A 143,438-nucleotide genomic window follows, 5' to 3' on the forward strand; every position below is an offset into this window, starting at 1 on the left:
TTTCTGCATCCAAACACCCTATAAACTTAAAACATGCACTATAAACTATTGTTAGCAATTTCTTTTATCGTCCAATTTAACTGGTGTACACACCTTTATTTTCATAATAAATTTGTTTTTAGATTATAGACAGTTACAGTGGTCTGTAATAAATATTAACAGGTTTTGTTCAAGCTGCTTAAAATGTTTGAAGTAGGCTAATTTTTTTAAATGTAAATCCTAAAAAAAAATAAAAAATAAAAAATAAAACAAACAAAACAAAAAAAAAATTTGCAACTCACATAGTAATCATTCAACACTGCTTAAAAATGTTAATTTAATGTTTAAGTATTGATTAAGACACATAATCAGTAAATTAGATTTTTAATGGTGGGTATATTATCAGTCAGTAAACTAATCATTAAATATTTATAATCATTCAAAAAATATTGGCCCCTTTTATAATGTTGTTCAAAAATGAAGGCCACAATGCTAATGTTATCCCCACTCGATGGCGCCACAGGATAGCAAATACTTCAAGAATCTGTTCAAAGACTTGAAAATGTTTCATTTATGTGCATAAATAAAAAATGCATAAACATTCATTTTTCATAAACTTTAATAAAGCCCGATATAGTAATTATGCAAAAGCTATCATCTCCTAAATACCATTACTTTGTTATTTTAATTGTATTGACAACATATTTCTCAAGTTATCACACATTACTGAAAAAGTGTAGAAGGGACACTATATTAGTTATATATTTTCATATTGTGCATATAATAGTACTCACATAAGGACTCATAATTTACTTGAAAAGAGACACGTTCATTGTGTAACTGCATCATCTACACAAACCAATATTCTTGGACCCCTAATAATCACCTTGACTTAAACCACATTGTTTCAGTTACCTTCTGTGTCTTAGGCCACAACGCTTCAGTGACAGGAATGTGAAATAGCAACATGCAGGGGAAAAAATAAAAGGCATGACTTTATTTGCATCCAGCTACTCTATTACAGATGTTCCACAGCCAAGACTTTTATTTGAATAGAAAATAGCAAGGGTTCGAATAGTTTATTAATCATTTAATTTCACTTTCTTAATGAATATTGTTCTGTGAATGTGTTTTCAAAAGTATTGATGCTTCGGATTAACCCGTTATTGCCGTATCCCTTAAAACCTGAGTGCCAGAGGGTTTACTGTAAATGCATGTGCCCGCTGGGCACAGTTTTAACCTGATGCCACCGGGGTGGCGTTTGCGCTGATGGCTTGAGCCCGCCATCGCTGCGTTGCAGCTATATTTTAATAAATGTCAACTTTAATAAAATATGATCGTGTGTTAAGCAGCGTTTAGGTTGTGGGTTTGATTCCCAGGTAACATGTTAGGTAAAAAAAAAAAAATGTTAGCCTGAATGCACTGTAAGTTGCTTTGAATAAAAGCGTCTGCTAAATGTAAATGTAGATAACAACTGACACATTGAATTAAACACAGATTTTTCCAGAAATACTAAAATAGTATTTTCCTACATACTCCAATAATCTTTCTTTTATTTAAATAATTTTTACACCGAGTAAAAAGTTTTGGCACCTCTATTCTAATGGATTTACAAACAGTTTCCTTGCTATCTGTGTATGGATGTTTAAAAAATATTAACCTGAGCTTTAAAGACTTTTTTTTTTAATTCAAACATCTATTAAAATCGGCCTTTAATGTCTGACAAAATTGTTCATAATTAACATTTTCAATTCTGGATAAAATTTCTTTAGCCACATTTAAAACAGCTTTGTAACATTCCTGCATTTTCCTCCGTAAGCCCCTTCCTCTCCTCATAATAACTTCTTCCATTTTTACTTTGCTTTCTTATGCCTCCCTCCCCCATGTTTCTCTCTCTGATGCTTGTTTGTGATCATTCCCCTTTGACTGCTGATTACCATATTTTGATTTATGTTTAATTAAAGGGCGGTACAAATTCAGCCCCTGTCCTCTATGTATCACCTCAATCAGCGTGAGATTCAGTGAGTGAGGACTTGCTACACTACAGCTTAAGGATCACGTCCCGGCATAGACATTTTGACAACTGCATGGATGTGACCTTACAGAGCTATTTTTTAGACTGTGGTGAAACTTAACTCCAGCTTTAACCTCTGTGTTTCCCACGGGCTGTCCTGCGTGAGAGTGTGCGGGTCTGCATACTGTATGTCCACACATTTGGGAATCCAGACACAGCTGTTTTCTCTCTTTGGAGGCAAGAGAAAGCGTAAGGATAGAGTGTGTGTGTTTGTGTGTGTGTGGGTTCACCAAGAGAGAGAGTTCTTACTTTCTGAACTTTGAGTGTTTTTACACATCCTGACTCTGTGTCTGCATTTGACGGCTCACCATGGAAAGCCTGGAATTTGAAAAGAAGGAAAAGCGGTACTTTATCCGAGGCAAGCATGCAGCTATCATCTGCACCGTCGTCATCTTGACAGGTGTTGCCGTGGGGCTCGGAATTGGTTTGAGCCAGAAGACCACCTCATCCGAAGAGGAACACAAACCAACACCATTACCTACAATGCCATCAGATGACCGGGGTCCCTGCAAACCATCCAACGACACAAACGGCGGCTGGAACAACTTCCGCTTACCTGACCACATGGTACCCTTCCATTACGATCTGCATCTGGAGCCCGACCTCGACACGGACATCTACACCGGAAGCGTGTCCATCCATCTGACCCTGACGCAGCCCAGTCAGCACCTGTGGCTCCACATCCGAGAGACTTTTGTCACCGCTGTGCCCTCTCTACAGCGCAGCGGCCTGTCCGGCTTGACCTCTGTTCGGGTGAAGGAATGCTTTGAGTACAAGCTGCAGGAGTATGTGGTTGTGGAGGCGGCCGAGCAGCTGGGTGTCACTGGCCCTGACGAGCACTACGTCCTCACTCTACACTTCCAGGGCTGGCTCAACGGCTCTCTGGTTGGTTTCTACAGGACCACGTATCGGGAGAACGGAGTTACCAAGTAAGCGTCAAGACATCTATATTGTAGCAATGCATTTTTGTGGTGTGATTAGTCAGTATTCACAGTTAGAGATGTGAAAATTACTGAGAAATTATATTTGAAAGTATGTGTACTGTCACAATTTACTGATCTATAAAAAACAAACAAACAAAAAAAGCTTCCATGATTTATAGTACACACTACCATTTGATCAGATTTTTAAAATAAGTCTCTTATGCTCGCCAAGGGATTTATTTGATCAAAAATACAGGTAAAAAAAGTAATATTGTGATATATTATTAACTTTAATATATTGTTTTCTATCTTAATATATTTTAAAATGTCATTTATTCCTGTGATGCAAAGCTGAATTTTCAGCAGCCATTACTCCAGTCTTCAGTGTCACATGATACTTCAAAAATATGCATATTTGATGCTCAAGAAACATTTCTTATTATTATCTATGTTTAAAACGTTGTGCTGCTTAATATTTTTTTGGATAATATAAATGTCTTTAATAGTCTTATTCAACATGGATGCATTAAAATTGCTCAAAAGTGAAGTATTTTCTTAACAACAACTAAAGAATCTTACTGACCCCAATTATTATAGCTATCAGTTTTAGTACGCAAGATAAGGAGAAAATGAATAGTTCTAAAGTACTGAGTATTGCCAAGCTGTTCCCTTTTATTTCTCCACATGCAACTGATTCTTGTACAACGTACAACTTTCTCAAACACACTTCTTATGATGTTGTATTTTTGTTGAAATGGGATAGTTGCCATTGATAGGGGTCATTATATATTATCTGATTTGGGAATTGTGTGAAATTTTAACAAATGTGCTGAACTGACATGGACCTTCATTTCCTGGAACAAAGCTGAGAGGTGCCAAGAATGAGAGATCTGCATCTGCTAAAGCTTTTTATTCTTAAAATAACATGGTTTTCAGCTCTGTTACTGCTCTATTCTGTTGTGTTTCAGGTTCAGATCTGAGAAAAACTAACAGCTAAACAAGCGAACAATATTATATATCATTTAATATCATATATGATTAACATACAAGTCTTTATTATCCATGATGAGCTCCAAGAACTATGTTTCAGGTTATGATTATAGATAATGTTTTTTGTTTTTTTTTTTTTTTTGTTTCTTGGGCAATATTTCAGATGCCATCAGAATCAATGTTGTTGCACACACATAGAACTGATAGTGAGTTTAATTTAGTCGTAAACAAACTTGATTAGATGTTAATGAAAATATGGTTGGACTTTCCCCACATGAGGTTACTGAGGTAAACATAAACCACTTGAGTTTTTGAGTAAACCAACTTGAGTTTTATGATCTTTTACAGGAAAATCGCTGCAACAGACCATGAACCCACAGACGCTCGTAAATCTTTTCCATGTTTTGATGAGCCCAACAAAAAGGCCACCTACACGATCTCCATCACCCATGACAGTGCATATGAAGCGCTGTCCAACATGCCTGTGGAGGTACGTTCCCGTACTGCTTGAGCCTTCAAAACAGTTATTGAAGGTTTCAAAGTGTAGCTTTAACTTTTAAACCAAGACCTGAACCATCAATCTGCTTGTAAGTTATGTGTGAGTGTGTGTGGTTTTCCTTATGGTTCTGGTAAATGAGGTCTGGCTGCATTCATATGCTTTCTTTCTGTTCAGTTGATACCGTAGATGTTTACTATAATTCCTCTATACACTCTCTTTTACAGAACATAGAAAAAGTGTCGGACCAAAAGACAAAAACATCCTTTAAAAAATCAGTAAAGATGAGTACCTATCTGGTATGTTTTGCGGTTCACCAGTTCCACTATGTAGAGCGGATCTCGAAAAGAAATATACCTGTAAGCTCTTTTTCCATGTTTGCTCTACTGCATGCAGAATTTGCTGAAATAGTTCCTGTCAGTCAATACACTGAAACCTCTGTGGATTTTCATTATTTATCTCTTTCTCTACCTCCTTACAGTTGCGTATCTTTGCTCAGCCTCTGCAGATCTCAACTGCTGAATATGCTGCAAATGTCACCAGGATTATATTTGATTACTTTGAGGAATATTTTGACATGGAATATTCTTTAGAGAAACTTGGTAAATCAGCAGACACACGTTTCAGTTTTGAACTATTTATCATATTAGATGTATCATCATCACCATCATTAATTATTACTTATTATAAATAAATATATATATTATTTATGCAAATGTAAATAAAATACTAAAATGTTTTTTAATTTTTTGTTTTTTTGAATAAATGTATATTTTATTTTTTGAAATCGCACATTTTGATCTCACACAGTATATATTTGTTATTGTTTTTTTTAATATATTACTTAGGATATATTCTGTCTCTGTTTCAGATAGTATAGCGATCCCAGATTTTGGGACAGGAGCGATGGAGAACTGGGGCTTGATCACTTACAGAGAAACCAACCTGCTGTTCGATGAGAAGGAGTCCTCCTCAGTCAACAAACAGCGAGTGGCCAGTGTCATTGCACATGAGCTTGTTCACCAGGTTACTAACCCTATCACATATCTGATTGGTGAAAGAGGACAAGTTATTACGCAGAGCGAGGACAATCAAGGAATACAGTACATCATCAGTCAGACATCAGAACCAAATTGGCATAACACCCTGTGCTGAGCATGCATCTCATTTTACTGTTTCCTGTTACTGCATTTTCAATCAAAGAGGGTGAATTCATCAGATCCTAAAAATGTTTGTATGATGATGTAACTGAACGGTAGAAAATCATGATGTAATTGGATAATTTGTAACTTCTTTCCTTGTGAAGACATTCACTCAAAGAAAAGTATTTTTTTTTTCAGCTTTCATCATGTTGACCGCTAATGCTTTGGTTACATACAGTGTCTATATATATATATATATAAAAGTATTTTTTTTTTCATAATCTATATATATATATCTATATATATATATATATTATTACATACAGTGTCTATATATATATATATATATTAAATTCTTGAAATATAACTTTGACTTTGCAACAAATGTCTGACAAAATGTCTTTGTAAGATATTTTTTTTTTTTACAAAATATACAAATGTATTTAACTCAGAATGAACACATTTTATAAAAGGCCCTGTTTGTTGTGATTGATGATGATGTGTTTTTTGTGTTCTGTTGTTGGAGGTGTTTTTTTTTTTTTTTTTCAGTGGTTTGGAAATATTGTGACTATGGACTGGTGGGACAACCTGTGGCTGAACGAGGGCTTTGCCAGCTTTTTTGAGTATGTGGGAGTGGAACAAGCTGAGTTAGACTGGGGAATGGTGAGCACATGCCTGAATCATTCAAATTTATTCTTAAATGAAACCATTCAGTTGAGGCTGGATGTCATGTTTATGCCAATTCATTTTGTGTGTTTTCAGCGGGACATCATACTTATCAATGATGTATTTCCTGTCATGGCTGATGATGCTCTTCTCTCTTCCCATCCTATTATCATGGATGTGTCCAGCCCTGCTGAGATCACATTTGTGTTTGATGCAATCTCATATAACAAGGTAAGGTTAAGCCAGTGATGCTTAACCTAGTGTTGTTAATCTATCAACACTACTGGCTTTGAATTGGTAACTGTGATGTCATTCTGTTGTAGGGTGCTTCTATTTTACGAATGCTGGAGGACTTGCTTGGCCGTGACACATTTAGAGATGGATGTCGAGTAGGGCGACTTGCTTTTCACATATATTTTCGAATAACTCCGCAGTTACTATATTTTGAATATGTGATGATTTAATATTATTAAACTATTTGTTTTTTTAAAAATGAGATATTTTTTAAGCTACCCATTCCAGAATGCAAAGACGTCAGACTTCTGGAAAGCCTTGGCTGATGTAAATATCTTTTATTGATCATACGTTGCCATTTGTATGTTTTGCCCAGTTATTTGTTCAGTAATGTATTAACTATTACTATCAATATTTTAATTATTAAAGCTGAATTTTCAGCAGCCATTACTGCAGTCTTCAGTGTCACATGATCCTTCAGAAATCATTCTGATATGCTGATTTGGTTCTCAGTTATTATCAGTTTATTATTGATGCTCAGTTATTATTAATGGTTCTTATTATTATCAATGTTGAAAACAATTTTTGCTCTGTAATATTTTGTGGAAACCATGAGACATAATCATATTCACCCCAAACTTTTAAACAGTAATGTATCACGGTTTTCAAAACTATTTAACAATATTTCTCTTTTTTAACTGTAATGTAATCCAATAAATATAGCATTTGTAAGCACAGGAGTCTTAAAAAAAAAACGTAATTATTCTAAAATTTGACTGGTAATATATCTCTCTCCTTGGTCATAGGAGAGTGGGTTGCCTGTGGCAGACATTATGGACACATGGACCAAGCAGATGGGTTATCCTGTGCTGACACTGACCAACACAGACACTGAAGCTAGACTCACCCAGACCAGGTTTCTCCTGGATCCTAATGCTGATCCCAGCCAGCCCACCACTCCCCTGGGGTGAGCATGATTGTGCATGCCTCTCTACACCAAAATAAAATTATCAATGGAATCAAACACTCCAATTCAGTAAAATTACCATGAACCAAACAGGCTCAACATTTTGCAAAAATAATTAACATGACATGCACAGATGCATATATTGTGCCAAATACTGTATTAGTCATACTGCCAAGTGACAGAATTTGCACCAAAATACTGTTTAATCAAATGCACAACATTTGATGTCAAGAACAAAACATATGGAAAGTGCTTTTGTACTCCTTTTTAAAAGTATAGCCCATTTATTCTGCTTTCTGAATTCTTCACAATTATTTGGTTGATTTATCCTTACTGTCTGCAATCAGAACAGATCTTTGACCCATCTATCGGTCACTGTTCTAAAGTATCCTCTATCTGCCCCCCACTAAGCTCTACAACATGATCACAAATAATAATTCCCCTGATTATTCTTCACGGGAAGGAACACAGTGAACTGAATGATATGGTCAACTTTAATGAACTGAAATCTCAACTATGATGTTTCTTTAGTTGACTCAGATGTTTTAACTCTTGTCCCATAGCTACAAATGGACCATTCCTGTGAAATGGAGCACAGTCGACTATAAAAACGCCTCTTTCCTATTTGACAAGGGAACAATAGGTGAACAAGATCATATGCTCAGACCCTTTTTTTTGTGTGTGTGTGTGTGTGGGGGGTCATTGAGGAATAGATTGTTTTTTAACTGAGGTATTCTGCTGTGTAATATCTGTCATTGGCCTGTGTTAAATCAGAGGCAGTTATTGCTGGATACTCCCCTGCTACCGATGGTCTCATCAAAGTCAACAAAGACCACATGGGCTTTTACAGAGTAAATCACTATGACCATGTGTGGAGCGCTATTGCCGAGCAACTTTCTGTAAATCATCAGGTATAATTTTTATATTAATTTCTCTGTCAGAACTAACTAACAGAACAGTATAGAAAAGCAAGATCTTCATTACAATGATAATATACATTATAGATCTTATTGCATTCCTACTGACGAATAAATTAAATATATGCACACGAAATATTAATTTAAGATTACATCTAAATTATTTTATAATCTTACCTGTATGCAAATGTTTTATATTATGTCCTGTTTATTTCTTCCGTTGAAATCGCTGTTGAATTGTTGAATTGCCTTCTAATAAAATTAAAAAAAAATACTCCAGTACAACTTAAAAAACAATCGGCCTTGCAACAAGACGAACACATTATTTTACTACAATTAATAATTGAGACGCTAGATGTTCTAGTGGCTTTGGTAATATCCAGATTGACCAATCAGGATCAAGTATTGCAGAGAGCCGTGTAATAAAATATAATATCCTACATAATCTTTTAGGTGTATGATGCAACTGACCGAAGCAGCTTCATTGATGATGTGTTTTCATTAGGACGGTGAGTGAGTACAAATATATTCCAGCTGCAGGAAGCTTATGCTTTCAATCTTGACTTGATAGCAGGCAAAAAAGTAAATTTGAACAGATTTTTCATAGCACAGATTTTTATGGTTAGTGGAGGTCATAAAGAAAGGAAGTTGACGTCATTGCCTTTTGTTTTGCATTAACAGGGCAGATATTGTCAATTATGGACATGCCTTCAACTTAACAAGATATCTGGTCAATGAAACAGAGTATATTGTGTGGGACAGAGTATCTACTTCTATCTCCTATGTGAGAGATATGTTGGCTGATGATCCGGTGCTCTACCCCAAATTCCAGGTTGGATCCCAAAGTATTCCATACCTTCTCAATGCATGAAAACCATCCATTTTATGAAAAATCATGTCACATTTTTCAAATGTAATCTTATTCCCAGTGTGAGATTTATAGCTGATATTCTTTATGTAAATATAAGCAAGACATTCCTATTTTATATTTTCTGTTTTTCATATGTTCTGTTTCAAATCATGCCTCTGTTTAGAAACTCTTTCGTAAACATGTGCAGAAGATATCCAGAGAGCTTGGGTGGAATGATGACGGGACGCAAACACAGCGGTGAGAATTGTTTTTTTGGCAGAACTAAGTAAAAAAAGCTCCCCTATAGCAGGTCAAGGACACATTGTGTCAACACATTTGTTGTGTCCAAAATCTGAGACCACTAGTAAAAAAATTGTATTTTGGATTCTCTATTAATTTAATAATAATAAAAAAAATCTAACAATTTGATAGAAAAGTTGAATGAAAAACTTGAATATTGTAGTATTGTTATTATTAATTTTATGTTTTGTTTTGTCCTGTATAGGCTGCTGAGAGAGACAGTTTTGGGCATTGCATGTCAGATGGGTGACCAGGAAGCTCTCAGCCAAACCTCTGAGATTTTCAATAAATGGATCGATGGAACAATTAGGTAATCACATTCATATATAAATACCTTCAGTGATACAATTAGAGTGTGTATAAAAGAGGCTCTTTTTCTCATTGGGGAGCAGCAGTGTGGATGTCAATTTACGATTGCTAGTGTACCGATATGGAATGAATAACTCAAGATCAGTCCAGAGCTGGGAAATCATGTTCCAGAAGTATCTCTCTGCCACTCTTGCCCAGGAGAAAGACAAACTGCTCTACGGCCTGGCTTCAGTAGAAGATATCACTCTCCTTAATAGGTAAACTTTCTCTTACCCTTACCAGGGCAGTGTTGTCAACATGAAATGGCAGTTCACCCTATCTATTTTCTAAAAACATCTTATAGATCTTTAATGTGAGTGATTCATCCATGAATATCCTTCATTTTGAAAAAAAACTTTTGACTGTAATGTTTAATCAAAATGTCATAATTCTTGCAGTGAAAACAACAGACTTATCTTTTGGTGACATTTGCCATACTTCTCCAATCATTTAGTCCAATTAGCCTTCATCCATCCACAATCAATGGCAAGCTCAGATTCTTAAAATCCAATCAACAACATGGATAGAACCAAGTTTCCAAATCTTTTTTTCCCCTCTTTTGATAATTCTTGGATATACATCACAATACAGAAGAAAAGATCGGTCTATAGATTCTGATGCTGCTTCAGATGCTCTCACTAACAAGAACATTTGACTAACTCATAGTCTTATTGCAAATGTTAATTTTCATTTCTGCTCCTCATTTGTCTTTCTTTTGGAACAGGTTGCTTGAAGCTGCTAAAAATGAAAGCATTGTGAGGAGTCAAGATGTTTTTACTTTAGTGCAATATGTATCAAGAAACCCATATGGCAAAACCATGGCCTGGGACTGGATGACACTCAACTGGGATTACTTAGTGAGCAGGTTAGTTCATCTAACAGTTGAAAGGAATAAGTTGAAAGAAAATCAGCCTTCCCTTTGAGAATAACAATGTTATCTATGATCTCATGTCTGTTTTAGATATACTATTAATGACAGAAACTTGGGCCGCCTGCCCTCCAAAATTACAAGTATATACAACACTGATCTGCAGCTGTGGAAGGTGAGACATAAAGGCTGTGTTCGGAATGGAATGCTAGCTTACTACTTACTGAAGTTTGTAATTTACTTTTGTTTTAAATATCTTAAATTATGGTTTAATATTTTGGTCTCTTTGTAGATGGAGCACTTTTTTGCACTGAACCCAAATGCAGGAGCAGGTGAGATGCCCAGGAAGCAGGCACTAGAGACTGTGAAGAACAATATCGAATGGAGGAAACGGAACCTGGATGAGATCCGGGACTGGCTGAAGAATAATGTGCCCTAATGCTGTAAGGGTCCAGCATCAGAACAATTTTTCCACCTCCCACTAAATTTGCTTTCACAAGTCAATGAATTGCTCAGGGCAGCTTGAAAATGGATCTTTATAAGAGCCACAATTAAAAACACTCTCATTACAAAATAGTCTTGGATTCTGTTGGCATGACATTTAAATTAACAAATATTCTTATTTATAGGATATTATAGGATATTTTAGGCACTGTACATTCTTTATTTAATGCGTACATTATACATTATATTATATTTGTAAAATGTGTAAATGTGTAAATGTGAAATAAATGTCATAAAAAATGCTTACATTGTTCACACGTGTTATGACACATTTTTCAGGTACTTCAATAAAGGGATGTTCTCAAAATATATGCAACAAGGCAGATCTTTCTGCATGAGTTTGTTGTTTGTTGCCCAGTGTATGATTCCCAGTTTTTTTGTGTAACCATTTACAAAGTCAGCAAGTGTATAGTGCCTAGTTTTTTATACATACAGTATCAGGAACAGCAATTTCACAGGATTTGCAGTAGGCAGATAATAGTATAACAAGCATCAGACTAAATACTATCAAACTAGACACTGAATAGCAAGGTCAAAGGAAGTTAATGTCAGTTGCACGAAGGACATTCATTGTATAAGGACACTTTGCATTTGTATGAAACTTCAGTGTAATTGTGCCCTATTGGTGTTAAAACAGTGGAGCAGTCAGAAAGCGTCCAGCGCTGATGTTTTATGAATTTTTAAATATCTGATTGTCTCTTCATTTAGGGGTTGAGTGGTGTAGATGATGCCGTCATTGGAAGCTGGTTGCTAATAGTCATTCTCTGTCGTGTTTGACATCGTAACATACCCATGATGGCTCTCCTGAACCTGCAGTCAACAAATAAAACTTAGTAGTAAAAAAAAGACAAAGAAAGAAAGTGACATATTACAACAAAGATGTTACACAGAAGCCTTACTTCTTGTTGGCAATGACATAGATGCAAGGATTGTAAAAGGTGGAGGACTTAGCAAAGAGTGGGGCAATTATGGCCATTGGGGCTGGAATCTTTTTGGGGTCTCCAAATGATGCCCACAAGCACACAATCGAATATGGAGACCAGGCAACCAGGAACATCACTATCATTAAAACAGACATCTGTAAAAATAAAGGAGCATTCAGGTCAAACTGAACTAGAGAGCAGAATTGAGTTTGGAGTGAAGTAGAGAGGTAAAATCTATATTATTATTATTTTATTTATTGCTAAACACTAAAATACTATTATTTTATTTATTAATATTTTAATGAAGTTTTTTAATGATATTTTCAGTTTTTTATTTTTTTTTTGTTTTTTATTTATTTTTTTTTTTTAATTTGTACTTATATCCAATCTAATTTTAGTACTTCAATTTTAAATTTATTTACAAAGCAACGTTTCTAATTTATTTTGTTGATTTTCTTTCCTTTTTAATTAAATTTTTAAGTGTAAGTTTATATTTTTCATGTAATATTTACATTTTATTTTATTTCAGCTTTATTACAATTACCTGCATGGGTCATATTTCTCCAAAATGAAAGAAAAAAAGAAAAAGAAAGAAAGAGAGAAAGAAAGAAAGAAAGAAAGAAAGAAAGAAAGAAAGAAAGAAAGAAAAAGAAAGAAAGAAAGAAGATGAAAAGGAATAAATTAAATAAAATGTTATAAATACTGCTGGTACTACCTTGGTAACGTCCATCTGATCTGACCAATCCATGTTGATGCTCTCTAGGCAGTTACTGGCTTTGTACCTCTTCACAGTAACGGAGACGTTGTAGTAGCAGTAGAACATGACCGCCAGAGGAATGATGAAGTTGACAGTGATCACAGTCATTGTGTAGGACACAAAAGATCTGAAATCAAACAGGATTAGTCCCACTCAAAATTTTTATATTCACAATCTCTGAAGGAAAGATTTACAGAGTGGTAAAACTAATAAAAGAGTGGTAAACTAATAAGGCCTGTAATATCAATCTTGACTCACGTGTCATTGTTCCTCCAGTTGATGGTGCAGGTGGCTCCTGTGGGGTCAGGAGCATATCCTGCCCAACCAGCGATGGGCATAGATGCCCAAAACACAGCATTCAGCCAAGCAGCCGCAATTAGAAGTGAGTATGACACTGTTGTCAGCTTCTGTCCTGTAACAAACACATATCAGTAGATTTGCAAATGCACTTGGCCCCTGCCTTTGAGTAAGGAATAAAACACAATGACGTTAACCTTCCGCTAAGACAATGACAGTCCTTATTTCATTCAGGTTATATGGATAGAATCATACCTATGTCAGGTCGACTTATGGTAAGATATCGGTCAATGGCAACCACAGTGAGCAGTCCAATACTGGCCATACCAAAGAATATATTCAGGGCAGCATAGATCTATAAAAGAGGCAACAAGTTCTTCTGTTGTTTACATGAAAGAAAGTAGCCAAAATTGTAATAAAATAAGCAAAAATATTTTTTCTGTTGTTTAGATTATATTAAGTAGCCAAAATTGTAATAAAATAAGCAAAAATGACAAAATTGCAATTTGAATGAAATTGAGTTCAGTTTGAAAAAATTAATTTAGTGTTTTTCCGCCAAAACTTAAATCATTTATAATATTTGTTTAAAATAATACTCTATACTTCCTCAAAAAGATACTTATATAAACTATACCAGATAACATTTTAGAGCAAATATTACATTTATACTTTTATTGGAATAGCTAAAAGACAAACAAACAAAAAATGAGTACAAAAAATAAGGCGTGCTTTATATATTTTTTTTTAATTTATATATTTTTTTTTAAATTACAAATAAAATTCTTTGGACAATCTTACTCATCATCGACCCCCTAAAAATGCTCTTTAGCTATATATGATTATATTCAGAATGACTTGTGTTTGCTAAGGTGTTGGTTTGTGCACACCTGGCAGCCTGTGTTACCAAATTTCCAGCTCCCGTGCAGGTCTGAGGCTGCTGACATGGGGTAACCAATACCGGCTACGCCAATGTCAGTGACAGCCAGATTGATAATGATAGCATTCGTGGCTGTACGCAGCTCTCTGAACTTCACAAACATCAGCAGCACCACAATGTTACTAGACAGACTGACCACTCCTGCCACCAGAGAGAAAGACACAGACAGGGAGAACAGGAGGTTAAGACATCAGACGTTGTCTCACACATATTTGACATCCATTCAAAACATTTCCAGTTTTTTAGTTTTCCATTTTACACACACACACCCCTGCTGGTTACCTCACACACTTGGCTGAATCTCTAAATGTCAGTTTCAAGGAATGCTTAAAAACATGTGCTGAATCTAATCCTAGGCCTCAAAGGTAAGACATCTGCCTAACTGAACTTTTACTTAATCAGAAGATGCCAACTCAAAAACTTGAGAATTACTAAAATAGTTAAAGTGACAGTACATTTATAGCTGACTGGTAACATCAAATACACCAAGTACACACACACAATCTGCTCTTTACCTGCGGTTATGAGGTATGCAGCGACAATACTGTGTTCTGTTTGTGTGAAGGCGCTGTTTTCACCGTATACCTTCTCATAAGTATCTTTGAGGAATCATTCTGGAATCTATTTGTCATATATTTTTAAATATTAATAATCATATATATACCACTCAGGCTAACATTCACATCTGTTCAAACAAAATCATGCGGCTTGAAAGAATTTGAAGTCCAGACTCCCCCTCTCCTACCTAGAAGCAGATCATGAAACTGTGTGTGTGTGTGTGTGTGTGTGTGTGTGTGTGTGTGTGTGTGTGTGTGTGTGTGTGTGTGTGCGCGCTTAGGAGATGTAGAAGGTTATGGGGTGATTGTGGGAATGAAGGGCTGGAAAAGCATTGGTCTGGATTACAGTATGTTCTCAAATTATATTTTCTGCTTGGTTTGCGAGGACTGAAGAAACCGTTGTTTCTGTACTAATCCCCACATGAAAGCTTCTCATTCCATGCAACAGAAAAGCTTTCTTGGAATGTGGAGTAGGCTACATGTCATTAACATATTTCACGTTTTTGAAACAAGAATTGTGCAATAATATATTGATAAGAGCAATTCAGCAATTATGCAACTTAGATGTTTTGTTTTAGGATTTTGTTTGTTGAGTGTAATTGATTGTGATCTTGCAGCATTATTGTTATTTCAAGAATGTCAAGTTTGGATTAAACAGCTTGTTTAAGATGAAGTGGAGCTTATTACCTTGTGGCACATTTTGCTCATTGTTATAACAGATTAAAAATAGAATTATGATCCTCAGATTTAAAACACACTTAAAAATAAAGGTTCCAAAAGGGGATTTTGAAATTAAATTCAAAGCCAAATGGCCATATAAACAGTACACAGCAGATCATAAAAAAATAAACAGGTTATATATTAAAATTGACTGAATGGATTATAAGGAAAGAAAAAGTTAAGATAACACGACATACATTTACACATAGCCATTTTATTCATTTTCCTTTGCTTATAATCCAAATATTATGATTGTAAACATTAAAATGACTTTATATAAAAAGGGCTGAAGATAAACTCTCTCTACTAATCTCAAACATAAAACTCCCCAAAACCCTCTTGGACATAAACAGCAACTCCAACCTCAATCACTAGAGGGCCACGGACTCTCCTTGGACGTGACGTTTGAACGGATATTACGTACACGGAAAGGCTTGTTTTCTGTCATGTGATGATCGCACATAAACAAGCGAAGAACTTTTAATAAAATTGGGTTCAAGTGAAGGTAATTTTGCGTATTGTGATTTTAATGTAATTTACTAAATTAGGACTGTTGGATGTTAGTTGGACTTTGCTTTTAAACAAGACAATGAGATGCATCTGTCAGAATTTCTTATTATTCCGTGTTCTGTAACGTTACTCTCTTCGCTTCAGGGTGCAGCAGGCGAACTAACATTAAATAGTCAATCTAATGAACATGGCAGATGTGAGTATATTTGTGATGCATTTGCTTAAACGTGTTTTTTCATTTCTTGAAAATCTTATAATAGGTTTGATTTAATTATTACAGAATCTGAGGAGTTATTTGTATAAACAACTGCCAAGGTAAACAGATTTATTTGGTGTTATATTTTTATTTTTGTTATTTCCCCCCCTCCATTATGCATTGGGAGACTGACTGATTATTTTTCTCCGTTATCAGTGTTGAAGGACTTCATGCTATAGTGGTGACAGATAGAGACGGAGTCCCTGTAATCAAAGGTACCAGCATCAGCTCTGAGCTCCAGGTCTGTTTGTATATCTGCTGAAGCTTTATCTGAGGTTTTGCTTGCTTTCCCTTTTAGTTGCCAATGACAATGCCCCTGAATATGCATTGCGACCAACTTTCCTGTCCACCTTTGCGTTGGCAACTGACCAGGGCAGCAAACTGGGTTTGTCCAAAAATAAGAGCATCATTTGTTATTATAACACTTACCAGGTACTTTCTTTACACGAAATTAAAATACATTTGACTTACTACTTTTTAAGTATTTCTCATTTCATTATATGCTGTGATTTCATTGGCAGATTGTACAGTTTAACCGATTACCCTTAGTCATAAGTTTCATCGCAAGTAGTAATGCCAACACAGGTGAGTCTCCACAGATAGTACAAAAGCCACCGAGCTGCTTTAGTAGTATGGTCATTATAATAACAGGTTTTTTTTTCATATTTAGGTCTGATCTTCAGTCTTGAGAAGGAGCTAGTTCCTCTGATTGAAGAACTAAGGCAGGTGGTGGAAGTAGCTTAGCGGTTATTCATCTCAGCACTTACAGACATGTGGATGAGTATAAGAGAGCCACGGTCGATCACTCATCCAGTCTGATGTCTTCACGCCTCGATGTCGTAGTTCATACACACACACATGTACATACATAATGTTGGATGGTCTTGATGCTGTATGTCTTTTACGAATGTAACCTGCTCCTTCTTGTCTCCTCATTAATAAATTTCCCTAAAGCTTTGGTTTACAAAAATAAATTGTTTATTGAATTTTTATACATTTTTTACAGAAGGGGCTTCTTGGTTGGAAAATGGGTATTATGTACATGTTTCTAAACAACAGAAGAGTGCTCATTGTCAGTTCACACATCACATTTAAAGTAGCATTGCTACTTAGAGAATTTATGACTTTATTATAATGACTTTGGTGATCTATAGAGTGATGCAGGGATTAAGTATTTTTGTAGCCTAAATCCCAGAACAGTTTAGTATTTCACACTTTCAGTTCCATCATCCTGAAGTCAATGGGTTTTTGGGTAAATGCCTGAAATAAGGTTTGTGGTTTGTGCTTTATTCATGTTTTGTTCTACAGCAGACGGCTAAATGGGTCTACAGATGTTGAGGGGAAATTAAACGTCATTAAGCCAAACAGGTAAACTCATCTAGTCTGCTTTCACAGCCTCGTCGTGTTGTATATAATCCCGCTCCTGAAAACTATTCTAACGCTAACTTTGTTACGAAAAATATTTTTCAACTAAAGACCGAAGGAGCTGTCAGAAGCTTAGTAGTGGAGATATTTGTTTATAGCCTACTTTAAGTTTTTTATTTCTGGTGATTTGTATTTAAGCTTTAAAATTCATAAGATGTGTTTATTTATGGAGCTTATCATGATGAACAAAACATGCAATAATCATTAACTTATGCTGATCATAGAGCTTATTTTTTTGCAATAATTCAAAGAACCCAAAAAAAAAAAAAAAAAAAAAAAAAAATTGTTGAAAGAACAAGGGTGATTCTAACTTCTGGGTTGGCCTACAGAAATATGTAATCACAGCGGTGCTCTATTTTGGGAAAAGTATATTTAAAAATTCATTATATGTTTACCTCATAGTTGCAATGTAAGGGGGAATGTACATGTTTAAGAGCAGACACACCGTTTAGCTTGAGTTGGAGAAGAATAAGAAGAACGGAAAGCACAACAAAGAACACAATATGAAAAAAAGAAATACTATTGTCAATTATAATCCCAGCATTAGTAGTGCACCGCCTCCAGATGTCTTTATAAAGCACAATAGCACGGTGCCTTGTGTGATTCATTGCCCAGAAGATTTCTTAGGTGTGATGAGGTGTACAACCATGATGCCAAGATCGCAGAGCATCAGATGCAGTTAATAAATCCTCTGTATTTACTAATATAAAACTGTGCACAGCTTGCATTTGCTCCAGTACTTCTTCTCTCCATGTTGAACATCATCGTCCCTTCTTTATCTGTGACTGGAAATGCAGGGTAGTCATCATTAGAGATAAGGACAACAGAGAGACAAATTTCAGATTAGACTGGGGCAGTGGGGTCAGATGAATTTATTTCCACTGGAACAAAGAAATAATACACTCTATTTGTCACTCTAACTGTAAACTATTACCTACATTGATTATTCACAGTGGCTGTTCTTTTATGGTTAACTTAGGTTCCTCTTACCAATTTCCATCGTAGTATCTTAATCCATTCATCTGCCTCAGCACCAGATTTTGCACACAAATAAAACGTCCTCTCAGGGAACACCAGACTAGAGAGAAAAATGAAAATATTAATAAAGAGTCGTATCGTGAAGTATACGGCTGAAATTAAGCATGCACTGGAAAATATGTGGGCAGGAGGAAGTCCATGTATAAGAGTTTCTGACTATACTTCCTCATTACTAAGAATCGCTTACATGTAAGAAAATACTGTATTAGATACACAATAGATATGATCAAAACAATATTAGGATTTTGACATCAAATTGTAATTACTTTCTATTATTACCTCTTAGTCTGTAAACAGACAGCGTGAATTTAGATTGATGTCATGCACATTGACTAATGCTGATTTAGTGAGTACAGGAACTGTAAGCTGTCAGCCACTCATTTTCAGTTGCCAAAAATAGCCAGTAATTTTATGGTTGGCCAGCTGCAGAAGTTAGATTAGATTTCCCTTAACCCTTAATGGGTAAAATAACAGTATTTAACTGAGTTATATTTTTAACTGTAGCCAATCTTGTTACATAAAAACATATAGCATTCAGCATTGAACTGAGCTGGACTTGTTGATTACAATTCCTGAATTTGAACTATGAACTACGCAAACCAGAGTTATTATCGTTAAATAAAACTAAAACCATAAATAAATTCATTACTTTTCATTACTTGCAATAAAACAAAAAATAAACATTAACTGAAATAAACATTAACTTAATTCATTTTTGTTTAGTTTAAATTTAAGTAAAGAGATAGACAGAAAACATGCATAATGTAATAATGCATAATGAATTATCACTTTTTTTTTTTTATAAATCTCTCACCAGAAGCAGTTGACCCTCTCCTGACTGTAATCAAACTGGACAGCAGAGCACTCCGTCAGATCCAGGGTTCGTATTGGCTCTACAAACTAAGGAGACAGTTTTCTGTGAGATAAACAATCAACTTTAGTTCTTATCTAATTTAAATCTTATTGTGCAAAAGAGACAGACCTACCATTTTATCCTTGAAATATTTAAATTCATATCTATTCAGTGTGAACCATCTTTGCTTCCAGTTCTGCCCGGGAAATAAATAGAGGGTTAGGTTTGCTCTACATCCAGTTTAACCCAGTTACAATTTACCGTATTAGTTTGAAACAGCCATTTACCGCAGACACTGGTTTGAATTTTTGATAGTCTATGTTTATAACCATACCTTGATTATCGCTCCTTGTTTAACCAGATAACCTTCTTTAGTGCCAAGCTGTTGACAACATAAAAACACTTTCAATTCAGGAGATCAGATAAAACTAAATACACAGATAAATTAATTAATTTGATTATTATTAAGATTATTATTGCTCTTTTCAAGCCACATTCATACTCTTTTAAATGCAGTATGTGTGTGTGCAAATGGGTCTGACTTACTGCTGGAGCATTAGGCACTAGGTCGTTTTCATGCCGGCCTGTCTGCATGGCCGTATGCACACACACCGTCTCATAAATGGATGGCTCTTCCACTTGCCGTGGGTATGGGAACCGCAGAACTATCAGGTTTCCTTGGTTACAAGTAAATCAGGAAACAGGGTTACTGTGCCAGAGAAATGCTGAAAAGCAGTTTGTGAGCTGTAAATTAAAAGCACATAGCTAACCTGTCTCGCTGCCTAGCAAGGGCTGATTGGCAAGGTGACTGCAAAAATCCTGAAGGGAAGGAAATTCATTGAAGCCAAAGGAATATTTGCCGAACTGCCGCCGGACATGAAAGTGTTTCACTGAATCCTTTGCTCTGAAGAAGTTTGGAGATGAAAAAGGGAGTGAGGAAGTGCTGTCATGCTGTGTCTGAAATCTCAGTATTGTTCAGTGTTAACTCGTTTATAGAACTGCTGTATAAAAGTGTCATCACACCTAGTTGTATTGAAATGATTTCTACAGGATCACACACTATAAACGAGGCGCCAAATAATTTCACATTTAAGCATCAGTCAGAGTCACAGCGAACCAGGCAGGTTACTGCCCCATGGCTTGTGTGATCAGTTTCATATTTATATATTTCAGTAGGAGTAACAATAAGTAGCTTTACTTTAAAGTCACAAGACAAAGTGAAGTTCGCAGCTGATACATTGAAAAGGGGAACTGAAAAACTTCAAGCAATCTAAAGAATCTCAGAAAATAAGAGAAATGGAAAAAAATAAGAGGACTAACAAAAACCATACTGGTTGATCATATAACTTTTTAACTCGCTTGCTTAATATAAGGTCAGAGGATAACACCTCATTTTAGAAATGACGAGTGCCTATTTTGCTACAATGGCTTTCTATTTACCATAGAATCCTAAAAAACATGTATGATGGTTTCAACAAAAATAGTAAGTCAAATTAATATTTGTCTATTGTCCAAAGTACACTTGCATACAATTTTTAATGATAGCTATTGCAAGTATATTTCTCCATAAATTGAACGGAGTGCACACAAGGAAAATATTCAAGTGTGTTTGTGTGTGAGCATACTGCACTTTAATATCAAAATGATTCAGCTGAGTGGACCAAGTACTTATAAACTTTGATGTGAAGTGTACATTTCTTACCGGACAGACAAAGCAAAGCAGTCAGGTCCTTTGTTGCTGTTTCTGAGTAAAAAATTCCCATCTACCCCATTCGAAAGGAGAAGAGCTTCAGCTGCGTGCCGGGACAAATCATAATGATAAAAGCTAAGGACAGAAAAAGAATGGGGCACTTGAACACAAAGCCAAGATGTATGTTGAGATCCACTGTTGACTGTTAACATCCACACACAGTTTTTTGGAAATTGTCATTTGGGTTAGACACATATATGTGTATTATATATTGATGCACGGGAATGATTACTTTTACAAGGATAACACAGCACTGCATTACCACAGCAATTAAAAAGCTGATTTCATTTGCATAGTTTACTTAAATGGAAATACATTTAGGATTGTCATGCATTTCAAGAAAGCACCATGCTTCTCTGTTATTAGACTAATATTACAGAACTGTGACCTTAATACAATAACCCACAGGCTGTATTATGGCATTTATTTACATAATGTGGTGACATATTTGCTGTTGTACCAGTATGCTGGTATTGATATGGTGTATTTGTCCCTCATTATGCCTATATCAAGTATAGCCTTAGCATTATGTTATGGGGTCAATCTTATTATAATGCAAAATCAATAGATTAATAAAATAAGCTTGAATTGTAAACTATGTTGACATTCTAACAATATTATTGGATGGGATGATTTTATTTTGACAATTGAAAGTAATACATCCACATACATTACTGTATGCCTACTTAGAATTGAGCTGAATGTGCTTACTGGTCATTAAAATAATGTCACAATGCAAAAAAAAAAAAAAAAAAAAAGCAAACAAACGAAACTAATTGTCCTAAAACAGGCTTCTTTTGGGGTGAAATATAACCCTGACTTGTTAGGCATCGGGTTTGTAAAAAGCTTTGTTTAATGACTGAAATTCAAAAAAGAGAGAGAGAGAGAGAGAGAAAAGAAAATTAAAAAAAAAGCACTTATATATTATATATATATATATTTACATGTTTTGCTAGGTTGCACTTTAACAAACAAACAAACAAACAAAAAAAAAACAGTTAAATTATATAACGGTGAATGAGCAGTCAGTTTTCTTTGACCTTTTCATTCACTGTAGATGAATAAATCAGAAGTATTTCCTCATTCTTTCGCTGACCCCGCTATTAACTTCAGCAACAAACATGTGTAGCTACAAATCAAAGAAACGGCACTAACCAGACAACTGTCTTTCTTTCTTTCTTTCTTTCTTTCTTTCTTTCTTTCTTTCTTTCTTTCTTTCTTTCATTTTCACATTAACACTGTAAAAACAATATGATAAAATCCTGTGCTTACTGTCCGGTATAGAATATTATTATTTCGTGAGTGCCGAATATGGCTTTAGAAAGGTCCAGATAGGTCAAAGAACACGGGCTTGGTTTGTCTCACCTAACTGCCTCCAGCTCGTCGATTTCTTCCCCGTTGCTGCGTGTTGAACTGACACTCATGGTTTGATCTCCAGGGACTGAAGCAGGTCCTCGCTCTCAGTCAGCAGCACTAATGTCAGTTCAGGTCGAAGTGAAACCGTTGCGCACCTACAGCTGCTTTACACTACAACCGAAAGCGACAGCACAGGGAAGTAGTCGAATAGATCCACCCACAGATGAATGTCGTTATAATTTAGGGGAACCAGATGCTGATTTGCACTTGTTCTCTTACAAGACTGGCAACATTTACAGTAAACCACCTGCAGCACATGCGAACGACGTGACAAAATTTAACTAGCGACAAAACTCAATAGCCTAAATTTAATCAATTTAGGCAATAAGGTGCGTGTTGTGAATTTAGTCATTATGGCTTAAGGAGTTAGGCACGACGGTTACAACATATTAAGGACACAATAGTAAACGGACACAACATTTCATTAAACCGTGATTTCACTAAGCAATTATTAAAGGGGTCATATGATGCGATTTAAAATTTTCCTTTCTCTTTGGACTGTTACAAGCTCTTGGTGCATACAGAAGATCTGTAAAGTTGCAAAGACTGAAGTCTCAAATCCAAAGAGATATTCTTTATAAAAGTTGAGACTCGTCCATGCTCCCCCTAAAATGGCTCGTTCTAACACGCCCCCACATATCTACGTCACTATGTGGGAAGATTTGCATAACGCTGCCCAGATGTTCTGGTTGTAGGGCATCACAATATGTTAAGGAGCATAAAATTTCCGACACGCTTGAGGCATTTGGCCAATCACAATGCACTGGATAGCTGGCCAATCACAGCACACCTCGTTTTTCAGACCGATGAGCTTTGTAAAAATCAATGCGTTTCAGAAGGTGGGGCATAGAGGAGAAACAATAATGTACAGTTTGTGGAAAATAATGTGTTTTTTGAACCTTAAAGGATTATTTCACTTTCAAATTAAAATACCCTGATAATTTACTCGTCCCTATGTCATCCAAGATGTTTATGTATTTCTTTCTTCAGTCGAAAAGAAATTAAGGTTTTTGATGAAAACATTCCAGCATGTAGTAGATGTCATGGACTACAGTTTCAGTGCAGCTTCAAAGGGCTATAAACCATACTAGACGATGAATAAGGGTCTTATCTAGCGAAATGATTGGTCATTTAATTGTTTTAAGTGTATATGCTTTAAAAAAAAAATTTTTATAAAGCCACTCCAGTGGATGATGTAGCACGTCGGCGTTGCATGATTAGTGACGAGCGCAGAGAGAGAACAAAACGCAGTTCATGAATTAGAAGTACAAAATGAGGATTTATTAAGGAAAATGTCGGAGGATTTCATTATAAGCCAAGAGGAGACTGGTTTTCCTTTGCTAAAGTAAGGAAACGTTGTTTCCTTTTATCCTACATTTCCCAGAGGTGCACGGGGGACCCATACCTGCTACGTCATCCGCGGGAATGGCTTCCGGTTTTGACAGTCGGCAGAAGTGAGAGAAAAGTGTTTAGAAAGCATATACATTTTTTTTTTAATGACCATTTGTTTTGCTAGATAAGACCCTTATTCATCGTCTGGTATCGTTTATAGCCATTTGAAGCTGCACTGAAACTATAATTTTGACCTTCAACTGTTTGGAGTCCATTGAAGTCCACTATATGGAGAAAAATCCTGGAATGTTTTCATCAAAAACCTTAATTTCTTTTCGACTGAAGAAAGAAATACATAAACATCTTGGATGACATGTGGGTGAGTAAATTATCAGGAAATTTTAATTTGAAAGTGAACTAATCCTTTAAATGGCATAAACACATTTAATTACACCAAATACACAAAATAATGTTCTTTTTAGCAGGATCATATGACCCCTTTAAGAGGTAGGCTACTGTAGGCCTATTCTTCTGCTATCTGACATATGCAGCAAATATGTCAGCTATGGGCGCTGCACAGTGATAAGGTTAAGCAGTGTTTTGTTACATTTAACTTTATTCATTTAGTAGACGCTTTTTTCTAAAGTGATATACAGTACATATGAGGAACGTAACAAGCAATTCGTCACAGAGCCAACAATATTACTTGCTACTGCATGTGGAACAATTATAGGACAATCTGTTTTATAGAAGAATTTGAATTGATAGTGGGAACCTAATATTAATATATTGAAGTCATTAAATGAACACATACTTAACACAGTATTTAGGCCTACTCAAAATTCAAGAAATAAATATATATATTTTTTAAATGCAGTATGCAGGCTTGTAGATTAAATTAAATATGGATATAGACAAAGGTTTAGTTTACTCTAGTGTGACCATATTTTAGTTTTCCAAAAAGAGGACAGTGGGTGCAGGCTGGGGGCTAGGGTGTGGTTGGTTGGTGGTTTTGTAGTAAATGCAGAAAGTGGCCAAAGTAGCGCAATCTCAAATATCAAAACTCAAAATATGTCATTTATATACCTAAAATACATATTTTACAGTCACTGTTATGCATACTGATCATAAACACAGCTACCAGTGGCCCTCCTTCACAAAACTTAACACCACAGTTTTATCATAGATAGAATCAGGGCCGTAGCTGGGGTTTGCGAGGCCCCGGTGCAGGTTGTACCCATAAGCCCTGTCTGAAATCATGTAAATTGCACAAATAAATAAATAGGGCTATGAAAAAGATAGAAATTAAACAATGTTTAGTTTTTTCAAGTTTGTAGGTATTCAGGGACAGAAACCGAAAAATCAAGTGTAAAGTAGTTTTGCGTAGTCTTCACTGTAAAAAAAAAAAAAAAAAAAGTAGCCCAATTCCATGGGGGAAAAAATCTGGACTTTACAACCCTGCATCTAACAGGAGCTGCAGGAGTCATATTTGACTGATCACGAGTTGAGAGGAGAGATGGCTGACAGATAATGCTGGGGGATTTGTTGCTCAACAGATCCTGAGCTCATTGACAAATATCTGATCTTCCTTTACACAGAGTGAAGCGAAATAGAAAGTGAATAGCAAGCGCTCATTCAAAAGAGATTTAAATACTCTGCATATTGATGGCAACTCCTTGATGCGTGAAAATTATTCAATATTAGAATGTTTGCGGGAGCACTGGACACAAAAATCCCGGAAGTGGGCGGTAATGGTCAGAAATTCAGCGGGAACGGGATTAAGAAACTAGTCCCGCGCACGGCTCTAATACGAAAAAACACACACAATGAATGACAACTGTAGAAAGCATGTCTCATATTAATGAGATAATAATAGTAATGTAGGTTATTTTTTTCCACCACTACTTGGTTAGAAAAAAATAGGTAGGTACTGAAAACGCTACACTATTTGTAAAGTAGCATTGGTAGGAGTCTATAGTAGGCCTATAGCTAACACTTTTATTCAAGTGCAGTGCTGCCATCCTGCTGCCAAATGACCCTGTAAGAGCCTATCTGTCCTTTCTATGTTCTAATGCAAAAGTGTCATGTCCATTCAGACAATTTTTGAGCCAAGTGTGCAACTTCTAAACAATGATTTCTAGCTTTGAAAAATTCTTTAAAAGCTGTAAGTAAAAAAGTTGATTGTCTAAAACATGGTGACAGATCATGCATAGACCATATGCAATGACTTCTTGACCTCTTCAAGCCTTTCAGGAATAAAAACAGACTCTGAGAACAATCAGACCTTTAGTCTATAAAAAAATAAATAAAAACTTCCTCTCACTTTCTTGCCCTTCAGTGGAATTAGCTGTGGTTAGAAATATGATGAGATAGAGGAAATTATCAGTTTAGAACACAATTTAATCATTCAGGTAAATTATTAAGTACTGCAATTTTAGTTTGAAGGATAGCATCCTCAGATTCCTCAGAGAGGGTGTCAAACTAGATGTTTGAAAAAAACACTACTAGAGAAAATCATTTGTGTAACTGGGTATCTGAATCAAAACTGTTATATGTTACCTTTCTTGTGTGTGGACTTTTAAGTTTCTTCCTGTCTGGTGTGCCATATTTTAGTCAGTTTGTAATTTTTTTCTGTTAGGTGTGGATGTACTCAGTTCCATCCCTTGTGGGTTTCATATTCTTATTTTATTATTAAAAGCTACTGTACTATCTGCATTTGGATCCAACGCCCCTTGGTTTTGAGAACAGCTCTTCTGAAAACCATAGGTGTATGACAACTTTCTATCATGCAGAGATGTGAGCCCTTGTTTACTGTATTATATAATATTTTATGTATTATATAATATTATATCTTACATATAAATGAACTGTGCCAAATTATTACACATCTACACATCATGTCTCTTCGATTACATACCAACGGATGTTAAAATACTTAATCAATGCCATCTTGTGACAATGGATGAGTTTATCTTAAATTTTACATTTAAGTCTCCAGGTAGAGCAACTGAGAAACATGTGGAGCAAGATGTAAGAGAACTTAAAATAAAGCAAACATGTCTTTCACGATCTGCTACTGAGTGTACATTATCACTTATTGTTATGCCAGTTATACAGCTACAGTGGTTTATAAAGACTTTTAATTGAGCCTGAACTTCTTTCCTCTGTTGTTTATATTTAAGGCCTACTGCCCAAAATAGGATTTTAAAGCTAAATCTTATCTCTCAGTCAAAACAAGTGATTAACAAAAACACATAGGCTAGGGTACCTGTTTGTGTATATGATCATATTCAAGCAGTAGTCAAGTTTTTTTTGTGTGTGTTTTATTGAAAATTTTACAAATACTACAAATGGCTCAAATAATGTAAAATGATAAATAATGTTTTCCAGTCAATGACTGGAAATCATCTTAGATAATCATTCTGGATTATCTATTCACATTTCTAAAAGTCAAGCATTCTCTTTTGCAATAAAAATAAATTGCAGTTAAGTATAAAAAGCAATCTAGCATTTATCACAAAATACTGAACTTGTCCATTTGTAATGCATGCAGTCGGCATGTTCACATTCAAATTGAAAACACAAATGGACATCAAGGACCTTGGGTCACAAATACATTAGCTCCTATTTATGTTCACCTCATTTTATTCTTAAACAGGGAAAGTTCACTCTCATGGTATTACAGTTCCCCATGATCAGATATCAAACAGACAGTCATGCTTCTCCTGATTATTAAGAGATAACTCATATAACTCAAGATAAATCATTTCTTTTGATCAGTCCTATAGTCTCAACCAGAGAGATCGTCATTTGCATTTTGATAGAATATAACATCTGAAACATGACTGTGGGAATTTTTGAGTTTATGCATATGTTAGTGTTAAGGGAAGTGTGCACGCTTCTTGCATAATGCTGGAGTGCATTTGTAATTAAAAATGTCACAGGCACAGCCTTGTGGCATGTAAACAATTCTCTGAATATCTTTTGTCTATAGAAGCCAGTCTCCAAGTCTATTCGGAGATAACTGGATTGGAATGAGTTTGCTATGCAGTTCATCTGTAAGCTCCATGCCCAAAGGTTCACGGAGCCCAGGTACAGTACATCACTGCGAAAACACTTATTGGGCAGAGAAAAGCCAGATCTGGCTTCTGACTGGTCAGAGTATCTGCCAATCATTGAAGTGCAAAGATTTGCAGTCACTATTTGAACTAATGACCATGTTTATATGATCAAAGTTAACTCTCTTATTGGTCATGAAAGAACAGTGCCTGCTTCAGCGATACAATCTGTTAAATGGGGCATGTCAGCATTCACACTGAAGTTCTGAGGGACGTGTCTGGAGGACAGTCTTTGGCTTTGTTCTCCTTCCACTGCCGTAAACTCATGGAATAGTCTTGTGCTGAGAGTCTCTCCATTTTCTGTGCTCTCACCAGGTCAGATGGACAGATAGTGTTACAAAAGGCACGAACCAGGATCCTGTGACACAGAAAGAGCTAAGAGTTAATTACACTGTACCATTATGAACTGCCTTTAAGAAAAGATAAAACCATGAGTGACTGATTCCAATAAAGTTTGGCCAGTCTTTTTTACCAGCCATAGTGGTAATGCCCACGGGCATCTATTTTCTATGCAGGTAAAAGGCATACAAGAACAGATCCTATCTACTTGAATTGGGAACAGCTGAAAACTAGTTTGTCAAGATTGCATTTCAATAACAGTTCTCAAATAATGGTGTAATTAATGTTGCTTCTTTAGCTTAAATTACACTATAAAATTTTGTGCATGCAGGTTCCTGCCTTCACTGTGAAGGATATATGCAGCATTGCTGGTATGTAAATGAGCTGATTCAGATATGTGTGTGTAATACCTAGGTAGCAGGGCCAGGACTGTGGTAAATCCACATATTAAATAGTAGAGCGGCTCAGACATCACTTTTGTCTCAATGCCATAGGGATTTGTGGGAGAATTGCATGTCACACACATAATGCTCAACAACAGGACAAAAGCATAATAGAACAAGGCACTGAAGAGCAGCAGTGCAGCATGTATCCATGTCTGGAAGAGAAAAAAAAATCACACAAGACCAGCATTAGCAGAAGATAAATAATATGTCACCCATAAATGAAGACATTAAATATCCTGGTATGGTATGCACATTTTGTGACAAGAATTACTCAATACTGTGTTGTTACTGTGGTGTTTTCTGCAAGATGAAATTTGTCTGTCTGCACTAAATGATGATGAATGATGACATCATGTATACAGCCAATCAAATTAATATTTAATCTTAACTGTTAAATTTTGCGAAGCTGTATCTTGGGCCACTAGGATTTTACCGTGGGTGGGGCAAATTAACATATTAAACTGTTGGAAAGGTAATTTAAAAAAACTAAAAACAAAACAGGAATAACATTTTACATTTTTAAATTTCATTTTTAAATATATTAAAATAGAAAGCCCTTCTTTTAAATTGTTATTTGTCACAAAATTATTGTTTTTATTGTCATTTTGATTAAATAAATTTAGCATTGGTGAGCATAACAGACGTCTTCCAAAAACATTAAGAAAACTCAATTATTAGTGTTTAAAGGGATAATTTACCCCCTGAGGGTAAGTAAATAATGGGCTAATTTTCATTTTTGTGAACTATCCCTTTAAGAGATTTCATTGTCACACTTGGTGTGGACTTGGTGTTACATTTGGCACGGAATGCTATAACTATTCTAAAGATTTATTTTACATATTACACAGCATTATAGATGAGAAAGAACAACTGTGATTGGCTCACCACTGTGCGACTCTCTATGAGCTGATGCAGGAGGATGATGAGGAGAGCGGAGCCGTTGATTGGAGAGCCAAAGAAGAATACCCCAATATCAGACCCTGCATATGCCCATAGCATAAAAACAACAATACAAATTGTTAAATGTGAGCACTACTCTGAAAATTAAACATTATGATACTCAGAAAAGTGGAGAACTTTAGAATGACTTACAAAGTATGGTATGAAGAAACACACTAGGCTTTGGTAAAAAGCATCGAGAATGTTCAGCCAGAACGTTGACGGAAGATAGGCCTGGAAATCAAGCATCACATAACTACACATAAGCCAACACTATATTCATACCGTGTACAAGACAAGACTGCAAACAACACAATAGAATGGCGAGTGAGACAGGATGACCACCTCCGAGTTTTGTCCATACTTGTAGAGATCAGGCACTTCTAGGAGCATCTCGCCAGACACATCTTTGTCCAGCACGCCGTATATGATTGGAGGGACGGAGGTGAAAAGCAGGTTGAAGAAGATTAAAACCCACGAGTTGGTCATTGTGTTGCCTGAAAATCCACAGAAAAACTGGTACCAGAACAAAAGGTTCACGTACATCTACATGAAAAGAGAAAAGAAGAGGAACAAGTCAGGACCACACTGATTCATAAGATAACGAGGAACTGTGTAAATGTGTGTATTACTCACCACATTCTTGTAGAAGAAATAGAGGATCATGTTAGCCAAACGAGCGTAACACCAATGACCATGAACCAAAATGAGCTTTCTCAGGAACTTAAATCTAGAGATAGCAAAGTCACTGGACATCACCGCCTATATATGGAAAAGAGATCTGTTTTATCAGATGAACTACAAGGTTTTAATTAACTAAAAGGAGAAATTGATATATACACACACACACACACAATCAGTAAAAACTGGGACTGTAAACACATATTATTTTACACAGTTGTTCTTTCTCATTAATTCTATATTAATCTATAAAAATAAATGATCCTATAATATATTTTCAGCGTGGTTATTTATCTTTTCTCCAAGTATGCATGAGATGAAAGGAACAAGACAGAGATGAAAGAAAGAGTTCGATAATAATAAGAAATATTAGTGACACTTAAGACTAGAGTAATGATGCAGAAAATTCAGGAATTCGGGAATGTTGTCAATCCAGTTTAATCCACCCTCATTAATTGGAAGGTAGTGAATTCTTAATTGCTGAAAGTTGCCCAACCCTGGTTTCTGCTTGTACTATACCTGCATGCCCTCCTGGCCTGAAATGCCAATGCCAACATCTGCCATTTGAATCATACTGACATCATTGGCTCCATCACCTGAACATAAGCATCCCACATTTCAGTTCAAACAACATTCTACACCGATATTCAACCGTACACCTTCATCAGACCTTTCACCATCCTTACTCACCTATAGCCAGGGTCATGACCTTCAGCTTGTCTCTGACGAGCTGCACTACTTGGCTCTTCTGCAGAGGGGTGGATCTGCAGCATATGACTGAGCGACAGCAGCATGTGAGGTCCAGGAATGACCCCTGTAGCTCCTTCTGCAGAGCGTAGTCCAGCGTACGGCCGTCAATGACCAACACACTGTCAGAACTATCATCTTCAGGTGTGCCTTCCTTTGTGACCTGTCTGATCTCATGCTGTAACTCCTGAAGTCGAGCCTCACATGTTTCCTGAGGGACAAACCACACACACACACACACACACACACACACAGAAAAATAATTCAGATTCCAGTTATATATAAATTGCAACATAAAAGACTGAAACTTAAAAGACTGAATATTAAATTGACAAAATAAATTATATTTAAATATTTGATAAATATATAATTTGCACAACTGTACAACTGCTACCTCCCCATTAGTTTGGGATTAAGACAATAAATGTGAATATAAACCAGAACAGTGTGATATATATATTTTTATTAATTATATTACATATTATATAATATTCCATCATATGTAGAATATGTAAATGTCACAATGATATGGAAAATGTTTGCTTGAACATAAGCATCACCGCACAAATTATTTAGAGCATGTGCACTATTCTCCTTCTTTGGTTTTTCGTTTTGTTTACTGGGGTCAACAACTGCATTGAATGGCCAGAGCTACAGTATCAAGGTGTTTACTGTCATTTTGTTATAATCCATGGATAAAAAGTTCTTTCTTCCACCACCTCTACTCACCTTGCTGTCACAATTGGCCATCAGTATGTGGTCTGTAGGTCTGATGAGTTTGCAAGCAAAAGCAATATTAATAGCTGTCTCTTGTTTGTCCCCTGTGAGGACCCAAACTTTAATCCCAGCTTCCTGCAGAGCCTCAATGGTCTCAGGCACTTCCTCCTGCAGGCGGTCTACTATACCCGACGCCCCTGGAAGCCAAGACACAATTAGGCTAGGACAACCAGCACACAATGTAGTTTTAAGGCAATTTAATTTTTGTCTTCACTGTCTTAAGTCCATTTCACACAGCGTGTTGATCTCACAAAATTGCCACAGTGCTTTCTGTTTGAACAAATGCAAACATGTTCCGGGATTGATCCTGTGAATGATCCCGGTATGGGGACATAGTAACATTGCTGGGATCAGTCCCGGAACAAGCTCTATGTGAACAAAAGCCAGGACCAATGCCATAAAGAGTGTGTCCTTGTGATGATACACAATACCATGTGACTGTTTTACCGGGTGTTTTAAAGGCAGATCAATGTTCATGATTAAAAAAATATGCATTACAAGTCATATCCTAATGTCATGTGTCTTTACGGGATCTTTACGGAATGTCTGTGATTGCACGCACAGATTCCGGAAAATCACTGGCAGTGTGAATGAATCAAAATCACATTCTCTGTGTATTTTCCAGAATCTCTGTGTGAAAGAGGCTTTAGTATCTCACCCAATAATGTGAGATTAGTTTCCAGTCTCTCGGCAGATTCAAGCAGAAGCTCTTCTCTGTTTTCAATGCTGGTTTCTGCATACTCATGTCTCTTCAACCAGGCTTTGTATTCCTGCTCTTCCAATACCTGTCAATATGCCAACAATTTCTTTCAAGACTAAACCTCTATGCAGAGGCATTTCAGTGCTGTATGCAAACAGAAGATATTAAAAGTTACAAATAAGCGAAGTGAGAAATAAAGGCTTACTTTTTTAGCAACACAGAGAGTGCGCAGTCCCTCTCTTGCATACTGGTCCAGGTGTCTCTGCGTCCGTTCCATGATCTCCCTAGAGAAACCATCTTCAGCTGCACCCCACATGCACACACAGTCAAAACAAATACATGAGTTTATAGAGTTCAACACTGCTGGGGCAATAACACATCTACATTTATAACAAGAGGGGTTGCACAATGAAATACTTAATTGCCTAAAGCTATGGATAAGAGGTAATAATGTTGTAAATAATGTTCAGCTTCTTGCACAGACTGATTGTTTTGCTTCATAGGAGCCACAGGTGCTAATTTGGTGTTTTCTGTATCCGTTTTCCCTGTATTTGACTGGCAAAGTGATGGCATTGAATTGCATATTATGAATCACAAGGGAGTTTAATGCTCATGTTACCCTGCATCTCCGATGGCCTCAGAGTAAATTAACAGCAAATTTTCATTTTTCCTATTTCTTTACTTGTTTTAATTTTTAATGTTTTTTTTGATTGATTTGAATAAAATTTGTATTGTGGAATGCTGTGTTATGTCTGTAATCTACTACACATACTTCAAACACATGAGTGGATCTTTTCTCAGTGTTTTCACACTTGGTTCTTTTCCGAGGTCTCAAGGCACAGTCAGATTGTAGACACTTTGATGAAATTTCATAGGCAAAGAATTCCCAATTGCACAGATTCCTGTTGAGATGACTTTCAGCATACAAAGGTAAATGTGACCACACCCTTTTAGAGTGGTTCGCTCTTTTGGACCAACAGAAAAAGGCCTTTTTTAAGCCTTTATATCTAAGCAGATGCAATATGAGAATATCTGCAATAGGGTAAAGAAAAATAAACTTGTAAACATTTAAATCACTTAATTTTGATACTTTTTTAAATAAAAAAAATAAGTCAATAAATAAAATAATAGACTTAAAGGGATAGTTCACCCAAAAATAAAAAATTTGTCATCATTTACTCACCCTCAGGTTGTTCCAAAACATGTATGAATTGTATGCAGCCAAACAGTTTCTGGTCCCCATTGACTTCTGAAGTATTTTTTCCATTCGTACTAGAAAGTCAGTGGGGACAAGCAACTGCTTGGTTACCCACATTCTTCAAAATTTCTTCTTTTACATTCTAAAAAAGAAAAAAACTCAAACAGGTTTGGAACAACCTGAGGTTGAGTAAATGACTACAGAATTTTCATTTGTGGCTGAACTATCCCTTTAAATTAATCTTAGAGTTTAAATTAATTGTAAAATTGTTACGTCATTCTGTTTCTGTAAGTAAATATATCTTGATTTAAGAATGTTTTACATATTTGTAGTGGGAAAAAAATACAGATTTTCTGTTCTCCAAAGATTGTAAAGTTTTTAAGCAAAAGTTTGTAAAGTTTTTAAGCAAATGTTCTCTGGTGCTCTGATTCTAGTGGCGCTCTTCAACTGCATTGTACGGCTCGGCTCAGTTTGCGTTTCCACTGCAGTTCAGTACCTCTTTAGAGTGGGCGGGATTATAGACATATCATTGTAGTTGCGGTGCCTCTACTGCTGCGACCTTCTGAAAAAACATCGTCCCATCAAGCTCTCGTCTGTACTTCCTCAACAGACCAAGAAACAGCCATTACACTTGTTGTTTAAAAAAGATGCACTCGTTTGAAACTGTTGGGTTCAATCCTCGCTGGCTGTGCTGATTTAATCTAGCGGGTCTAGTGCCTCGTGTCATGAGTCCAATGACGCAGGTAGTGATGATTCCCTCTGGCCAATCAGTGATCAGCAGGGTTTACACTTCACATTTTGGTAATGGTACAGCTCACTTGGAACCTCAGCCGAGGTGGTACTCAAAAAATACCAGGTACCAGGTACTGTACCCAGTGGAAAACCCCCCAAAAGCAAGCCGTGTCATGATGTGTCATACCATGCAGTGGAAAAGCGCCATAACAGTTGTGTTCATCAATAAAATGAGGTGGAAAGGTGACTTAACAGTTGTGTTCATCAATAAACTAAGCCCAAAAGCTGACTTTACAATATCTGAAGCATTTGCATTGTATTGCTGCTTCAGCCAGCTCCATAATGACATTATCAGCTCCTTTTGTGTAAACGACCACCTCTCCAGTGAGGGGATGACGCACCACCACAGACATCCTCTTGCGGGCAGAATGAAATGGCAATACGTGCAGCAGAGCGATAGACAGCGGCCCAGTGCCTGGAACAGCCACAAGGACTTGCTCTGGGGACCGGCCCAGCAGAGTATACCCATAGGCCTTCGCTGCTTGCACCAATGCCGCCTCATCCGGGCTCTCCGCTTCGTACAGCAACTCTTCTGCCTCATCTTCATCATCACTCTCTGACTCAGCAGAGTTATCTTTGGCCTTTTGTATGTCGTCCCTGTCCTCGCCCCACGCCCCACTGGACAGCGCTGGAGTGACGGGAGCGGGCGGGGTATCTGAAGGGGTGCCAGAGGGTATGGTGGGTGATTGTAGGGTCTTGATGGGTGTCTGTGGGCTGCTGTTAGGGAAGTAGGAAGCCGGACGACCCCGGGTGAAGAGTTTCTTGGTTAGGCTGGGAAGAGCGTCTGTGTTTCGATTAGGTGATGAGGGAAAGCGAGGCAGACTCAGCTTCTGAAACATGGCCTTCATCTCCTCTAGAGAGCGCAGGGGTGTGCGAACCATGGGCATCTGAACCTGATATTACAAATGAATATTATTCACAACTACACACATACTGTGAATGTCCACACTGAATGATTTTATTGAGTTTATTTAATATTTTGGCTAATTTGATTATGATTATATAAAAAAGATAGTAATTTCATGTTTCAAGATTAATTAATTTTGACAGCCAGGCAAAAAACTGACTGGCCCACTGGGAAAAGTCCCGGAGCTAAACCCAATGCTAAGACCAGTCTACTCCAGCCAGGTGACATCCGCAGGAGGTGTGCTATGAATGTTTTGTGAAATACACATTAAAAACTGGCACAGATTAAGGTAAGTCTTGAAATCAGATTGCTCAGCAAACTTAACTGAGATTCAAATAATGGAGAGATCCAATGTGAACCACCTGAATTCAACAAAGAACACAAATGACTCTCTGATTCAAACAAGTTTAAAGTCAGATGAAACAGCACTGACAAACGACAGAAACACTGTGCGCAACAACCCTTACGAAAAAGAAGTTTATTCTAGTGTGCTATTAGTATACTTCTTTTAAACTAAAAACAGGAAAGTATGCTTTTAGTTAACTTTTTACGTACTTCTCAGAAATGGGCTTTATGTACTCCTCAGAAATATACTGAATATGACATTTAAGTATACTTGACTTATACTTACAAAAAGTCTAAATATGCTGTATTTGAGCTATACTTGTGCTCCTAGAATCCGTGTTTTCTTTATATACGGTACACATCTTCTGCACAGAATCCCCCCCCCCCCCAAAAAAACAAGTGAAGAAGAAAAAAAGACACAACAGATACTAACCTGTTTTTATACAGTCTATGATACTAAAACATGTAATCTAACACGATCATCTGACATGAAACAGCATCAAAACGGTAACGTTATGGAATAAAATGTCGACTGATGAAGAGGTAATCATTACAGACAAGCTTTGAGGTGTTGATCGACTCCATCTACGTTTTGATTATCATTCTGAATCCAATTCATAGTCTTTTTTCAGCTTTTAGTTTAAAATGTAATTTCTTTATTTTTTTATGAAACTTACCCACATTAAAGTGTTTAAAAAAAGAATGCATGAAGCTAGAATAAAATGTTTTGTTCTTTCTCTGGATGTTTTGTATGTTCAGATATTCTTATAACAAAATATATACAAATTAATACCTAAATAGGGACATAGTAGTATATTAAAGTATGATGCAAAGTTCATTTAAAGAAAACTTATGAGTATACTTGCAGTATAAAACTACTAAACTAGTAGTTTACTAGTATAACAAAGTTATACTTCAAAGTGTACAAAATATTTAATTAATAAACATTTAATATTTAATTAATAAACTATCAGTATACCTATAAGTTCACTTTTAGTATAATTGCAGTAAAAAATACAAACATAGTGTTAAACTAGTTGTGTACTCAAAGTTTGCTATTGTTATACTTAAAGTATACTTAAAAGTATACTTTTATATACTATAAAAGTGGGCCAATTTAGTCCCAAGAATTATTGAAACAGTACACTTACAAGTATACTACTAGAACACTGATATTTGTATACTTGCTACATAAAGTATACTTAAAAATATACTTGAACTTTATTTAGGTATACTTAATCAAATAAACTTGAAGTATACTATTTTTTAGTAAGGGATTGTTGAACTTTACTTAAGTATACTTAATAAAATAAACTTGAAGTATACTATTTTTTAGTAAGGGATGTTAATATTCACAGGTATTGTGGCAGAGATGTGGGATATACATACAGTATGAAACTTTATTATGTTATTAATGTAGGCATGTATTAAAGGTGTAAAGGAATATAATTGCAGTATTTTTTGTGATTAAGCTATAGTGTTTGTGCATTTATACTAAATGTATTTAGAGTACTGTTTTTCATACAAATACCTAGAAGACATATACAGTAGTTACAGTTTTACCATGATATTTATTTAGGCGCTGCATGTGTGGTTTTAACTGTGGTTATCATGATCAAAATGTATGCTACTATGGAAGACCAATGGTTAATTTTAATAAAACTCAAACAGTTCAATAATTAAATTTCACCATATAAAAATGAAGCTGTTACAGTTTTCACAGATGTTACTGTTTTTGTTAATCAACATAAATTTACACCTGCACCCAAAGTCAAGCAACTAATACTGTCAACTCAAGCTAAATGTGCATTTCTAAGAGACAAAAAAAGAGAAAAGAACAGTAATATTATTAATATTACGGCCTGTTCTGACAATATGACAATATATGATGCCGCGTGAACGCGTATCACAGCATGCAGCACCAGAGCGTTAAGGGGGATGAATTTAAAGATAGTTAAAAGCCCAGAAGCCTGTAAAAACACCATTTAAAGCACCACTACTAAAATACCTGGCAAACAGAAAGCTTTAAATCATTTTGAGTTGTTCAAACTACAAAACAGCACACTACAGTGAACAATATTCTATGTTGGATGGGGTGAATGATAGCATGAGTTTGAGACTCAGTTGAGAGATTTGGATCTTACCACATGTCTTGGCTGAGTGGGTGAGGAAACTACTACAGTGTTGCAGACAGTGAGGGCGAGAAAGAAGTCCAGTATGTGAGAGATTTCAGCAGCTTCCTGTCGGAAAGGCGAACGCATGGGTGAAGACAGGGTGTTCAGCTTCGCCTGAAGCTGAGGGTCTGGAACAACAGCACACTCCTAAAGAAAAAAAATGACAATTACATACACAACTTCATATAAGTGACAATAAATACAAAAAATTAGTAGACGACTAAAACAGGGAATAAAGTAATAAAGACATGGAAAAGTACACATGAACAGTAAATGTTGAAGATAAGTCTGTTCTTTTCTCACCATGGTGCTGCTGAAGGCTCCAGGTGTGTGTCTGCGGAGTGTGTCGTGGACTGAGTGTGTGTCAGACTCTGCAGTGAGGGTATTGAGGGACACTGAACTCCGGTTGCAGCTGAGGGATTTACAGCTCAGAGACTTCCCGCTAGTGCGTGACCTCAGGGTGAGAGAGTGATCGGCATCGCCACAGCCCTGCTCCTCATACCGTTCCAGAGAAATTCCTGAAGAGTAACAAGCAAACATTATCATAAGCATGAGACCAGCAAACATTAAATCATTATGATTAGAACACTTTCAAAATCTTAAACAGCACAAGTTATTTAGAGGGAAAACGTAAAAAAAAAAAAAAATAGTAAGCTGAACAAAATAAAATAATTTTACTCCAAAAACTGAAACATTTTGTGTATGTATGTATGTATATATGCATATATATATATATATATATATATATATATATATATATATATATATATATATATATATATATATATATATTATATATATTTTTTCGATTTATGGCTGTACATATAATCACTACTTATCCCATGATTTATTTCCAATTTTCAGACAGCTGAATTTATGAATAACTTAAGTTAGCATGTTTGACAGCCTTAAAAAATATACTGTAAAATCTTTTTAGACTATAAATCAACAGTATTCTTAACCAATATTGAAATCAAAAGTAAGCCAATCAATCAATTGAACATTTTAATTGAAAAGTTTCATCTTTTATTCTTATACACGGCACACCCTCAGAATCAGTCAGTATATTTTGAAGGCTGTTATGAAGTAGACGGACCGTTCTCATGGTGAGGGTACTCAGTTCCCGCAACAGTGCAGCGGCGGAACAGCATGCGGTTCTCTGTGAGGGTTCCCGTCTTGTCAGAGAACAGGTACTGGATCTGTCCAAGATCTTCTGTGATGTTCAATGCTCTGCACTGCACTCCTGTGTCTAGTACGGGGTTATACAGATCTAAATCATTCTGAATAAAATACACCTGTCCCAGCTTCACAATCTCTATCGACACATAGAGGGAAATGGGAATCAGCACCTGCACCAGAGGGAAACAGAGGAAGAGGAGGCCTGCAATGTCAGATATTCTAGGAATATACTTTAGCAAGCATAAAAGTGATTATCTGTTTAACCGATTTAACTCTATTATTCTTGACATGGTAAAGCATCATGTGACACTGAAGACTGAAGTAATGCCTGCGGCAAATTAAGCTTGGCCATCACAGAAATAAAATACACCTTAATATATATTCAAATACAAAATAGTTTCAAATTGTAAAAATGCTTCACAATATTAATGTTTCTTTTCTGTATTTTTAATTAAACATCCTTGGTGAGCAAAAGAGACCTCTATCTATAAATAAACCTCTAAAATATTAAAAAATTTCACCAGTAGTTTACTTGAATATCAAATGCATGTGTTTGTGTAGATATCAAATGTTTCTGCCCACTATCACTCACCTGCAGAACAATGATCATAGTCCAGAACATGTAAAAGGCAGCGAGCGCAGGGTGTGTGTCATCAGGGATCATGAAGATGGGATTATGTAGTTCACTCAACCAAAAACCATGACCTGTAAATCACACACACATTTTCAATAAACCCACATAAATAACATTAACCTAGTGTTAAAAGTTTAAATCCTGTCCCAAGTGTGTCAGTGACCATAATACTGACCTACAGCAGCAACAAGGCACATGAGCAGCAGTAAAACGACACACCAGAGGACGTCCATGTTGAGTCTGCACTCCAGTTTACTTCGTTTGTAGCGCGGCCCACTGTTATTCTGCATTGCTTTTGTCTCATGACCTGAAAACACACACATACAAGCTCTTTTATTGCTCAGTCGAGCTCTTTATAATGATACAATGAGCTTATCCTATCTGAAGTTGATCACTGAGTGCAAAGATGTGAAAGTGACCTGCATAGACCACAATGCCAATCACAGTCTCTGTGTTCCTCACAGTGCAGCTCCTCAGGAGCAGGTTTTCACTGTGGAGTCCAACCCGCACTTTACCAGGATGCTCCCTGTGTAAAAAAAAAAAAACTAGTCACTATTATTTTCATTAAAAAAAAGTCTCCAGCCTTGTTCATTTACAGAAGGATTTGACTGCTTTACTCACATGAAACCTCTGAACCGTCTCAAGTCATTGTTGGGATTTTCACACTCAATGCGACTGCTGTAGTTTTCTGGAACAAATTCAGATCCCTAAAGGAAGATCACATCACATTTTTAAACTTTTTCATTAAGATTTCATGAAAATTCATTTTACAAAGTAAAGAAATTCAGCATTTCATCAGACATTTTTCTTCATAATGAAGGATGGTCACACCCTACATAATGCCTCACAAGAATATTTATTTTAATTCAGAAATTCAAAATAAAAAATGAAATGCCACCACCAACTCCTAGTAAATCATAAAAGCAGGTGCGTATTTAAAAAGAAAATCAAACAGTCCAATAAAAATAAATGAATTCCGCACACTGCTATAGCTTGTAAATCATAACTTGTAAATTTTGGACCTTCATCAGGCATTGTTCAGAATTCAAAAATTCAGAAACACAGAATCATAGATGACAGATTTTAATAGATTTTAATACAAAAAAACTCTGACCTTTTTTAGCAAAACTTCTTTCATATTTTATTTCACCTATTTTGAAGATGATGAAATGGATAGACTGGCCACACACCTGTGGCAGGTCACGGACCACCTGCCTTTGCTTGAGGTTGGTTTCTCCATCCAGGTTGGCCGTCTCGATATGACACACTCCGTTAGGATCAGATGAGTGCAGCAGCACCATGTCAGCAGGAATGATCTCATTACAGCAGAGACGAATCAGATCACCGACACATACATCTGCCCAGCGCCGCTCCACATACCGCTTCTGCTTTCAACACAAACACACACACACACTCTTTATTTGGATTCACTATTAATATTGGATGAACAACAGAATTCAAATATCGATTTCATTGTCAATATTTGAGACAATAAATAAGAAAATCACATAAGCAAGTCTCTGTAAAAAAAATTCAATTGAAAAAAGGCACTTTCTAGAAACTGACACATAACACAGACCAGTACTTCATTAATTGTTTAACTTTTCTAAATGGCCATTTTCAAAATAACATTTAAAAAAAATCACAACAATTTGGTATCAAAATAAGTTTCATGCATGGTTGTATAAAACGTATTAGTTAAAACAGCCCTCACGGTATCGATGGCACTGAAAACCAGTCTTGCACGTGGTTTAACTGAATATTTGCAGAACCATTGTGAAACAAAGCACTTAATATATACATGAAGCGCCATCCCATTTGATAAAAACATAAAGGTATATGCATTTCCAATGATGCTTTGTTTCTGTGCATTGATGTGCAATATGATTTAAGCACAACACACACACACACAATTCAAACATTACTGCTAGTGCCTACTGAACTAAACACACCAGCTTCAGTGCCATAGTAATCAAGCAAACGCTGAGCGTCATTGTCACCCACAGCAACAGCTCCATAACAGGAAAACTAATATGACCCCCTGTGGCAAGACAATCACAAGGGAGCCTTTTTAATCTGAGCAGCATTAACAGCTTATCTAGAGCCAAATGTTGGATAATTCAACGTTTTGGCACAATATTTTTCAGGCCATTAGTGCAAGAAGGCAAAATATAAATAGTGTTTTCATACCTGCCATTTACAGACTGTTGACTTTACACTGTATATAATAGCAACATGCTACAGATACACCCTTATCCCTTTAAAAATACATTCTCAATTCAACAATAGCATTGGAGCATTCGATTTTTGCTTTGACCCTTTTAAGGTCATAGTGTGATTCTGAGAAATCACACTATACAGTCTTTTCATGGGAAGTACAAAATATGAATCAAATAATTTATCTGTGAAAATATGCCATTGTTTTCACACACACACACACACACACACACACACACACACAATAATAATTTATCCGTGAAAATATGCCATTGTTTTCACACACACACACACAACCTCTGATCAAGAGATATTCACTCAATTATAAAGGACAAACCGTTCGATAACAGCTATACATCATGCTAACCACTGACTAACAGCTACGCTAATAAAAAATGACGCACACGGGTTACAGCACAGGATACAGATTAGAAATAGACATACGAGCCCACCAACTATGGTTTAGCAGTTTTAACAACACAAATTTAAAGAAACAGTGGAACTCTGACACTTTACCATGCAAATCCAAATGACTGTATTTGGAAAAATCAATGTTTATTGGATTTGGCACATCCCATGAAGTTATGAAGCCACACATCTGACTGTTTAAGGAACAAGCCGGTGTTGGGATCAAGAAACTGTCAAAAGTGAAATATCTGGGGCAAGACACCTCAAAGCTAGGTTAAATAATACTTTAACTATATATGCACTATACTATGATCCACAGAGCAGATATCAGCTGCAGTGCCACATGGTAAAAGTACAAAATGTCTTATGCAGCTGTAGACTGTGTGTGCTATACATATATTTTCAATTATGACATTCAGAAAGTTTCATGCGTTTACCTGTCAAAGACATCACATAAGAGGTTATTGACCTGTTGGTCAGACTTCCTCCGACGTTGGTCCTCCCAAAGGTCTTTAACAGCAGTTATGGACATCACAAAGACAATAGGAATGATCGAGATCTCCGGCTGGAATGCATTTACAATAGGCACAAAGTTCAATGCGCCCAAAAAGATGAAGTATACATTGGCAAAACGATGAAGTTGCTCAAAAAGATTCTTGGGGATGAATGATAGAAAGGTGTACTTGGTCGTCCGGACCTTATTCCTGCTGTAAGACTGTTTTAATTCCTTTATTTCTTCATCTTCAGTCCAACTTGGCATGACAACCTTTCTGTTTTTGGTCAGATCTTTTGTCATGCCACCTCCATGTTCTTGCTCCAACTGCTGAATCATGGCAGCTGGACTCTTCCGCTCTAGAGACACAGTCTGTAAGAATGGACCAGCCAATTTAGGCAGATTCTCTATCCCGAGCATGTCCAACAGGTCTCACCATCACTGGTCAAATTCATGTTTCTGATTCTGTCCAAGCCCAGATCAACACATGCAAGATCTGACACCTGAGAAACATTATGCTCTTCCAAACCTTTGTCTCAACAGTAATGTGTGTTGCTCAGAAACCTGTAATAATCTACAATATGCAGACCAGGCCGCTCCTTATCCAGGAAACACTCCCAGGCATCATAAACAAAGTAGACGTAGAGCTTTTTATGACTCAGAGGCAGTTTTTAGACAAGGAAAACTGAGGGCTGGTAAATAAGCGACCAGTTTGCAGTGTAATGTTTATCCCTGACAGGGAACACAAGTCATCTATCATCTAAGGAGCTCTGGACTTTTGAAGCCTAGATTGTTAATATTATTACTATAAAACGTAATATGGACTGCATACAATTACAAGCATTACTTTATCTAATTATTAATTGCATGTTGTAGATATGTGAGATATTTTTAGTGTTTTACAGTGGCTATAGTCAAACATAGATGAAGGGAAAGCAAGGTGTCCTCTGTCAGATGTCTTGTTGCAAGAAAAGACCACTGGCTATAGGGGTGGGAGGGGCTTAGCTGTGACATCACACACTTTCACAACTACATTTGAAATTTCACATCAAGACACTAGAGCTCTTTAAAATATCCCTCCAAGGTAATACTGAAGCACTGTTTAAGAAACAGACCCTTTATCAGCTAACGTCTTTACATATAAGTCGAAGGAACAGAGGAGAATCTTTCATTCTAATGGCTAAAGTCCTTGACAGCCTAGAAATAAATTTTGCACAATTTGGAAATTATGCAATGCTATTTCTTGGAAATGATCTCCTTATCTCAGAGGCACAGTGTTTGGTTTGTGAACCTGTGTCAACAGTCAATACTTTGTAATGATAATAACATTGGGGAGTTTCATGGTTGTGGTATAAAACAAAAGTGCTGGTGGCGGAGTCCAGTTGAGCACTGAATCAGCGTCTGAGCCATTTGAATACTTTGTAATGATAATAACAGTTCTGATTTTTGTTCTGAGATATTGGCTGTTTAGATTAGTGTTTGTTATTAATGATATGATATATTTAAATTTGTTCTTCATGATATGACCTCTTTAAAATGCCACTGTCACAAGATGAATAACAAATCAGAAGTCATCACATTTTATCCGAAACCAAAGGCACAAATTAAGCAAGCTGTCTCAAGCTGTAAACCTAACATACATATTTTGTCATGGTGAAAGTCTTTCCAAAGAGTGTTATTGTAAAGAAAGATTTAAATGTAAACTAAAACAGTTTTTTTAAAAAAACTTTAAAGTTTAAAAAAATTTAAGAAATTTTCATTAATTAAAATAAAGCTGAAATAAAATACATTTGTGAAAAACTTTACAAAATTACAAATTTTGCCTTGTTAACTAACTGAAATTAAATATGTTAAAATACTAAAAGTACTAAAGGTAAGACTAAAATTTTAAGATTTTTAAAATTTTGAATTGTTAGTTAAAGTGATAAAAGTACTAAAGGTAAGACTAAAATAAAATGATTCAAAGTATGAATAAATAATATTATAATGTATAAATAATACTGACATGACATTTATTCCAAACAGCTTCATCAAATGGATTTTGGTCAAAGTAACAAAATGAAAATGAATTGACAGATGGCTGAGTGGTCTCACAATGTTGTATATTTTGACCAATTATAAATCACTTTGTAATCATACAAATTTTCGCATAGCAGATTGCATGCCACTACTTTTATCCATCAGTTGAATAGTCATTTTTATTTGCAATGTGAAAAAGACAACAGACAGTGGTCTTGCAAATCAAAATCACTTGATTTAACAAACATTATGGATGATTTAGGCATTTTCCCTGAAACAGGTCATGATGCAATATGGGGAAAATACAGGGAAATAACCAAATAAAAGTTGCTATGTGTATTCCTCTAATCAGACAAGTAAGGAAGTTACAAAACTCACCCAAAACACCCACACAGAAACAGAAAAAGTGTCACATGGTTATGAAAGTCTTATCATCGACCACATCATACTAACAATCAGGGATGAACACATACTGACCCGCTGTAGACATGTGTCAGTGTGTTGTTTATTTTCTTGTCATAGCGGTAACGTCTGTAGTCCTCCATGGCATCTTTGAAGGCAATGACGGTGATCACCACGGCTAGAGGGATCATAGTAATCTCCTTCTGAAATGCTTCCACTACTGGGACCCAGTTCAGCAACACCAGAAACAGGAAGTACAGATTTGCCGCTCTGTTAGCAGAAACCAAATGTGTCAGGGACACACACACACAAAAAACTAAATCCATCAAATAATTTAGAAGATACATGATACATTCAGCTTAAAATATTTCATCTGACCTGTGAAACTGCTGGAACAGATTCATGGGTATGAAGCTGATGAGGGTGTACTTGGTGGTGCGGATGCTGTTGTCTTGAAAGCCCTTTGAGAAGCTGTGGTACTCCGCTTGGTGTGGACCACATCGTGACACCACCACTCTTCTCTTTCCACTGTGTCGCTGAAACAGAGGGTCCTGAGCATCCAGACTACTCTTAGGGGGAAGTGATGAAGGAGAAGAGTACCAGCCCCTCCTCCTGTCTGTGGAAATCAGCTGCAGACATCTGTGGCGAACCCAGTAGAGTCGCTCCATGAGGAGACAAAATGGTGAAGTCCCCGTGTACGCTACAAACAGTCCTCCTCCTGAACACACATAGACACATGTACACAAATAAAATGAATCTAAATCCATACAGTATATAACCTGGAACCTGCCATTTCTTCTATTTTTGAAAGTATGAAACCTGTTGAACAGGCTTAAATTGCAACAAAGCGAAAGGCAGAAGCTGTGCTTGTAACTAATAACATTTTCAAGTTAACCTCATACTTCCTTATAACAAGGGAAGAGGAAGAAGTGTTTTCAAATGAACCATTTTGTATTCCACATAGGCCAGAATACAAGAGGTTTTGTTCTGTGGCAGACATACTGCACAAGTGACAAGACCCGAAATGAGGAACGAAAAAAAATGTCATCCTAAAACAAGAAAACAAAAACGACTATATAAAAACACAGTGAGAAGATTACAGGTGACCATAAATATGTTTTATTTAACTGGTTTTGCAAATGAAATGTTAGAAACAAATACATGTAAATAAGCATTAGATGAACACTTTATCTAGATTAACTAACCTTGAACTAGTATATTCTATTCTCTACCCACATCAACTCTTTTGCTCTTTGCTGCCAAATCAAAATTATAATTAATATAATTTGTTATAATTAATAATTGTTCAACCCTGTAAAGACTGACATATTAAGTAAAAGTCAGAAAAAAAATATTTGAGATGGAACAATTTATTAAATCATTTATTATTAGGCAAATTATTTTTAGGCAAGTTTAAAAATAGTAACGATAACAACAATATTATTGAGGCCAAAACCTGAGCAAAAATATGCAATTTGGTGCAGTTCCTGTTATTTATAAGGCATACAAGTAAGATGAAATTCTGAATTCTTGTAAAGTAAAACAATGAGATCTTTATAACAGCATAGCAGATATGTACAAAAATATCAATTGTTGCTCTATATGCACAAATAAAATGTCTTAGTGAGATGATATTTAAATGCTTAGTTTTGTGCAGTTTTAATTGTGGTGGCAAAAATGCAATGCAACACAATGATGACTGCAAGATGTTCAAACAAATGTTTCTCAAAAGATTATATCATATTTTATAGGCTCATTCAAGATCCCCTGGTGCAGAGGGTGGTGACACGCTGGTCTTCCCACTCAGAAGCTATGCTACAGGCGGCTCTTGATGATGTAGACTGGGACATGTTTCGGGCAAGTTCATCTGACATCAGCTAGTTCACAGATGTAGCATTAAGTTTTGTAAACACGCTACCCGAGCAAGCAACTGAGCTGGTTTAGCATTAAGTTTTGTAAACAATACCTGAAAGCCATTCAGGGGCAAAGACGTTGCAAAGCAGGAGTTGTGCGCTTTCTGAGCGCCCAGGCTCTTCCATCTGCAGACATCTACCTCAACACTGCAAAAGCCTAAACTCAAACTGTCTTTTCACTCAGCTTCTTAAGCATTTCTGTAGCCTGAAGGCAAAAACATCAACAGGACTCCACTTAATAATCACTTAATAATCAGTAATATAGTCATTATTCTCTACCTCATATTGACAGTGTCACTGCACACAGCACTTTGTTTTTTATTTTTTTTATTAGTTTTTTTATTGCTGCTACATGACAACCATGTACAACCTGTTTGCACATTTGTCTCTTGTACATTCCTGTGTATCTTAATATTTAAGTCTACAGTATACTTTCATGCACATTTTATTTTTGTTTACTTTTATTTAATTCTTTCATACCTATATTTATGTATATTCTCCTCTGTGTTGTATTTTTTAATAATTGCACTGTCCATGGAGCGGACCTGACTTACACTTCACTGCTGGTTATATATTCTCTATATAACTGTGTCTGTGACGAATAAAAATCTTGAATCTTGAATCCTGAAAGTTGCTTTAGTCCAGTAAATGTTGTTAAAATTTATTCTAACGCTTAATTAATTAAAAATAAAATCATTAAAGATTTCACTGTAAAAAGACATGCACCTCAACCTTTTACATACAAAAAAGTATGAACTGTCATTCAGAGGGCAGAAGGCATGTCTTAAGTTGTGTAAAACAGGTTTTTTTTTCCAGCAAAGTTTTCATCATGCTGACCATTTAGAGGTCTTAGAAATGAATGCATTAAAATTTAAATGTAATACTGCAGGCAAAACACAGGCTCACAATCTATAACAAGATACTAATTACACATTCATTACTCATGAAATGAGTGCACGTTGCACGCAATTTAACATATTATAAGCTTTTCATGAAAATAAACAGATTTAAACTGATAAACAATGTTATTAACGTAAGTATATTACATGAATTAAAACAATTCATGAAACAGCAAAACATACAAATTCAATACAATTTATTCATATTAGTTTTGTCAAATATACATACATATATATATATATATATATATATATATATATATATATATATATATATATATATATATATATATATATATAGAATTAGAATTAGCTTTTACGACGTTTTCTTTATGTACTGCACTATACAATTTAACAATAGCTACCGGAGCTTAACGTACAGGTGTTGTTATATATATATAATTTATCTATGTGTCGTTGTAAATGCAGAGTGTTTGTGTTACAAAGAAAAATAAGTGTTATTTGTTCATCAGCACATCTTGTGCTGCCATGATGAGACGCGAAAAGATCTTAATGAAAGCATCTTGTTGCTCCAAATTTAGGTTTTAAAAAGAGACACAGATCCGGAAACACATTCACAGTCACATTTGAAGCGTGTACAATAGATGCGTGTGTGTGGCCCCGAGTGAATGCAGATCAAAAGGAGTGTAAAATCATTAAATGTTTATGTCGGCTTTATGGCCCAAGATAAACATGCACTTCTTAAAGGACCCAAACAAGACTGAGGCGTCAGGATGGGAAAGACAGCAGCCAACGCACATTTAAGATAACAAACCCGTAAACTTACCGTCGACTCATGAACTTGGCCACATTTCAGAGTAAGCTCCTGTAAAAATCGTGCATCAGCTTTTCAGTTATAATAGTTAAGGGTTATATACAGTGACCTGCACCGTTGAGCCCGTGTAGCGCCTGAGGATCGTGCGCGCTCACTGGTCATCATCATCATCCCCCACTGCGCCACACACACTAGTTTCTCTATGTGCCACACGTATTATCATGCTTTGGCAATCGAAACTAAACACAAACCTATTTATTTGAACGCAAAATGTATAAAACCGTAATTAACTACCAGTACTTTCAAAGGGTTTTGAGAAAAATGTATAATCTCTGGGTATTACATCTTGTACTAAGACTTAATTTAGACCTTTTGTTTTAAGAGCTGGAGAAAGTTTGTGAAACAAAACCTGTCTTTTTGAAAATGCTTTAGTTCAGTTGTGTAAAAATAAATATTTATTTAATTTAAATTAGGATCCAATTTCAAACGTATATCTATGAATCTATACAGTTAATGCGTTTACTGTTCATTTATATTAAGTTATAATTTTGAACTTTTAATTTGAAATGTTATGGACGAATACTTCCGGGTGTCGTTTTAAGTTGAGCGTAATGTGTAAATATGACAACATTGGAAAAGTTTGTTAGACATTAACATGTAAATGTAAGTAGCATGTAAAATGTATCGTTAGTAAATCAGCGCTACATCCAGAGGACGCGTCACGCGGCAGAAGATGAAGTCACGTGACGCTCGATCAGCTGACATCTGTGACGCTGAGGAAGACGACTGACAGCATGATGATAAAATTGCTCGAAAAACTCCCATCTGAACAATGTGCTAAAGTAAGTAACGGCAGCTTTCTACACATAATACTATTTTATCAAATAATACATATGCACAAATAGATGCAGTGATTCTGTTCTCATATGAGTGGCACGTGCCTTCTGCCATCAGCTTGAGAACAGCAGCCATGCTGCCCGTAATAATGTGTTTTACTCATTACATTTTTGTTTACACCCCAGATATGGAAATTATATACAATTATGCAGCTTAGCATGCAATGCAATATTTATGAGGTTTAAGAAAACTTTTAACATTATTGTGCTTTAGCAACATTTCCAAATCTACAATACAGTTGTATATGACTTATTACATTATTTGACAGCAATGACAAAGACTGGCAAAAAACATTTTAATGGCTAGAGAGTCCGACTTGTAACCCAAAGGACGCGGGTTCGATTCTCAGTACCGGCAGGAAGTCTTACTGAAGTCTCTTCCACCCTGATTACTAACTGAGGTGCCCTTGAGCAAGGCACCGAACACCCAGTTGCTCCTGGGTGCCACTGCAAAAGTTTGCCCACTGCTCCAGGTGTGTGTACACATTTGGATGGGTGAAATGCATTGGACAAATTGGGTATGAGTATGTGTTACCATACTTGGCCTACACGTCACATCATCACTTAAGTAAAGAAAAATAAATAAATACATAAAAAAGACCCAACAGTGCCAGAAACTGGTTATTATTATTTTTGTTCTGTTAAAACATATATGCTTATTTGTGACCCTGTAACAATATTTTGCATCACATATGGACCCGGTAGACATTATTCATTTTTAATAATATTTTGCACATTTGTTGTCTGATTTGAGTGGAATGACTTTATGCATGGGCCAAAGTGAAAATCTGACCTTTTTTTTTTTTTTTTTTTTTTTTATGCACCCTAATGCACTGGGTACTATTATTATATTATAAATGGTATGTTTTTTGCATGGATAGTTTTAATACATTGAAGTTCATCTGATGTTTATCTACCAACATATAGAGCAAGGACTTTATACTGACCCTGAAGTATTATGGCATTATAAAAATTATTATAAAATTGCATTTCAATCCTTAAAGCAGTTGAAAAAAGAATGCAGTTTCGATGTATTTGTACTACTTGGATTTATCGTGTTTGTGTTTATAAGTGATAAAGCTTGTTTATTATTTGAAGAGGTTTAATAATGTAAAAAAAAAAAAAAAATACTTGCAGGGGCCTCTCACCCAAACACCAGGGACTGCCTAAAATAAAAATGCTGATTCTTTGTATCTATAATATCTTCAGTTAATAACATATAACATATTGGCAAAAATATTTCTCTGTTTTAAATATCAGTCTACCGACCCCGCTGCGGTACTTTGATGGACCCCTGGTTGAAAAGGTTTAGAGAATCATTCTAAATAAACAGAATAAATTAAGAGCTTTATCAACTTGACTTTGAAGACTGAATACTTCAGCTCCTTATTTGCAATGTAACTCATACACAGGGTGGTGAATGGGGTGTGCGGCCAGAGTGGTCCGAGGCGAACAGAATACGGTGAACGGTGGAGTCTGACAGAATGGGTGGAGTTAATGAACGCTCTCTCCTCTTTTATCCGCTTTGCTGTAGGAAATGGTTGTTCAGATCAAGAGGTGAGTAGATGAGAATGTGAATAAACATATAAACATGTCTAACTGTGTACAGAATCATGTCAGTGTTCAAGCAGATTTAGTGGTTGACTAAACATGACTGAATAGTTTGTGAGATTGATTATTTTGCACACACGTCTGGAGATCCAGGAGCTGCTGAGTGATTTGGACACGTCACATGCTGAGGCTGTTCTCCAGTGTGTCCGCTCCAGGTTCGCTGAGATCAGACATGCTTTGGTGGACAGAACCAATGGCATCTCAAGCATACAGCTACAGGACTTCAACTGGCAGTTAAAGGTGCACCAATTACATACATACAGGCATGCATTAATCATAATGATAAGATCATCTATTGATTTTTTTTCCATTTGTTAGCTGCTTTCTTACTTCCTCTTTCCCTTTCCTTGCATCTCACTCTAGCTGGCATTATCCAGCGACAAGCTGTCAGCTTTAAACAATCCTCTGCTAAATCTCAGTCTGGACCTGAAGGAGAATGGAATTCAGAGAACGGTGAATATAGAAATGAACAAAGAGGAGCTGCACACTCTCATCAGTGCACTAGAGGCTGCTAATAAGGTAGTGCTTGAAGGAATAGTTCACTCAAAAATGAAAATTTACTCACCCTCTAGATATCTAAGGTTTAGATGAGTTTGTTTGGTAATCGGAACAGATTTGGAGAAATTTAGCATTATATCCTTTGCTTACCAATGAATCCTCAGCAGTGAATGGGTGCCATCAGAATGAGAGTTCAAACAGCTGATAAAAACATCACAATAATCCATGAGTAATCCATACAACTCCAGTCCATCAGTGAAAATCTGTGTGTTTGTAAGAAACTAATCCATTTTCAAACCATTGCTTTTGGCCAGAATACAAGTCCTCTATTTATATTATTGCTTTCTTCAATGAAGTCTGAATCAGGAGAGAAATATGCCCAGATAAAGCGGTGTTTACAAGTGAAAACAATTCTAAACAAATATGTTGGTAGATTTTGATGTGAGAAGAAAACGGTATATCCTTTTTTGTTGGAGGAAGCGTTATTATGGATTATGGACTGGTATTTTGGCTGGAAGCCAAACAATTAAAAGTTAAAAGCACCTTAATAATGGATTTGTTTATCACAAACACAGCTTTTTCCTTCACAATATGTTAATTAAAGGATTGGAGTTGAGTTTTTATCAGGAAAAATGTTAAAAGGTTAATGGACTGTAAACAGACAGTAGTGGCACCTACACTTAACTCTCCTGCATGGCATTATGTGTCCTATTCTAGGTTGTGTTGCAGTTGAAATGAAGATACCATCCAAAGATTGTGCCATCATACTTTCAAAGAGAGGATTTCTGAGGTCTGTATTATGAGACAATGTCTGCATGTGGGCAAACGGGAACCTGTCAGTGTCTCCTACCTGAGGTGTTCATGAAGGATTGAATATTATTGTCCATCATTATGGACTACAGTTGACTTGAAGTTGCCTAGGTAATGGTGGTAGGGCTGTTTTGAGGCAGAGTATTTTGCACAATGAAAATCTAAATGCCTTCCATAGATCTTACTTTCAATTCTCCATGCAATGCATTTTGGTTTCACACCCCAAAAAGCTGCCTTTCTGACTAAAGTAACTAAAAGCATTAAATGACAACACCTGAGTTGTTCCTTTTTTGCCAATGCAAGTCAACATAATGACTAATAGGCAGAAAAAAGGCAGAAACCCCCAGACTTTTTCATGCGGCAATGTGACACATGACTCGCTTGTAATCCTGATTAATAGGTTAAAGCTTAGTTGTCCATTCTGCACATTTGGAAGTGGATTAAATCAAATTTGTAGTACGAATGGAATTTTGTTTTCATTCAGGGTTCCCACACCTTGGTTAACTTCAAATTCAAGGACCTTTCAAGGACTTTCCAGGTCCAATACCCTCCAATTAAAGGACTTAATGTGGGGACACATTTCAAAGTCAAAGCAAGGTTACATTGTGTTTCCTTGTAAGATACTTTGTTACAGTTTTCATGTCAAACCCCTATGCAAAACAGTTTTTTTTGTTTTTTTTTTGCATTTATTTTTGGCCATATGACAGAGATCTGATAGTCTATTGGTCGTATTTCTGTTTTGCATAAAACTGAATAATATTCAGTACATCATATACTGTATTCTAAAATGATCTCATATTAACTTTTGCATTAGGGTTGCCAACTTCAGAAAATGAAAATAAGGGACAACTGTGATTCTTTATAGGAAAATAAAGGACAGACAAAGGGACGCTTAAAATATTTGTTCTGTACCACACAGAGTATGTCATTTTTGTGTCTACAGTTAAGTATGTGTATAAAAGGTTCTCAGAAATAATCACATTTGTTTTGCTTAATCTATGTGCAACTATTCTAAAAAATAAAGTTCAGTGTCATACAAAAAATGTCATGCATGTTATTATAGAAATCTTTGGCCTGAGCAAAATTTTACCTCTATAGAATTATAACTACACAAGTGGTGTAGTAATTTAGGAGGTGAATATACTGTGAAATTACATACAATATGGCATTTTTTTAAACAATGACATTTAACATTTTGAACAAAAATGTTGTTGCAACAATATAGCCTATGAATTCATGAAAATACATTTTTTCAATTAAAGGTAACTTGGTGTGTGTGTGTGTGTGTGCTGCTTTTGGTGTTTGAATTTGTTCTTCAATATTAATGAGGTCCAGGTTTAGGAATATGCTAGAAGTTACACTTTTAAAAAAATGTGTAATTTTGTTTCTCTATTTAACAACATTAACTCCCTATGGTAGTTTTCTAGCCTAGCTGGATGTTGTGCTTATGATCAATTATCACGTTCTTTGCATTCACCCAAACTAATTTTGCTAAATCAAAACACTGAAGGGAACTGCCGTTAGCACGAGCCCAGCTCACTGTGAAGCGGGAGCAACCAGACGGCAGAGGATTCTACCAGGCCTTTAAGCCTTCCTTGAGAGGCTACGTTCGCAATTCAAACAATGATTTGTGCAAAAAGAATGACTAATTATTCTACCAGGCCTTTCATATGGTCTAGAATACAGCCATACAGTGCACGTATGCATCTGCGAATACGTGGGGAATTACAAACTGCATTCCGTATAGCGTGCGCGTGTGAACATCATGGCAATGTACAACACAAAGTAGGCTACCTTACAGGGAACACTTAATGCAACGGGTAAATGCACGTAACTAACATAAATCAAGCAAGCTAGTATACATAGGCCACGAAGTGTTGGTGAAATAACACATTAGCGGATCAGAGGGAATAATATGGAACTTTTTCCATAAATAAATTAATTCAAGCACTTTCAAGGACCTGTATCTATGTATGTTTATTTTCAAAAACTTTCCAGGGCCTTGAACAATAATTATTATTATTTTTTTTTCAGACTGACAAACTTTCAAGGATTTCAGGAACCCGTGGGAACCCTGTTCATTACTGTCAGATCATCCTAATAATTCCATTCTCTGAAGAGCCAAGAGCGATTGGTTTATGAGAACAATTAACCCTTTTTTATTCATTCCTCAGTTAATTCAGCATCCATCATTGATTTTTAGACTTCTCAGCTCACAAAATGCCAATGCCATGTGGTTATGCAACAAGAAAGCAATCGAGTACAAAAATCAGCTCTTCACATTATGCTTGGTGAGATATTTTATTTGAATTCATTCAAAATGTCTATGATTTAAAATAAAGTATCCTTAAGAACAACTGTGGTTGCAGTCCCAGCCTTAAATACATAAACTCAAATACAAGCACCTTGTCTCATTCAGTGACAGTAAATTATTCTTCAACCCACTCCGCACTGGCCAATAGCATGAGTGCAACTGCAGAAATCATACACCTATAATAGGATACTGTTTTAAAAATACTTTTTCCATTTTTTTTTTTTTTTTTTTTTTTTTTTTTGGCATTTGCTGTTGTAGGCATCCCAAGCCAAAACACAATGCATGAGTGATAGATGGCCTATAAAAAGTTCGATATAACTTCACTTTTATGTGTACATGTTTGTGTATTCATGCTGATTCTGGCTTGAGCATGTGTGAATATGCTTTGTTTTTATGTAGCCAGTCTCTCTCTTGATTAGCTTTAATGGAGAATTTCATAAAGTTAATTCACTCCTGGACAAGAAACAAACCAGCTCATGTCCCAGTCAACTTGTCACTGAAACAAAAAGAGTGTTGCAATGCAAGCAATTTATTTACATGCCAAACGCATTTTGTCTGTTATAATATACTGAATATTAATGCAGGGCATTGGAAAAGGCCTTGAAAGTACCTTTGATTTTGATTAGGTGTGCTACCCTTGAGTAATATTAGTTCTATAGAAAAGTGGAAATCCATTCAGAATATTTCTACTCTGCTGTTGTATGCTACACCCCGTAAAATACATGATTTTTTTTTTTTCTTAAAAGGCACAAGTTCAGCCATAAAGAAGAAAAATCTAATTTGTTATTAAGTCCTATCTGCCGTTTTGGTGAGCTTGGCTAATATATAACTCACAGTGAATAGCACAGTTTAAAGCTAAATTCAAATATGTACGGTAAATACTGTGAAGTCACTTCCTATATAAATAGATGCATCCTGCATCCCTAAAACATTGCCCATATCTAAAATCATAGCTACATTTCGATCACAATAGTGTTGGGAACTCTGAGTCAAATACTGAACAATGGGAACTAATATATCACTTTCCTGAAACCACTTTTGTCTTTTAACCTCTTGCTAATGAATCTGGATTTTAGATATTGGGCTTTACAGTATAAAACTCAACTTCTGCTATAAATGAAATATGCAGCATTTGTTGGTTTAAAAGAAAAAAGTAGAGAAAAAACATGATGACATCATTCATCTTTCAATACCTGATATATTTTAATGTACAAATTTCCATACTGTGTGGACTTTAAACTCCCATCCTGCTTGTCATCATGTGTTATGCTGATGTAAGGACATCCGTTCCTGGCAGATTGACTACATTTGATAATAGAGAACAAGTGTGTTAGGCCATATATAGACACACAAGAGCTGCAGATATTTTTATTTTTTTTTTAGATGTACTCTAAACCGAGCCCTATAAATACTGTAACCCAAATGATGAGCTTTTTTGCCCATTTCTTGGTAGCAGAGTTGCTAAAGTCTTACTAAGACAAACAGGTTTAATCTACAGTATGTGATGTGTCTAAACTGGGGAAATGCTTTTATGTACAAACTTACACAGAAGGTCTTGATTTTAAAGGAATGTTCCAGGTTTTCATTCAAGATAAGCTCCATCAAATGTCTAAAAAATAATTTTTAAAGAAATGACTGTTTTTAACTTATCTTCAGGAACTGTAAAAGTATATGATACTGTACATTTAGTCTTGCAAGTGGAGTTTGCTCTATGTAAGCAGTGTACAACTGTTAGATCAATTTCAGGTTTCCATGAGCATATCATCTGAAAATTTATCAGGTTTACTAGCATGTCATGCCAATATAAATAACTTATGTTGTGTGGTATTATTATTTCAATTGTGTGGCTCATGTACTTCCACTGTAAGTGTCTCACAGGAACCACAATTACATACTAATACCACAAATACCGAACAGAATTAGGCTGACGCTTCAAGATTTACTAATCTTCCTAATCTTGTGCTGGGGTCACATTGACCTCAAAGAGAAACCGTTTTACTATACCGAATAACTATTGGTTTTCTAAAAAACCTAAATGCTTACATTGTTGCATAAGAAAGGGATAAAGCTTTAATTAAATCTACATGGTATGAAAGTACCAGATAAAAGTAACTTGTAATTATTTATTATAAAAACCTGAGGGATAAAATTATGTTCTGTGGTAATGAAATTTATGCCACAAATGTTGTCGATAGAGCTTGTAATAGGCCAAGAACATCCCTTTAAGACCTTAAAACAATTTCCAAATGCTGTTGTAAAGATTTAAACCTGTCTGACATACAGCTGCATCGCAGTCGTCTCTAAAAAAAGGCCTTTTTTCTCCCCATTGTGAAGTTGTAGTTTCAGCAGTCAGTGAAACTGATCCTACAGAAGCAAAGTGCAAAAATCCAGTGACAATTTTAAACTAATATTTGCAACATAATTTACATTAAACAGCTTTAAAAGTTGGGTAGTCATTTTTTTTTCTTATTTAAAAATGATAATATAGATTTATATGATATGTTCATTATAGTTTAATAATTTACAGAGAAGGGTTACCTTTTCCTCCGGTCTGACTGACAGTCAAAACCACAAGGAGGGTAAGAGAGCCTGACCTGATGTGTGAATGGCTGGGTTGAGTCAGTGCTGCTCCCTAGTGGACATAATACAGCCAGTATACTAAGTTAAAGAAGGTGTAGGTGATGGGAAAGATGACACGTGACCACTTGTCGATGGCGTTTACATCTGTCAGGTCTGGAATCTTCACCCTTAGCTGAGCGGCTCGCCTCCTAAGACGACTCTTTTTTCGTGCCACTGGCCTCTCGACAGAGGCAGTGGGCCGGCCGTAGAGGTCCCGACCTGTAAGGGGCTTACGGTATTGGATGCTGGCACTATCATAAGAGAACATGGTGTTCCTTGGGTCCCCAAGAGCACCTAACATCTCTGCTCCACTAAGGCGCAGGTCAAGGTTTGTCAGGGGGATGTTTCCATGGACATCAAACTTTAACGACAAAAAAAAGATATAAATAAAAATAGAATATTAGCAAGAGGTAAGCTTTAGTGATTCTTCTCACAAAAAGGTTTACACATAAAACCTAAACAGAATTTAGGGATGCATACAATAGATATTTAAATTGTGGAAGATAATTATTTTCTTGTTATGGCTGATATTATTTTGCCTGAATACGTTGTAAATAAAACTAAAAACTAAAATCAAAATGCTAGAAGGGAATCTCTTTAAGGTGAGACTTAGATTACAGCACAATTAATTACAAATAACTACTGTATTTAAGAAGTGTAGAACAGGTCAAAGACCCACCTGAACTTTGTTACTCTCCATCCGACACTTTTCATTGTTGCTTTTTGTGGCTTTTTCTGCCACTTTCTTCTGCAAGTGTGGACCACGGCCGAAGAATATGTAGTTGACAAAGGCATACTCAAGCAAGGCCAGGAACACAAAGACAAAGCAGCCCATAAGATAGATGTCTATGGCCTTCACATAAGGGATCTTGGGTAAAGTCTCCCTAAGATGAGTGTTGATTGTGGTCATAGTCAGAACGGTGGTGATTCCTAAAGAGAGTCAGTGTTAGAATGTTTCAAAAAGTTTAGTTAGAATCTTGGTGACATCAAAAGTAAATTTAAGAAGTATTGGAAAAAGTGAGGTGAAGTGCAATGAATGTGTGTGACTGGATGGAAGCACTGTGACCTCACACAAACACACATACACACACCTAGCGCAACTCTTGCAGCAGAAGCATCATAGTTGATCCAGAAAGAGACCCAGGACAGGATGGTGATCAATGTTGAAGGCATGTAGGTCTGCAGGATGAAATATCCAATGTTTCTCTTCAGTTTAAAACTGAGAGACAGACGAGGATATGACCCTGAAAGTGAGAAATGAAAGTACTGTCAGTGTGGTACACAAACAATTCAGAAGGGAAAAACTTACAGTACACCAGCATTCAAAAGTTTAGGGTCAGTAAGATATTTGAATGTTTTTGAAAGAAGTCTCTTTTGCTCAACAGGGCTGCATTTATTTGATCCAAAATACTGCAAAACAGTAATATTGTGAAATACTATTACTATTTAAAATAACTGTTTAAACTATTTAAATATACTGTATTTTTAAATGTCATTTATTTATGTAATTGCAAAGCTGAATTTTCAGCAGCTATTACTCTAGTCTTCAAAGCCACATGATCCTTCAGAAATCATTCTAATATGCTGATTTGATGCTTAATTTTTTTATGGAAACAAGGATTTTTTTCCCAGTATTCTTTAATGAACAGAAAGTTCAAATGAACAGCATTTATTTGAGATAGAAATCATTCGTAACATTATGTCTTTTTCTTGTAACATTATGTCTTTGTCACTTTTGATAAATTTTAAAGTAGCCTTGCTGAATAAAAGTATTAATTTCTTTTTAAAAATCTTACTGATGGTAGAGCATACAGTATACAGTGTGGTTTGGTCGTTTAACATGTCAGTCAGTCAGATTCCTGTCTAAGTGGGCGGATCTTGACGAGAACAAGCTGCAAATTGGACCAGACTTTATGTAACAGCCAGCTGCTTCATTTCTTTAATATCAGAACAGCATTACAACTACACACATACTGTATAATTTTTCTGTGCTTACTAATAAAGAACAACTTTATTTGAATGATCCAGTTTTGAAGGCAATCTTGGCATACAGTAGTTCTGAAGGACAGAGGAAGGCTGACTCATCTTTAAAGATGTCTATTCATCTCATGGACATGCAGGGAGAGCACTGCACCTGTGGCAAACACTGCTTTCTTAGACAGTGTTTTATAATCAATAATAGAGAATTGCGGCAGCTCAATGTTGTCCACCCCCGTCACTGAACTTCCTCCCTGCCAGTAGAACTCAATGTCATCTGTGGTGTAGCCATCTGAGAGACAAAAGAAGGACAGAAACATTCACAAATATACATACAGTATAGTCACAAAACAGCATGCTGGCTCAAAGGGAAAGCTGCGTCTCTCACAGTCCCACAGTCTGTGTTGTCAGTGGTGTAAACCAGCATGTGATTGCAGTGAGAACACTTCTGTGAGAGGTCTGGTCCAGGTCTAACTGACAAGATTGTCGCTGCAGACTCTCTGCGCTTATCTCCAGAAGAGCACAGTACTGCAGAACATTAAAGCTTAATTAGAGGATGAAGTCTTGTGATAGTGAATTCTCCCTGTTCTTCATTAAGTTCAATCAAAAGAAACATCAGCCTAGAGTCCAGAGTGACTGGAGCAAAGCGATAATCCTCATGAAGGTCTACTCTTCTCGGTCTGCAATGCACGCTGAATTTTTCTGTCATTTTAAGTCCTCTTCTCTTTAATGTTGGAATCTGAAAATGCATGTCAAATTTGCGGTGTTTGATTAATTGTCACTGTTTTCTACAAATAGATATACACTCTGGTGTCCCATGACTGTTCAGAAATGATTTTTATTCTGTTCCTCTCCTACTGTATTAACTGTCCCAAAATCACATAATGTTGAATTGTGGCATAATCTAAATTGATATTCAGATCACTTGTAGTAAAAAAAAAAAAAAAAAAAAAAACCCTGAATTTAAATATTAAGTCAACCAACGAAAGGTCTGTTGTTTTTCTTTATAAATTAAAAAAAAAAAAATTAAAAAAGGAATGAAATAAATGAAAGATCTATCTATATCTATTTTACTACTGCCCAAATAATTGTATAAAAAATTATCATATTTGTTTCTATATTTTACATGAAATATAAGCTTATAAATAACTACAAATTCGATTATAAGCTAAATTTGCAACACTGTTACCTGGCATATTATGTTTATATTGTTTTATAATAGTTTGGAATGCTTTAATGCTTACTGCTAAGCTGTACTGACATCTAATTTTGGTTTGTAAAAAAAAAAAGTTTGTAAAGGTGGCAAAATTCACAGAATGTTCAGCCCCACAAAATTAAATGCACCTGTTAACTGACCTGATTTGTTTAAAGGGGTCATCGGATGCCCATTTTCCACAAGTTGATATGATTCTTTAGGGTCTTAATGAAAAGTCTGTTACATAGTTTGGTTAAAATTTCTCAATGGTACCCTGTCAAAAACAGCTCTTTTCAGAGCAAGCCGTTTTGTAGCATTTTCCTTTAAATGTTAATGAGCTCTGTTGACCCCACCCCTCTCTTCATAGCCACTCTCTGAGGGACTGTTTACTTTAGCCGCATTCATCATGAAACTTGCTAATTAGCACATTATTAGGAAAGGCGATTTGCAAAGATTCATTAAAAACTACTCACTTCTGTTGGTATAGCTGGATCACGAATGATTCACGCGAAGAGAGATGCATTTAGGTAGATTCCCGGCAGAGGCGTGTTTACGTGGTGGCCAGGGGTGGCACCGGCCCCCCCTGTAGCTTTTATCTCCTCTTTATACTTAATTTTAGGCGGTTTCTATAGCGTGATATTTGACAGATATCGAGAGCGCATAATGTTACGTGATCCATGTAATGCGCGAGCACGAATCTCCACTCGCAAGTGGATTTCCTTCACTCACACAAAACTGTATGTGTGCTTTTAAATATACATTGTTCTTTTATGAATTGGCTCTGCTTTTGCTCTGAGATTACGTGTATGCTCAAACGTTCTTGCATCACTGAAGACTAGAAGCGCTTTTTTTTCTAATTCAGATGAGGAGTAGGCTCATCTCATTAAATGGAAGCAAGCTGATTATAGTCAGCCTTCTCTAGTTATTTATTTTATTAATAGCCTTCCTATTTTAGTTAAGTGCTTAACTTATAAATCTGCATTTATTCAATTGTTTTATTAAGTGCATTTGTATTTTGTTGTTTTTGTATATAGTTTTGCTATAAAAGCGTATTAACCAGGTTCCAGAAATAATCACTGAGGGTGCTTCTAAAATTAGTGTGGGTTATATAGTCTTAATGCCCATTTTCACATCCCGTCTATTGCTTTGGTCATCATTGTGTCAATCACTGCTACTTCGAGAGTGAATCCCACATAAACATGCAGATGTCATTCCCAAAACTTTGCAACGTGTGTGTGGCTGAAAAACAAAGTTCTACATTTTAAATGGATCATAGACTAGAAAGCTTGTAAAGAGTGCTCATTACCACTAAAAAAGCTGTCACTCTTTGTTTAATGAGTGTATACATGATGTATTTTAACATACACCGTGCCGCAAACAATAACCCGCCACACCCCCGGCCACCCTCTTTTGAGCCAGTGCCCCAGACTGGCCACCCCATTTAAAATGCTCTAGACACACCCCTGATTCCCGGGACTCCCGCAGAATATAAATTATCTAAACATAAAGTGTCTAAAACATAAAAAAAATTATTTATCTGTTGCACAAAAGCAAAAAGAACAACTAATATTAACATCAAAATGATTGACATGCGCAAGCTAGGCATAGTTTCTATTTATAACACGTGTTGAAAGGGTTGCAGTGTAGCCAATCACAGACTCAGCTGTTGATTTCTGGAACGCAATGACCAATCAGAGGTGATTATGTTAGAATCCACTTACTGCAGTGCTGAAATTGCATGCTCACGAATCTCTCATTTTAGAATCTTGCGGGAGCGGGCGGCAGCGGGACTGAAAAATATGTCCCGTGTAGGTCTCTAGCTCAAATGTCGGAAGTAAATGACGATTGCTATGTTCAACATTACATCCAACAACAAAACACCTCAATCTCTTAGGAGACATTCTTGTCTATATCTGCTCCGGCGGTGAAACAATGGCAGACTGATGACAGCTCACTCAGGGCCGGTCTAAGGTAAGACGCCAGTCCGGTCTGTGCTGAAATGCTACTGTCAACCAAACTATTGTGGGAGATCGGCTCGATTTGAGAAAGGGGTAAAGATGAGTAGATAAAAAAAAAAAAAAAAAACACTGGGTGGATTTTTATCATTATAGGGTGGTTGTGTACACACACTGCCAAGACTCATTTCAGTTCAAACAACTTCTAAAAGTGCATGTAGCATCCGATGGCCCTTTTAAAAGGATATTCTTCCCCAAAAAATTACAATTCTTTCATCAGTTATTCAATCACTAAGATATTTTGAGAAATTGTCCATACAAGTGAAGTCAATGGTAATAACATTCTTAAATATTTTATGTTCCTCAGAAGAAAGTCAGTATTTTGAAACAACACAAGGGTGAGTAAATGACAATTTTCATTTTTGAGTGAACTATCCCTTTAAGAACACCCTATAAGTGTTTTTGCCAACGTTACAGTGAGTCTGATCTTGTGTTCTCCTATGGATGATGTGCATGTGGTGAAGGTGACATGGTTTATGTCTGCTGTGATGCTGGTCTTGTGGTTTCTCCTTCATGCTGTTATATGCATCTCAGAGCTCTGACATGACAGCAACCTCACAGGGCTACAGCTGTCTGCCCAACAGAGCAGACACCCAATTACAAACACTGTCTGTCACACCAAGAGAGACAAAGTGCAAAAGAGATAGAGGAGTAGAGGAGAGGAAAGAGTGCAAAAACAGAGTAAGATAGTTGCAGAGACAAAGAAAGATGAAACAGAGAGATTAGTCAGCACAGCCAGATTCTCTGCAGGTGTTTTTCATGATAAATGAGATGATGCATAAATGCATTATGATTACACAACTGATTGCACCAGTATTTTTGCTGCATTGTCATGCAACTGTTGCTTGCAACTGCATGCAATAAAGAAATTTCAGCATCTTTATGTAATACTTTCAGTGAAAACTGAACTAGCATGTTGGTAGCATGTATTAGTTAGTGGTGTGTTGTATAAAAAAAGTTCCTCTGCATTCATTCTCTCTATCTATACAGTATTTTTTGTCAATGTAACAAATTCATTTAGTGCTATTAATTAAAAAGAACAATGTAAAAATAACAATCATGCTCCTTGGCTCAAATGTAAATTAAAAGTAACAGAGTGCAGGAGATGCTCAATGCTCAAGATGCTGAAAAAGATGTGACGCAAAAGCTGCATATGTACGTAATTTAAAAAAAAGCAGACATAATACAGCAATGTGTCCTGTGTGGATGGCCCCTACGTCTGCCCTGGAGTGCGTTTCCCATACAACAACATAATTCGCTGCTTAACCACCATAATACAATGCATCCTTGGAAAAATTAACTAGTCACGTCTGTTTCACAAACTGTAGTAACTTTCACACATTAGTTGTACGAACCACATTGTTTCAACAATATAGAATTGGTGTTAACGACTTCACACAAGTAATTGTGTAATAATGTCTGCTAAATCATTTGTTTGAGATCTAAATAATGTCAGATTATGCTGTAAATAACAAACATGGCATATTTCATGAACATATTTGCCCATGCACACCCTTCAAAGACAAAGATTTCATTCTCTTGCCAACCAAAAGATTTAAAATAAAATTTGTGTGTATAGATTGTAAAGCATGTTAGCTTGCTTATTTTTCTCAAGAGCATGATCTACTGTACATCCACATCGTACTAACTAGAAATTATTCTTCTAATCACAGTTCACAGAGCTGTTCCAAACACACAACTTTGTGACACTGTTTGTGAATGTTCCTTGGAACTATGGTTATGGAAAAACACCAAATTGTTGTGAACATTGTGTTCAATGATAAAAAAAAAAAACTAAAATAAATAAAATACTGATTCAAAAGCCACTATTGTCTATTCAGTGTTTTCATCTGGTACAAAGCTATAATGATTTTGAATAATCCTCATACACGGTTTTTCTCAATTATTACTGATATATGTGATAAACTGTGATTATACAGTCAAGCCAACTGAGTTATTCATGGTTGTTAAAGGCTAAACAACAAACAGCACTTACAACTTTCGATCTCCAGCGTGCAGTTCTGCTCATCCAGCGGGTATCTCCGCAAATCCATCATGCATGCAGCTGTGGTAGTTATCCTACAGACAAACAGCACAACACAATACTATTACAATCAAGCAGTTGCTTAGTGGGTCTACAGTAACGGTAAGTATGAGTCTGACTGATCAAACATACTTCCGTTCTATTATTTTAGAAAATGTGAACTCTGTCCAGATGTCAGAGGAGGTAAGTGAAACATTTAAGTTGTACATTTCAGAGCAGATGGTGTTACAGCCACCTGCTTGCACCTGTAATGAGATTTATATTCAAAGCACTGGCTGCTCAGGAAAGCTTTGCAGAACTTTAATTCATGCTGAACTACTATTGATTTGACAAGCACATACTTCTTCATATAACAAAAGAACAAATGAAATCATTTCCCAATCAACCCCTGTTAAGAGAAATAGATGCACGTAATTGGCTAATAAGACGCACTAATATTTGCTTATTGTTTATTCACGTCATTGAAATGTTCTCTCACAAGCTGCTGGATAAACATCAGTGCAGAAACACTGCATTCCTTACACCACTCTCGTGTTTCATCCCTCTTTATTCCTTTTCTGTGTAATTGCCTTAATGCCGTCTCAGTCATGTCTGCAGCCCCTCTTTGCAATGCCTCTGGCTGGATCTTAATTACACTGAGCTTTAATTAACATGGGGAAACACACGCGGTGGCCTTTCAGTGCGTGACTGCTGCACTTTTAGACAATTTATGATGGAATTGCTTCTTAACTATGAAGGTGAATTTTGGTAAAAAGCACTTTTTCCTGACAAACACAGAAACACAAGAAATACATGTTTCCACTCCTATAAAAACACACTTTTGGTTACCTTATTATACTGTATTGTTTTTCTGAGTGGCAGAGAGATGGTTATCTAATCAGTTGTCACATATATTTATGGACACACACTCATAGGTGCTCAATGCTATAGAGCAGCACATGTCCATGCCTCTCAGGCATAGTACATTAGATATAAATAATGCAGTGTTGACCACGATAGAGATGGAATATCAGTCAGATAAAACCTGCACATCTAACTCTCCAATGTGTAGGGAAAGAAAGATAGGACTGCAGCTTTCCTTCTGCAGATGCTGAATTAATATTTTCATTTTGTTTTGACATTTAACAGTGACTACTGAAAGTTATTTCTCTTTTAAAGAGTCTTTATCACACCAGAACTGATTTTTTCTGTAATAGAAGCTTGAGAAGCAAAATTGCACAAGATATCAAAGCATATTTATGTTCTTCAAAAAAAAGTTTTCTTATTTTTAGCATATATCTAACAAAATGTAGAGAAACTTTATGTTAAAAAAGGAAATGCAGTACTGTTCAAAAGTTTGATGTCATTAATATATATATATATATATTTGCTGTCTGGATGAATCCAATCCAAGGTCCAGATCCAAACTTTGCTCTGATAATTACTGACCTCTATCTTAGACAAGTGGCTCAAAAAGATCTGTGCTCCCATGAGCAAAGATGGAAAATTCCAAATTGTGTTCTTCCAGAGGGCTTCTGCACGAGCCAAGCAACTGCCATTGAGATGAATAGGATGCAAACAGAATAGCCTGGTTCAACTAGGACTGAGACAGACTCATCTTTCTTTGCTAAACAGACCCTACTATATTCCCTGACTGAGACAGCATACACATCTCTCACTGGGCCTTAAATTCTAAAAAAGCACCATCAGGACAGCCAAGGGAATAAGGTCAGCCAAAAATACAGCATACACATGCAGACAGAGATAAATGTAAAGATGCACACTCACAAAAGAAACAAACATTAATCTAATGCATGAGAGAGAGAAGAAGTGACACAAAAAATATATTTAAAAAATATGCACGAACACAAACTCACTGACCTGAGGCCATAGAGCACAGTCCCATCAGGATGCAGACGAATCATGCGGTTCTTCACTGTGACCCCATGGACAAAAGATTTCTTGTCATTTATAAAGTAAGTATCAGGCACCCAGAGTTGATCAGCCACTCGGTTATCCAAAGTAAGATTGAGAGGAATCCCTGTGTAGGACAGGCGCTTATCGCGCCAAGACTGTTGGAAATACATGGTGATGGTATAGTCCTGAAAAACACACACACAAACTGTTCATTTCATCCATTCCACACCTCAGCCACATTTATCCCAGACTGTCACTGCATTAGATACAAAAGATGAAAACAAGTGGCTTTTATTGTAAAGAAAGGCAGCATAAGCACATATTTCAAACAAAACATGTTAAAGAAAATTTTCAGTTCATAATGAAGACAAAAAGTATTCAGACACTTTCTGGTTGTGAAATGTTCTGGTTGTCAAGTGCATTTAAGGGTACATGGAAAACTCGGACCTCCTAGTGTGGCATTCATTACTACAAGAAGTCATGCGTTCAAGTTGGAAACAAGGAAATAGGATAAACAAAACAAAAGATTTATATTGTGAACAACAAACCAAACTGTACGTCTGAATTCAAAATTATGAAAATTATTAATTTCTATCACTTATTTATACATGGAACCAAGCAAACCATAAGATGAGTGATAGACTGCTAATTATCAGTTATTCTATACATCACAGCTTTAAAATGACTGAAATACAGCATATCAATTCAAATTACTTTCAGAATCATTCATTATAAATTCAATACAAACTTGCTTTCTGATTATTGATCTATATTATAGATACATTGTTATTTATAGTATATATCTATATAGAATAGATAACTTGAAGAGAACTGACTTCATACATCCACTACAAATCACCCTAATACCAAAAATCACTTCAAAGCATCCCAAAAAAAACAAAGAAAAGCTCTAGTGTTGTTTTGTTTGCAGTTCATTTGATTTGATGTGTTGTGAATCTAATGCAATTAAATTCATTTTTATGACTTTTTAAGTGTTACTTCAGAGTCAAAAATGTGCAAAGTATACACATACAAAAATAAAAATTCTAAATGAAAATTGAATGTTTTCCAGTGGTTTTAACAGTTAAAATGTGAATGCTTATTAGCACATGCAAACACACCCCACTAACACTTAAATATGTCACAAACTAAAATGGATCACTGCTGTCCATCTTGTTCCCCTTTTCCGTCTGCATTTGTAATCTCAGGGAGGACATTTGCATCCTTCTCTGACATATCTGGCATAAGTGGATGTCAACCACCTCGAGGCTAAGCTTCCCTTCCCCATAGCCAAGACCTCGCTAACCCTGTTTTTCTCAGCAGAAGGTCATACAGCCACTGCCTCCAGATGTGTAAAATCACAAAGCATCATCCAAGATGACAAGCTCTCCTTTGCAGACAAAACAATTATAACAAACTGTGTGGCCCTGGTGCTTTATGCGCCACAATAATATAAATAATGCTGTATTTATCATTGCTTTGAGGTCAAGTTAATCAAGTCTGAAATGAAACAAAATGAGATCCCGTTCCAACAGTACATCCATATTTTAAACACTGCTCTGCTCTCAGTAATTGCCACTTACATAAATGTGCACTTCATTTAGGTTTGCTCTGAAAAGGAAAGAGTCTCTTAAGATCCCAAATGTGTTGGGACTAACAGTAAAGTCAAAGGTTAGACTGAAAAACACAGTCACATTTGCACAGAGGCTTCTGCTTAAACTCCATCCCCCAGTCGCCACATTTCTCAGCTGAATAAGTGGTGAAACAAATTAAGTTGAGATCCCATTAAACCAAGATGATAAATGAGAGTGAAGGTTAAACAGACAGAGTGGATTCTCCCTGTCTCTCACAGACACTTACAAACCCCTATAAAACAATCACAGCATCTGTCTATGTCTGTTTTAAGTCACATTTTAGACTATAAACTTATGAAGCTAATGCAGTCCAGAATCAACTTTATTCAGCTTTTAAAACAAACACTGATATAGAACAAAAAGAGAGCACAATAACTTCCGACATCATTAAATTAGAATTATAACTGAAGACCATGACTTCCTCAACTTTTTTTGTCAGACGTAAAATATTTACTCAAAGCAAGTTGAGAAGTTAATTGCATATTTATGGTTCTCTGATGATGGTTTATGTTCACGTGACATGTTAAGTAACAAATAAATATTTGATAATTGATTATTTTTTGCCATACAGTTTAAGATACAAAGTGTGTAAAAATATAACAACAAATTAAAGAGACTATCTGAACTGTTGTGGCTAAAATTAAAATATTGAGAATAAATTATACTGAATAGGCTAAATGTTTTAAGTAATTGAATTTCTGTAATTTTCCTTTTCTTTTATAAGCATTTGTGCAATCGATCTGGATATATGTTCTTGTGTTTTAACAGTCATATTCCTACATTTAGCACAAGACATTGTTTGCTGCAATGCAGTAAAATTTGTTTCAATCAATATTAACCCAGGGACTATACAACATTTTTCATTAAACATATAAAAGGAACAGCAGTGATGATTAAAATGATTACTCAAAATAATTTTGATGAAATCAAAGTGATCTCCATATGTATGATGTACTAAAAGCACTTCAGATGATTCAGTAGCCCTACAGGGGTGCAGGTAGGTCCTGTCCCAGCACTAATGCTCCTCCACACTCATCTGTACTAGTCTCTGTTAAGATTCTTCTCACAGAGCACACGCACATCATCCAGCGCAGTTTGCAGATTTAAAGATGCCTATGCTATCACTTTATAACATGCCTTTGGGGGGAAAAAAACGTCCTAAAAACATTTTTTATTCTGAGACAAAGTACTGCATGTATCCATAACCCTTAAAACTGAATTATAGAAATGTTACTAAGATGACTGAGATCTTGTTAAAAATAACAAGCGACAAGAACTTTGGGATCCTTCAGGAGGGACAGATGATACATGCAGTTTTGCCCACATTTGGCATTAAGTATCTATCATACTTTCTCCTTATAACCTCACTAAATAGTACTTTTGACAAACATTACCATTCAAAAGATTGGGGTTGGTAAGATTTTTAATGTTTTTGAAAGAAGTTTCTTATGTTCACCAAGACTGCATATATTTGATCAAAAATACAGCACAAACAGTAACATCATAAAATATTATTACAATTAAAATGTTTCTATTTTGACATTTTATTAAATAATGTAAATGTAATTTATTCCTGTGATGGCAAAGCTGAATTTTCAGCATCATTACTGCAGTCTTTAGTGTCACATGATGACTGTGACATTACACACGGTCTTAATATCTGGTTTGGATTGTGAAAGTTTTGAGTACAGTTACAATATTTTTCATAGGTTTTAATAAATCAAAAGATCAAGGAAATGATCTTTCGAATAATATCAACCTTCATTTATAAATAAAACACGTAACTGCTCTTCAGACAGGAAGGGTGCAGCCCCATGAAGATGACAACACATGAGTATATTTATGTGAGTGCGGCAGAAAACAGAAGACAGAAAGAGAGAGAGGATGGGTGTGCCTCAGGTTCGCTTAGGACAAATGCCTCCTTCAGCTTCTATTATTAGAAGCAACTGTTGCCCCTGACAACCGCTTAAAATCAACACTCCAGCACCTCAACTTCTTCACAGAGCACCCTGACAGACACACAAATGCATAAGGAAACATCATACACATATACACGCAATGAAGGCCATACTTACTGTATCACAGCCTTATCTGACAGTACAGTCTAAAATGAACTCATTTCTCTGTGCACATCATAGAGGAACAGAAGAATAGAGGCTGAGAGAGAAGCTCACTTGAGAGGAACACAACAGGATTAAAAGTAGCAAATAAAAGAATAAAAATTGAAAAAAGAAAGAAAAAAAGACACTGAGACTGAGGACAAGGACAGCTTGGGGGGTCACTGGAAAACAATCTGCTTTGGTTTGGTGCAGGTCGCTGCAGCATTAAAGTTAATGGGAATTCAGATGCTGATTATTTAGATGATTGCTTTTTTATTAATTGAATGGTATACTGGGAAAAATTTTGGTTTAGAAACAATTTTCACTCAGAAAATGCTAGTAAATTTCACAAAGAAATGGCAAATAGCACACCGAATTAAACATGAAAGTCCTAAGCAGAGTTTAAGAATGAAATAGTGTTTTCTTGTAAGATGTACTCCAATAATCTTTTTTTATTTACTACTTCGAAAATTTTCAGGACCTGAATACTGTATATATTAAAAAAAATAAATGCATATTGATAAATGATTGCATAGACACAGCCCTAACCAGAATGAAGTTAGACCAAATGCAAGTAAATCAGGTTATTTGGTTATTGGATATTGCTTAACAAGCCATTTGGATATTGGTTAACATTATCCACCCAGCTGTTCCTTCCAGTAACGTTAATGAAAAGTTCGCTCAGTTATCGGGTCTTTAATGTTCTGAAAACATTTAGAAATAATGTTTCAGGCAGGTCCACTTTGTCAAAGTATTTATTACAATTATATATCATACAGTTAGTGTTGGTGATATGGTTCTGTTCTGGGCAAAACTCCCTACGCCTGTCCATGCAGCAAAGTCAAACCCTCCTGGGGTACAGAACAGATCCAGTATATGCATACATAATTACAATTCACAATTAACATGAGTTGTAGAAACTACAAAATACATGATAGAGAATGCTTGCAATAAAGTGAAATGTATACAAAGAAGAGAGAGAGAAGGAAAAAAATTCAGATTAGATTACATGTTCAGTTCGGTGGAGCTGGGGTTGGAGGAGGGAGTTGATTTGCGAGCAGCAATGCAATAGAAGAGATGCTGGAGAATGGAATTTAAATGGACCACTGTGATAAGTGTGAAAACTGGATTGGTACGTGTCAGGAACAGCTGACTATCAGCTGATGCGAGCTTGACTGACGTGGCCAGCCTGAACTAATGCGATGCTTGATTTTTATAACTTAATGGGAATGTTAGCAAAATGTTCTTAGAACATATTTTTGTTAGCTGAGCATTGGGATGCATGGCCTAAGTGACGTAAAGAAAAGATTAAATTATTATATTTGTTATTATAAAGACTCATTTTTTTGGAATATAATGCACTGAACAATATTTTACAATAAGACCCTGAATGAGAACTGAGAAAGTAAAAGTAAATTCTATTTTGCTAAAGTCCACACCAGTTGTTAATTAAAACACCAGCATCACACTGCAGTCCACTTCTCACATCAAGCAAACTTAACATGTATCCTCACACTGCAGTCACGACGTGGTGAGTGAGGGCAACTGAGGTAACCAGCAGTGTACATTAACAATCAATGCAGGAGTGTACAAGAGCTGTCAATGCGACAGCACTGAGAACAGCCGACCTTCTGCAATGTTCTTAGGAGAGCTGCAGTAGATTATCTTTTGGTTTAACGCCATTCTGCTTTTCCTCACTTTTCAGCCAAATCACCTTTCTGTTCTTGTGATAAGATTAGCAGTGCCATCTGAACCTGTGAATTTTTTGTGCTATGAAAAGCAAAGCAACATAAAACACATCTGTCAATATCTGACGCTTCAATCATGAAATGTTATGAAAATCACGTCAGATTGTATGTGTGATTTCATTTCAAGAAAACAAGCAGGAGAAATGGGATGAGAGAGTTTGCAGGGAGGCGAATAGAGTTCAATATCTGATTTTCTAAAAGCACTTGGGATGCACTGATATTAAAATTCTGGCTGATAGCAATAAGATGATAATTATTTTCATTTAATGGACGATCGATAACCAATAAATCACTGTTATTAAATGTTTATGCTTATATGCTTCTAATTAAAAAAAAAAAAACTAGAAATAAGAGTTTTAAATGCTACAAGTAAATTCAGGCATCACATTATAATATTCAGAACGAAAAAACAGTATTACTAAATTATTAGTGTTTCCACAGATTAAGTGAGCATTAATCTAGATGTATCTAAATGTAAAAGTTAGGTTATTAAATTTCCAATATCTGCCGATATATTCAATTTGAATCAATAATCTGTAAGCGATCTGGTTAATTAAAAATTGGTATGGTACACTGTAATAGTGTTAACCTGCAATTTTTACCTGATCAAACCTTTAAAATTATCTTGTAGGTGTCATTTCATGCATTTATGTTAATCCACTGATTTTAAACAATATTAATTGCTTGATTAAAAACCAATTAGATGTCGAATCATATTTTGAATCACTTTTAACAGCCTACCTCCCTAAAAATCACAACAGATCTTGATGAAGCTACACCTTAATGCTAGTCCCTGCAGAAACAAAAATGACAGCAACTACCTCACCAAACTTGACTTTTGTTCACATTACATTCAAACAAATCTAAATTAATTCTTGTGAAATTCACCATTGACCTGTATAAAAAGCAATATTGAGAAGCTGATAAGGAACTTCAGAATGGTGCATATGGACACTTCAAGATATCTCTGATTCCTTCTACCCTTTTAACAGTGAATGTAATCAGCTGTACATTATAACTCATAACTCATCATTCATTTCATACTCCACCATAACGTTTGGGACGGTTTCTTGTACCCAGACTTCGTCACAAGACATGAAACTAAAGTAAAATGCTCCAGGTTGTATGCTAATCTTACATTCATTTTATCTGATCATTTTAGATTTTATTTAAAAGTTTATTTCTTGAGAAACAGAATTTCTGGAAACAGTGAGCCCTGAAGCAGCTGCTGTAAATGCCAAGTATCTTGCTGCGCCTCACTATCTCCCAACACCATGTGTCCTCCCTGAAATGCCTCCCACTTGCTAAAATAATTAATGTATGACAAACCACCACAGAGATGGCTTTTGTTCAGGCCGGCTATCCATAATTCACAAAAAAAGCTTTTTCCAGCATGGCCAAAGTGACACATTGTCGTAACAAAGTGACAACCTCAACCTTAGACCTGAAGTATCCTAGAAAAGCGCCAGAGTGCTTCAGCCTTCAGAGTGGAAATGCATAAGGCTACACCTGAAGTTTATTTCAAAACACATTTAACTGTTATTCTTACTACTATTTTATCACTTTGAAGAGAAAATGATTGGCTTTAATCTCCAATTCAAGGCCATCATCGGGGGGACGACATGGAGCTTGCATGTCCTCTATAGCAGTGGTTCTTAAACTGGGGACCAGGGTCCACTGGGGGCCTTCAGCAAACTTCGAGTCACAGGATTAATTACATTTTATTAAAAATTATTTCTCCAAAAATAAAATAAAAAATATGTACATTGACATATTTCTTTTTTCCTCTCACTTTATTTATATACCATACCAAAGCAGAATATTTAATCTTATGGAATCCTATGAAAAAATAATTGTGGTTACTTATTTATATCAACACGCCTAGGGCCAGATTTACTAACTGCATTATCATTACATTTTGATGTTAAAAATCTACCATCAGGATTTACTAAGGACACACACTGAATCGATAGCAATGAAAAGGTGTGGAGTGGACAGTTATTTTTGCGGCTGACTTTATTGCATATGCATTTGTAGGAGTTTCCCTTTCAGACACATAATGTATGGGAGGAGAGTAATTAAAAGAATCATGCAAGTTGGTTTACAAAGATTTGCAGCCTTCAGTTGTACTGGTATTTGCATCCTCAAGAATATATTAACCCATTTTGCACCTGTGTTGTCAGTAGATTACCCGCACCTGATTATATCATCGGCTCTGCTTGTTTGTGACCCTACAGTAATTGCATTGCTCTTGGTAGACTGAGTTAGTCATTATGACTGCATCTGTGTTCTTTACTTTGCGCATTGTCAGTAGATCACCAGCAACATTTTCTACTCCCATTTGTGTTTTTATGGGATTGCACTAGCTCTCACACTAATTTGCTCTGTTTAGTAAATCTGGCCCTTAGTTTCTGTTAATAACAAGGTTTATAATAATGTGTTGGACAATGGGGGGGAACCCAAAGCAGTCAAAAAGATTGAGATCCACTGCTCTGTAGTACAGTATACCATTGGACACTGGCCAATAAACATAAGCTAATTACACATCCTACAATCCATTGACCATCATGATCATCTTCATAAAAATGATCTTTACTTCAGGGTGACATTAAAATCACTGTTGTGTTTTAGCACCCATTACTTCAACCTACTCCAACCTGTGGGTGTGTGTATATATGGGGTCTTGTGTGCATATTCCTCACAAAATTGCTTATTTTGTCCTTCTTTGCTGAGTCAGAGTAAAGGCTTATGTCAGTTCAGTTCCAATGCCAAAACAATCATAATGCAAAATGAACACAATGCCTCTCTAATCTTACAGTCAGCTGTGCTTGTGTGTATGTGAGCAGAAGAGAAAACAGTAGCCTGACGCTTTTCCCTCAGTGGACTACAACAGCAGACTTGATTCTCCCACTTTATTCATCACTGTAGCCTTAATAGGTTGTGTTGACAGAGACGTCCCTTTCTTTAATAGCCCACCATCTATTAAACAACCAGAGAAGCCTGTAGACTCACCATGTTCACTTCTGACACCATGTCGATACTGGAGATGTCGATACTCATAACGACATCAACTGGAGGACCTGCAAAGCAAACAGACACCACACTCTCTCCTACATGGCCTGATGACAGTCAATGATCCATCAAAATGGTCACATTCATCAGTGAGAAGGGAAAAGTGTTTTAAATCAATATAAAGCCTTTACCTCCAAAGTCAGGCCTGAGACGGATGTCGTAGCCTTTTAGTAGTTTATCCACAGTGACTTTGACGTATGACATGTTGCTTGGTTCATTTACACTGTGGAAGAATTGTGTGTTATTTAAGAAATTGTGACCCAATCGTGCCAGAGAAACCAGCTTAATCTTAAAATTTGGACTTGTAGAATAGCCAAGCTGGATTTAACTGTCTCCTAAACTGGTCGGTCTACCAGCCTGGCCAAGCTGGTCTTGTCTGGTCTTCCTCAGCCTAGCCAAGCACGTGCTCATCTGGCTTTCAGCCTCAGCGTCTGAAAAGTGCCCAAAGCCTCTTATAAAACCAGCCAATAGGCTGGGAGACCAGCTAAACCCAGCAAACCATCTTAGGCTGGTTTAACATGGCTCCGCAGGGAATGCAGGCAGACTGACCACACACAAGCACCTTATGCCTTACCTGTGCGCTGGCGGGCTGCGACCGACCGTCAAAGCCACGAGCACTAGGAGACACAAGATCCCCGCGCGCCAGTGATCCCGAGCGACCAGCATCCCTCTCATCATCGACCGAGAAGCAATAGCCTAAAGTCTGAAGAAGCGCTCCAGCAATTTCAACTACACAGCAACGCATGCGCGACGACGAGACCAACATCAAAATACTACAAACGCAAAGAAATGAGCAACTCTAACGAAAACCAAAGTGGCGCGGCGAGCTGTTCTTGCGTCTGTCGCGCTCCCCGGTGCTGACGTTGCTGGCGGAGCGTATCAGTATGCCGGTCAGATCCCATCGCCAGCGGGTCAGTGGACACGGCAGCTCATGGCAGTCCTTCGCGTATCTTCCTTGGAAATACAGAGCTGAACGTACTGTCGCATTGAGGTTATGCGCCTAGCGTTATCCCTTCCGTGCACCTAAAATGATTCGCTCTGAAGCAGACAGAGCTGAGTGCATAGTTTTAGCTGGAGGTGTGTGCACCTGAACGCGCCGCGCCGACTCAAGAGCTCTTTCGCGCCATCTTTCAATTTGCAGTGCATCACGCGCCCGAGACAGAGTGAATTATTTGTTAGAAACTTGGAAAACGCATTAAGACAGCGGGCACCGCGAGAAAAATGCATTAATAGCCTATCCCGAGACTGTGGGAATAATTAATGTGCAACGACAGAAAGGGCGCGTGGCCGCTGATGCGAGGAAAAAAACAGCCAGCTGTGCGTTTGAAATATCGCTACACATACCTGTAGCGATATTCTATTCAAACAGCAAAGTCAAACTAATTATTAGAGAATATTTTCACCCACCATCTATTATGAACTGAGACCAAAATTCCATTTACACACAAACCTGTTTTTTTTTCTAGCAATGACTGATGGTTTAAAACACCTTAAAAATATAATGTGAAATGGTGTACTGATTTGGTATCAGAAAAACAAGATAGGCTATATGAAAACATTTAACATAATTTGTCATCTTTGATATATTGGAGGATTTGTGGCTTTTTTTTAATTCTTATTGAAATCTCCAACTTCTAAAATAGTTGCCCGTTCGGGTTATGATACAACGGGAAGAGATTCGTTGCAGCAGGTAAATTTCCAGTCAAAAGTGTCTGCTAAATTACAATATAAATAACTACACTGCTGTCAAATCAACTCCTTTGCCTGTCAGGAACTAAACTGCATGTCTTGGCCTTCAGGAAGATTTATTGTTTATTGGAGCAAAGAGTTTGAGACACGATGGCAGGCTGCTGTATTTTCATCCCCTCTGGACATTAAGCATCATGCCTGGATGCTCAGCCATGGTGTAAAATAGAGAATAGGCATTGTAAAGTGCCTTCAAGCATTTTGTGCTCAGCAGAGATTTCATGATGAAGAGAACAGGTATAGCAGGGGTGTCCAAAAAGTCTGACCTATTGGCCAAATACAGCCCAATATTACCCTTTAAAAACAAAGTTTTGAAAATATTTACATATTTTTACATCCTCAACACTCAAGCTACCGCTGCTGTCAAATGTCTACTCTCTCTCTCTCACACACACACACGTATGTATTCCCTGGTGTGTTTACATCAAATCTGGCCCCCTTCGAAAAACGTTTGGACACCCCTGAGGTATGGAAAGTAAGTTTTTAGGATCTTTAAATCCTCAAGTGCACAAAGTTCAGGCCAGATTGGAATTAGGTCTTGGAACAGCAGAAGGATCTGTGCAAGAGGGCACTGGAGCGAAGAGTGCAGAACAGGACCTCAGTTTGATCCAGCTACAAAATATTCAGAAATGCCCAAGATTTCAAAGCAATGCAGATTTGAAAGTAGAAGGACACAGAATGATTCAGAGAGCTGACAGAATGATGCCAGAATTCATTGCAGCTTTGTTACTATTTCCATTAAGCCATGTTAATAATGTTGTATATTCTTTACCATTCATTATACTCACCTCAGGGATTTTAAATACACTTACCTTCGTATAATAACATTTGTTGGTGCTTTGTAGCCTCATCACTTGTACATCTTTTTGAAGCAAAACTGGTTGTGAACCACAGCCTTAGAGTAACCTGTAATTAAAGTTGGCACAAATGCAAAATTCACCTTGTATGTTTTATAAATCCATTTTATTGATCCATGCATGTTCTTAATCTGAGCTTGATCTTCTGGTAAAATGACAGGCTTCTCTCTAGCAACATATTCCAGACATCTCTAAACATTTAAAATGCTTAAACTCTGCCCCTTTCTTATAACCGACCAAAGTTCACATTGAGATCTGCCTCAATCCGATCAACAACTGATGGACAGAACCCCACCCAACATTTTTTTTTCTTTCAACAATTAGTTTCACAAACAATACAAAAGGAGGTGTCAAGACTTCTGTTTCACCACAACTTTCAAAAAACAACAAAAGGGCACAAAAGTACCAGAAGACCTATAAAGGCCCTTTCACCCCAAGCAGGATAATGTGATAGTTACATTTCTACAAATTATTCTAAATGTAAAAGAATTGCAGAGTTCACACCACAACTAACTGGAACAATATTGTTGAAGTTGCTTTTTCCAGCTAATAAACAATAAAACCATTGACAGTCAATCAGAATTGTTACTTTGTTCACTTTTTATTTTTTATATGGGGGTTTATGAATAATTAATAAAATGAAAGGAATATATGTGTGGTGTGAGAAAGAGAGATGTGTCTAAATTTTTCCTTTCCTCTCTCCCCCAACTGTGCTTTCTTGATGGCTTTTATAGCTGGTTTTCCTCGGAGTTAGTTGCGAGTATCAGGTGCCAGTAATCAGCTCCTTATAGAACAGCAGCACAGGAGAGAGAAGAAAACTGAGAAAACAAACTTTTGACTGACCCCAGAACAGTACAAATTATGTCACAGGACGTAACACCCTCATAACCAAGTTTATAACCCATGGCTTACAGTGGTTCCCAACCACGTTCCTTGAGGCCCCCCAACACTGCAGGTTTTCCATGTCTCCTCAATCAAACGCACCTGATTCAGATCATCAGCTCATTAGTAGAGACTCCAAGACCTGAAATGGGTGTGTCAGACAAAGGAGAGATGCAAAATGTGCAGTGTTGGGGGGCCTCCAGGAACAAGGTTGGGAACCCACTGACCCAAACTGCCTTTTTATCAACAGGCAGTGAATTTTTGATTAAAAACCTGCCAATGAAAGTGACATGAAAACAGATGAAAACTGACACTGACCTTGCTGTGAACCCTTTAGCTTTGTTATAGTGTGAATCCTCCAATGATCCCTAGACTGGCGTCCCTGACTCTGCAACACAACAGCCTACTGAAAGCCAATGCGGAGAAGCAGCAGGTAAATGATGAGAATGGTATTTTTCACTCACTTACAGGGTGCTGTTGTATTCGCAGTCTGTGGTTTTCACAGTATGAGAGCCACTTCTCAGTAAGGCGTGATGGACACACGCTGTGAGGAGTAGGAGGTGAATGTGACTCAATATTGATTCTTTGCTCTTGTTTGGGTTGATGTGATGTCTACGTGTGTGTGTGTGTGTGTGTGTGAGTATGGATTGTTTGATATTGTTTGTGTTGATGTGATGTCTACGTGTGTGTGTTTTTTTTTTTTTTTTGGTGTGACAAAGTACACCACAACTAATTTAGATTGAATTAGAGCAGTGGTTCCCAACCATGTTCCTGGAGGCCCCCCAGCACTGCAGGTTTTCCATGTCTCTTTAATCAAACACACCTGATTCAGATCATCAGCTCATTAGTAGAGACTCCAAGACCTGAACTGGGTGTGTCAGACAAAGGAGAGATGCAAAATGTGCATGTTGGGAGGCCTCCAGGAACGAGGTTGAGAACCACTGCCCTAGGAGACACATCTTGCATTATTGTAATGCAGCAGTGGTTGCACTAGGGTGCGCTACTCACTAAATAATGACTTGACTAAGAGTCTAAGACTAAGAGCAATAGAGAATATTAAAACATGGTATAGACCGTATATATATAGTGATATGTTGCACTGAATCAAACATAATTAAGATCTAGAAGCAAAATATATATTTTCACTGTTGTAATAGCACTTATAGCACTGTAGCACTAATTTGTTAAATTAAACTAGAATAAATACATATGCTTTATGCATTAACATTTTATGTATATATTTAAAATTTTACATTGTTTACTACTTTTTTATACCACATTTTACATTATTTTACCCATGCACTACATGGCAATAGTTGATCCTCCTATTGGTTCATTAACAGTTTCAACTTTTTTAGGAAAATGTTGTAACATGGCTGTGCAGATTAACTCCCATTCAGACATGAGCATCCGTCTTGTTCCCTGTCAGCATTTGAATTTGTCCCAGAGGTGTTCAGAAAGGTTTAGGTCTGGGCTTTGTGCAGGCCATCTTTCTTTGGCGTCCTAGGACAGTGCACCTTGAACATCACTGAGCTCTTTTGTACACCACATTCTACTGACATTTGTCAAAGGGGATTGTATGACTGTCTGTTCTGTACATGTTTAGCCTCTGAAGCCTGTGTTTTGCTTGAATAGATGACTACACAGACCCCCTGTGACCGACTTTGTAGGGCCTGGGCCGAGGTCAGGATGTGCTGTCCATTTTTTTAGACCTCCCCTGTTGAGTTTAAAGGACATGTGTTGTGTTAGTGTGTCTCATGAAAGAGAGCAGATTGTTGGCAACAGTTCAGGTGGATGGTAGTACTGGCTGTTGCTATGGCGACAGTGCCAGTGGTTTGTTTAGGGGTTGTCTGGGCCTATTTCGAACCATTATTACATGCATAAAGATACATGAATGCACATACATAAATCATGAATCTGTATGATGCCGCTAATACTGCTGCTGTGATCCAACATCAAAAAATGTTTCGGATAATAGATGTGATATGATTAATTTGTGCCCTGACTGGAACAAATGGAAATCAGACATTATTTGGTAAGGCAAATGAGTGCTCACAAGCTTTCCCCAAAGCATCAGACTGATAGTTGTGTCTGTTTTTAATAGAATCATTTTTTTACCCTCAGTCAAACATCACCATCTGCAAATAAAGGATCAGAGCACATGCTTCATCATTCCTAATAGTGGGCTGTAAGTAACTCTTAGTCAAGATTAATTACTTGCCACATAATATGAAATCATTCATGCAACACACTGCTCTAAATACACCAGCATAATTACTAAACTGTCTTGGTCAGAATTAATTGACGAGTATTGCAATATATAGAATTGGATCCCAGAGGTTGTTAGTCAGATGAGACGACTGCCATATTGACTTGTTGGGTTACATCCAAAAAAAAAAGAGGACACATCATACAAAGGGCAATGAAACTGCACATCTAAGCCAAAAATAAATAAATAAATAAATTTTGACCAGCATGTGGTGTTTCAAGCGCTTTGAAACAGTAAATCTTGTGGCGAAGCAATTTGAAAAACTTTATTTTCCCCATTATTAACTTCATGTGTCGAATGGACCACTTGTATGAGTGTTTTGACTGGATTCAACTCATGTGAGTAAACAACATTTTAAACATTTTTGATAAAAAATACTCCTAGTTTTCTCTATTTAAAATTTCTTAAAGGGGGAAAATCATTGAGTACATCTTGGAAAGAAGCTTTGTGGCTTCTGGAAGCTTTAGAAATGTGTCATGTGTGGTCTGAAGGAGACAATGTGTTTTGGACATGGCCATTTTGATCATCAGACATTGATGTAATTCACACATTTTTTCACTATTGCAAACCGGTATGTGTGTGTGGTTTTATTGTAGAGAAAAGGTTTGTGATGTTTAGATGAGTCTCTGTTGTCCATTTGTGCTGCCACGTTGAATAGCACTGTGTATTTTAAGGACGGATAGAAAAGGTCTTCACTACTTCTCTTTCAATCTGAGTGATGGAAAGAGGGGAGGTGAGAGGGACAAAGAGAAAAAGAGGAACACTAAATAATTCCAAATGCGACAAGTGCAGTAAATTTACTGACCTATGAGCCACTGCACTTCCAGCATCCACCACATAGGCTACTCTTTGCAGTTCAAGGTCATGCTGTATCCCAGTGTTCCTGACTCTGTGTATATTTTCAGTCATTTGAGTGTGGTTGGTTTTGTGTCATTTTACAAAGATTAAAGCCCATGTAGAAATATGGCGAAGTGAATCTGGAGGGCTGGAGGGCAGATGGGATGGAGTTCAAGAAAGCTTCTGAAAAGAAGTACTTCAGCTGATGACCCTGAGGCTCCAAATGCCAGATGTTCAGACAATTTTGTTCAAACTACTCATGGTTTGTGCATTTTTGGTGAAAAAAAAAATCAGTGTGAGATTAAAAAGTGATGTCACACACAGGCACACGCAAAGTAGAGGCTGCTATAAGAAACTTAAGCATCATTCATGAACCAAATGGTACATGAATAAGAAATGAGAGCATCTGGAACTGTGACAGGTCAAAAAGCTGGACCCATACCTCTACAAAAACACACAAGACAAACCACTTACATTTAAAACCCACTTGCATCTGAGAGAGAGCCTGTTTTTATAAATGTGTGCTATGGCATGAGTAACTGAATTGTTCACTCAACCAATTAGTTTTTTATATGCTGAATAAAAGGAAAGGGAAAACACACATTTTGTGAAAACTACAGAAAGCAGCACTTAAACAGAGATAAAAACTTCTGTACAGGTTGTAGAGATTCGTCTTAGATATTTTTTTGGTACATTAACTTTTTTTTTTTTTCAGTACTGAAGAATCAGTGTATTTCGCACTTTCAAATCTTCATGGTGAATCAGTGACCACTGAAATTCAGAGCCCCCTTCTGAATTTCGGATCTGACGCACTACACTCCTCTCCTGTTATGAGTCAGATGCACTAGATTATTGGACTTGCAGTGTTTTGCCAATGTAGATTTCAAAATCTGTTTGAGATGGCATTAAACAGAAGTAACGATTAAAAATGTTTGTTTGCTCAAAGTCGAGTAATGCAAGATGAGTCCTTCATATCCACTTTCAAATCAGCTTTAGAGAGACATGTATAAAATTACATCCTGAGGAAACTGTTGATTAAACTGTCTTGATGAAGATGCATGTGGATGCATGCTAGTTATCATCTCTCTCACTTTCAAAAGAACTGTGGATTTTCAGTTGAAGTCTTTATTAGCCCTAGACGTCTCTGTTATCAAGCCATCATTTATTTAGGCTGATGACTTCAAAATGGCTCACAACAAATGGGCACCACTTCTATCTACAGTATAGCAGAATCCCTGACTCCACTCATCCATCTGCAGGGTTCATATACATCCATTTCTCTCTCACAGTCAGTTGACTAATATAAAAATGCTATAGGAGTGCCATTTGAAATTAAAATGAAGTAATAAATTATAAATGTTTTAATGAATAAAAAATACAAATTTAAATAAATAATTGGCCTTTCAAATAACAAATAAATAGATTTATTTAAATATTGTTTATTAAAAATAAATAAAGGGTTTGTTAAATATAGGAATACAATTATGTATTAATTTAGCAAATTTTCAATAAATAAATAAATATAAAACAGTGGCCAAATTGCTCTTCTTTATCCTTTTGCTAATCAATTTTCTTTCTCCATTTGTCAAAAGACCTTAGAACACCGTATTTAACAGGACTGAAAATGAGGCTGTGAGGGACAAGTACAGTGCATTCAATGGATTTTCTGTCCTGATTAAGATCTATAATGTAATAAACCTTTAATTGTTTGAATTTAATATTTAAATGTAAACTAAAATCTGTATAAAAAGCAAAAATGGAAAATGTAAGGAATTAATCTAGTAAATCATTCATGTCTTGACATAGTATGTACTATGAGTGTAGTATGAATCATGTGGCCCTCTGGTGCCGACAGATGTCTATTTTAATGATCTAAGCCCTATGTGATGTGAATCTAGTCTTTCACGTGTGTTGATAGTCAAGTCAAGTCACCTTCATTTATATAGGGCTTTACAAATTTGTGTGCTGATCATGCAAAAGGACAATAGAAAACAGTCAGTTTTTCAGTTAAAGTCGGTTCATTGTTGATTCTGTGATGTCATCATCCAGCTCAGTTCAGTTCTCTTGAAATAGTGTTTGTTTAATGAAGTCAACAATATTGCCAGAAATTGTGTCCCCGACTAAGCAAGCCATAGGCGACAGTGGCAGGGAACCAAAACTCCATTGGTGACAGAAATGGAGAAAAATCCTGGCTCAGTCAGGGGCTCAGTTCTCCTCTGGCCAGACGATGCCAGCATGGTGTGGTTTAATTGCAGGCTGCAATGCAACTCAGATTGAACAGAGGGCTTGTCTGGTTCTCATGGTCTTGTGCCGATGGCCATCGAGGTAATGAGGTCTTTGCTTGGGATCTGTCTCTGGAGCTCATCTGCTGACATTCAGGGCTGTAGAGGTCATCTTTAGGTGCTGATCCACCATCTGGATTCGGACTGGATCCAGGTGACTGCAGTGACCAACTGATCTGATCTTGACATACTTTTACAATTTACCCCAACATTTCATCTTTTTAGGCTTTATCTCTGACTAATAAGGTCTAGATTTATCTATATATTTATATGCTCTGTTGCCCAAAGTACTGTAACTGTACACTTCTTTAAAGATTATTAAAATACTGAAGTAGAGTAGGAGATCTGAATGTGCATCATAAGTCCAAAGAAGCGTTGATAATCCGGTGTGAACTCCATAGCATTAGTGCGTGCGTGTGTGTGTGTGTGTGTGTGTGATGAGAAACACTTCTTGACGTTTCACTTTATCAGCAGTCCTGACAGTGGCCATCTGTGCTTCTTATCCACTACACAGCTCTCCTGGGACAATGAGCAGGGGAACAAATGTTTAAAGTGTGCGTGTATGAGTTCACACAGTGCTTGTCATATTAATGCATGTCGCAGTGTATCGCTGTCTTCAGGGGGTTTATCTGACCAAACAACCAACTGCCCCTTTGCTCTCCTTTTCCTTTCTGTTAGTAAGATAACACTCGAGAGGGGTGACATCATGGACACATGACTAGAATAATGTCTCCATGTGTGTTCAGGGTTTAACTAGTCTTAAAAGAGTAAAAAAGTTTAGTCTTTTAAAGTTTTCACTCTTAAAGAAATGTATTTTAAACCTTAAATCTTTAAATCTTTACAGCCTTCACTTCAGCAAAAAAAAAAAAAAAGGTCAAACCAGTTATCCTTGGACAACACATCTTAAAGATATAATTCATTCAAAGAACATTGCAATAAATGTGATGAAGGAAATCCTTGGATCTCACTGAGAAGAATTTCATTTCTTATTCATTGTTCAACTAACCTTCGCAGGGTTTCATAATGTATACTTATCTTCATATGACAATGAGATTGTGTGGATGGTGTATCAGGCGTACTGATCGCTATGGTTCCCAAAATGTCAGCCCCAATCAGACATTAATGAGAGGTGACTAAGAGTGTTTTGGTATCCACTCCCCAGGCAAGTCAAAGATACAAAAGCAAGCACAAATACATACATAATGAGTACACATGATGCAGCAACATTCATAAACATAAAATAAACACACAGGCTGCACGCACCTCACATACTATTTAAATCACACATGTATGTCGTAATTGCAATTGTTTTGTGGGTGTTTGAGTGGGAGGAGAAGCTGATGGTCATTTCTTCTAAGCATATGAGTCACTGAACTGGACTGCCCAGCACTATGAAGTTGTTCCCAAATGAATTATTTGTCCCCCAAATCAATGACCCAAGCACTAACACAGATCAAAACACCTGTCAGTCTCGCGGACTCACACCCTGCAGCCATCCAGCACATCCCTGCTCATCTGCTCTGAACATAACATCACACTGTGATGCTGTTTTTGAACAGACAGAAGAGCCTGCTCTGCCCTTTTTGTACAGTGCAGCTGGCTGTCAAAATCAGTTTACGGTTCAGGTTCACTCCCGGATACTTATTCGATAAAATTATATTTTAGCACTCTTTGCAAATTAACATCATTTTTTGTAGCAACATTAATTATGTATAATAAATGGATTTGCTGTCTACCGAAGCAGTTTCCAACTACTTTGGCAGTTACAGTGAGCTTAAGTCTGATACAATGAAAAAACTAGGAATAAAAACCTGATTAAATATATTTATTTCATATACATTTTTATATATCTATACTAATCAAATAAGTACAAATTTGTGACATTGATCATGAGACTCCTTGTGCAGACTATTTAGACTAAAAAGCTCAAGATGCTTTTTGGATCGGTCTCAACTTTTCACTCAAATAATTATGCTGATGATATATTTTGTGACGAAATAAATGTGAAAAATTGGAAAAATGCCAGTAAAGCACTTTAACTAGTGGTCTCAGTGGATGACACACTAGTTCACATAACATGGAAATTTACTTTATAAAACACAATAAACAGATCGGTGTTTGTCAGAATGTTATCTCTGAAGTTGTTTGGATCTAGATGAGCAGGTGACCTTCATAAAGGCAGAGTGCAGAGCGATTGAGTGAATGAAGCAGATTGCAGAGACTAACCCGGAGTGTGCTTGGATGATGACATGCATTTAAGTGGTTTCATTAGCCTTGTTGTCATTCAGAAAAGTGCCTTGAATTTGTTTTTGGCAGCTACAGGAAGTGAAAACACATACAGTGCAAAATCATTGCGTAACAGAACTGCTTTTAATATATATACATATTTAATTGATAAGGAGTACTGTACTGTTACTCTGAAACATATACTGTACATCATAATTAAAATCTTATTCATTCATGTTTCTTGATGACAGAAGATCTTCCCTGGAATTTGTTTTGCACTGTAGCTGCACCCGAAAATTACAGTAAATATGATTTGTATATTCAGGGGCATAAGTGCCTGGAAAAGACATGATTAATAAAGGAACCGAAATCACTTTTTACTTTGTATATGTAAATGTAAATAGATTTAATGCAAATCCAATGAATATAATAAATCTGTATATGATTTTTTTATTTTTTTTTTATTTAAATTTGTAATTTGTTTTTTTCTTTGTTTAATTTTTGTTATTGCTAATCATGTGCCATGGATCATAGTATGACCTGACCTCAAGAACAACACACAGACTGTTCCACATCCCCATCAGTCCTCCCTCTCATTTTCTCTCTTGGTTAAGTGCTTAATAAACCTTGATCCCCTGAGATATCTCAATGCAGTCTATGGTAGCAGCTAAAAAAAAAACATTTATTAATATCTTATATTTTGCCAGTCTCTATAATAGCCTTGAATCAACCATTTAGTCTTCCCAAATGACACCTTAAACCTTTGATCTCAGAGCCTTGCGTCACCATGGCAACATCAGGGCATTTTCTTATGCTGTGTGTTACCCCTGTGAATTGTAACGGATGCTCTCATTCTCTTCTTCAGATCTGCCAGAAGCTTATGAGGAATGATAATAAGAGATTAGTTTGGTACAGCCTTTAGAATCAACACAAAAACAAATCTTTTTGAGAAAATGATGAAACACAGAAAAATACTTCTTTATACAAAGATGACAAATCATTGCATTTGACCTGCACATGTTAACATTTTCTAAACATCAAGTAGATTATTATTCTATTGTTCTAAGAAACACATTGTTTCTTCCTAACATCCATAACATCATAGATATGTTAAAAGATTTTATTAGAAAAATTCTATTTTGGATATTATTATATTAAAGGTATTATATTATCATAAATATATTATATAAATATCGTATTGATATTTGTCCATAGAGTAGCTGGATTTTTCCTTGCTCTGCTTGTCTGTGTTTATGTGTTCCAAAAAGATTCAGCAGTTCTTTTGAAAGCAATATCACACAATCATGTTGTTGATTTGAGTATGTGTTTATGTCTGATATTGCTTAAATAAAACTATAAAAAACAGAAAACTAAATAAATTAGACATCGATAAGGAACAAAGAAGCAATAATACAGTCTGTTTTGTGTAGAAATCATGTATCAAATCATAAAGGATGAATCAAAATAAATTTTAATGTGTAGTTAATTTAATTTGTAATCGTGAAAATTTTCTCATTAAGCAAATTCTCTTAGCCATAGTGTATCCTAGTCAGCATGTAAATAGACCTTGAAATCCACCACATCCATCTCCTATTTACTAATCCTTCGTGAGAAATTGTGTTAGCTAAGTGTTTTAGCTACATGGATAAAAAAAAAAAACAAAAAAAATATATATACATATGCTTCTGTAAGATGGTTGTGCTGCCTTTATGCAAATATACCATACACTGACACTCCAAACTGCTTTCTTTGCATGTCATGTTAGCTGTGATAGAAAAACAGTTAAAAATCAGTAGAAATTAGGGGTACACTGGACAGTAGCACTCTTTCTAACATCTCAACAGCATCGTTATACCACCTCCATTTCGTCTTTTCCCACTCCCACTCTAAAAGCAGTGTGGTGATAAATGGACCTCAGATGAATGACTAGAAAGGAGTCCATCTGTATGGATTGGATTCATATTTAAAGGCCCGTTCTCATGCAATATTCATATGCAATCATTGTGACCCTCACATAAACAGACATATGCGTGCATACATACACCTATATACAAATACACACACACACATATATAAACACACACACTACCTCTGCCATGAATTAGTTCTGGGTGATCAGAACTGAGGATATGAATAATTAAAGATCTGTATGGAGTCTGAGTGTGGAGATGCCGTGGATGAGCTCTATTAAGATTTATAGGCAAGCCAGAGGACTTTCTGACCCCAAAACCCCAAGGGCTTGCCTTTGACGTAAAAGTATATGTGAAGACTGATATCAGAGAGCAGCGATGAATTTTAATCACTCACATTATTCAGTTTTAACACGATTTCATATCCATATCCACATTTGTATGCCACCCCTTGGTCTCTATATTGCCACATATGCTGCTCTTTCTTTTATGAATGTTGCATTTTTCCTCTGACACCTTTACTGTTACACACACACACGTTTGACTCACATGTAATAAATCACAGACTTTATTACCAGTGGGCTGCCTGTGTGGGGAGCACTGCAGTGACAGTTTGGCATTATCACAATGGACTAAAAAACAAGAAAGATTCTCCCTTAACCCCAGCCAAGTGGTTTATAAAACACACACACACACACTGGCATACTGTTTGCGCTGCAGGTGAATCCACAGTATGTGAATTAAATTAAGTGATAATTGAGGATATTCAGTTTTAAGATGAAATTAATAGTGACAAGGTTAGAGTCTAACTTGTTGTGGAGTTGTCTTAAGAGTTATAAGATAATAAAGATTGCTGTAATGACTTTACAGGCTGCTCTGAAAGTGAAGTGCTCTGATGAGAGCTGCTGTTGTGACAGGGGATATATTATAAGTGTGCATGAGAAGCGGGGAGTGTGTGGAATGTGCTGGTGATATGTCATATGCATGGTTTACACAATTACTGTAGGTGTATATACCTATAACACTTCCATGTTCATACTATATTTTAGTAATGAATTTCCAATATGAATATGAAGCTATTAGAATAATTATACTGTAAACGTTAAATAATCAATTATTGTAGTAAATAAAGTAGCTAGTTTTAAACAAATCATATATCATATTCACTACCGGTTAAATGTTTTTTGAAAGCAGTCTCTTATGCTCACCAAGGCTGCATTTATTTGATCAAAAATACAGCAAAAATAGTAATATTGTGAAATGTTATTATTATCCAAAAGACCTGTTTTCTGATTTAATATATTTTAAAATGTAATATATTACTGTGAAGGTAAAGCTGAATTTTTCAGCAGCCATTACTCCAGTCTTCAATGTCACATGATCCTTCAGAAATCACTCGAATATGTTGATTTCGGTGCTTAAAAACATTTCTGCATTATGCAGAAACATTATTATCAGTGTTGAAAATAGTTGTGCTGCTTAATATTTTTGAGGAAACCATGATAAACTACCATCCAAAGTTTGGGGTCAGTAAGATTTTTTAAAGGGATAAAAATACTTTTATTCAACAAAGATTCATTAAACTGATCAAAAGTGAGAGTAAAGTCATTTATAATGTTACAGAAGATTTTAATTTCAAACAAATGCCTACAAACTTCCTATTCATCAAATAATTTATCACAGTTTCCTCAATAATGTGAAGCAGCAAAAACATTGATAATAATAAGAACCTTTATTAATATTTCAGCACAAGTAATAATTGGCAATAATTGAGCACCAAATCAGCATACTGGAATGATTTCTGAAGGATCATGTGACACAGAAGACAGAAGTAATGGCTGCTGAAAATTCAGCTTTACCCTCATAGGAATAAATTATATATATAGTTCAGTTCGATAACAGTTATTTTAAATTATAATGACATTTCATAGTACTACTCTTTTACTGTATTTTTGATCAAATAAATGCAGCCTTGGTGAGCATAAGAAACTGCTTTCAAAAACATTAAAAATTTTAATTATTCCAAACTCTATTACATTCAAGTCCATTTTTTATTTAACTTCCTGCCAATATCAATATCCAGCAGGTAAAGCCCCCAGCACATACTGTAATATAAAATCAGCAATACAACAGCAATACAGCTATGGTTATGTGCTAGAATCTTTAACCATTATTTTATTACAATGATAAGAGCCATTCTTTCCTTTTTTATGCCCTGTGCTAGTCAAACACATAACATAGATCACAAATCACCTTTATAATAGTTGTAAAGCTCATGGCCTGTACTCACTAAAGTGAGTGCTGCTTGCACTCATAAGACTGAATAAGATTCACATTGTTCATAAAGGGTGAATAATAGCATAAACAAAAATAAACTTTAATATGCACTTGTAACATACACTTGCATTCAACAGAAAATAGTTGTCCCGTCCATATGCTGGACAAAAAACAGCGTAGATAGCTGTACTTATCAATTACAATCTCCCATTAAAACAGACTTGGCATGGTATGATTAGTTATTCCCTTAATAACATCCTTCTCATCCTCTCCTTCATTAGTCTGCATTGCTCCGTTTATCTGATCTGCTGTCACAACTGTTAAAATTGCACTTTTCTTCCGTCTTATCAAGCGTTTCTGTGTAACATCTTCAAAAGGATGAGAGGAGTAAAGTGGAAAGCGAAAACCCACCTACAGAGTTCAGTGTGTGTGCGACAGGTGCACAGGTGTGTGAGGGCAAGTAAGTGGAATCAGCCAAAAAAAAGCTTTCTTCAAGGGAGCCCTTTCACATGAACATGTTACCAATAAAGATAACATTAACACAGCTGTTGATATTTCTTTCCTTTTGTTTCTTTTGTGCAGAACTCACAATTTACAGTCTTTGTACTGAAGTACTATTGGTGTACATCGGGGGTCGCCAACTGGCGGACTCCAGTCCAAATCTGGGCCGCGAGATGCGTCTATCCGGACGGCGTAGCCTTTTGACATAATAAAATAAATAAATGCCAGATGATAATTTCTAACAAAATCAAATTTATATCAAGCACATCAAGGTCAGCTCAGTAGATAAGTTTTAGCTAGTTTTAGCAAGACTGCAAACTTTAGTCAAAAAAGCGTAACGGCTAATGCTAACGCTTCCGCTTTGGGGTACGCAGGGAAGGAGACCAGAGGCCATTATGTTTGAATGGATGTCAATGGAGGAGAGGCTTCACTATGCTGAATAAACAGGATTTTTGAGGAAACAGCTTGTCATTTAATGAATTGCAAGCCAATCAGCTAATCTTCAACATGTTTTATACTGAACGATAGTTATGGATTGAAGTATTTTTAGAGTTTACACTGAAAAATTGTCGTCTTGCGACAGATGTGATTCAGCTTACGGCACTTCTCATTCATTTCTATGGTATCCGTAAATGGCTATTGAGTGTCACACAACTCTGACTTAAATTCAATGACGTCGAGGCTATAATGTGATTTGTTATCATGGCACACATGATCCAAGTTGACCATTACGCTTTCTCCAATAGTAAGCAATACAGATCATCTCATCTCCCAATAGCAAGACAATCTCTGTTGCTACTACGTTAGGCTAACTGTTGCTACGGTCAGACGTGCAGTCTGCATGCAGTAAAGAGAGCAGAGAGCTGCGCGCAGACAGATGAAACTTTCAGTGAATGAAAAACATTGGCATTCTCAAAAATTAGGAAAGTTGACGGGTACTTAAAAGTCTTGTATCAAATTTAAGGCCATAAAATATCTTATGTGGTTCTTATATGGTTGGCCAATCAGCGGTAAACATACATTTTACATAATTTACGTAAGATGGCGGCAGCAATAAGCCGCACGATTTGACACCTCATTCATGTGTCTAGGACAAACGGTGCGGGACGAGTTACGTGCCGAAGTTTGTATGGAAGAATAATAATAATAATATATAAATATATAAATAATAAGCCCACAGAACAGTAATAGTGATGCTTGCCTGAGATAGGCACCACTAATAATACGTTTAAATAGTAGAACAGGCTCGAGAAAGCCAACATATGCCAGTGAAAATGATTATGATAATGAAGAGAATAATAATAAGAATATAGGGCTGCAACAACTAACTCAAAAAGTAACTGAAAAAAAATAATAATTAAATGAACCAATCAAAATATTTTTTTTTTTTTTTTCGGAGAGTGACCTTAAAATGTCACTGTTAAGATGTACAAATATTTTTACACAGTATTGCCAATATGCATATATTTTACTTTTATTTATATATATATATATTTTTATTTCTTTATTTTTTTTAAGATTTTGACGTTTAATGCACATCTAAATGTGTTGGGCTGAATGTGTAATTTGTAATTGTAATTTCATAAATATAAATAATATTACTAATTGTCATTTACAATGTTATAAAGATATGTATGTTTTTCTTTTTCAGCCATGCATTCAACAGGAGGCCTTGATGATGTATGGTTAAATATTATGAATTAAAATTTAAATAGTTTAATGTGTGTGTGTGTGTGTGTGTGTGTGTGTGTGTGTGTGTGTGTGTGTGTGTGTGTGTGTGTGTGTATATATATATATATAATTTGTGTGTGTGTTTGTGAAAGTATTTATACCCCTTGATTTTTTTTTCAAAGTTTATGTTGCAGCCTTATGTTAAACTGCTTTAAATAACTTTTTTTCCACATCAGTTTACACTCCATACACCATAATAACAAAGCAAAAAACAGATTTGTAAATGTATTAAAATTAAAAAACTGAAATAAGTACATTGCATAAGTATTCATACCCTTAATGCAGTACTTAGTTGAAGCACCTTTACAGCCTCAAGTCTTTTTGGTATGATGTGACAAACAGCATTAGGCAATTATCTGCCATTCTTCTCCTCACCTCTTCACCTCTCAAGCTCTGTCAGGTTGGATGATGGCAGACGCACATTTTCAGGTTTCTTCAGAAATGTTTGATTGGGTTCAAGCTCAGGCTGTGGCTTGGCCACTCAAGGACATTCACAGAGTTGTCTATAAGCCACTCTTGCTGTTTCTAGGTTCACTGGCCTGTTAGAAGGTGAACCTTCTGCCCAGTCTGAGGTTCTAAATGGTCTGGACTGGGTTTTAGCCTTCCTTCTACTCTGACGAGTCCCTCAGTCCCTGCTGCTGAAAAACATTTCCACAGCATGAGGCTGCTAATGCCACAATTTACTGTTGGGATGGTACTCTGCAGGTGATGAGCAGTGCCTGGTTTCCTTCAAACATGATGCTTGGAATTGAGGTTCATCAGACCAGATAATCTTGTTTCTCACAATCTGAGAGTTCTTTAGGTGACAGTTGACCCCCAATCAGAGCTGGGTAGTAACGGATTACATGTAATCTGGATTACGTAATCAGATTCCAAAACTCAAGTACTTGTAATTAGAGTAAAACTACTTTTTAAAATACTCGTAATCAGACTACAGTTACTTTTTATATGATTACATGCCTGTTGTTCACAATTCACTGATTCTCCTAAATTTCCTTTTTTTAAACGTTTATATTTTTTCCTATTAAACCTGCCACATATATAAAATTGTGATTCTTCGAGTTTTTCCGGCGGAGGGGGAAGGGATGTCAGAATATATATATATTAGCAATGTTATTGTTGTGAGTTTAATATTCTTTAATATTCATTTTTGTAATATTGTTTGTCTTTTCCTCATTGTTACTATGCACATAAAATCATGGGTAGAAATTTCATTGCTGTGTGAATTTAGTCTTTTTCAAAGTTCATGTTTGCAATGTAGCTATTTTTATGTTTTTCATTGATACATTCATATACACTTCTAGTGTTTTATTAGATTAATTATTTGACCTGGCAGTGATATTGCTGTGAATTTCATGTTTTTCAATATTGGTTTATGTAATGTAGCTGTTTTCTAAATTTACTTAATTATAAGTAAATATCCTTTAAAATCATAAGATGTGATTTTGTTTTATTCAGTGTTACTAGCAAATACTAACAGCAAGGTACATTAGTGTTAGTATTTTTTAAATATTAACTGTCCATACATTGCACTTGAAAAAGAAGCTATTGTGGCTCTTGTTGGTGAATTAAATATATTTTGTGGAATATATTTTTTTCTTTGTCAAAATAGTCTCTAGATAATTCAATTGTGATATCAAATAAGGGTTAGCACAAATCTAAATGTAATCCAAAAGTAATCAGATTACGGTGTAATCTAAGAGATTATATCTGACTACAAATTTTGTCATGTAATCTGTAATAAGTGATTACCTAATCTACCCAGCTCTGCCCCCAATCTACCTAAATGCATCAATGTTCACGTGAATAGTTAGTGATCCAGCTTCACCAACAGAAGAAGTGAGTATAAGGTTTTTTAATGAACCTTTGCAAATCGCCTTTCCTAATAATGTGCTAATTAGCAAGTTTCACGATGATTGCAGTTAAAGTAAACAGTCTCTCTGAGAGTGGCTGGAAGAGAGGGGCGGGGTCAGCAGAGCTCATTAACATTTAAAGGAAAATGCTATACAAAACGACTTGCTCTGAAAAGAGCTGTTTTTGACAGGGTTAAAAGGGTGTTGTTTTACACTACCATTGAGAAATGTTAACCAAACTATGCTACAAACTTTTCATTAAGACCCTGAAGAATCATATCAACTTGTGGAAAATGGGTATCCGATGACCCCTTTAAATAATAACTGCATCACATTTGGCATTTAGATGCTAATTATACACAGCAATCTCAAAAAACCTTACTGTAATATTAACTTAATATGTACAAATGATTCAGAAAAAAAAAACTAAAATATGCTCACCACGCTGGGATCAGGAAAGAATGAAAATGTAAAGTAATTTTGATGTTATTAGAAGTCTTGAGTCTTAACAAGCTACAAGAATCTCGTGCTGTGAATCGTTGTCACTTCTTTTTAATGACTCGGAATCATATACGTTCTGAACTTCTGAAGCATCGCTTTCTAAAAGGGGCAGAACCCAATACTTTATGCAGTATGAAGAGGATTGTGGCTTGTGTTGGTGGTAAGGCTCCTGAGATTTGCTTTGCATGGTCTGAAACATTTTATGGAAAGTTAAAGTTTTACTTCTCTTATGTTGCATATAGTCTCTGTGATTTGCAAATTTGGTCAGAGGGCTCCAAAGCCTCAGGCCACTGAGCATCTGGCATAGAAAGTGTCCCTCCTTGCATACAGCTGATCAGTAGAATTACTATATTTAGCCATCCAATGTCATGCATCTCTTCTTTTTTTTTTTTTTTTTTCAATACAATAAGTTAGAGACAAACTGGCAGGGCTAGCAAAGCCTTCTCTACTGACATAAGAGGTCTTGAAATAAATAAACATTTTCTCCTTTCTTGTTTATCTTTATTTGATAATGTGTTGTTTTTTCTTTCATTGTTGTTTTTGTCTTCTGAATCATATGTACATATTAAGTTCATATTAAGGTTTATGAGATCACTGTGTATAATTAGCAAATATAACAAGTTTTTAGCTCTAGCGCATGAGCGACGTGTTTTGACGCTGTGTTGAGTTAAAACTTCAGATTCTATGTCTTCCCCTCTTTCTTTTGTCAAAGTTATTTGTTTTCATGCTACAAATACAGTCCAGCTGTGTTTTCTTCATGACATATTGGTAAATGTTTGCTTGAATTGAGAACGCATTGATGTCCTCATGTACGGAAGAAACAAGCACATCCTTTTAAGCGGCTACAGGACAGTTTGAGATATGAACAATTCATAACCTGACCATCTGCAGTATGTACTGAACAACACCCTCTTCAAGCTGGTTTATTCATGCTGCTTTAACTACTGTTGCTGCAATGAGATATTGATTTGTAAAGGCTTTTATGTAAATATCTCACTCAACTGCAACATTTTTCTTTTCTTCAAGCATATTTTTCTCAGCTTTGTGTCCTGTATACTTTTTCATTTTCAGTCATTCGCAGTACAGTACACAAGGCATCACATCATTCAGTCCTAACACTGCATTCGATAAGTAGAAAGGCTACAAAACAATTACTCAGCAAGCAGAGAAGAGAAACAACCAAAGCTGCCTCGCAGTGCAGTGATAAAGATAGTACTTATCACAGCCAAGCATACCAAAGAGACCTGACTTAAAATGGTTTGTATTGTTCCAAACTCTCAGAAAAATTATCTTTTAGTTCTCACTTCATCCTTCAACCCACCGTCTATCGTTGAGACAGCAGTTAAACAACAAAGTCTTCGTTTTGTAAGTATGATAATAATCACAGAGGCCTGTAATGGCTACCTGAGAATGGTAGAAAGAATATAGAGTGGGTTTGAACTGTCAAGAAGGGAGTGAAGATAAAGAAAAGAGAAGTGGGAGTGAAGTTTGAATGGGAGAGCGAAAAGGCCGTCTCTCACAAATAAATGCTTTCTATTTTTGTGACATTTGAGTCATGGGTCTAATACACACATGTTAGCAAATGTGAAAGTAAAAACATTTCACAATATGTGAAGGAGGTGTATATTTATGCACTCCACAACTTAATTTAAAGGAATAGTTCAACAACAAATGAAAACTTGCTGTAAATTTACTTAACCTCAGGCCATTTAAGATGTAACCTAAACAAATTTGGAAAAATGTAGCTCGCTCACCATTGGTCCTCTGCAATGAATGGGTGCCGTCAGAATGAGAGTTCAAACAGCTGATGAAAACATCACAATAATCCACAACATGACTGCAGTCCATCAATAACAGCTTGTGAAATGAAAGGCTGTTTGTTTGTAAGAAACAAATTCCTAATTATTATTTCTCGCCCGATTCAGATGAGAAGACTGGAGCAAGCAATATTATGGATAGAGGACTTTTCATTTTTGGGTGAACTTTATTCAATTTAAATAACTTTACATTTTTGTTTTTGTAGATGTATCACATATGAAGTGTTTACTCACGTGCTCCCTAAGATGGAGTAACTCATATTCCTCACTGATGAGTGAAATAACAATTAAGATCCATAAATGAGTGAAATTTTATTTGTGTATGAAAATGTTGTTGCTCATTCACTTGTGGCAATAATTATAAAACTAAATGCGATATTAACAAAGCATTATTACCAGAATATCTGCCTGAGGGAAAATACACGATTCACATTTTATATCCCAGCGCTTTGGGGTTTTGTTAAGATGTGAATCATCAACAGAGTTTGAGAGAGCGTAGAGATTTATTAATGTTTTGCAGGCACTGTTTTATTACTCACAGTGTTCAAGGCTACAAAAACATATGAACACGTAAAAAGCATGAAGGTTAACACTTACAGGAGACACGACGACAACAGCTAGAACGAGTGGAGAGCAGAGCGCAGAGATGTACGGTGAGGGACGGAGTCTGCTTTGAATACCCACTCACGTACAGACACACATGCACACACTCACACAGATACATGAAGGTCACTGATCTGTATTATTAAGGGTGTGAAACAGATTAGTTCAATAGATATTCTCACCATAACAATCTATGTATATGCAGAAATATAAATAGGTTATATTTCGGTCTATTTTTATTTGTATTTTCATCTGGTTGTTGCATGAGTCTGAAACTGTGAGGCTGTCATTAAAAAAGACAATAGTATATATAAATATATACTATTGTATATACAGTATAAGCTACAGGGTACAACACAGTACATAACAGATGTTCAGAAAGGGAGACAGATCAAGATAACACCCAGCAAAAGACAAATCACATGGAAAGATCAAATAAAACAAGCAACAGCCGAAAGCACAATAGGAGATTGAGAAAAACACTTGTACATTATGTGTACAGATGTTTTGAGACTCGGGTCAAGACACGGCACTTTTACTTGCACGCTCTGTTTATCTGTTTCTCAAATCAATTAGGACTCTGAGATCAGATTTAATCTAATTTAAGACAAATCCATATTAAATGGCCTTTTGATTTAGACTATTACCAATAGAGAAGGCATCCATGGTTTGTGTTATGAAGACTGTTCATTTTCAGATGTTGTAGTTTTGAGACTGTTTGTGACGGGTCTGTCTAAAGCTCCTCTGCTGAAGAAAGTCCATCAGACCCATTTCCAAATATGGGTTGATTAGCCGTAGGAGCTCAGATGAGTCATGCAATTACAGACAGAAATCTAGCCATTCGTGAGGAGAGATGAAATGCCGTCTTGAATACGAAAGAGAGAGATGAACTCTAATTTGTACTAAAGGACACTGAACATTTGTGAAGTGTAAAGGCTGCTTTATTCCTTTTGTTTGATATATAAAAAATTGCACGTGGAACCTTTTATCTTGGGCACACTGGCATTTCTTTGTGTCATCTATTGCAGAGACAGCATATTAGTTCAAGTCAAGAACATTTCACAGTATCAATATAGGCTAATTCCGAGTAAATGGCTTCTGGGTAATTCTTGAGCAGAACAAAATTCTATTCATGTAACCTTCAGATACAGTATCTATGCTTTGGTTTTAGTAATGCAGGTAATTCACACAGAAATGTAGCTATTTTAAGTGTAAAATAAAAACATTCTGATAGATTAACATAAATATTAGTTTTCTAATGTGTAGTTAGATATGTTTTTCTTTTTTCTTGGAAAATCTGTATTAGAAGCGACTAATATATCTACTTTTCATTGCAAATAATAATATTTAGCTTCAGCCAGAGATAATAACCTGAAGAAGTTCTGTCATAGTTGCAATAGTGATGTTAACATGATGCTAATATTGTAGTAAAAAAAAGCGATCATTTAAGAGATCATTTTAAACTAGGCAAGGTTTGAGATGGCCTTCATAACTGATAAAAAAAACCAAACTGTTAGCATTTCCTTCTCAAAAACCGAGGTTGCTGGTAATATTCAGTTGGCATCAGCACAGAAACACATTTATCATCCTGCTAAGATTCAAATCCTTCCCAGGTACAGTTAAAGATACATCAAGTAATAATACATCCAAATCTCACCTCACACCTGCACTTCTCTTAAAGATTTATGCTGCCAGATTTAGCAGACGGAGAATTTACAGATGATTTGCAAATACTACTACAACTGAGTCCCTCTCTAACTTGCCCAGCATCTTTAAAGATACAGATATCCAATCCAGTAGACAAGGTTGAAGAGGCCAAAGGCAGTTGGGAAGAATATTCGGGAGTAGGAGTCGATTTTGGAGACATGGACATGCATTCTGTTTTCACGCCAAGCTCCGGAGCGACAATCATCAAAGCAGCAGAAGAAACTGGTGCAGTCTTTGCCGTCCAGACATTCATACGCATAATCGTCATCCTCGTGGTAGGGAGCAATATTGTTCATCTGCAGCAGAGATGTCCCTGGTCTGATGTTAACCATGCTGGGTTTCTACACAGAGGAACAGCAAGGTCACTACCGCTTCATTGCTAAAACAGTGTGCAGTACAAAAGAAAATGGCAGAGCTGCTGCACATTACACTCAATTAACTGCAAACAAAAGTACAATGTAGCCTATTCTAATCTGAGCTATGAATAAGTCAGTAAGCTTTGCAGTACGCAAATAATTGTACATATCATTGATCAGCTAGGTGCTTACGTGTTCTGTGTTCTAAGCCTCATAAAGCTTAATATGTTGTCATTAATTACTCATCCTCGTGACTTTTTATTATTTTTATTTATTATAAATTTTTAAAGAATATCTGGCCATTATTTTCAGTATAATGAATGTAAATTGTCAGAAAAGTGGTTGATATGATAGCTTTGTTTGAGGAACAGACCAGAATTACACGATTCACAGAAAATATTAACATTTGAGCTTTCTTTAGCATGTTCAGAATAGAAGTAGCAATGAGCCATTCTTTTGAATGGGATCTGCTATGATTTGGTTCATCTTAATTCTCATAAGTAGCCTGTATGATTTGCTTATGGATCACATAGATTCGGTCTCTTCACAAACCTGGAATCAGTGTAAACACACTAGTCGCATGGACAACTTTTATGATATTTTATGGCGATTTGATCCTTTTAGAAGCTTAAAGGTGCTGTAATTATATGGAAAAGAGCACAGAATTTCTTATTTTGTTTTCCACTGAAATGTATACGCTTTTTAAATGACATGAATCTGAGTAAATAAAAGAATCGTCTTTTTTAGGTGAATTGGCCCTTTAATAACAGAATGAAGTTCATTCACCTGTGTATGGCTCGATTTGGTCTTCTTGTTCTGTCGATTGCTTGTGAAATAATGCAGGGTCCCGTATTCCATAAGAGCAGCAAAGGTGAAGATGAAGCAGACAGACACAAACAGATCCATGGCTGTCACGTACGACACCTTCGGCAAGGACTTCCTTGATATGGTGCTTAGGGTTGTCATGGTGAGCACAGTTGTGATACCTAAGCCAATCAAGATGCACAGTAATTGAGGACCCCCACTGAAGCATTTCCTTTTCATGATCACATGCACTTGTGTAATGCATTCACATATGAAATGCTATTGATGTTCCTATTGATTTATATTAATCCTGAAGCTTTTTAAATTACCTAAAGATGTTCTGGCAGGCACAGCATCCTTGTTAATCCAGAAAGAGACCCAGGACAAAACCACTATCATACTGCAGGGGATATAGGTCTGGATGGTGAAGTAGCCCATTCTCCGGCTTAGGTCAAAGAAAATGGTCATAACTACATATTCCCCTATTAATACAAGATATTAAGGGATTTTAGACATTTTTTGACAGTAATTATGCATCAGCAAAGATATTATAATCAATGACAGATATACTAAGAAGATTAATAATAATAACCACTCATGTATTCTTACTTTTATTATTTATTATTATTAACAATAATATTTAATATTATTATTATTACTTATTTTACTTATATTATAATCTACTTTTATTATTAATGTTATTTTAAACAATAATAATTATTACTATTATTATTTAAAAGAACACTATTTTACTATTAATAATATCTGCTCATTTATTATTATTATTATTATTATTATTATTATTATTAATTACCACAGATCATTTATTTTTGTAGTTATTATTATTAATTACTAAAAATCTGCCATTATTATTTATTCTTTTTTTATTTTCTTATACCAGACTGAGTGTGTGCCACATCAGAACTGTTCCGTAGACCCACAAAAGCAAATTGGTAAAGCCTCCAGTACCGCTGGTCTGCAACCTCAACCGAACGACGTTGCCATCTATACTGGATCTCATTCTTTGGATACCCATCTGCAAATAGACACAAAATCACATCCACCAGATTACATGTGAACTTTCATTTGGGTGTGTAAGTGATAAGAAGTTACAGTGATGGCAGAATGGCACTGAGGCTTCACACTGCAGCACTCTAAGTTAGACTAAAGCGCGGCATGCCCTTCCCATGCCCACAGAGGATGATGACACATGAGAAGCTGAGGCATGATGCTAATAATGGATGGAGGGGTGACATAGACTGAGAAGAGGAGAGAGGGCAGAGAGACAGCTGGAGAAGGATGATATCTGTCCTCACTCATTGGTTAGGGTTCAAAGTTAGAGGATGGTAGCTGGTGCAGACCTTCTGCAATGTTAAGGTTTGGTTGACCAATATTGGCAATGCATGGCTGGCTGACAGATGCGATGTATGGGGATTAGCTGCCTGGCAGCGTTCAGGACAGGACTGAGGCTGAGTGACAGATTGACATAAGAATTTAACACCTACAGCTTGAAAACTCCAGAGGGCACGAATGTTCATCCATGGGAAAGTTATGCAGCTTAAGGTAGCATTCCGCATTAATAGTCAACCTAACAAAAAAGAATCATAGACAATAGCAAAACCCAAAAAATGTTGATTGTGACATTTAAGAGGTAGTGCATTTGTGCAGGCTTTGATCTATGAACACACTCAGTCTGATTTAACAGTCCCTGACATAAATGTGAATCAGATGTAATGGCTTAAACATGCTGCAACGGACAGCGGGTGTCATTTGGTACAAAAGCAAATGCTACGGGACAGGAATACAAGGACACATCTGTCATACAAACATTCACTCAGCTATTAATGTTAACCATGGACTCACCTTAAAGTATACATCACTCTTCCATTACTCCAAAGCCGCAGAAGGCGATTGGGTGTCGTGATCCAGTGGGCGTCAGATTTATGGGAGTTGCGGAAAAAGGTGTCAGGGATCCAGATTTTTCCAACCATGTTGCTGTTGAGCATGAGGAGTTTCATTGAGCTGTTGAATTTGAGTCTGCTGTCGTACCACGTCTGAGCAAAGAAGATGTCTATAGTGTACTCCTAAAAAAACACCAAACAATGAGAGGGCTGGCCATAACTTAACGGCTGCTTTTGTTACTGTGAAATTATGTGGGTATTGGTTGTGACAGTGGATTTGATGATTGTAAAAAGGATCTATACGGTTGCTTAGAGTGTCTGTTTTTTACAGCTCTGAATATAATGTATTATTGTATATTTCTGCTCACCATATTGATGGGATCTACTGGGCCAATACTGTTCACATACACTGCCGTCTCAATCACAGTTGGTCTCACTAGAATATAATTACAAACATTCAAATTACAATAACTGTTAATCATATCTATCAAATAAAAAAAACAAAAAATAAATGAAATACATATTTATAATACCAAAACAATATAATAACACAGTAAGTGATTTAATAAAAAAATTATATTATATACAGCCTGCATTTAGCATCCATTTAAGAAAATGTTAATGTTCTATTATATTCATAAAATCAAAACTGACCATAGTTACTTAATGCACCTTTCAACTGTGCATCTTTCATTGGTGCATTGATATTGAAATTTTGACTTTTTTTTCTCACAGTTGCATGTTTATATCTCACAATTGCACATTTTTATCTTGCAGTTGCAAGTTTATGTATCCCACATAATTGTGCTGGAAATGGGCTTCCACAGAAAAATGTGTTTGTCTTCATAAGCTTTAATCATTTATTTACTTGCTCTTCTTTTTCCTTTCTCTTTTTGCACACATTGTGGGCTATTGAATAATGTTAACCAATAGCCAATAGCGAAACCAACAGCCAGATATTTGTAGCAAACTCACATTCAGTCTGGCTCCACTCTGGTATGTAACCATCCAATCAATTCCTAATCAGTGGATACAATTGGATTTTGCCACTGAATATCCTGTTTTGCTCAGAAATACATCTCATTACAGAAGTGAAATGGGCTCTAAACCAATTCATGTTTCCTATAACAGCCACAAAAATTACTCAAAGCTGCCTGAATCCTCATCCTTGCAGTTTCAAAAATATTCCTGTCACAGTCAGTCACAGAGATGTGACAAATAACAAAAACTTGGCTAGTTGACCTGCAGTTCCTCAGCACTTGCTCTGCAATCTGATTAACTGTTCTTCTCTCTTCCTCTATCTCAGACACATGAAACACAGATAAAGAAGGAAGATCAATTGTGATTTGGGTTTACTGTACCCGAACAGCACCGAGATAAATCCTCTTAAATAACTGAACTATAGTCAGCTGCATCGCTTACAGAACACTGATGTACTGAGAATAAAGTGACCTTTAAAGCTCTGGTGTAGAGAAAAACATCAGCAAAATCCTAGCACTTTTTCATTTAACACTGCAATAATGCTGATAGTAAAGTAAAAATGATGATTACAGAGAAACTCTGAACTGCTTGGAGGGTTTAATTGTCACAGTGTGTTCCTCTTCATGTGGCTTCCTAATAATGATGGCATTAGCTTATAATTATTAACATTTTTCAGTTACCCATAAGCTGTAACACTGTGTTTGAAGGTCATAAACAAGTCTAGACAGAATCTGCAGGCAATTTGTGTGCACAGATCCTGTTTGGGCCTGGATATAAGCATACAACCTTTTCAAAAAATTGGACTTACCTCCGATATCTGGTCTCAGTTTGTTGTCATAGCCTTGCAGTAATTTGTTTAGGATAAGGGTGACGTCGCTCTCATAGACCTTTGGTGATAAAACCCAAGTTTTATTTATGGGGACATCCTCGTAATCTTCCTCCTCTGCTTTGCTCGGGCCAAATGCCATGCTGTCATAAAAAACAGAAACAAAGAGAAGCAATATGAGTAGACAGACAGCAGTGAGGTAAATAATAGAGCAATGTTAGATTTAAAATAGAGAGAAGTTAAAAGATGAGTATTAGTTTATATTAGGAGCTTAAACTCTAAAGAGCAAGCGACTGGTTTAAAGTATGATAGAGAATTTGTATGATGAGTTTTACAGGAAGAACAAATAAAAGAGGTCATCAGAGAGGAGTCATTTAAATGAGCGTAGTGCAGAAGATACAAAGAGGAGGTTCTAATAAAAGAATGCAGTGATTAATGAAGATGTGTTCTGGCAGTGGAGGGAGGGAACAGCTGAAGGTGAGGGGTTTAAATTATCACCCACAACTCCCTCTCACACTCGCTCTCTTGCAGTATATGGTGTAAGAGCTTCTAAACTTATTCTCTGGAGCATTATCTGTAGGAACAGACACATCGGGGACCACTTCTAACTGAAATGTGTGCCATTACAATACAGTCTAGACTGAGTTTAAGTTTAGGGTGGATTAAAGGGTCAACAGTATAATTATAGATATTAATTAATTACAGATGTAATTGCTGCAGGTATTTTTAATCATGATGTAAAAACATGCACGATAAGTGAATTGTATCAAATTATTAATTTAAATGTTAGTACATAGTAGTTAAAAACACTTTATATAAATGGGGCCCCAAGATTCAAATGTCTATTTAATGCCTGTTATTTTGTGAGAAAAAAAGTTTCAATATATAAAGCAAAATATAGCCAACTACAGCAGAATTACACTTTTTTGATTAATGTAGTTTACTGCCATTTATCTAGATGTGACATATAAAAAATAAAGCAGATTAAAATGTGTTCACATCTGAAAGGTCTAAATATGTATCTTCAAAAAAATACCCAGACAAACTGGTAAATTCTATTATATATTTGAGCTTTGTCTATAAACAAAAAATCGAAATGGTACATTCCCATACATATGCAAATACTAAAAGACAAAAATCAATATGAATCATCCCTGTGGATGAGACCCATGTGGGTGGAGAGAATGTAGGTTATTGATCCCCATAGGCACAGCACTGAGTGGTTAAAAAGCAGGCTGTCAATGAAAATACAGACAGAATATTTTCCTCAAATGCAGTATTTTATATTGTCTGGACACCACAGTAGCCTCTGAATGACATTTGTGGGCTAATAACCATAACAAACACACAGTTAGAAGACAAACAAATGCCTTAATAAGAGGGAAAAGGCGTTTTTGGTCAGATGAGACACTAGAAATGGTTATTGCCATCACTTTTTCATTTAATGTAAGTAAATGAGAGGAATGTAATATTACAAACCAACTACGTTTATTCTATTAAGCATTAACTGTCCATATGTGCATAGGCTAGCCTTTACGTTGAATGAGCTGTCAAAAAAAAAAAAATGAGCTGAAGGAAACCTAAGTAGCGCGAGCCAACATAAGTGTTAATGTAAACTTGGCTACAACTTATGCATAACAGTAGAAATTGTGAAATACCCTTCTGATCTTACTAAGTGAGAATGCAAAATGTGTGTGAGCAATGTATTTCGGAGTGCTGTTTGTTGAGCTGTAGCTGATTGCTGGCTCAAGTCTCCTCAAGGTTGTTGGAGACTGACACTGCACGTCCACGCTAAAAAGACGGATGCCCTGAGCAAAGCTGTCACTTACTATCTGTATTATTATTCTCACATGTATTCAGTGTACGCATAACTGCACGTGTCGTGATCGACAGCTAGGTTGATAAATTTGGTGTGCTACAAGAAAACCGTAAAACTAAAACGTTCTGCAGCACTTCGCGGTACAGAATGACGCCAGATGCTCGCGTGGTGGACTGTCCAGGTGTGTGCTGTCGGTCAGGCTATTTTAGTAGTCATATTGATCGCACCCCTTGTTACTTTTGCCCCCTATGAAGCGAAAACTTACCAGACTCCAAGCAGACCGGGCAGCAGCCAGACCAGCGTCTCTTTTCTCCGACGGCGATGCAGCAGAACCATCGCGCGAACTCTCGGTTTATAACCAAACGATCTCCGAAATGAATTAGAGCTTAAAGAAGATCAAACCTTTGAGGGATGGAAGCGATTCTTAACACGGTGGTTGAAGGCGTCGGCGTATGCTGTTAGCTGTTGTCTAGACAAATGCATATAGCTTGAGCCCGTGGTCTATATGTCAGGCGGCAGACGCGATGTGGATGTAAACGGTGAATGCGGGGTTTGGCTGATTGCGGCACCGCTGCGTTCATCCAGCACTCTGCTGAGTGAGACGCTCTCGATGTTCCCGAACTATTAGAAACTGCCCGTAAGAAAAGAGCTGACTGCTCTTCCTCAGAGAATTTACATCAAGCTGTGATTGATGAAACCTTTACTTAGTTTTGCGGTTGTTGGGGGTTAATAAAGTGACAAATGCGACATTTTCAATGGCGCTGCACCAAGATGTACAAAGCTTAGGCTACTGTGACCAAACTTAACCATAAAATGCATAAAGAGGGTAGAAATTATATTATGTAATGTTGTTTTTGATGGGGTGTGTGTGTGTGTGTGTGTGTGTGTGTGTGTGTGTGTGTGTGTGTGTGTGTGTGTGTGTGTGTTTAAGGCTGCGTCCGAAAGCTGAGGCAGCGGACTTGAAGCCTCTCAGCCTTATCAGGCAATGGCTTTGCAGGCAGCGTTTGCAAATGTACCTCACAAAACTGATTTCGGTGATCTACAGCACAATAGAGAGCTTTGATAATAACTAAGCCAATATTTAATTATTACAACTGAACACACAGGATTGTGGGATATCTAAGGCATTTTTTTTTAAATCGATCAAATAAAGGTAGCCTATCTCTACGGAAGTTCTAAGCGGCCATGCATTATAATTTTTTTTCTTTTTGTTTTCTCGTTATAACGACTTAATTTTCTCGTTATCTCGACATAACGAAGGTCGTTTTCTCGTTATAACGACTTAATTTTCTCGTTATCTCGACATAAAGTTCGTTTTCTCGTTATAACGACTTAATTTTCTCGTTATCTCGACATAACGAAGTTCGTTTTCTCGTTATAACGACTTTAATTTTCTCTAAGAATTTACAAAACTGCGCCAGCAGGTGGCACTATAGAACCTGAAATATAACTGATGGGGTGTTGTATACTATCCACTTTACTGTACGCGGACCTTCCTCGTGTTCGCTATAATTTGTGCAGTCTTGTTTATTACTGACATTTAATTAATTCATAAATGTTAAATGCTTGAATCAATATGAATATTTTGTGTATTAAGTTTTTCCTGCTAGATGCATGAGTTTCACCAAAGCATTCTGTTTCATCAATAACTGCTTATCAAAACCAAGTGTTGACATCACTGTATTCTGTTTGCACCAATATATATTATATTTGTGCTTCTTTTAGGCTCATGTTTAATTTAAATTTAATTTTAATTTAATGATTAGGTAGTTAATAAGCGGAGATGTTCTGTTTATGACAGTAGGACGGGATTTAACGATGTAGGCTGATGTGCTTCTTTTCCTTATACTAATCTTTATTGTTAAACCATATTGATGAGAAATGGGATGTATATGTAAAATCCATAGGCTAATTTAATTCAGTTTTGTTCTGTAATGTTGTAATGTTTTTTTTCTACACACACACATTACACGTATTCAGTTTCGCTCTTTTCAAACAGAAGCTTATAACACACATGATATCTGCCACATAATGACTAGCTACTACAAATTACAAATTATATATAATTTTATTTCATATAAAGGGAAAATTAAAAGTGAGTTTAATCCAAGCAGCTCTAATGGCGCGGTGTTTTGCCATTTAAACATGTAAATTACAAAAACAAAACGTTCGTTTGTACTGTCTCTGGAAAAAATCAACAGTGATTGATCAGCCTTTATTTATACAGTATTGTAGACGTTATTATTACCTAGGGCGAAGCAAAATTTGCTGAAATATAGGCTACAGTAAGAGCGCCTGCATGGCTGTCCATCAGATGCTGTCAAAGTTGAGTTCGTTACTTAGCAACAGTAAAACTTTCATGTCGTTATAACGAGAAAAACAAACTTTCGTTATGTCGATGGGAAAAATTAAGTCGTTATAACGGAAAACGAACTTCGTTATGTCGAGATAACGAGAAAATTAAGTCGTTATAACGAAAACGAACTTCGTTATGTCGAGATAACGAGAAAATTAAGTCGTTATAACGAGAAAACAAAAAGGAAAAAAATTATAATGGATGGCCGCTTAGAACTTCCGTATATCTCAGTAGACAGTATGCAAAACGATCATGGGATTCGAACGCGCCTTGTTGTCATCCTACCTCCATATACTAAGCATTTTTGCAGCTTTCAGACGCAGCCGTGATACTGTTCTTAAAGATCGACGTCCTCCAACACACCTGTTTGTAATTTTTAAGTGCTCATCTTAATTAGCTGGTTCAGGTGTGTTTGATTTGGTCTGAAGATTTACAAGTAGATCTTCTTGTACACAATGGAGTGAAAAAAATAACATGATTGAAACATTTGTGTATGATCAAATTCTATATGATTTTATTACATTAAAAATAAAGCTAAAAAAGAAACCACTAAATCCAAAATGCCAGGTGCATGTGGTGTACAACATGGCAGATTACAAATTACAAAGCAACAGGCCTTTACAACACGCAGCCATTGCAGCTCCATTTTAAGACACCTTTGCAATATTCATGGCCTTATATAGCTTTGTGATATGGAAGACATTCACCTCTTGATATACAGTATATAGGCTAACTGACTGTTCATTCAGCTTTATATGCCATTATTGTCAGCACCATGGAAAGTTCCATGCAGCAAGAAGAGCAGAAATAGACACTTGCCAGAGCCAAGACAATTTCCTCTTCTTTTTGCTATCATTACTTGAATTCTGTTCAAATTATAACATCGTTTAAAAAGTCATTTAAAAGTTTGAAATATCAGATGTGTATCAGAACATCACATGAATTTGTTTTTATAGTTCATAGTAATATTCTACTATAATAATATGTTGGATATGTTTTGATTTATATTTGATTATTTCTCACTAAATGTCTAAAATGCTGGAATGATTTATAAATGCCAGTGCTCTGTTTCAGCCGGCGAAGTACTTTGTATTCAGATGTGCTCTGATGCTCTGACATAAATGAAAGGAATGGAAAAAATCTCTATTATTTTGTCAGCTATTAACATTGTGAGACAAAATGATGTGGACCCGAGACGTGCCCAAGATATTCTCTGCTGGACTACACACACACACACACACACACACACACACACACACACACAAGTACATTTTAATAACAGTATGAGGTCTTCTACAAAACACAATAACCTAATCAGGATTCATAGCTTAACATAACCATTGATATATCTGTATAAATTAGCTTTTAGTGATCTTTAGCATCCAGTTCACTTGATAAAACCCTTAATATTTGTAGTGCTACAAAGTTTTAATCTAATTGATATTTATCTGCCATAATAACATGCACAAAGTTTCCTGACATACTATATACGTAAACCCAGAGAATAAAAAGTCAAGTTCTGTCACACACTTTAAGCATCAAAGCCCTGTGTATGTCCTCTCTGTTGCCAGGCAACTCAACCAAACCCTTATTCATGCTCGGCTGGTTTCTCTGTAGAGGAATCCCAACCCCATTTCTCTCCACTTTCCCCTATTTTTTTATCTGCCATCTATCAACCTTTTATCTCTCTCATTTTTCTCATCTCACACATGAACATGCATGCATAAACATGGGCACAGATGAAATCTGATTTTGCTCCTATGGTAATCTCCAATGCATTATGCTGCCAATTTCATAGTGTATATGACACTTATATATATATAAGTATATCAGTGTTAATTTAGCATTACTATTGTAGTATTTATTAATATTTTAATTAGATTTTGTTATTGTATTTTCAGTTTTCATCTTGGTAATCAAGTTTTGATAATTTTGTTACACCCTTTTGTCTTATTTTGTTTTTTGAATATTTCTATTTAGCCTTAACTTATTTTTATATTAGTTTTAATTGTTTTAGATTTAGTTTTAGCAATGTAAATACTTCAACTTCTACTTATTTCGATTAGTTAACATTTGAACATTTTTGTTTTGAAAGCAATAACTATTCCCATTGAACTGCCAGTATTAAAAATAGTTTTCTTTAATAAAAATAAAGTAGAATAATAAAATAAAATTTTTCATTGAAAAAAAAGCGTTTAACTCTTTATCTGTCACCATCCCATTTCATTGCCTTTTTTCCATATCATATATTTTAGTAATCATCATAAATTATATGTCATTTGAAAGTGTTAAACCATCATTTGAAAACGTAAAAATTCATTCTGTGAAAACTATTTTGAAATCGGACATTGCGTTACCATGGTACTTTAAAATCTTTTAAATGATTCCACTTCTACAATAATCTGCTGATTGCCTTCTTTAAAAATAGTCCAACCTTAGGTCTGTATTCAAAAGCGTTCATGAATTATAACAAATTAACACTTTCACATCTATGTTAAAAAATGGAAGGTGACAGTAATGTACACAAAAATGTTTTAATGACTGAAATGTAATTTATTTTAATTTTATTTCAGATATAGAAAACAATTCTGTAGCAAAGTATAGAGGGCATGTCCATGTGTTGAAGAAAACAATAGCTGTGACATATTTCCATTGAATGGCCACTGTTGAACATTAATGTCACAGAGTTGTTTGTTCTCTCTGATTGTTCATTTATCATAAGTGACAACAAATCAAACCTTGAAAGGAAAGCGCTGTGACATTGTCAATCTGCTAGAGTGGATGAATGCAATTAAGAAACAATGAAATACATTCTCATTAAACAAACAATTATAATTTAGAGCAGCAGCTCTGCATAGATGTTCAAACATTCTCAACAGGTGCCGGAGGTGAAGCAAATAAATACCACATCAGTTCCCTTTATTTGGAAGAATAAATGACTGTTTTGTTTTCACATTGTTTTGTTTTTTTCACGACATGCATTGTTAGCTGAGGAATCCATTGTAAACATTAGGCAGTGTTTGTGAAGGCTTCAAATGGCTTCAGCCTGTTCCCAGGCACAAGCAAACACACACTTGGTTGGATGCTTTGCCTCTGTGATCTTTCACATCAGATAAACCCTCACGACATCCTCACAGACATTGCTTAAAGCAGAATGCCCTTTAATGCCACCTGACAAGCAGTCAGCATCAGTTCCACCTTAAAAGGGGCCAATAAATTAAATATAGCTTAGTGTTTGAGTCTCCCCCGGTCAAGTCTGTGTGTGCGATGACTGCACGCACAAGTGGACACATCTGTTCTGACAAATGCTTGTTTGTATACCCAAAGATGCTTTTTCAGAAGGTGCAAAGGAGTGAGGGGAGGTTAATGGAGTACTGTCTTTCTCTGTTTAGCCTTGTGGGCATTGATAGCTGTATCTCATACATGCAGTATGCAGATACCGATTCCATAACCAAAAGAGATGAGCTAGGAATGCCGCCGTTATGCTATTAAAGCAAGATCTTAGATAATGCACACAAATTCCTCTTTCTCCATTCAGCTCTGCTAATTTCAAATTCTTCTGCTTAGTCAAAGCAGAGTCAGCTACACAAAAAGCTTTCAGACAGAATGGAGAGACGGATAAAACAGGCAATGAAATGCAGAAAGACAATATAGATTAGTAGTCTAGTGGATTTGACCAGAAGCAGGCTTTTAAGAGCAGGTAAATAAAAGAAGCAGTTGGCACATGGCTAACTTATTAATGTATATTGACTAGTGCCACGTCAGCTCAATTCAATTCCACTGAGTGAAACTTAGACTGCAGTTAGGTTTGTGCCAGGGTTATTATAATTAACTAAAACTAAAATGTTTTGTTGACTAAAATAAATGCTAACTGAAATTAATAATAATTTAAAAAAAACCTTTAAACTATTTTATTTCAGTCAGTTACTAATAAGGCAGCATTTTTTTTTTTTTTTTTTTTTAGTTTAATGGAGTTGTTCAAGATGTACTGTATGTTTGTTTTTTCATCAAAACAGATTTAGAGAAATTTAGCATTACAGCTCTTGCTCACCAATGGCAGTGAATGGGTGCCGTCAGAATCAGAGTTCAAACAGCTGATAAAAACATCACAATAATCTACAAGTAATCCACACAACTCCGGTCATCAATTAATGTCTTGTGAAGTGGGGAAAAAACATCTATCATTAAGAATAAGTTCAAACCATTGCTTCCAGATAAAATCCATATTGCTTTTTCCAATGAAAAAGTCTTGTTCAAATAAGGACAGAAATATGCACCGATCAAGCCCCATTTACAAGCACAAACAGTGCAAAACAAATATTTTGGTTGATTTTGATGTGAGAGGACAATGGGATGGAGTATTTCACTGGAGGAAGCATTATTATTATTAAGTACTATTTTGTCCAGAACCGAAGTTTTAACCTTAAAATGCTTTAATGATGGATTTGTTTCTTACAAAACATGCAGCGTTTCACTTCACAAGACATTAATTGCACAACTGGAGTTGTGTGGATTTCTTGTGGATTATTGTGATGTTTTTATCAGCTGTTTGGATTCACTGCAGAGGATCCATTGGGCAAGTGATGTAATGCTAAATTTCTCTTCTATTCAAAATCTATTCTGATGAAGAAACACATTTACATTTTGGGTGGCCTGAGGGTGAGTACATATTCAGCAAATTTTCATATTTGGATGAACTATTCCTTTAACTTGATGTACTAAAAAACTAAAAATTAATAAAAACTGTATAGATAAAAAATAATAAAAATGACAAAACAACAAAATTATTAAAACCTTTGAAAACAGAATACATAAAAACAACTAAAAACCTAATTCAAAATTATAATAATAGGTTTTCAATGATATTATAATAACAGTGGTTTGTGGTGTTGGATTGTGTGTTTTTGTTTCTTTTTTTCTTCTTTTTTTAGCAATAAGGACTTTGACATTTTTGTGCTGCACAGTGCCAAAGGAGGGGCACAATCGCGATCACCCACACAAAAGGAGAGTTACTGAGGCATGTTGGCTTTGACGGCACTTTATTTCAGTCAACAGGGGAGCGGTCTCTTTGACCAGGCAGAAAACTGAGAACCATATGGCAAATTGAAGAGCTGTTAAAAGTAAGCCCACAGTAGTTCATTCAAGCGTTTACACTTGTCAGGATTGTTGATGTTAGTGATGAAAACTCTGAAACTGTTTGACAGATGATATATTGAGCGAAGAGTACATTTTGATTCCCATATTCATAGCATCATTAGCTGTATGTATCATACTGAGAAGCCCATTACAACCATTAATCATGAAGCTACATTAGACATATTGAAAATACCATATGAACAACATCATGTCACTGTTGCAACATTAAGCTAATGTGAGTATCAGTGGCCTGGACTTTAGAAGGTTCACCATTTGAGTAACACATACAGTAAGACCAACCTATTGCTCTAATTTCAACCCAAGCAAATTAAAAATGTAAACTATTTCGGAAAATCTCAGCAACATTTTCCATTAACTGTGAACAAAAGAAACAGCAGTGGCTTAAATGCAGTGCTAATTCCACTTGAGACTGTGCTCATGGATCAAAGTGTCCACAACAATACAAAGCATTGTGGTGCTTCAAACAAACTCATTGAATCATTTACCTTTAAACCATGTGTGGGTGTGCGCTTTCATTGATGATGCATTGCTTATGGCTGAGAATTAGAGGCACAGGTGCGTGATGAGAGTGAAAGCTAATATGCAATCAACTTTGATGCGAGAAAATAAGGTGCCATACTTCATTTGACTTGAAATGCTACATCAGTCAATATAAAGGTGCAGTGATCTGTCTTACAGATACTGTAGTGCAGTTATAACAAAATAACACAGCTATGACATTTAGTTAGCACTTACATTTTAAACAGTACGTCATTTATGCACAATACCTTTGAGCTTAATTCATAATTTAGCCAAAACACAAAATACATTGACAAACACTTCGTTTAAATGGAGGTTGATATTTTATAAATATACTGTATTATATACAAATGTAGTTAAAAAAAATAAAAACTCTGCAGAAATAGGCAAGGGAAAAAATGATCAGTTAAATACCAAATCACATAACAACATACAAAAAAATAAAGCTGTGGAAATAAGTCAATTTGTCCTGTTAAAGTATGATAAGTTGCTCTTTAAATTGTCCTGGCAGTGGTAAGATTGCAAAGAGACTGCAAAATTTGTTAATTTCTTAATGCTGCCATACAGAAACGTCAGAAGTACACTAAAGAATTTGTACAAAAACTGCTATTATAGTTTTGTAGTATAGAGGGATGATTGCATGTGCAATAGCTAACGGCTCACTGGGAGGGCACCATATTCTTAATAACAGGCTCTCTGTTGAGATATGTGGCCCAATAGACCAGGTTAAAACTGCCAAAAAGCACTGGAAAGATGATGCGAGACATACGGTCAATCTTGCTGACGCTGTTGAAGGTCTTCAGTGCTTCTTTAGCCACTGGCTGAGCTTTACTGGGCTCCGCTGTGGCGCTCTTTGAGACAGTGGGCAGAGCAGAGTCCTTCGCAATGTGGGGCGCGTAGTTTGCCACGGCGACTGCATATGCGTTATTCTTTTTAATAACAGATGTTTTCTTTTTCTGAAGTCAGAAGAAATTTATTAACACAATGCTACATGTTCAGTCAATGATATTATGTTAAATGCTCTAATAATTTTTAAGTAAAAAAAAAAAAAAAAGAGACGCACAATGTCAGATAATGTTCACAATGATGGGAGTTTAAAGGTATGGTTTACACAAAAATGAAAATTTGCTGTAAATTTACACACCTTCTGGTCATAAAAGATGAGTTTATTTTTTCATCAGAACAGATTTGGAGAAATGTTACACCACTTGCTCACCAAAGGATCTTCTGCAGTGAATGGGTGCCGTCAGAATGAGAGTCAGAACAGCTGATGAAAACATCACAATAATACATAAGTAATCCACTCCAGTCCATCAATTAACTTCTTGTGAAGTGGTTAGCTACATGTTTGTAACTGTTTTTATGTTTTTAACTTCAAATGGTTGCTTCCGATTAAAACTAGCCCTCTGCCCATAATATTGCTTTCTCTAGTGAAAAACTTGTCTTGTGTGAATCAGAACAGTAGCATGAACAGATCAAACACTCTTTACAAGTGTAAATGCTTCTAAAATATTTTGATGCGAGAGGACAACAGGGGTGTCACGTCACGCTGTTGAGGAAGCACTCAGGAGGCACAAGTAAACGAGAACTGTCTTTAATCAAGGAAACACAGGAGATAATACACAATAGGAGCTTGAGCCAACACACAGAGAACAAGTAGACCTGACAAACACAAACTGAACAGACTAGGACTTTTAAACACAGGGCAATCAGGGGAACACAGATGACATCAATGGAACATAATCAAACTAAACGAGGGCAGGAACATGACCAAATAAGGACAAACAGGAACAAAAACGGGCAAAACATAAAACAGGTCCATAATCCTGACAAGGAATTTTTTCCTGAAGGAAGTGTTATTATGGTTTGTGGACTGGTATTTTGGTCAGAAGCGATTATTGTGATGTTTTTATCAGCTGTTTAGACTCTCTTTCTGATGGCACCCATTCATTGCAGAGGATCCATTGGTGTGTAAGTGATGCAATGCTACATTTCAACAAATCTGTTCAGATGAAGAAACAAACTCATCCACATCTTCCAAATTGAATTTTCATTTTTGGGTGATTTTTTTCTTTAACTGTGCTGAATTAACTGTGTTGGTTTCCCTCAACTAAATAATCTCTCTTTCCAGTGACAAATAATCAAAGCTATCAGATGTGCTCCATGCACTCCAAAATCAAAGCCTGGTCTGTGTCGTCATGGTTACCTTATCATTGACAATGCTCTTGCCATCCCAGGCCCAGCCGCGCTTGGTGAAGTAGTTTACTGTGGCAAACTCGATGAGAGCAGAGAAAACAAATGCGTAGCACACAGCAATAAACCAGTCCATGGCTGTGGCATAGGCCACCTTTGGTAAAGAGTTTCGAGCGCTGATACTCAGAGTGGTCATCGTTAGTACTGTAGTCACACCTAGAGCAAAATAACAAAGAAAAAAAAAAGGACTCAGTGAGCGCAGTATATAGATACCACATTAGTGCAGCATGCCTCACTGCAGATAATTGCCAGCATTTATACCGTTTACTCATTTGTGAAAGAGACAGCACAGATGTACACATGTAATCACAAATGCCCTGGGCTAAAGAAATTGTGTTCATTTCAGCAGTCAGTCATATGCCCCAAGTGGACCTCCTGTCCTCATTTTATATAGATGATCTTCTGTTTTTTGTAAACAATTTTAATGAATTTTTGCATCCTCCAGGAAAATAAATCAATCCAAATATATTCATCATTATAACAGATATTAGGGAGCAAACAGAAAAATGCAAGAATTGCTACTCTTATATATATCAAACTTTTATCTTTTTAATCAACCAGATAATTTAAATAGCTTTATTTGGGGGGAAAAAACAACATTTCTAGAATGACTGGGGTGGTTTTATACAGGAGCGCATCTGCATGAAAAATAAAAAATGACTTTTTACTCTGAAGATTTGTTTGTGCAATACATCCCATTATGGCAGAATGATTTGGAGTTTACTCATTAAAAGAATCAGCTCAAACTTCTTTCAGTAACCATAATCTAGTGTTTAATAAAAATAAATTTAATTTTATAGTACAATTGTAAAACCAAAGCACTAATATTTACATCTCAATTTCAAATGTTAAACCATTGTGATTTTGGCAGTTTTCCTGCAAATAAATAAACCTGCAATCTGGTTGAGCCATGTACTATCTGTGCTGGTGCTGCACTGCACCATGCATAAATCAATTTTGCCATTGTGATTTTTTAAAATTTCATCATGGCAGCATTAACTAATCAAATGATGACCAAGTGATCAAATAGCCAGCATTTTCAAGAGCCAAAATTAGGTGCCTGGATCAGAGTACAGTCCCAGTAAAGTTTACCATACACGGGTAGTTTGTATCCTCCCACAACCGAGCACTCTTGATGCAAGATGTAGAATTGTGGTGTGCAAATTTTTTCATTCGCATAACCGCTTTAGTGAATTGGCCACTAAAAGAACAAAGCTTGTGAATAAACAACGCTATCAGCGTTTCATTATTAACTAGTTCCCCCTGCGAGTCTGTGTTTAATTTAAATGTGTCTTTTGGATGCTAAGGATTCCTCCCACTGAATGAAGAAAAAAATACACACATTCATGCACATAACTGCATGGACAAATTTTTCTCCAAAAACACAGAAATAGAAATGGAGGCCAATTTTATAGCGGGTTGCCTTTGCTCGCAGCCATTTCAAATGTATCCCTAGAGTTCAGAAGGAAATTGAAACTGCTAGAGAAAATCAAAAAATGTAGACATTCTACATCAGCTTTATCCATGACTGCATCAGTAATTTAATCAGAACAAAATAAGCATACTATACTGATTTTTCATCGAAAATAGGTACACAGCCAACAAAGAAATATGTGGCATGATAAACAGAATTAAAAACCTTTCCACATTATGTTCTGATTACACAACACCTGCTCACCCACCAAAAACTGTGCGTGCAGGGACAGACTCTCGATTGAGCCAAAAAGAGACTTGGGATAAGATGACTGTCATTATGCAAGGCAGGTACGTCTGGATCACAAAGTACCCAATCTTCCTCTTCAGATGGAAATGGGCAGTCATCACTGTATATTCACCTACACAGCAGAAAAGAGACACGAGAGAGGGAAGAACAACTGATAAGAGCATATGGATCCAGATCATTTTGTGACTGCTTGTGAATGTCTCACCAGTACTGGACTTGATGGTTTCCTTGCCAACAGTCTGTCCCATTAAGTCATACTGGTTAAGTCTAGATCCATCTGGAGCTACTTCCACCGATAAGGTGGCATTACGAGTCCAAACATATGTCACCTCTGTCAGAGTGTAAGCATCTACATACAGACACAATATATTATAATAAAACCCAAAGCATAGACAGATCTTTAAGGGAATAAAATAAATGATTAGCATTTTTGCTTACAGCTGCCAAATTTAAGCGGACAGGAATGAAAGTCCATTGGAAAGTCCTCAAGATGCATTGGGCATTCAGCTTGCACTGTCAACCTGCACAAATACACAAACATTATACAACAGTTACTCCTCAAAAGTTATGTGTTCTTACAAGGGCTTTCAATTTAAATTCATTAATATAGTACATTTAATTATAAAAATCATAAATTGTATTAAAAAAAATCCCACTATCAGAGCAATTGAAGCTTACCGTTAATTGTTCACTACTGTTCAATAGTTTGGTGTCAGTAAGATGTTTTTTTTAAAGAAATAAAGAAATAAACACTTTCATTAAGCAAGGATGCATTAAATTGATCAAAAGAGACAGTAAAGACTCTTGCAATGTTCCAAAAGATTTTTATTTAAAAAAAAAAAAACATTTGAGTAGTATCTACTGCAAATTCAAAAACATAATTTACATTTTAAAATATATTAAAATAGAAAGATATTTTAATTATAATATTTCCCAATATTATTGTTTTATCGTATTTTTGATCAAATAAATTCAACCATGATGAGCATAACATGTCTTTTAAAAACAACAAATAATAATCTTACTGACTCCAAACGTTTGAATGGTAGAGTAAAACTGGTTTTTGGTCTTAAGATTGTAAGAGTAAAATTTGTTTTTGGTATTAAGAATAATAATCTTACTGATAGAAATAGAAAACAATATTTTGACTTCTAAAGCAAGTTTTTGTAATGTCTATTCAATGATTTACTCATCTGCTTCTATAATGCCTTTCAGTTATTTTGATTTGGGGCCTTTTCTTAGCAAATATTGATATGTGATTAATTATGAGTAGTTTGATGTATTAATCAGAATATCATGTAATTATTTTGATTGATTTATTTGATAACTGTAGTACAGGGGTACCTCATAGTGTACAGTAGAGTGCCATTCTCCATAATCCGCAGTAGTTTGTTAGGCATGGTCATGTTGTGAGCCACAGATTTCTTGCCGTTGTGAAAGAAAGTGTCTGGAGTCCAGATTTTACTGGCCATCAGGTTGTTGAGACGCAGGATGTTCATTGGCCCGTTAAACTTTAGCCGCTCATCTGTCCAGCGCTGACGGAAAAACACATCCACTGTGTATTCCTGAGAACAGAGTGTGACATACTGTATCAGTGGCTTAGACATTCTTCAGTGCTGATGTGTGCATCAGACAATACCTGACACGGAAAATGTGTTTTCATTCAATGTGGGACCCCAAAGTCTAAATGCTGCTGTAAAAGACTCTTAGGATACTGCTTATTCATAGGGGGAGCATCACAATGGGATGTCAGTTAAAACACCTTGAGGCAACATCCATTTACAAGTTTACATTTACATTTACAGCTGCTGTTAGTCTAATTCAATTGAATGTTTTATTAAAAAGTATATTATCAGGATAAACATTTGAAAAGTTTAGTTGAGTTATAATTTTTTTAAATCATCTGTCAATGGTGCATTTAATTGATAAAAAAGACAGTACAGACATTTATAATAATCCTGAAAAGAATCCTGAAAGAAATTAATCAAAGCTTCCACAAAAATATGAAACTGTTTTCAACATTGACAATTTTGTGCAGCATATTAGAATGATTTTTGAAGCATCAGGTGATAATGAAATAATGGCTGCTGAAAATGCTTTGCCATCACAGCAATAAATTACATTTGAATGTTTTTAAATAAATTTTAAATATTTAAACATGAAAAAGAAAACAGCTATTTAAAATTGTAACAATATTTCATAATATTACTGTTTATAGTGTGTATTTGATCAAATAAACACAGCCTTAGTGAGGGAAAAAATCTTACTAACACCAAACCTTTAAACTGTAGTCTATATTTTAGGATGTAGTAGTATATATTTGATATACTTCTGCTTTAATGGCATATTGTTTATTTCTAGATTTAAATGTTATTTTAAATCTCAGATATTCTCAGACTTTGGATGTCACTGTACATCTTTTAAAGACAGCTAAAAGAAAAGTATTAAAAGTAAGACGGAATGGGCTCCCTCAGTAAGTGCCAGCAACTTTTCAGTTCACTCAATATGTTCATTGTCTGTGTATAATGTGTGTGTTTCATCTTCCTCTTTATAGTACTAGACAGTGGCAAAGTGTCAGAAGCGCTTCACATCACTGCATTATATCCCAATCCCTCGGGCACTGTGCTGCCATGCACCGACCCCCGGGGTGAAGGCGGGCATCCAGTTTCCATGGCAGCACAGAGGCAGAAAAACACAATGTTATGTACGTAAGAGAAAATACTTATTCACTCCCACACTCATACAGGAAAGATTATATTGTGTGAGAGTACATGCTGTCACTGGAGCGCCAGGGCTCCCCAGCACTCACAGAGCCCATCTGTAATGCTTAATTTCCTTCTCATTCTTACATCTATCCTCCATCAGCTTTCACAATGTCACAATCATACTGTAGAAACAAACCTATTATGGGTCCATACTAAGTTAATTCCAGTACTATTATAGAACCTAAAACCTTCATCTCGAACAAACTTTGAGGAAAGTTTGCCTGGTCATTTGATATTCTTGCTAATGTCTTGCAACATTACCCTCCATTATGGAGGAGTCACGCAGAACTCCTCAAGCAAATAGACAATACTTGTCACTTTCCATTCTGTCATATCATAACCACACGGCCTGAGCATAGTAAGACTGATAAAATATAACCTCCATAGCATGTCTATTTTAAGGCACTATAATGTTTAAAAGGACATGGTATTGTGGAACACTAAAACTACAGACTGATCATCTGAAAACACATTTAGGAAATGAACTGTCTAAAAGCGAAATTTATGTGACATACACTAGATATAATATTAAAGATTTAGTGTATCTGTGATCATCTCAGCATCAGTTACAGCAATATTATTAATTCTTTAACAATCACTGTTGGTCAGAGCATAGCTGACAATATAGCAATTTTTTTTTTCTATGCAAACTTTTTTTATAAAATCGATGTCAAATAATCAAACAATCCTGTACATTAGATTGTTGTGATAGATAAATTCAGCTGTAGTATGTAAACTGTCTGGATTCAGTTTTTTAGCAGTATAGTATAAAATATATAATGTCTTGGTTACGTATGGTAACCCTCGTTCATAAGGGACACAACATGGGTTACCACATGAAGCCGAGTTGTTCCCTTTCAGTAAGTCACTTTGATGTTCTGACACTAGGGGTCCCTACACTAAACCCCACATCTGCTAAACTGCATTACGAGTCCATGGGGGCATAGATGTTGACAAGCTCAGTGTGTCACTACCAAATGCACCTCTCCTCAGGCCCGGCTCCAGAATCAAATCACTGAGGGTGCTTCTTAAATTAAGTTTGTCACTACCAAATGCACCTCTCCTCAGGATATATATATATATATATATATATATATATATATATATATATATATATATATATATATATATATATATATATATATATATATGCAGCAAGAGTGTTCCCTTAGAATCACAAGAAGCTGTCATCATCTTAGTTCATCGTAATCTCACAAAGTTACATTATAATCAATACAATTCTTTACGCTGCACAATGAATCTCTTATTTACGTCCCGTCTACACTTTGTTATAGTGAGATGACTCGTGCTGAACACAACACCTGAACAAAAACTCTGGCAATTTAAGCAGTGAGTGGATTCTAACTTAAACGCCTCTGATTGGCTGTTGGGTTCAAGAAATCAACAGATATGTCTGTGATAGGTTACATTGCTCAACGCTGCAAAAGATGTTGAAATAGAAACTGATCACCAGAGCTCAAATCACAAAGCACTGGATAGTTTGCCAAATCCGCAATTAAATGCCTTTATTACAGCATTAACTGAGGGTGCTATTGATTTCATTTGAGGGTGCTTAGCATACTCTAGCACCCCTGTAGAACCGGGCCTGCCTCTCCTACCTGTAACCTTCCACTGCCCAAGACTTATGACCTCACTCTCCAACATCCGGGAGAGCCACAATATAAGGCAGAGGTCACCTCAGCCAGAACCTTTTCTTTTATAAGAAAATATGAATAAAATAGCAGCTGAAAAGTCTTGGTTGTTAACATTGGGGAAGCGTTCATTTAGCGGCTGAAAAGTCATGCACGTACGGAGACCACATCCTACCTGAAAGGGAGGTAACGTGGAGATACAACCTATGGAATCATTTAGCAGCTGAAAAGTCTTGGTTGTTAACATTGGGTGGGCTCCACATAAGGGGAGATCTACCAAGCACAGAACCAGATGACAGATGCAGCTACGCAAGAGTTCTTGAATGATGGAAAGGCAGTCCAGGGTTCATAAAAGGAACTGGGCTCAAAGAGTGCACATTATCACCTCAGAGAGGGGAAGGGCGCTATATGCAAGCTCCACACTTTACTAGTCACCCTGAATCCAGGATGAATTGGTTTACACTCGCAGATATGGAAACTAGCGGATGTATAGATGTAGCCCAGCCTGCAGCTCTAAACCTGTCTGCTAATGAGGCACCACGTCCTATGGCTGAAGAAACAGCCATGCCCCTGGTCGAGTACCCTCACTCCCAGTGGACCACCCTTAAAGACATAGAACATTTTTGGGGCGCCTGACACACCTGCACTTTTCTTTGTTTTTCAGACCTATTCTAGCAGTCAGCATCAAGTGCCATATATCATAATAAACAGGAGAACTTGAAGTTTAAGTCAAACTAATTTAAAGTCCCAATTTTCCTTTTGTTTTCTCTAAGAATTAATAAAATTACAGAATTTTAAGAAAAAATGCAAGCAACAATTGGGTGTGTTTTACTGTGTACTCAAACAGAAACTCCTAAAGTTTGGATATTTTTCTTTAGAAAGTTGTATCTGGGTGTTTTACACTTCCAAATAAAATTTTGTTTACATATAACATTCCCCAAGCAAGTTATAGCCCTTTATTACAATATTGTTATTGGCGTTATTGGTGCTAAGTGAAAAACAGGCCTATTTCGGTTACTAACAATAGAGATGTGTCCAAAAACATTTAGGGAGTAAAGAAAATGGAAAGAGTTATATAATAACAAAACAAAACAAAACAAAACAAAACAAAAAAGTTTATTTTTTTTTTCACAGAAATATATTTTCAGTCTGAGTGTGAACACTAAATACAAACCGTGCAGCATGTAGTAAAAAAAATTGCACAAATTGTCTTCTGCATCTGTAAAAATAGTGTAAGTGATTATGATTCTAAAAATAAAATGAGTGAGTGATTGTGAGATTGTGTGTGAAAAAATAGTGCAAATTATCTTTATGAACTATATAAGAATTATTTACTTAATATACATAATATACATAATATGAATGATCTGGCTGTAATTTGCGTCAGAATCAATTTTACTGGGACATCGCCTAGCAGTGCAAAGACATAAATTCCAGTGGTTTCATCCTTGTTTTTGGTTTGTTTTATGTCAAAGTACTCTGTCGTGTGTTTTTCTGTGCTTTTTCAGAGAGTTTTCTCATGCAAATCTGTTATTTTGTCAGAGAATAGACTTTAAAATTCTCCTCTTTGTATATAAATCCCTACATAACAAAGCTCCTGTCTATCTATCTGAACTTCTTCATCTTTATACTCCATCTAGAAGCCTATGATCCTGTGACCAGGCTTTGTTGGTGGTCCCTCGTGTTAGGCTAAAGCGTAGAGGGGAGCGTGCATTTGCAGTGGCAGGGCCACGAATCTGGAATACCCTGCCTTTAGAGATTAGAATGGCCCCTTCCTTGTCTATTTTTAAGTCCTTGCTAAAAACCTATTTGGTTTCATTTTTAAATGGGTGGTTTTAAATTGCATGCATGTCAGACTTTACTTTTACTTTGCATTCGTTCATATTTCCAAAGAAATATTTTAAATAGTGGTTCAAAAGACCAAAACCTATGTTTATTGGTTGAATATGGAACAGTTTGAACCAATCTGGGCACGGGGGTGGGACTAAGCATCAACAATGGTTTCTGTTTGGCTCAGAGGACCGAAATGCATTGGTTTCTTCTGACGAATCGATGTTGTCAAAATGTGATAACGTAATTACCCCAGTTCGTAATTGAACTGGGGTAAGAGAATGCCACTAATGCCAATGGGAATGGCTGGGGAGTCCAAATAACTTGCCAATGGTCAGAGTGGGACTACATTCTACTTACCTGAGCCATGGTTCCTGAGGCGTTCTGGAACAAGGCTCACCATGACAGAGGATTTTGCGTCCCTTGAGACACTTGGTTAAGGGTGCACAGCACCAGCCTTGCCCCCAGGTCTGCTGGGGAAGCCTCTGATGTACGAAGGAGCCGAAGCTTGCCTGCTTGAAGGTGTCACCAGAGAAAATGTGGGCCTCAAGACAGTGCACTTTCTCAGAACCAGCATTCCCATCAGGTCGAACCACAGGTGGCGCTTCTGGGACACTAATGTGGACATTCCCCAGAGCCTGCGTCATGACCTTCATCGCCTGGGGTGCATAGTCAGTCACCAGAAGCAGTTCCTGCATGCTCTGGGTTGGGACCAACCTTGTGCAGTCCCTGGCCTAAACACCTGGGAAGAAAGGAACTAAAGCGTTGCGCTCGGTCTCCAAGAACTAACCAACCAAGAGATTGGTTGCCTGTTCAGTAGAGTCGTCTGCTTTTGATCGGAAAGGAAGCAGCTAAGGTGAATTGCGGTCTTTAAAAAAAAAAAAACACAAGCCATGAGCGCAACGTGCCGATAGCCATGTCCTCACAAGCAGGGCATAAACCATCCACAAATGCCGCTTCAGCATGGGCACAGTGATCGTCCCTGTCAGAGGGTGAGATTTACAAACCGCAACCAGAAGGACACAGATGGAAAGTCATGTTGTAAACACACACAAATCCACCAGTGAAGCTTTTTTAGAGAAATTGCTCTTTTAGGAGGAAATTTGCTCTCAAAGACAGCCATTAAAGCACCAAGGAGTACTCTCACTACACTTATCTGTGTAAGCAAGTGAGAAACCACTACTTGGCCATAGATCCAATGACAAGGAGATTGAGAGGTGAATGAAGTGCTGCATCTCCAAAAGAGACACTGCATCAGCTCTGAAGAACAAAATGAGTGAGCAAATGCCACGCTGGTCTATTTATACCCGGATATCCAGGGAGTGGCCAGCTATGCAAATTTTGCTTGCAAATTGGCCTTTTCTCAATGATGTCAGTGGTGTCTGGGCTCCCAAGTGTGACACCTAGTGTCAGAACTTTGACACAACGTCGAAGTGACCGACTGAAAGGGAACATCAATCATCTCAGCTGTTAACATGAAATGTTGTAATCTGTATAGGCCATAATTTATATATGTACACTACCATTCCAAAGTTTGGGGTCAGTAAGATTTTTGTTTGTTGTTGCTGTTGTTTTTTTATATGTCCAAGGCACATATGCTGTGGTGATGTGACAATAAAGTGACTTGACTTGATGGCATTTAAAATGTTGCAAAATATTTCTAATTCAGAGTAATGCTGTTCTTTTGAACTTTCTATTCATCAAAAAATCCTGAAAAAATGTACCATGGTTTCCACAAGAATATTAAGCTCCATCTCCCCGCTGGGCTCTAAAGAAAGAAGCCTAGAAGCCGAAGAAGCTCAAAGAGAAGCCACTAGAGTCCTGGCAGAGGAAGGACACCTCTAACAGTTTTAGAACATAGGGAGTTTATGGGGAGTTTACCCCATAAGCGTACAACGCAAAGCTCATTCCCTTATCTCAGGGAACTGAGGCTATTAAAGTAACCGGAGCAATTGCCCAAGAGCACCCAGAAAAAAAAAACATGACTGAAATACCAAGTGTGATGATCTTCCTTACCTAATACAATCTATATGAACAGAGATTTTCTTACTACAGGATAGTGAGAGTGTTCAGTGAGCTTTGTAAAACACACCACTGGCCAGTAAAAGACAATAAATATTGAATGAATTAATGAATGAATAAAAAATCCCTTTTCTTCCATCTTTTTCTCTATTCTAAATACTTAGAGGAGACAGTGTGAAGTGGGGGAAAAGGATTACTGAGAAACGTTTTTAGCCAGCAGCAGGAACAGACAACAGATGGAAAACAAGGCTTGAGGGAGAGAGAAATTGAGAAGGAGACAGAGTGAGATAACCAACAGGAAAATATAAAATATTTTTTATAAATATTATTTGACTCTCACTATACAGTACACAAATCATCCGATGTGAGAAGAGGAGTGTCTTACCATGTCTGTATCTGATACTGGTCCAAAACTGGTCACATAGATATCAGTCTTCACCTCTGTTACTCGATCTATGTCACAGAGCAAAAGGAAACTCTAAATTACAACATTACCAACATTATTGTCTATAAGTCTACTCAATCTATAAGTCTAATGTGCTATATTGTTTAATGAAGCCATACAATAGTTTTGTGTGGAGATTAAAGTGCAATTACATTTGTGAAATTGCAGCAAAATTTTGTGAGCAAAAAAAAAAAAAAAAAGCAGCCTTCTGTTTTTCACCCATGTGTGGACCTCCCAAAAGCACAGTTTTCTATTGGAATGACTGGATTTCGTATGCAAAATGTTGATTAGATTAATGTGACATTTACCTTTAACTGTGAACAATAACATAAATTTCAGCCGGCTCCTCACATAAAACTATTGTAGGCTTCATAAGACTTTAAATATAGTAGAGGAGTCATGTGTACTTTTATGATATTGTTTTTTGAAGCTTGATAAATCAGCATCCACTTTCCTAGATGGAAAAAAAAGCTCAGATATCCTGCCTGAGATCTCCTTTGTGTTTCACAGATGAAGGGAAAATAATCTGAGGTTAAAATGACATAGAGGTGAAAAAAGATGACAATTTCTGCATATCTGAGTGCACTATTACTTCATCTTATCTTTAGTGGAACCATGGCAACACTCCATTCTGGCTCTTAGCTCGACCTCATGTCCACTGACTGTGTATGTGTTTTTATGTGCTAGGCTCTGTAAATCTCAAAAAGGAAACATTTACAAGAAATCTATTTGCTTCATGGTGGGCGTCGCTTTTATGTTGCCAAGCTCAGAGTTTACAAACAATAGCAAGGGCCATAATATATATTAACACTGACAGACTACACAGGCAGGGATTCTTGATTGTTAAGTGGAACTGAGATTGTAGGTTTTGTTTTCCTCTCCTTCAATCATGCATGGCACGAAACTTCTCAGGTCATCAACACCTCTTTATAATTAGTTTATCAGAGGTAAAATCAGTTCAATGAGTGACAATGCATATAAACAATGAGCCTCTTAAATGTTTTACATGTTATGTTATTGACACATTTTATTGAATCCAGACATTTAATTTTGTCCTGTGGTCCTATTTTTGAAATTCCTAAAAAGAAAAAAAACCCAATCACAGTAATTTTGCTTAATAATACATCATTTACATCACCCCAACTTCAAGGAAGTTTCAGTTAGCTTGTGTGGAGTAAAATGACACGGCACTAATTCCCAAATCACACTCGTAGGTGTTCTTACCTCCAAGACCAGGTCTCAGCCTGTTGTCGTAGCCATCAAGCAGACGGTCCAAAATCCGTGTGAAGAGGGTAATGTTGTTTTTAAAGGCATCTGAGCCGGATACATCTGCCTCAGAACTACACAAGATACATTTGGCATCTCAAAAGTCTGTTACATAAACATACTTACACAGAGCTGCATGCAGAGAAAGCTGTTCTCTACACACTTTGTCCAATAAAGTTATGAGATGATGACCATCTGGCAAAAACACAACCATGACAGCTGTACCAAAACACATGAGACTTCATTTTAGCAAACTTGTCTCTAAACAGCCAATCTACTAATGATTCCCTCAAGGTGTGTTTATATTTAAATACAAGTTTATATAATAATTAGCTATCTTTTTTCTTTGTAGTAATTCTTCATTTTGTGACCATAAATATGTATGAAAATATGGACTTTTTAAAAATAAAAACAAATTTTGAACTACGCAAACTGTCATAATTTAGTCGAAACTGACTGGCATAAAAGCTCCTTTCACTTCTGTCGTTACACTTTTATTAACTCTTACATAAAAAAATTTATAGGTATTATTTTATATGTAAAGTTGTCTAATCACCATTCTTGCAGTGGGGCTGCTGTACTATGCAGATAACTGTCTAGTTATTCATCATCACCAACATAATATTTGTACGTCAAGCACCTGGTAAAGACAACAGAAAATTTGTGTTTAGACTGTTTCTGGCTGACTTCTGCACTTTTCCACTATAAACTTATTTAAACAACAGGTAACAGATGAGTTTATGTTCTTCTGATTCAAGAGAATGGCCTGCCAAACTACCTGCTCCACTCAATCTTGACAAAGAAATTTCATCACCTTTCTGTTGGTATCCTTGCATGAACATTACCATGTTTATAGGTGTAACTGGCAGTATTTTGTTATGACAACAAAGTAAATAAAATGTTAATTAACGATTCTTTCACACTAGTCATAACATGTATGTACAGCTGTGGTCAAACTTTTACATACACTTTGCAGTAATTGCAAAATGTTAATGTTAATGTTACTTGCCCTGCTCAAAAGTTTTCATTCGCTTTATTCTTATTACTTAGTGCCTTGTTGGTCCAAAACAGTTAAACTGCAAGCTGTTCTTCAAAAAATCCTTCAGGTCCCACAAATTCTTTGGTTTCCATCATCTTTTGATTATTTAAATCCTTTCCAATAATGATTTTGAGATGCTTCTTTTCACACTGAGGACAACTCAGGGACTTATATGCAACTATTACAAAAGGTTCAAACACTCACTGATGCTCCAGAAGGAAACACTATGTATTAAGAGCCAGGAGTGTAAACTTTTGGACAGATTGAAGATGTGTAAATTTTTCTTATTTTGCCTCCCCTTCAGAAGTTACAGAGGATACTTTCCTGTTTCCCAGAAGACAAAATACAAAATTCAATTTACCCTGATCTTCAAATTCAAAAAGTGTTCACCTCCTGGCTCTTAATGCATCGTGTTTCCTTCTGGAGCATCAGTGAGAGTTTAAACCTTTTGTAATAATTGCATGTAATTCGCTCAGTTGGATGGATTTCAAAATCATACAGTCATTGTTGGAAAGGGTTCAAATGCCAAAAGAATTTGTGGGACCTGAAGGATCTTTCTGAACAGTGGACAGTTTAACTGCTCAGGACAAACAATGGACACAAATCCAGCTAATATTTTCTCTTGTGGACTGTATGTAAACATCTTTTATGTGGAATATCTTATTTAGTTCAGTACTAAATGAAAAATAACATGCATTTTGTATGATCCCTCTTATTTTGTCAAAATAATTAACATTTTGCAGATACTGCAAAGTGTATGTAAAATTTTGACCACAACAATGTACTTGGTGACCATCGATTTCAATTGTATGAACATAAAACAAAAAATAAAAGAAATTTGGTAACACTTTCTATGAAGACCATGCTTAAAATGAATTATAGCCCCATTTATGCGTACTTATACATAAGTATAACTATTCTATAAATATATTTATACAGACTCATTAAGACCTATACTGTGTTATAAGAACAGTTATAATTACATTTATATTATTTTTGTAATTACTTATAAGGCTTGTATTTTCTTCTTCAGTGTGCATGCTCATAATCCATTATAGACTGCTTTATAAATGATCAAATATAAAATAGTTCCAGAGACACTTAATTCTTAATTATTTTATTACAGGAATTATTGTTCATTAGTTACATTTACAAGTAAACAACTTAAACTGATAATGAGCAATGTAATAATCTTCATTGTTTCTTAAAATAATCTTCATGGTTTCTTAACATTTGCTTTAAGAAAACTGCATCCTATGTTTTCACTTTACTTAAAGCCATTAATGATGCATTTATATAGGTTACTAACTAGTAGTAGTACTCACAATAAGCATTTATAAGAACTCAACACAACTGTTAATAACAATATATTCACTTATTTGACTGAAATATGTCTAATATATTAACATAGCAAAGCAGGTTGCATCTTAATAAATACATTCATGGAACCACACATCTACTTATAAATTAGTTTATAATGGATTATGAACATGCGCATTGAAAACTAAAATGCATGACTTATAGTTAATCGTAAAAACAATATAAATCCAACCATAACTGTTCTTATATGCAGTATAGGTCTTAATGAGTCTTTATAAATGTTTTTTTTAAAAATTAATACTTTCTTATAAATAAGCATAAATAGAGCTATAATTCGTCATAAGCATGGTCTTCATAGAAAGTGTTACCAGAAATTTCTCTAAATGTCTTTTATGTTCCACAGAAGAAATAAAGTCATACCGTTTTGGAACAACATGAGGGTAAGTAGGCTAAATGAAGACAGAATTACTCACTTTTTTCCGTCCATTTTATATCTTAAAGTAGCCAGGCCTACTGTATGCTATTTTTCAAATGGTGACAATTATACCTTCTTCTTCTTTTTTATTTTATTTTTATGTTTTAATAAAAAATACAGAAGAGAGAGAGAGAGAGAGAGAGAGAGAGACGTTGGGCATTACCATCCTATATTGGCCCGAGAATTTTTGTTTTGCTTACCATGCACGCCATAAAGCCAGCAGAAACAGGTAGACTAGAAATCCATGCGAATGACCCCATCGCCGACTCATTGTTGAGTTATTCCCTGCCAAAGAAGTTATTTCAGTCTTCAACTTAGTTTAAAAATATTTATATGAGAATGAATCAAGGCAAAACTTCCAGTGACATATTTCTGCGTGTAAGCGTTTTGCGTTTGTGCACACGCATCTCCAGAGCGCGCACTAATGTCAATGAGCTGGAGCCAGACAGCGAGCATTTGTATTTCAAAAGTTTTACATTTTGAAGCTGTTGCAATTATACCAACCTATTATATTACAATGCTTTTACAGTTTAAATGATATCAATTAAAACCGTTCAACCAGAAGGAGATGTATTAAACTATCGCTGTCTTTTCAAGTTTCGACGTTCACAGTATTCACAGCCTCAGAAAACTGATCGATAATTAATAAGAGAAAATTTTTTACCTTCGATTCACCAAAGCGCAGCTCCTTTGAGACAAAGAAATAAGAAAAGTTGCGCCCCTGAACCTCGCGCTTCCAGAAGTGTCTCACCCGTAGACTGACGGGCGTATGCATATAGACTGGCACGCTGAGAGCACTGTTAGTGAGATATGCCTTCTTCTGTGAATCTTTACGGAAACAATCCAGAGGCGACTCCTGCTCGCCAAGACACACAGTCCGTCTATATATCCTGAGCTGCTCATCTGAGGGCTGAAGCGGCTTGTTTGTAATCCATAGGCGTGAGCCCGGAGAGCATCAAGTAGCCAAAAGACGCAAGAGGGGACACCGGGTCCTAGAGCCAGCACAGCTCACCCTTCTGCCCACTGGAGAGCGCATGGACATCGTGTTGTGTTAAATAAATAGTAGACTATAGTAATAAAATAGCCAAAAATTAAATTATGTCAGCATTTCTCACCCTCATGTCATTCTAAACCTATATGTTTCTTCTGTGGAAAATAAAAATATCTCAGTACTTATTTTGTCCATCCAAAGGAAGTCATTGGTCACCAAAATGGTTGCCTATATTTTTCAAAATATGTTTTACTCAAACTTCAGCATTTTATTTCTTATGGATGTTTAATTGTTAGCTGTCTGTAAGCTCACCAAGGCTGCATTTATTTAATTAAAAAAAAAAAAACACAAAAATTACATTTTAAAATAATTGTTTTCTGTTTTAATATATTTTAAAATATTCCTGTGATGGCAAAGCTGAATTTTCAGCTGACATTACTCCATTCTTCAGTGTCAGATCCTTCAGAAATCACTGTAATATGCTGATTTGGTGTTGTGGTCAAGTTTTATTTTTATATTTTTTGTGTTGAGTTGTGCTGATTAATATTTATTTATTTATTTATTTATTTATGGAAACCGGAAATTCAGAATTCTTTGATGAATAGAAAGTCCAAAAGAACAGCATTTATTTGAAATAAAAATCTTTTGTAACATTATAAATGTCTGTTATAAACTGTCACTTTTGGTCAGTTAACTCCTAAAAGATACTTTAAATGTTTTAAAAACTTTTTAAAGGTATTTTGTTTGTTTGTTTACACACATGAACAGCTTTATATAGCATTTAATTGTCTGTTGCTGTGGATAATACTCCAGGAAGGAAGTATCTATTTCAAGCTTATATTGTTGACATTTGTTGACATTTTCTGACATATAAAATAAAATGTATGGCCAGAGATCCAGACAAGCTCTGCGGGCAGAATGTACAGAAAGCTAAAACACTGACAGGGAGCATAAGCAATATGTCAGGACCCAAGCGGCTAAAATGCATATATATACAACATAAACATTGTATGTGTCTGCAGACTAGCACACATATGTACACATTCAGCTCACACACACGTACATTGTGTCAAAGTCTTTCTAGAAAACAAGATACTTTGTTACAGAAAAACACTGGTTACTACGAGAAAGATAACATTATTTTTGTTTTGTTTTTTTTACTGCCATATTTACTCTTGATATTTGTCTGATTGATAATGTCTCCTGGAGTTGCCAGTTTAGGTGGATGTATCAACAGGTTACCTTTGTGATGGTGCTGTGACACAGTAGTCTATTGAATTTCAGTACTGCGCTCTTGGGCTTTAAATGTATGAGTTTGTTTCTTCATCGGAACAGATTTGGAGAAATATAGCATTTTGTCACTTGCTCACCACTGGATCCTCTGGGGTGAATGAGTGGCACCAGAATGAGAATTCAACAGATGATTATCACAATAATCCACAACCCAACTCCAGTATATAGATTAACATGTTGTAAAGTGAAAAGCTGTGTGTTTGTAAGAAACAAATCCTTCAGAAACAATAATTTAATCTGCTCTGATGAAACAAACTCATCTACATCTTGGATGGCCTGAGAGTGAGCAAATTTTCAGAAAATCACAAAATTCATTTTGGATTGTGCTATTGTTCAAACTCATCAGAAATTTATAAAGAAATAAAGTGTTCATTTGTCACATGATACACTGAATGATTAAGGGGAAAAAAAAGTAATTTAATTTTAATTTCACACCCAAAGATAACCAGGGAAATATATATTTATAATAGGCTACATGTCTTGTTTGTAGCTATTTATTTTATTTTTTCCCCTTCATCCAGAGGCACGCAAACCCAAGAAACTGTAAGTGATATTATACTGCCACCTGCTGTCATGGACAGAATGTGCTTCTGCCAGAATATAATTAAAACCAGAATCAGAATTTATTTTGTTAAACACACAGGGCTGCTCTAAAGAAGGATTCTTCATATGTCTAATACTGAATATACTTTTAAATAAATATTGTTTACATTAAGTGTTTCATACAAGTAAAAATCATCTTAATGGTCATGTTTATTTGACTAATTATTGAAAAGCGATAGAGAGGATTGAGAGAGCACGTTTTCATACATATGCACCTGAAACAATATAAATAACACCCCAGTAAGTGTCATTTTTGTGAGTCTCTAATGCCTGCATGTGTTAGCAGACTGTCTTCATCCCGGTCTCCATGGCAATACATCACGCACCATGAGACGCATTTGCAGGAAGCTGACGTCATGAGTTTCTTTCCCTAAAAATGAGGCGTCTTGCATGTGTTTGTGTACGTGTCTGGGCCAGGCTCTGAGTCACCACGTCATTGTATGTGTCTGATGACTGATTAATCAGATGGAAGGATAAATACAGCCGGGTGATGCATTTTAAAATATAGCCGAATGAGTGAAAGCAGAGAACAGCAATGAAGGGAATTTTCAGATGGAGTGTACTTATGTCAGCCTGTCCTTATTTATGTAGTACTGTTATCAGTGTGTATTTATGCATTTGCATAATGTTTACATACTAATCGAAGTTCGTGCGCTGCATAATTCTCTCTCTCTCATTTATTTGTATTATTTTTTTTTTAAATGTTCTATTATAACCTTTGCGGCTTTGCTATGAAACAAGGGTTCCTCCTATGAGCAAGAAAGATCATTGCAACGCTATCCAGACAAACCATGATTAACAGAGAGGGTAAATCTTTGATCAGTTTAAGGAAAATTGATGCTGTGGTTTACTAACCAATCTATGCAGAGTTTGCGACTGATCTGTTTTTTAATGGATGACATTATAGATCATGGGATGTAGCTGTTGTGGTTATTGTTTTGATATTTAATTTGATTAGTGGTAACGGTTTGAAAGAAAAAAGACGATGCTTTGTCAGGCTTCATGCAGGTATTATTGATATCACCACAAATATTCAAAACATATAGCACAACACAGCCGAACTTGCTAACATTTTTGTACAAAGAGTAAAAAGAGAACTATGCTTAAGACCAAAAAAGAAATAAACTTTGTTTGCTGTACAGATTAATATTTTTTATCAGCATCTAAAATATCAGTATTTCATTTTAGGAATACATGTCCAAGTGTGAATTCATTATAAAAGTTCACTAAACTGTCATTCATTAAATTAAAAAAAGATTTTTTTTTGCTGTACCCATAAATGGCTACAGAAAGCTATAGCTAAATGGTAGGCATTTTTAGATTATTAAAACAAAATTATTATTAAAAAAAATAATAATAATAACAAAGCAATTTAATAATTAATGGGTTCTAAAATCAGTGATCAGATTAATGAAGTCCACTAAAAATCAATAAAGAAAAATATTTGAATATTTCATCAGAACCTTTGAATACTTGAATATTTTCACAACACATCCTGGCTGATCTGCTACAATGACAGTCACTGGTGTTTTTTGCTGCGCTCCCTTCTGAATTTCAACAGATTCTTGTAACTATACTCAGCTTTGGATCTCAAGGCCACTAGGTGGAGTCAGTGGCTTTAATCAGGGCTCATAGAGAGCCAGGAGAATTTGAGGGTTCTCCACTGCTTCTCTCCAGCCCTTGTAATCAACATGTTTTATGTCCATGAGTGTATCCCAGAGGGAGCAGGCGAGTCCATGGTGGGGCAGCGCTGCTTACAGGATGGCACAGAAGAACTTCTTCTCCCTGAAGGGATTCTCGGATGCAGGCACGGGGGAGAGCAGGGGATCCTCTTTAGCGTGAGCGTCGCAGTATGATGTCAGATCTGCTGCTGCTTTGGAGACCTGATGTTGATTCATGAAAACACAAACAGTCACCAAACAATCCTCACTGTATTTTCACTCTTAACCAAGTTAAATGGATTCATTTGAATGAAATAATACCTTAATCCTGTCAATATTGGCCTCCATCTTGAGCTGCTCCACTAGTTTGCGGGCCTGAGCAATGCTAGCAGTGTTATTGGTGGCCATGAGGCTGCCGGTTCAGGTCTGTTGCACTGTAACACACATGGAAGAACAAGTTCAGCATAATTGGCATGATATACACTCTTTAAAAAAAAGGTGCTTCACGATGCAATAGAATAACCTTTTTGTCTAAATGGTTCCATAAAGAACCGTTAACATCTGAAGAACCTTTCTGTTTCACAAAAGATTCTTTGCGGCTAAAGAAGGTTCTTCAGATTATAAAAACGTAAGAAAGAGATGGTTCTTTAAAGAACCTATGACTGAATGGTTCTTTGTGAAACCAAAAATGGTTCTTCTATTGTTTGAAGAACCTTTTGAAGCACCTTTATTTTTTAAGAGTGTATATGGATAAATGTTTAAAATATAGCAAGAAAATTGAAAATTATTTCTAATTGAGCAAAACAGTTGTGATGTTCTCTAATGCAGGGGTTTTCAAACTGGGTTTCAGGACGACATTTGGAGGAGTTATGTACAATTATAAAATAACTAAATAAATAAAATTCAATCAAACTAATCAAATTAAAATGGTAAATTTTTCATTCTGCTTTTAAAATCATGAGATTCATCACAAACACTTACACTACTATTTGAAAGATTGGGGTGAGAATGAGTTTCTTTTCATTTTTTTAACTGATCATAAGTGACAATAAAAACACTGATAATGTTGCAAAAGATTTTGATTTCAAATAACTGTGACTTTTAAACTTTTTAGAAGATTAGAATGATTCCTTAAATATATATATAAGTACATTTTAAAATATACACAAATAGAAAGGTTATTTTAAATTGAAATAATATTTCACAATATTACAGTTACTTTTAAATTACAGCTACTGCATTTTTTATTTAATAAACTGATAAAAAGACTGACCTCAGACTTTTGAATGATGGTTAATTTTTAATATTTATACATATAAATATATTTTTTCACAGTATATTTTAATATATTCTCAGACAATGAATCCTTCAGAAGGGGATCTTCATATCTGCTGGTCAATACCATAAAAATCCTTACTCAGGAAGTATTATGGCAGTACAGTGACAAATCAATGTTCAGGCTGGTTAGTCATGGTTTGTTACTGGTCTGATTCTAGTTAACAAAGGAAGGGTATGGACACCATCATATTATCATCCCATGCTGGAGAACAGCATCAAAAGCACTGAAAACTCCATAGTAATTTAAAGTCTCTCACAGAAGGCCACAACACAGTGTTTAAGATGGTTCTTAACAAATCAGTACAAAAAAGTGTATTTAAAAAAAAAAATATTTTTTGTTTGTTTGCTTCCGCAGTTGTTCAGTCATCGATATGTAATTTAATTTAAATGTAATCTATGAATATATATGAGTAGGGGGATTTATATTTTGTTTGTTTGTTTATGTGGTTGTTGGGTTGAAAATTATTATTATTATTATCTTTGTTGTATCGAAGATTTTAATCTCAGCCGGCTCTCCTGCAGTGAGGTTAAACACAAAGGCCTGCTGCTGAGCGCAAACAGCAGGGGTCGCTAGACTATCAGCTGTCATACTAAACTCATTCTAGGTAAACTACTCCAGGTAATGAGCCCAACCAGGTTCAGTGAAAGACAGCAGAAACGTACTATCCTTTAACAACGTCCAGCATAATTCACCCGACATATTTACTGCTCTATTACTACTACACAAGACACACCTTCCCTTGAGTGTTTATAATGTGAATCTAATTCAGTAATCAAGGTTTAGTCATTAATGAAATTGAAAATGAGAGGAAACTCCAACTTGCCCTGATGAAAACAGGTTCATCACAGCCTGTTAACTCTCCACATTTAAACCAATAAAGCTTGCAAATGTAGTCAGTATCTTGACATCCAAATGTTTATGGAAAATGTCCTCACTTTGATTACATTACCTACAATTCTATTTCCTGATAACATTACATTATGATTCAACAGTTAATGTGTCACGTTGTATGCCACTGAAAATAACACCATCAGATAAACAAGGGATTAAATTTATTACACAAAATTTATATTAATGAGAATCCAGACTCCAGTAAAAACATTTTTTCTGAAAGGAGCATCTTCATCCTCAGCTCCTGGTAATCCGTCGCAAAACGGGTTTCATTAAACCTAGTGAGTATCCCAGGCATCTTTGCCATGGACCTCAGTTGCTAGGCAACTGAGATACAGAGTGATCTGACAGCAATGAAATGTTCCACTCCTAAAATCAAGGATGGAGCTCACCAAAGGCAACTTTAGACCGGGGACCACATACATCTGAAGAGTTCAGAGAGAGGACAGCTTCAGCACGCTGTCTACCTCTGTAAATTAGGTCTAAAGAGACATTTACAGCCAGACAAGGAACATCTACACAAATCCAGCGTGGAATCTATGTTTAAAAACCCTTTTAGATTGCAGTCTCTATTCGTCTTCCTGGAACTCAGAACTCAGAACTTTACCTTATAGAGGGTCAGAGAAAGGGGGGATTAAGACACAGGAGACAAAGGAGAATGTCAGTGATAGGAAAGAGCATAGTGCCAGTAACTTTAAGAGTGTGGAGCCTGCTGATATACAGTCCTTCTGGAACGTGATGAGCTAGAGGCTCAGAGATGTGCTAGAGACATCTACCACCAGTTAACCCTTTACTGCAACACTCTCAAAGTGGTCTAACCCAAGGGCTTTCAAACTGGGGGCCAGGGGTCAATTAAAATATATATATTTTATATAAAATAATTTTTAAAATTGCTTAAGTGCTCCTGCAGCAAGGATAACTATATGAGTTTTCAAATTATTTATAGATTTCTTTTAATATTTGTGTTTTTGTATTTTATTTGTTTATTTGTTTTTGCAGCAAGGTTAATTATATGTGTTTTAAAATTATTTATAGATTTGCTTAAGTGTCAGCAAGGAAATAATTAAATATTTAGAGATGCAATTAATGTTTTTAATACTAACATGCTAAATCTAGTCATTTAAATAACAGTGCAATTAAAATAAATTACTAACAGCTCTAGTTTTTAACAGTAAATAAATATATTTGCATGTCATTTTGTGGAAAAAAAAATCTCCATAAAATGTTCTATTCTCTCAATAAAAATGAATTAGATTCAAAATATCTCTTTTTCAGTATTATACATCTAATATTACTCTATTTAGTACAAAAAACAAAACAAGATTTGTTGTCAGTTTAATACAAGGTACATGTTTTCTTGATTATATTTTTATAATTTGCATTAGTACAATGGTTAATTTAGTACAATATAAAAATATATAGAAGTACATTATAAATGGCATTTTGTATCAGTACATGTCTGCTTTTCTTTATAAAACCCTGTTTAAAAGTTGTTCACACATTATAAATAAATGGCTGCCTTTATATTTTAGGAAGAGAGTCCATTGCAAGGGGATCATCATATTTGGGGGTCCTTGACATTGAAAATTTAGTGAGCCGATCACAGCTATGCATCAGCCGGTCTTCAATGTTTGTAACTTCAAAAATGCACATAAATATCTCTATTGATTTGTCCATCAGAAGAGTCATCTGTCAGGGGTCTATAAAGCAGCATGTATATATTTTAAGAAGTACATGGGGAGCTCATTTAATTTGTATCCCCAGAGAGAAGACCATTTGTGTGCCATTTACCCAACTCAAGCCAGCATGGAAATGGAAGTGCCACTGCAGGGGGCGTTTGAAGAGTCTGTTATAATGCAACACAACAAGAATAATCAAGGTGTAATTTCGAGTCTCACTGAACAGAAAATCTTCCTCTAAATGGAGCATTCTAAAGAAGAACTGCGACATGTGAAAATGGATGCCCTCTGCCTTACCGCAAAAAAACAAAGTGACATGAAATAAGAAAGATGGCATGCTCATTGATAAACCCACTAATGGTTCACACATTCCCACCCACAAACTTATTAGTGCAGCTGTCTGATAGCAAGAAACACTCTGTTACACTAGTAGACTATCATATAGTTTTAAGCACTGCATACAGTGGGTGTTAGGAGTGTGTTTGATTCTCCTCTTCTCTCTTTACATATTTTCTTTCTGGTTCTCACCTTATTTTTGGCTCTTTTCACCTTCTGCCTGTTTTGTTGGTCTTCAAAAATGAGTTGACCTCCTGTGGTGTGCCTTCAGCCTCTGTTGAGAAAGGAAGCCATGCAGTTAGAGTCCATATGTTCTATATTCCGGCTGCGGCTCAAGGCCTTGTGCAAGTGTTTGTGTGCATGTGCAAGTGTGTGTGTGTGTGTGTGTGTGTGTGTGTGTGTGTGTGTGTGTGTGTGTGTGTGTGTGTGTGTGTGTGTGTGTGTGTGTGTGTGTGTGTGTGTGTGTGTGTGTGTGTGTGCATGTACTGGTCGAGGGGTTTAGAATGTCACACCTTTCCCAGCCTGTTTGCACTGAGAAACATTCCAGACCTGGCTGAAGTTTATCTTATGTGCCTATACAAAAGCCAAGCCTGCACTATCAGAAGAAAAACAACTGAACAACTGACTTGAGTGTGATGATAACGCATTCAGTTTTTTTGTAAAGATACAGCAGTGTTAAAAAGAACTTTCCAGAGTACAGATTGGTCTTCCTGTATTTCTACTCCACCTTCCCTGTTTCTCTTCCTCTGTCTGTTTCTGTCAATGTGATAAATGGGCCAATTACTCAGCAGCAGCAGGGTATTCTACTATTGTGAATCACTTACACACAGAATGTTCCAGAAACATTTGATCTCTCTACGTCTCTTCTGTCTCTGTGGACAGCACCACCAAAATATTTAAACAACATCATGGTCTACCGCAAGTTAGTAGGAACTGAGTCACCCTATTGCTGTAATACTTTGTTTTTTAACTGAACTAACACTCTCGCACATAGTTTCACTGAAGGTAAAATGACTGTGATAATGCAATAACAATCTTAGGTTGGTTTAAGAAGTTTTCAAGTGTGTGCAACTGTTACATGGCCAACCCCACCAACAATGTTACATTCAATGGTAATTGTGTTCACAACCAATTTTACTTCTGTAATGTGGAACGTTTCCATGTAAAACATGATTCAACAAGGAGTGTAACAGTCCTTGATTTTATTCATTGTGAATTGTGAAAAGTGGGCTTATATACATACATACTTCAATAAATGCATTTTTTTTTTTTTTGATGATGAGTTTTTTTTTTGTTTTTTATCATTTTTTTTTCTGCATGGCCTAAATAACAAGGGAAAAACAACTTTCTTCAGGAAAAATATGCATAAAGCATGCAATAAAGCCAGAGAATGTTGGCCTAAATAACAAGGTAAAAACAACTTTCTTCAGGAAAAATATGCATAAAGCATGCAATAAAGCCAGAGAGCACTTCTCTGCAAAAACATGTTTGTGTGTGTAAGAAGTTTCTACAAACTGTTTTAAGTTCTTTTATTGTAACTTGTGTTTCACAGGAATCATAATCTGTATCATAAGGGCAACGCTGTACCAGCTAAGCTTCTGATCAAGTTTACTAAGTCACATAAGCCATATGGAGTTTACAAATCATGGACTAACAACGTGTTTTAAGATCACATGTTAGTAAAATAAGTCTTTATTAACATTTACGCATGTAATCATAATTTATATAAAAAAGTAATAATTGTCTGTGTAGGTAAGTTTTTGGAGTTTTAAAACAATGAAAATAGAGGCACATTTTTCCAGTGAGCCTATGTTGCAACATTCTCGCCAGGCCTCAGCAGACATTAGTCAGTTTAATAATTTATCCACTGAGCCCCATATGGTACAGAGAGTGTGTGTCTGTGAAGAGAGAGACAGATTAACTCTAGGGGTCCCCTAGTAGGCACTGACCCTGACACTAGATCCCAAGACTCAAACAATACCTGTCACACCGTTAATATGCATAAAGCATGCAATAAAGCCAGAGAATGTCAGCACATCCTGCAGACAGGCTCAAAAACCTCCCATGTAAATTTGACACACGATACCACCCTTCACGTTTAAATATGAAATGTCTCTGACTCTGAAATATCAGTTAAAAAAAGTATTGCTCAATGGTTTGTTTCCTGTGGTGTTCGGGTGCCTTACCAGACTGTACAAAACAGTCTGTTCTCGTGTAAGCTTTAGTCTTGTAAACATAAGACTAGCCCCCTCCACACGTGTTATGAGTTAGGAATGCTAAAGGCAATTCTCCATGAATTTAGCAATAGGCTAACCCTCATACAATATTCAAAAAGGTCATAAAACATTCTTAATCTATATTAAAATTGATTTAGATAAAAGATGAGATCATTCGGGATTATCAAGACATGTGGTTTTTAATGAAACAGAAGCTTGTGTGAGGGTACAGTGGGTTAAAATGACTTCCTGCAGAATCTACCACTTAGCCAAGAGCAACACTCAAGGTTCCCGGAGAGTTAACAATATTCCAAACATCCGGGGCTGTATTCTCTACTTTCAACAAAGTCATGTGTATATACTAAAATGTGCTCAAACACAGAGTTCTTGGTGTCCTCTTATCCATAAATCCAAGGCTTTTCCACCACCATGTCACTTTAATCACTAATTCAGAGTTTCAGTTTCACTGAAGATGTAATGTAATGTAGTGCAAACCAACCTTTATAGTTTTTATATAAAGTAAACAAGTTAGTTTATACACTCTCTGAAAAGAAGGTATAAAAGCTGTCACTGGGATGGTACCTTTATAAAAGGTAAACTTTTGTACAGTTTAGGTACTAATATGTACACTTTACGTACTAATACCTTTAAGGTACCAATATGAACTCTTTAGGTACAAAGTTGTGCCCTTTGAAAAGTTACCACCCCAACTTTAGTACCTTTTTTTCTGAGAGTGTATTTGTATTATATTTTTATATTTAATATAGAGTATATCAGAAATTAAATTATTTTAATCATTTTTACCTGTAAAGAGGTCCACGTTGTCCCCAAAGTAGCACACACAGACACACACTCATATAAAAACTTGACATCAAACAACTTTTAACTGTAGTCTGACATAAGGTGGAGAATTATGCCTGGTGTGAGTATTAGTCAGAGTGGTTGTGTCTTCAAACCGAGCATGAAGTCATTTTCTCCTTCATGAGAATACTCTCTCCACATATTCACTCACTGTCTCTCTCAGAATGGAGTAAAAAGATGAAAGAGTTTCAGGAAAGAGTGAAAAAATAATAAATGGAAGAAATTTAGTTTGGCTTTTAACAAAGACCTTTGTCTCTAACAGCTGTTCATACTTATACTCACACCCGCACCAATACACTCACTCCAGACAGCACCAGATCCAGCCGCTCTGAACAGTGAGCTGTAAGATGTGTGCTGGGGTTGCTCGTATACTATTCACATCTATTCAAGGACCTCTCCACCCCTATTCTTTCTCTGAACAAAAACACTTATCCATAGTAATGCTCTTATGCTTCACAAAATTACACAGACACATTCTTCAGAAGAGAGTATCATAAATAC

At 36.1% G+C, this 143,438-nt stretch overlaps 11 protein-coding genes and 1 long non-coding RNA gene across 20 annotated transcripts in view; 4 read left to right on the top strand and 8 right to left on the bottom strand.

The window, feature by feature from the left end:
• Window positions 1-1,784: 1,784 nt before the first annotated feature.
• Window positions 1,785-11,271, top strand: LOC109101324 (glutamyl aminopeptidase). The gene is made up of 20 exons (XM_042768750.1): window positions 1,785-2,982; window positions 4,315-4,456; window positions 4,690-4,821; window positions 4,944-5,064; window positions 5,334-5,488; window positions 6,154-6,267; window positions 6,367-6,501; window positions 6,594-6,658; window positions 6,765-6,831; window positions 7,311-7,471; window positions 8,035-8,114; window positions 8,246-8,382; window positions 8,842-8,897; window positions 9,070-9,220; window positions 9,423-9,496; window positions 9,744-9,848; window positions 9,931-10,104; window positions 10,611-10,751; window positions 10,848-10,929; window positions 11,047-11,271. The coding sequence occupies exons 1-20, from the start codon at window positions 2,363-2,365 to the stop codon at window positions 11,191-11,193; spliced, it is 2,859 nt and encodes a 952-aa protein (XP_042624684.1). The 5' UTR covers window positions 1,785-2,362; the 3' UTR covers window positions 11,194-11,271.
• A 273-nt stretch (window positions 11,272-11,544) lies between these two features.
• LOC109101126 (visual pigment-like receptor peropsin) lies at window positions 11,545-14,425 on the bottom strand. The gene is made up of 6 exons (XM_042768749.1): window positions 14,123-14,425; window positions 13,491-13,590; window positions 13,197-13,350; window positions 12,897-13,065; window positions 12,158-12,336; window positions 11,545-12,068 (listed from the first exon to the last, which is right to left on the bottom strand). The coding sequence occupies exons 1-6, from the start codon at window positions 14,273-14,275 to the stop codon at window positions 11,963-11,965; spliced, it is 861 nt and encodes a 286-aa protein (XP_042624683.1). The 5' UTR covers window positions 14,276-14,425; the 3' UTR covers window positions 11,545-11,962.
• A 1,401-nt stretch (window positions 14,426-15,826) lies between these two features.
• On the top strand, window positions 15,827-17,189 carry LOC109100773 (ragulator complex protein LAMTOR3-like). Its single transcript, XM_019114203.2, has 7 exons — window positions 15,827-15,954; window positions 16,104-16,155; window positions 16,240-16,274; window positions 16,372-16,430; window positions 16,514-16,647; window positions 16,737-16,800; window positions 16,886-17,189. The coding sequence occupies exons 2-7, from the start codon at window positions 16,141-16,143 to the stop codon at window positions 16,957-16,959; spliced, it is 381 nt and encodes a 126-aa protein (XP_018969748.1). The 5' UTR covers window positions 15,827-15,954; window positions 16,104-16,140; the 3' UTR covers window positions 16,960-17,189.
• On the bottom strand, window positions 17,176-22,804 carry LOC109100772 (dual adapter for phosphotyrosine and 3-phosphotyrosine and 3-phosphoinositide-like). The gene is made up of 9 exons (XM_042768751.1): window positions 22,647-22,804; window positions 21,234-21,356; window positions 20,302-20,435; window positions 20,078-20,208; window positions 19,866-19,913; window positions 19,665-19,727; window positions 19,493-19,578; window positions 18,631-18,718; window positions 17,176-18,425 (listed from the first exon to the last, which is right to left on the bottom strand). Exons 1-9 carry the CDS (start codon window positions 22,703-22,705, stop codon window positions 18,402-18,404), a joined length of 756 nt encoding a protein of 251 aa, XP_042624685.1. The 5' UTR covers window positions 22,706-22,804; the 3' UTR covers window positions 17,176-18,401.
• Window positions 22,805-27,330: 4,526 nt separating this feature from the next.
• On the bottom strand, window positions 27,331-49,441 carry LOC109100771 (phospholipid-transporting ATPase VD-like). Of its 2 annotated transcripts, XM_042768752.1 has the most exons (23): window positions 49,144-49,441; window positions 45,923-46,262; window positions 45,619-45,814; window positions 41,196-41,396; window positions 40,627-40,712; window positions 40,425-40,531; window positions 40,181-40,312; window positions 39,964-40,076; window positions 39,289-39,541; window positions 38,496-38,710; window positions 38,163-38,339; window positions 35,033-35,659; window positions 32,982-33,083; window positions 32,735-32,861; window positions 32,029-32,213; window positions 31,243-31,510; window positions 31,072-31,148; window positions 30,508-30,633; window positions 30,217-30,417; window positions 30,025-30,105; window positions 29,818-29,922; window positions 28,897-29,084; window positions 27,331-28,505 (listed from the first exon to the last, which is right to left on the bottom strand). In XM_042768752.1, exons 2-23 carry the CDS (start codon window positions 46,210-46,212, stop codon window positions 28,340-28,342), a joined length of 4,023 nt encoding a protein of 1,340 aa, XP_042624686.1. In that variant the 5' UTR covers window positions 46,213-46,262; window positions 49,144-49,441; the 3' UTR covers window positions 27,331-28,339. The 2 variants fall into 2 exon arrangements, with proteins under 2 accessions (XP_042624686.1, XP_042624687.1); XM_042768753.1 differs by lacking the exons at window positions 45,619-45,814; window positions 45,923-46,262; window positions 49,144-49,441 and having other exon boundaries at window positions 40,627-40,715; window positions 41,196-41,248.
• Window positions 42,519-44,528, bottom strand: LOC122147202 (phospholipid-transporting ATPase VA-like). The gene has a single exon (XM_042768754.1). The coding sequence runs from the start codon at window positions 43,541-43,543 to the stop codon at window positions 43,064-43,066; it is 480 nt and encodes a 159-aa protein (XP_042624688.1). The 5' UTR covers window positions 43,544-44,528; the 3' UTR covers window positions 42,519-43,063.
• A 341-nt stretch (window positions 49,442-49,782) lies between the features above and the next one.
• LOC109100769 (COMM domain-containing protein 8-like) lies at window positions 49,783-53,989 on the top strand. Of its 2 annotated transcripts, none has more exons than XM_019114198.2 (5): window positions 49,783-49,973; window positions 51,429-51,584; window positions 51,732-51,878; window positions 52,002-52,157; window positions 52,854-53,989. In XM_019114198.2, exons 1-5 carry the CDS (start codon window positions 49,926-49,928, stop codon window positions 52,872-52,874), a joined length of 528 nt encoding a protein of 175 aa, XP_018969743.1. In that variant the 5' UTR covers window positions 49,783-49,925; the 3' UTR covers window positions 52,875-53,989. The 2 variants fall into 2 exon arrangements, with proteins under 2 accessions (XP_018969743.1, XP_018969742.1); XM_019114197.2 differs by having other exon boundaries at window positions 49,804-49,973; window positions 51,726-51,878.
• A 1,237-nt stretch (window positions 53,990-55,226) lies between these two features.
• On the bottom strand, window positions 55,227-79,650 carry LOC109100767 (gamma-aminobutyric acid receptor subunit beta-1-like). Of its 5 annotated transcripts, none has more exons than XR_006161484.1 (11): window positions 76,134-76,936; window positions 75,691-75,782; window positions 75,500-75,567; window positions 66,971-67,191; window positions 65,063-65,145; window positions 60,014-60,148; window positions 58,971-59,123; window positions 58,559-58,809; window positions 57,799-58,240; window positions 57,542-57,624; window positions 55,227-56,562 (listed from the first exon to the last, which is right to left on the bottom strand). XR_006161484.1 is itself a non-coding variant. In XM_042768758.1 (11 exons), the coding sequence occupies exons 4-11, from the start codon at window positions 75,761-75,763 to the stop codon at window positions 57,893-57,895; spliced, it is 1,332 nt and encodes a 443-aa protein (XP_042624692.1). In that variant the 5' UTR covers window positions 75,764-75,782; window positions 78,118-78,211; window positions 79,363-79,432; window positions 79,513-79,650; the 3' UTR covers window positions 55,227-57,892. The 5 variants fall into 5 exon arrangements, 4 of the variants coding, with proteins under 4 accessions (XP_042624692.1, XP_042624691.1, XP_042624690.1 ...); XM_042768758.1 differs by lacking the exon at window positions 76,134-76,936 and adding exons at window positions 78,118-78,211; window positions 79,363-79,432; window positions 79,513-79,650 and having other exon boundaries at window positions 55,227-58,240; XM_042768757.1 differs by lacking the exon at window positions 76,134-76,936 and adding exons at window positions 78,118-78,211; window positions 78,667-78,709 and having other exon boundaries at window positions 55,227-58,240.
• On the top strand, window positions 79,215-91,767 carry LOC122147203. 2 transcript variants are annotated; one of them, XR_006161486.1, is made up of 4 exons: window positions 79,215-79,254; window positions 79,382-79,477; window positions 91,198-91,305; window positions 91,428-91,767. It is a non-coding gene; the product is annotated as an uncharacterized LOC122147203 (long non-coding RNA). The 2 variants fall into 2 exon arrangements; XR_006161485.1 differs by lacking the exon at window positions 79,215-79,254 and having other exon boundaries at window positions 79,263-79,477.
• Window positions 91,768-97,397: 5,630 nt separating this feature from the next.
• LOC109063490 (gamma-aminobutyric acid type A receptor subunit gamma1) lies at window positions 97,398-107,001 on the bottom strand. Its single transcript, XM_019080556.2, has 9 exons — window positions 106,511-107,001; window positions 104,409-104,569; window positions 102,988-103,055; window positions 102,582-102,802; window positions 102,224-102,306; window positions 101,617-101,754; window positions 101,048-101,200; window positions 100,701-100,900; window positions 97,398-99,899 (listed from the first exon to the last, which is right to left on the bottom strand). The coding sequence occupies exons 1-9, from the start codon at window positions 106,579-106,581 to the stop codon at window positions 99,624-99,626; spliced, it is 1,371 nt and encodes a 456-aa protein (XP_018936101.1). The 5' UTR covers window positions 106,582-107,001; the 3' UTR covers window positions 97,398-99,623.
• A 6,622-nt stretch (window positions 107,002-113,623) lies between these two features.
• LOC109069986 (gamma-aminobutyric acid receptor subunit alpha-2-like) lies at window positions 113,624-132,075 on the bottom strand. The gene is made up of 10 exons (XM_042768759.1): window positions 131,732-132,075; window positions 131,268-131,352; window positions 128,192-128,307; window positions 126,908-126,975; window positions 119,598-119,818; window positions 118,692-118,774; window positions 118,459-118,602; window positions 118,213-118,365; window positions 116,484-116,686; window positions 113,624-115,233 (listed from the first exon to the last, which is right to left on the bottom strand). The coding sequence occupies exons 2-10, from the start codon at window positions 131,336-131,338 to the stop codon at window positions 114,937-114,939; spliced, it is 1,356 nt and encodes a 451-aa protein (XP_042624693.1). The 5' UTR covers window positions 131,339-131,352; window positions 131,732-132,075; the 3' UTR covers window positions 113,624-114,936.
• A 2,872-nt stretch (window positions 132,076-134,947) lies between these two features.
• The window catches only part of gng2 (guanine nucleotide binding protein (G protein), gamma 2), an 11,966-nt gene continuing 3,475 nt past the window's right edge, over window positions 134,948-143,438 (bottom strand). For both annotated transcript variants that reach the window (XM_019086599.2, XM_019086600.2), the window contains exons 2-4: window positions 140,053-140,134; window positions 135,937-136,049; window positions 134,948-135,837 (exon numbers count right to left, since the gene is read on the bottom strand). In XM_019086599.2, coding sequence (XP_018942144.1) covers window positions 135,709-135,837; window positions 135,937-136,023 — 216 coding nt within the window. In that variant the 5' untranslated portion in view covers window positions 136,024-136,049; window positions 140,053-140,134 and the 3' untranslated portion in view covers window positions 134,948-135,708. The remainder of the gene's footprint in view (window positions 135,838-135,936; window positions 136,050-140,052; window positions 140,135-143,438) is intronic.

Source organism: Cyprinus carpio, chromosome A13, assembly GCF_018340385.1.
Source record: "Cyprinus carpio isolate SPL01 chromosome A13, ASM1834038v1, whole genome shotgun sequence".
NCBI classification, from domain to species: Eukaryota; Metazoa; Chordata; class Actinopteri; order Cypriniformes; family Cyprinidae; genus Cyprinus; species Cyprinus carpio.

What these genes read in the sequence shown, in the direction of transcription:
- LOC109101324 (XM_042768750.1), top strand. Translation starts at nt 2,363, where the DNA reads ATGGAAAGCCTGGAATTTGAAAAGAAGGAAAAGCGGTACTTTATCCGA. An exon ending in TGCTCTACCCCAAATTCCAG is followed by an intron (nt 9,221 to 9,422) that starts GTTGGATCCCAA and finishes GCCTCTGTTTAG; the next exon opens with AAACTCTTTCGTAAACATGT. An exon ending in GATATCACTCTCCTTAATAG is followed by an intron (nt 10,105 to 10,610) that starts GTAAACTTTCTC and finishes CTTTTGGAACAG; the next exon opens with GTTGCTTGAAGCTGCTAAAA.
- LOC109101126 (XM_042768749.1), bottom strand. Translation starts at nt 14,275, where the DNA reads ATGTTTGTGAAGTTCAGAGAGCTGCGTACAGCCACGAATGCTATCATT. An exon ending in CATAAGTCGACCTGACATAG is followed by an intron (nt 13,351 to 13,490) that starts GTATGATTCTAT and finishes TGTTTGTTACAG; the next exon opens with GACAGAAGCTGACAACAGTG. An exon ending in TATGTCATTGCCAACAAGAA is followed by an intron (nt 12,069 to 12,157) that starts GTAAGGCTTCTG and finishes TGTTGACTGCAG; the next exon opens with GTTCAGGAGAGCCATCATGG.
- LOC109100773 (XM_019114203.2), top strand. An exon ending in CGGAGTCCCTGTAATCAAAG is followed by an intron (nt 16,431 to 16,513) that starts GTACCAGCATCA and finishes TTTCCCTTTTAG; the next exon opens with TTGCCAATGACAATGCCCCT. An exon ending in AAGTAGTAATGCCAACACAG is followed by an intron (nt 16,801 to 16,885) that starts GTGAGTCTCCAC and finishes TTTCATATTTAG; the next exon opens with GTCTGATCTTCAGTCTTGAG.
- LOC109100772 (XM_042768751.1), bottom strand. Translation starts at nt 22,705, where the DNA reads ATGAGTGTCAGTTCAACACGCAGCAACGGGGAAGAAATCGACGAGCTG. An exon ending in TAGTGCCTAATGCTCCAGCA is followed by an intron (nt 19,914 to 20,077) that starts GTAAGTCAGACC and finishes TGTTGTCAACAG; the next exon opens with CTTGGCACTAAAGAAGGTTA. An exon ending in GAGAGGGTCAACTGCTTCTG is followed by an intron (nt 18,719 to 19,492) that starts GTGAGAGATTTA and finishes TTTTCTCTCTAG; the next exon opens with TCTGGTGTTCCCTGAGAGGA.
- LOC122147202 (XM_042768754.1), bottom strand. Translation starts at nt 43,543, where the DNA reads ATGCTCGGGATAGAGAATCTGCCTAAATTGGCTGGTCCATTCTTACAG.
- LOC109100771 (XM_042768752.1), bottom strand. Translation starts at nt 46,212, where the DNA reads ATGGAGCGACTCTACTGGGTTCGCCACAGATGTCTGCAGCTGATTTCC. An exon ending in GGTCATGACCCTGGCTATAG is followed by an intron (nt 31,149 to 31,242) that starts GTGAGTAAGGAT and finishes GCTTATGTTCAG; the next exon opens with GTGATGGAGCCAATGATGTC. An exon ending in CAGGCCAGGAGGGCATGCAG is followed by an intron (nt 30,634 to 31,071) that starts GTATAGTACAAG and finishes TTCCATATATAG; the next exon opens with GCGGTGATGTCCAGTGACTT.
- LOC109100769 (XM_019114197.2), top strand. Translation starts at nt 49,926, where the DNA reads ATGATGATAAAATTGCTCGAAAAACTCCCATCTGAACAATGTGCTAAA. An exon ending in CATCTGAACAATGTGCTAAA is followed by an intron (nt 49,974 to 51,428) that starts GTAAGTAACGGC and finishes TTTGCAATGTAA; the next exon opens with CTCATACACAGGGTGGTGAA. An exon ending in ACTTCAACTGGCAGTTAAAG is followed by an intron (nt 51,879 to 52,001) that starts GTGCACCAATTA and finishes ATCTCACTCTAG; the next exon opens with CTGGCATTATCCAGCGACAA.
- LOC109100767 (XM_042768755.1), bottom strand. Translation starts at nt 76,237, where the DNA reads ATGATGAGAGGGATGCTGGTCGCTCGGGATCACTGGCGCGCGGGGATC. An exon ending in CGCAGCCCGCCAGCGCACAG is followed by an intron (nt 75,783 to 76,133) that starts GTAAGGCATAAG and finishes ATTCTTCCACAG; the next exon opens with TGTAAATGAACCAAGCAACA. An exon ending in TGCTGCAAGAGTTGCGCTAG is followed by an intron (nt 58,810 to 58,970) that starts GTGTGTGTATGT and finishes GACTCTCTTTAG; the next exon opens with GAATCACCACCGTTCTGACT.
- LOC109063490 (XM_019080556.2), bottom strand. Translation starts at nt 106,581, where the DNA reads ATGGTTCTGCTGCATCGCCGTCGGAGAAAAGAGACGCTGGTCTGGCTG. An exon ending in AGAGTGATGTATACTTTAAG is followed by an intron (nt 102,307 to 102,581) that starts GTGAGTCCATGG and finishes CTTTTTTGTTAG; the next exon opens with GTTGACTATTAATGCGGAAT. An exon ending in GCCTGCCAGAACATCTTTAG is followed by an intron (nt 100,901 to 101,047) that starts GTAATTTAAAAA and finishes TGATTGGCTTAG; the next exon opens with GTATCACAACTGTGCTCACC.
- LOC109069986 (XM_042768759.1), bottom strand. Translation starts at nt 131,338, where the DNA reads ATGAGTCGGCGATGGGGTCATTCGCATGGATTTCTAGTCTACCTGTTT. An exon ending in CAGTATCAGATACAGACATG is followed by an intron (nt 119,819 to 126,907) that starts GTAAGACACTCC and finishes CTCTGTTCTCAG; the next exon opens with GAATACACAGTGGATGTGTT. An exon ending in TCCGCTTAAATTTGGCAGCT is followed by an intron (nt 118,603 to 118,691) that starts GTAAGCAAAAAT and finishes GTCTGTATGTAG; the next exon opens with ATGCTTACACTCTGACAGAG.